This window comes from Ixodes scapularis, unplaced genomic scaffold, assembly GCF_016920785.2.
Source record: "Ixodes scapularis isolate PalLabHiFi unplaced genomic scaffold, ASM1692078v2 PGA_scaffold1__304_contigs__length_218370807, whole genome shotgun sequence".
In the NCBI taxonomy this organism is placed as follows: domain Eukaryota; kingdom Metazoa; phylum Arthropoda; class Arachnida; order Ixodida; family Ixodidae; genus Ixodes; species Ixodes scapularis.
The window spans coordinates 151304603-151448781 of record NW_024609846.1 but is presented as its reverse complement, the minus strand read 5'-3'; the positions used below and the strand labels follow the sequence as shown (position 1 = coordinate 151448781).

The 144179-nt window shown below is 46.3% G+C and overlaps 1 protein-coding gene across 1 annotated transcript; it reads left to right on the top strand.

Moving 5' to 3' along the window:
• Positions 1 to 8211: 8211 nt before the first annotated feature.
• Positions 8212 to 10663, top strand: LOC120843914. The gene has a single exon (XM_040215387.2). The coding sequence runs from the start codon at positions 8212 to 8214 to the stop codon at positions 10600 to 10602; it is 2391 nt and encodes a 796-aa protein (XP_040071321.1). The 3' UTR covers positions 10603 to 10663.
• The last annotated feature ends 133516 nt before the right edge of the window (positions 10664 to 144179 follow it).

The following is a 144179-nucleotide window of genomic DNA, read 5'->3' as shown; positions in this document are numbered from 1 at the left end:
GCGAAAGAGGCTGGACTCGAATGTGCCACCGGTAAATCAGTGCTACTAGTGCGGACATCAAAGAATCGCAAGTTAAGGGAGAACGAAGATTTCTACATCAAACTACAGAGGATGGACATTCCACGAGCGGATCAAGTAAAGATTTGGGGGATGATAGTATCTATCGAGGATCGAAACAGAGAAGCGCTCACTAAATTAAGGAAGCAGGCGGATAATGTCGCGCGACTCATAAGGCGCACATCCAAAAGAAGTTACGGACTCAAAGAAAGTGGAACGTGTAGGCTAGTGCACGCCTTCACATTAAGTAGAATAATGTACGCTGCACCCTACATGAACTTAAAGAAGGCAGAGGAAGGCTCCCTAGATGTCATTATAAGAAGATCTTTCAAGGCAGCGTTGGGGATTAGTCAGAAAACATCCAACGACGGCCTCGATCAAATGGGGATACACAACACTTTCGATGAAATGAGAAAGGCACAAAGACAGGTGCAAATCCAGCGACTATCAGAAACCCGAACTGGAAGGCGGGTCCTACAGGACATAGGTGTTTTGCTAACGGACCAGGAAATGCAGGAGAAACACTCTATACGACAAGAATGGACTGACACTGTACGGAGTATTCCCCTTCCGAAGAATATGAGTTCGGCGCACAACTCAGGACGAAGGCTAGCTACAGCCAAAGCTCTGAACAAGCTGCACGAAGGAAAGGTGCAAATCTTCCACGCCGATGCTCGACCCTATCCAGCAGGCCAGGAAAATTTGTAATAGCAGTACACAATGCGAGAAAAGATTCAATGGCCACAATCAGTGCCAAGTCGATAGAGGAAGCCGATAAAGCAGCCATCGCCCTTGCGAGAGTACTAGCAGCAAGGAGAGGAGAAATGTACGCCATCGTCAGAAGCGACTCCAAGAAAGCCATCACCAATACAAGTTTGGGAAGAGTTGGACTAGCAGCATACAAGCTCTACGCCAGAGCCCAGATCAGCAAAGAAGCAAACCATACGTTAACCTGGGTGCCCGGACACTCCGGGCACACAGGAAACGAAACGGCCCACATGCTGGTGGTACGCGGTCTTCATCTCCATACCACTGGCAGAATGGGCCTCCCCACGACACATGGGGACCATAACTACAGCGCCTCGACAAACACAATGGGGCCTGCAAATTATGGTGAAATCCTCGAGAGACTCCGGCTACGAAGACAGACGTTGGCAGCTCCACACAAGAAGCTCAACCGACTCCAAAAAAGTGCCTGGAGAAGACTCCAACTTCGAAACACTCCCCACATACTAAAGAGGTCCTGGCCAGACCTCTGTAGTGGCAAGTGTGAAGACTGCGGCAACCAGGAAGAAGGAACCTGGCGGCACGTGTACTGGGAATGCCTTGCAAACCCGCTACCTGCCACCCTCCGGATAGAAGATGGCCTCCCGGTATGGGAAACCTTGCTGGCCGCCGAAGACATCGGCACGCAACTGGAAGTCATCTCCAGGGCGCAGAAGATCGAATACAAGTGGAAGAAACGCCTATGCATGAGACAGTCCCATACCCCCAACCCTTCGAACCCGTAAACTAGACTTCGGTCTATTGTTTGGTTCAATAAAGTTTTCAACAACAACAACCGTTCTGCTTCGAGGGGAGGAGGCTCACTCGGGGCGCGCGCTTATCAGTTTGTGCTGAGCCCCGAGTGAGCGTCCTCCCCTCGGGGCTCAGCTAAAGCGCGCGCTTATTAGTTTGTGCTGAGCCCCGAGTGAGCGTGCTCACCTCGAAGCAGAATGGAATTGCCCGGAGCGCTCGCAGCGCCCCCGCCAGCCACCGCCTCGGCCACGCGCTCCCAGTGGGTCTTTCATATCGCCGGGGACTGTACGTACCCGTATAATATTTTAATAAAGTTCTACTCTTTAAATTTATTTTCATTGTGACCGTTTCTCTTTGCCTGTTCGCGTTGTATGGACAAATTTATGTGGCAGTTTGGAACTTTTAACGTGGTGAAGATATCTAAAACTGAAGCTTTAAATGTCGATGCAAAATACAGTAATGCTGTCACCAGAGGTATGCCATCAAAGAGTTTTAGTCATCGTTGCGATTTCAATCTGGTTCTCGCCTTGACAGAGCGGAAAAGCTGCAAGCGCGAGCTCGTTGCTTTCTACAACGCTTCTTGAGATTACTTCAAAACGCTTTTATCTACTTTTGGGGAGCTTGTGGCACGAGTGCCAAGCATTCATAATCGCAAGCCGTATACCCAGTCCTACTTACAGGCGCCTGCTGCAGTTTTGAAGTGAAAGGTGCGCGTGCATAGCTAGATCCGATCTGAATTGAGAGTATAAGTGAACTATACTCCGTTTCACCTTTGGTGTACAGCGCTGTCAACGCTACTGCCTCGAGGTCGTGCATATGAAATGATAAATGCAAACACACGCTCGCTGCAGCAGCTTTCTCAGAGCCGTACTAAAAAAAAATTATACGTTAGGTGCATGGGCGCCCGCAGCTTTTACCGCTTAACGACAGAAAGTTATCTTCGTGTGCATCAGATTTTTGCACGCGCACTCACTTCTTTACTGTTTCATCATAAAGGTATATTTCCAGCGTTATTTTGTATAAAATAATAAAAAAAATAAATGTATGCTGCCAGTTGGAGAAACGTGTCGTCCTGTTTTCGTCCTCTATGTTAGTCTCCACAAACACCGTAACTTAACCAGCACGCTCCATTTCCACGAGTGTTTACAAAAGTGAGCTTTGTCATGTCCCGTCCATCAGCGAGTCGACCAGTCCCGTCGGTGTTTGTCCCTGAAGGATTTTTCCAAGCCTCCCTATTTATCTCCAAAATGACTCATCTTCAGCTGCGGCTCAGGGTTTTGGGCCTGTGTCTCCGCAAGAAACTGTTCCACGAGGACATCAGAGGCGTCTTCGGATTTCAGTCAAGCAGCTGGCCTGCCCACTACAAGATCACCCAGATCGCGCGAGAGGAGGTGTCATCGGAAGTTCGCCTCATGCAGGCTCTGCTCCCCACCACCATGTCAAAGCACCTGGGGGTCGGCTTCGCTTCCCAGCCCCCTTACCGGTTCCTCAGGGAGTCGGCGGCTCACCTCCTGGAGATGTCCTGGGTTCAGTTCCTCCGGGGCCTGAAGACCAGGATGGCACAACACCCCAAGCTGCAGCTCGAACCACCCATTAACATCTCGAAAGTCAAGCTCTCGCAGGCCACCGAGGCCTTCCTGTCACAAGGACCGAAGTTCGCTCCGGAGCTTCCGGTTTCAAGGGTCGACAACCTGGCAGCGGTGCACGAGGTGGCCTCGAAGATCCCGGAGGCCAACCGCCAGGATTTTGTCAGTGCCGGCTCCAGGACCGTCCGCTTCCACGGAGGCGGATCCACCACTGGGAACATGGCCCGAACGGTCATCGAGGAGTTCCGCCAGGCGGACCTTAGGCTCCTCGAGGCAGACAAGGAGGGAATCTTCGTGGTCCTTGACAGGGACCAGCTGGACCAGAAGACGTCGGCCGCCCTATGTAAGAATTTCAGGCCCCTCAGGGCCCGGCCTTCTGGCGCACTTCGATCCGAGGCCAAAGCCCTCTGCGACTCTCTGAACCTTCCCTCTCTTAAGAGCTTAATCAGCCTGCCTTCTCAGCAATACCTTTCTATCTTTTTCTCGGCCAAAACCCATAAACCAGACATTCCACTCCGCAGCATTATCTCTGAAAAAGGCTGCTGGCAGAGACCCTTGGCCTTGTTTCTACAAAAGCAACTCTCAGTCCTTGATCTCCCTCACCCCTTCCGCATTGACAACTCCTCAGCCTTGATAAAGCCCCTAGAGGAACTCCATTCCGCCCAGAGCACCGTCGCCGTTTTCTCACTTGATATAGTCGACATGTATTATAGCCTAGATATCCCCACCATGCTCTGTTTCATCAGCGAGGCCATACACCTCCACGGCGCGGTCAGGTTCCAGAACTCAGCGGGGATCTCCGTGTCGGGGTTTCTGGACCTCATCGACCTCTACCTACGCTCAACCCTAGTGGAGCACGAGGGAAGAATCTACGCCCAGAAGACAGGGGTTTGCATCGGCTCGTGCCTCGCCCCCATCTTGAGTGAGATCTACTTGTTCTTCGTCGATAGGCGGGTTTCCGAGGCCCTCACAACTCTCGCCCAGGGCACTTCCGTCTTCCGATATGTGGATGACTACCTCATCGTTCACCAAGCCACCTCAGATCCTAAAAATATTGAGCAGATATTCTCAGATAATTCGTTCGGTCTAAAATTTACCAGCGAGGCCCCCACACAGAACGGACTACAGTTCTTGGATCTTCGCCTTCACCCCAAGGATTCCGGCATTTGCTGGTCCTTCCAGCAAAGATCTTGCAAACCAGTGCTTCCCTTCCACAGCAACCATTCAAAAACCGTCAAAAGCGGAATCGTTCATAACCTCCTAACCTCATCCCGATCCAAGTCATGCTCTCACTTAATCTCGACGAGCTGCTCCCTACAGCTCACCCGCCTCGTCAAAGCGGGCTACCCAAAAGACTTACTTGAGACCCGATTAAAACGCATTATGATAGCCCAGGCCTCCGGCACACAACCTAAGAGCAGGCCACGCGCATCCCGCTTCGCGTGCATTCCATACGTGCACAACGTCTCCCACAGAATCAAATCGTTAGCACTCCGACATGACACGCAGGTGTTCTTTTCATGTCGCCTCAGGCTCTCCTCGCTCTGCAGGAAGGTCAACAACCCAACCGCCCCAAAGCCGTGCTCCAAAAAACACGCCACCAAGTTCGTTCCTTGCAGACAGGCCAGCGTCTACTCGATCCCGCTCGGGTGCGGCGCGCAATACATCGGCCAGACAGGCCGATGTCTAAACGACCGCCTAAGGGAGCACGCCAACGAGGTACAGCAGGCGGCTTCCAACCCATCCCTCCATTCCCTGCACCCAATTGCCCAGCACGTCGGTTCGTGCCCCTCCTGCGAACCAGAGTTTCCGGCCACCACGACAGTGGGCACACACAGGTCAAGATACGGCCGCGAGATTATCGAAGCCTTCGCTATGCGCCATTCACCGCAAAACATCGGGTCCCCATCGCTTTGTCTCTCCGACGCCGACGTTTCCTTTCTGCGTCCGGAGTTGCGACAAACGTAGGCGCCTTTGAAGTAGGGTCGCCCTTCCCTCCTCAAGGTCACTTCCCTTATTACCCCCCCCCCCCCTTTTTTGACTTCGGCGTGCGCTGCCGGCTAAAAACATGTTTCTCTTTCCCTCCATCTCCATCCTCTCTCCACCCCCACCCTCCCTTCCTTCTCTGTCCTCCTCAACCCTTCCAACTCCGCGCGGTGACTGTCGCGTTCGGTGACGGGCGTCAAAATAAATGTATGCTGCCAGTTGGAGAAACGTGTCGTCCTGTTTTCGTCCTCTATGTTAGTCTCCACAAACACCGTAACTTAACCAGCACGCTCCATTTCCACGAGTGTTTACAAAAGTGAGCTTTGTCATGTCCCGTCCATCAGCGAGTCGACCAGTCCCGTCGGTGTTTGTCCCTGAAGGATTTTTCCAAGCCTCCCTATTTATCTCCAAAATGACTCATCTTCAGCTGCGGCTCAGGGTTTTGGGCCTGTGTCTCCGCAAGAAACTGTTCCACGAGGACATCAGAGGCGTCTTCGGATTTCAGTCAAGCAGCTGGCCTGCCCACTACAAGATCACCCAGATCGCGCGAGAGGAGGTGTCATCGGAAGTTCGCCTCATGCAGGCTCTGCTCCCCACCACCATGTCAAAGCACCTGGGGGTCGGCTTCGCTTCCCAGCCCCCTTACCGGTTCCTCAGGGAGTCGGCGGCTCACCTCCTGGAGATGTCCTGGGTTCAGTTCCTCCGGGGCCTGAAGACCAGGATGGCACAACACCCCAAGCTGCAGCTCGAACCACCCATTAACATCTCGAAAGTCAAGCTCTCGCAGGCCACCGAGGCCTTCCTGTCACAAGGACCGAAGTTCGCTCCGGAGCTTCCGGTTTCAAGGGTCGACAACCTGGCAGCGGTGCACGAGGTGGCCTCGAAGATCCCGGAGGCCAACCGCCAGGATTTTGTCAGCGCCGGCTCCAGGACCGTCCGCTTCCACGGAGGCGGATCCACCACTGGGAACATGGCCCGAACGGTCATCGAGGAGTTCCGCCAGGCGGACCTTAGGCTCCTCGAGGCAGACAAGGAGGGAATCTTCGTGGTCCTTGACAGGGACCAGCTGGACCAGAAGACGTCGGCCGCCCTATGTAAGAATTTCAGGCCCCTCAGGGCCCGGCCTTCTGGCGCACTTCGATCCGAGGCCAAAGCCCTCTGCGACTCTCTGAACCTTCCCTCTCTTAAGAGCTTAATCAGCCTGCCTTCTCAGCAATACCTTTCTATCTTTTTCTCGGCCAAAACCCATAAACCAGACATTCCACTCCGCAGCATTATCTCTGAAAAAGGCTGCTGGCAGAGACCCTTGGCCTTGTTTCTACAAAAGCAACTCTCAGTCCTTGATCTCCCTCACCCCTTCCGCATTGACAACTCCTCAGCCTTGATAAAGCCCCTAGAGGAACTCCATTCCGCCCAGAGCACCGTCGCCGTTTTCTCACTTGATATAGTCGACATGTATTATAGCCTAGATATCCCCACCATGCTCTGTTTCATCAGCGAGGCCATACACCTCCACGGCGCGGTCAGGTTCCAGAACTCAGCGGGGATCTCCGTGTCGGGGTTTCTGGACCTCATCGACCTCTACCTACGCTCAACCCTAGTGGAGCACGAGGGAAGAATCTACGCCCAGAAGACAGGGGTTTGCATCGGCTCGTGCCTCGCCCCCATCTTGAGTGAGATCTACTTGTTCTTCGTCGATAGGCGGGTTTCCGAGGCCCTCACAACTCTCGCCCAGGGCACTTCCGTCTTCCGATATGTGGATGACTACCTCATCGTTCACCAAGCCACCTCAGATCCTAAAAATATTGAGCAGATATTCTCAGATAATTCGTTCGGTCTAAAATTTACCAGCGAGGCCCCCACACAGAACGGACTACAGTTCTTGGATCTTCGCCTTCACCCCAAGGATTCCGGCATTTGCTGGTCCTTCCAGCAAAGATCTTGCAAACCAGTGCTTCCCTTCCACAGCAACCATTCAAAAAACGTCAAAAGCGGAATCGTTCATAACCTCCTAACCTCATCCCGATCCAAGTCATGCTCTCACTTAATCTCGACGAGCTGCTCCCTACAGCTCACCCGCCTCGTCAAAGCGGGCTACCCAAAAGACTTACTTGAGACCCGATTAAAACGCATTATGATAGCCCAGGCCTCCGGCACACAACCTAAGAGCAGGCCACGCGCATCCCGCTTCGCGTGCATTCCATACGTGCACAACGTCTCCCACAGAATCAAATCGTTAGCACTCCGACATGACACGCAGGTGTTCTTTTCATGTCGCCTCAGGCTCTCCTCGCTCTGCAGGAAGGTCAACAACCCAACCGCCCCAAAGCCGTGCTCCAAAAAACACGCCACCAAGTTCGTTCCTTGCAGACAGGCCAGCGTCTACTCGATCCCGCTCGGGTGCGGCGCGCAATACATCGGCCAGACAGGCCGATGTCTAAACGACCGCCTAAGGGAGCACGCCAACGAGGTACAGCAGGCGGCTTCCAACCCATCCCTCCATTCCCTGCACCCAATTGCCCAGCACGTCGGTTCGTGCCCCTCCTGCGAACCAGAGTTTCCGGCCACCACGACAGTGGGCACACACAGGTCAAGATACGGCCGCGAGATTATCGAAGCCTTCGCTATGCGCCATTCACCGCAAAACATCGGGTCCCCATCGCTTTGTCTCTCCGACGCCGACGTTTCCTTTCTGCGTCCGGAGTTGCGACAAACGTAGGCGCCTTTGAAGTAGGGTCGCCCTTCCCTCCTCAAGGTCACTTCCCTTATTACCCCCCCCCCCCTTTTTTGACTTCGGCGTGCGCTGCCGGCTAAAAACATGTTTCTCTTTCCCTCCATCTCCATCCTCTCTCCACCCCCACCCTCCCTTCCTTCTCTGTCCTCCTCAACCCTTCCAACTCCGCGCGGTGACTGTCGCGTTCGGTGACGGGCGTCAAAATAAATGTATGCTGCCAGTTGGAGAAACGTGTCGTCCTGTTTTCGTCCTCTATGTTAGTCTCCACAAACACCGTAACTTAACCAGCACGCTCCATTTCCACGAGTGTTTACAAAAGTGAGCTTTGTCATGTCCCGTCCATCAGCGAGTCGACCAGTCCCGTCGGTGTTTGTCCCTGAAGGATTTTTCCAAGCCTCCCTATTTATCTCCAAAATGACTCATCTTCAGCTGCGGCTCAGGGTTTTGGGCCTGTGTCTCCGCAAGAAACTGTTCCACGAGGACATCAGAGGCGTCTTCGGATTTCAGTCAAGCAGCTGGCCTGCCCACTACAAGATCACCCAGATCGCGCGAGAGGAGGTGTCATCGGAAGTTCGCCTCATGCAGGCTCTGCTCCCCACCACCATGTCAAAGCACCTGGGGGTCGGCTTCGCTTCCCAGCCCCCTTACCGGTTCCTCAGGGAGTCGGCGGCTCACCTCCTGGAGATGTCCTGGGTTCAGTTCCTCCGGGGCCTGAAGACCAGGATGGCACAACACCCCAAGCTGCAGCTCGAACCACCCATTAACATCTCGAAAGTCAAGCTCTCGCAGGCCACCGAGGCCTTCCTGTCACAAGGACCGAAGTTCGCTCCGGAGCTTCCGGTTTCAAGGGTCGACAACCTGGCAGCGGTGCACGAGGTGGCCTCGAAGATCCCGGAGGCCAACCGCCAGGATTTTGTCAGCGCCGGCTCCAGGACCGTCCGCTTCCACGGAGGCGGATCCACCACTGGGAACATGGCCCGAACGGTCATCGAGGAGTTCCGCCAGGCGGACCTTAGGCTCCTCGAGGCAGACAAGGAGGGAATCTTCGTGGTCCTTGACAGGGACCAGCTGGACCAGAAGACGTCGGCCGCCCTATGTAAGAATTTCAGGCCCCTCAGGGCCCGGCCTTCTGGCGCACTTCGATCCGAGGCCAAAGCCCTCTGCGACTCTCTGAACCTTCCCTCTCTTAAGAGCTTAATCAGCCTGCCTTCTCAGCAATACCTTTCTATCTTTTTCTCGGCCAAAACCCATAAACCAGACATTCCACTCCGCAGCATTATCTCTGAAAAAGGCTGCTGGCAGAGACCCTTGGCCTTGTTTCTACAAAAGCAACTCTCAGTCCTTGATCTCCCTCACCCCTTCCGCATTGACAACTCCTCAGCCTTGATAAAGCCCCTAGAGGAACTCCATTCCGCCCAGAGCACCGTCGCCGTTTTCTCACTTGATATAGTCGACATGTATTATAGCCTAGATATCCCCACCATGCTCTGTTTCATCAGCGAGGCCATACACCTCCACGGCGCGGTCAGGTTCCAGAACTCAGCGGGGATCTCCGTGTCGGGGTTTCTGGACCTCATCGACCTCTACCTACGCTCAACCCTAGTGGAGCACGAGGGAAGAATCTACGCCCAGAAGACAGGGGTTTGCATCGGCTCGTGCCTCGCCCCCATCTTGAGTGAGATCTACTTGTTCTTCGTCGATAGGCGGGTTTCCGAGGCCCTCACAACTCTCGCCCAGGGCACTTCCGTCTTCCGATATGTGGATGACTACCTCATCGTTCACCAAGCCACCTCAGATCCTAAAAATATTGAGCAGATATTCTCAGATAATTCGTTCGGTCTAAAATTTACCAGCGAGGCCCCCACACAGAACGGACTACAGTTCTTGGATCTTCGCCTTCACCCCAAGGATTCCGGCATTTGCTGGTCCTTCCAGCAAAGATCTTGCAAACCAGTGCTTCCCTTCCACAGCAACCATTCAAAAAACGTCAAAAGCGGAATCGTTCATAACCTCCTAACCTCATCCCGATCCAAGTCATGCTCTCACTTAATCTCGACGAGCTGCTCCCTACAGCTCACCCGCCTCGTCAAAGCGGGCTACCCAAAAGACTTACTTGAGACCCGATTAAAACGCATTATGATAGCCCAGGCCTCCGGCACACAACCTAAGAGCAGGCCACGCGCATCCCGCTTCGCGTGCATTCCATACGTGCACAACGTCTCCCACAGAATCAAATCGTTAGCACTCCGACATGACACGCAGGTGTTCTTTTCATGTCGCCTCAGGCTCTCCTCGCTCTGCAGGAAGGTCAACAACCCAACCGCCCCAAAGCCGTGCTCCAAAAAACACGCCACCAAGTTCGTTCCTTGCAGACAGGCCAGCGTCTACTCGATCCCGCTCGGGTGCGGCGCGCAATACATCGGCCAGACAGGCCGATGTCTAAACGACCGCCTAAGGGAGCACGCCAACGAGGTACAGCAGGCGGCTTCCAACCCATCCCTCCATTCCCTGCACCCAATTGCCCAGCACGTCGGTTCGTGCCCCTCCTGCGAACCAGAGTTTCCGGCCACCACGACAGTGGGCACACACAGGTCAAGATACGGCCGCGAGATTATCGAAGCCTTCGCTATGCGCCATTCACCGCAAAACATCGGGTCCCCATCGCTTTGTCTCTCCGACGCCGACGTTTCCTTTCTGCGTCCGGAGTTGCGACAAACGTAGGCGCCTTTGAAGTAGGGTCGCCCTTCCCTCCTCAAGGTCACTTCCCTTATTACCCCCCCCCCCCCCCTTTTTTGACTTCGGCGTGCGCTGCCGGCTAAAAACATGTTTCTCTTTCCCTCCATCTCCATCCTCTCTCCACCCCCACCCTCCCTTCCTTCTCTGTCCTCCTCAACCCTTCCAACTCCGCGCGGTGACTGTCGCGTTCGGTGACGGGCGTCAAAATAAATGTATGCTGCCAGTTGGAAAAACGTGTCGTCCTGTTTTCGTCCTCTATGTTAGTCTCCACAAACACCGTAACTTAACCAGCACGCTCCATTTCCACGAGTATTTTGTATTGTGTACGGTTTTCTCACTTTCCGGTATACGAATATGTATACGGGGTGGGCTGTACAGAAGGCACACCGGGTTGTTTATTTCTGAACGTTAACATCGCATGGACAGTCAAGATGCGACCCGACTCAGGGATGAGGTGATTGGCCCGTCCAAACGGGAGACATTGAGGGTAGGAAGAGTGCACCTGGGACCCTTGTCTACACGGCGGGACCAAGCGGAACGTGGGGACAAGGAAATCACTGCCTGTTGCGATTGGTCCGCTCGGCACCGTTGAACAATCGCAGCAGGGGGCGATGCCGCAGTCCCTTGGCCCCGCTTGGCCCAGCCGAGCAGATTACGGCGCCTAAAGTACGATTTCAGTGTACCTTGAGTACACCTAAAATAGACAACTTAGCAGACTTTAAGTTTTTTTATAAATATGTTATTGGTACAACCAAATCTACTAAATGCGTGTTTTTCGTTTACTATAAAAGTGTATATGTTTCTGTGTTGGTTTGTATCCAAAGAAGCGTACTAAAAATGTTCAGCTCCTCCTGGAGCGTTTCTAATTTGTTCTTTTATATAAATAATTAAGGTGTACCTTGGTGCATTTTAGAATATATATATGTTATCTTATCAAGACCTACATGTGTATAACGCCAAAAGCATCCATTCTTACTCCGACAACAAAATATTTTATTAGATACTTCGCGCGGCGTATGAACAATGCGCAAAACTTCGTTGCTACTTGGGGTGAAAATGAGCATAGTATACTATAAGTATACTTATAGTCCAAAAGTACGAACAAATATGTTGTCACTCCTGCACCATGCACACAATAAGTATAATTTTGTGGATTGCTTTTTTACGGATGGTACCCGCTCCTCAAGATACACATCATGAACCTCCCCTTCTCTCTTCGTTTACAGCCGCAGAAACGTCTTTGTTGCGGCATCAAGTGCCGTTGAGGGCTGACTTTACAGTTTCCTACTGAAGCCACCCTAATACCATGGGTTCGAGAAGGGCATTAATTTGCTAAAGCAACGTTTATTCGCAACACACTGCGGAATATTGAACACAACGTTATTTTTGTGCACGTCTATATACCCCATTTTTGTTATCAGTATAAAGCTCGTAATAATATGTTCTTAGAAAATATACATTTATAACGAAGAAAAACAGTTAGACTGAAGTTCATCCCAAGCCTCTACTTGTATATGATGGTTCTGGTCAATCGTGCTTGCACAAATAAACGCTCATTTCAGACGACGAATATCCGGCTGCTCAGTCGCAGCGGACCGAGTCGGTTCAGGGAGGGAAGGGAAAGGGAAACATCCGCTGGTTAGCCGAGCATCCAGCTTCCCTCCGTAGCTGGGTCGCGTCTGTTTACACAGGAGCTATACGGTGTTTGCATTTATGCACTGTTGCAGCTGCGGCCCAGCGATGCGCTTTCCATAAAGGTCGTTATTGTAACCTACACTGTGTAAACAGGGTGAAGCCAAAGCTGTAAAGTTTGGCGCGCGCTCTCCGGGAAATCCTCCTGCACGGTTCAGCGCAATACGAGGTGATAAGGGTGTCAGCCGAAGGGTCCTGGGACTGAGTTAGTAACCCAAACAACGACGAATATTAATTTGTAAAGTATACGCTGCAACGCCGGTGCGGTACCTAGTCGGCAGCGAGGCTGAGATACCCCTTGTTCGGCGGGCGACATGTCCCGTTTTTTATATAGCAACTTTTTGATTGTTCTCCTTAACGAGGTAGAGAGTTTGAGAGCAATAAACCGGGTTTCCGGTCCGCACACGAAAGTGCCCCCCCCCCCCCCTTCCCTTCGCAGGCCGCCGCCATAGTACGTAACTGTGACTACTCCTCATGTGATTCAAACAATTAAGTGACGTCAAAGGCAAGATTGCAGCGCCCAGGCACTACTTGTTAATGCTGGGCTGAAGCTTGTCGGATACGTTGGTCGTTGTTAGTTCAATCGAGTTGATTTCATATCTAAGAGCCGCGACCTGAAGCCGATCGAAAGCGACTTCAAAGTTCAGCGGGGTCTCTCGATAGATATAACTTGAAATACGGAGTAACGGTGCGCATTTTGCTGGCGATCGGCGGAGATATTGCCGGGAAATAGACAGAATTGGCCGTGCGTTGCTGGAACCTCGGGTTGATTCGGATATAGCTAGAATAAATTTTAACGCGACATTTTTTTGCTCTTCTTAACCATCAAAATCCTCGAAGTCTGCAGCAAGGCGTGTGCGCTGCATTTGGATACACCGATTAGCTACAGAAATTCCGTGAGTCCTGCTTGGCAGTGTGCAGTCGTGGTGCCGCTTCGTTCAAATATTCGGAGGTCCACATTGGTTGTGCGGCGCACCGAACAGCTGATTTGAAGCTGGTAGTTGCCATGCCTTGCTAGATAATTTTGTGCTACATTATATATTGTCCTGGCGTAAACCTGGGACTCTCACGAAGCATAGGCGTGGCAGCTCAATGCCTGAAAAGTGGTCCGACGTCCGTTTTCTTGTGGTTCGTACACGGGAGTCATCGAAACACCGAAGGACAGCACTTTTTTCTCACAGCTCACCACTCAACCAATGCAGCTTCTTTGTCAGGATAAACGTACTTGGTAAGTTTAGTTATATTATCACAGATGTTTAGGCTAGCACTTCCTTTTATCAATATTTGCTATTCTGGAAAGTTCTTGGTCGTGCTCGGCTGTCATCGTGTGTCCTGGTGGAGGCAATTGGTACTTTACATTATTCCCTTCCTTATTACACTCCGAAAAGCCGCGAAACTAGTTCAATCCCGAGCCGGCAGTGACTTTAAGATAAATTATTGCATTCCACGAGCTATATTTCTAAGGATCGCTAAGCGTGATTTTGTCAACAACATTTTCAATCATTTGGAGACGATGAAGCTTGATATTATTTGGAAGAGAATACGGTCGGTACTGAAGAATAAGCCTCTCTAAATGTACCTCAAGAAATACTATGTAAATAATGACAGGTTAACCAAAGTAAACATGGCTATAGTCGGTTACAAGTCAAGAAGGTAAGCGAAGCTCCTGGCACAAGCGCGATGCACCCGTTTCGAATCCCTCCGCTGTCGAAAGAATAGTTCACTGAAAACGTCCCTTGTTCCACTTCAATGGATACATATTGGCTACAGAGGGATGCGAACTTGTCTCCGACCCCCACTTTTTAAGAAAGCGACCTTTGTATTCATTGGAGATGGAACCGAGCTCTTGAAAGGAGCCTTTGTATCCATCGGAGGGGGAACCTACCCCCGAAAGCCGTATTTGTTTCCATCGGAGGGGGAAAACTCTAATCTACATTCGAGGCTTCCGCAACGTTAAGTCAAAGTTGAAAGATAATGGCAAATATTTACGGAAAGGCAAGACCCTCCTCCCGCGTTGGCCACGACGTCACGGAATTGATGGGACGCTATTGGATGCGGAGGTGGCGGTAGGCTATATGAATCTCTTTGCGGGGCATTTGTCGCTACCTTCTTGACCTATAACTTACTATAGTGCGTTTAATAGTTTCTTCGTAAATGTTTGTGCATCGTTCTGCGTATCATCGTCCTCCATATGTAACGCGCTAGGGTTGATGCCACTGCCACAAGTAAATATATTTTTTTTACTTCCGACTGACGATCTAGAACTTAAACAACCGTCATGCGACTTAAAATTAGCAAAAACATGGCTGTCAATAACATGCGAATGGCGCCTACGATATACGTCATTGATTTTCTTGCACGATATATACTAATAAAACCAAAGCTATGTTGTTTAGATATCGCAATAAACTAATGAATATCGCTCCTTGTCTCGTTCTAAACAACGGGGAAAATTGAGTTTCTAGATCAGATTCAACTATTGGGTGTGTTTTTCTTACGCGATATGAGCTAAAATTATTATATCGACTACTGTAAACGAGTTGATTTTCACGGGCTCAAATTTTCGCGAATCGGGCCAAAGCAAAAAATTTGAAATTCTTCGCGGGTTATAATTTTCGAGAATCGAGTGTAGCTTACGTAGCGCTTACTTGTTGCCCCAATTGTTCGCGGGACGTATTTTTCGCGAATCGTAAGTGGTTCGCGAAATTCGCGAAAATTTAGTCGTGTACTGTATTTGCAAAAAAAAAAAAGCTAGCAAACAATATCGGCCTAATATAAATACTTAAAGCTACATTTACTATTCAAATCAAATGAACAATATATAATTCTTTAATATGTTCACATCTTCATTACTGTAACCTTGAATAGGGTGCTACAACAAAAACAAATTAACCAAATTAAATGTTTTACAAAATGGGTCGGTTCGTGCCATTGGGTGTGTTACTTTTCTTCATCCCACTGAGTTCATATTTAGGTTACTTAATATAAGAACCGTCCATCAAATGTATATTCTCAAGATTTCGTCGACGTGCCCACGAGCCCTCCTGCACCATATTGATCGTTTCATTCCGTTAACTAACCTAAAACATTGCACCATATTGCATTGCCGAAGGCATAATCAGCCAGGTATGATGCACCAATCGAGAGATAACTACCATAATGAATCTCTTCATTCCGATCCGTGTACATCGCTGAATAGCTCAGGTAAAAAAGGATCAAAGTAGATACACTATCCCATAAAGATTTATTGATTTTTATATTTTCAATGTGACTCTTATATTATTTTGCTATGCAGCACGATCTGGTTCTGTATTACGTTGATGTTTGTGCTGTGCAGCAAATTGCGTTATCTGATACCATAGTTCTATGCTTTATTTATTATGTGTTTTTATCTGTATAGTCTGTTTGCGTCATACAAAATATTGCTTATATGAAAATGTGCACTCACGCGTTGTTTCTATCTATCTATCTATCTATCAATCTATCTATCCCCCCGTCCGTCTCTCTCACTCTTTCTCTGTCTCTCTCTCTCTCTCTCTGTATATATATATATATCAGACTTGTACCGTACGCATTACAAGTAATTAAATTACTTGTAATCAATTACTTTTTGGAGTAATTTTGTAATCAGTTGATTACTTTTATTAGGCAGTAATCAGAAGAGTAATCTGATTACTTTTTGAAGTAATAAAATTACTTGTAACCGTTACAATTTGTCCACGGGCACCCCCCCCCCCCCCCCCCCCCGGGCAGACGCCTTTGTTTTTATGAAATGACAAAAATAAAAACTGCTTTTTTCTTTTTTCGAGCGGAAAAAAGAAAGATTTTTGCGGAGCTGTAGGAAACGAGGTCAATCTCTTTCTATGTACAGTTTCTGTGGAATGTCCGTTTTTTTCTTTCGAGCTGGGACTGGGAGTGGGAAGCCCCAGGAAAGCCACAGTGCGTGACAAAGGCCATTCAGTTCGAAGTTTGAGGAAGCAGAATGCAACTTTATGAGTCCTTCGTTCAAACTAGCCCCCTCACGCACACACACACAGAAATAAAAAAAATTAAAAAAATCCTGTTTAGGGTACTTACTCGCAGCCCGTAGGAGAACCAGAACCGAAGAATGCCTAAAGCGGATGCAAAATATAACAAAGGCAGTTGAAATATTTCCCCATTTCCCCTACGTGGTCTTTGTGACAAGCAATGTTTCGAGTTGAGAAGTGGTCGGGGCGATCTCTTCCGCTAATGAATACTACACATGATCCGTTTCAAATCCTGGAGCTGCTGCTCTTTTGTATAGCATGTTAGCTGATCCACATGTGAATAATATAATGAGCGACGCAAATTTTGAGCGACAACCCTTGCTCAAGCTCAACAAGATATAAAACCCCCTCCGCTCCCCCCCCCCCCCCCCACACACACACACACACTGGCGAACGCCCAAATCATTAAACGTCTTCAAACGAAAAGTCTATGCTTGTGTCCGCATTGTGAAGGTGCAACGACCACGAAGAGGGAGCCAATTTTTCTGCGTCAATACTTGTGCAAATGTGAAATATAGGTTGGAAGTAGTTCATTGTTATGAGCGCTAAAGATGTGTCTTCACACAATAAAGTAATCGAAAAAGTAACGATTACTTCTTTAAGTAATGTCCAATTACTTTTGCCGTCGAGTAATCATGTAATATAATCGAATACTTTTTAGCCAAGAGTGGTAGTAATTGTAATCGATTACTTTTTTTTAGTAACGTGTACAAGACTGATATATATATATTCAGGGTGTTTCAGAGAACGCAGGCCAAATCGCTCCTGCGAAAACTACTCATCGCAAAAAAAAAAAAAAAAGGCGTGTGGCGTTCAGTCCTGGGCCAGGTGCCCATTTAGGAAACTTACTAAAGTGCGGGATAATCAAGTTGTTAATTATTTTTGCGTATTTAACTTTTTAATATTGTGTTTTAGGGCAACTTTTTAAATTAGAAAATTGCTGAGCATCAGCGAAAAACACTGGATCAACAAATTGCAGAACGATAGAAGGCACGCCATCGCATTTTACAACTTTCTGAAAAACCGCATAAAATCGACGGGTTTTTAAGTTTCGGTTTGTTCTCGGAGCGCATCTCAGCCCCGGCGGCAACGCGCCCCGTGGAGAGATAGTGCAACCCACCTCTGCTGCGGTGTCATCGCGAGACGCAGCAGAGGCTGGTTGCACTAAATCAACAAATTCACTCCGTTCATTCCCATAAGACTGAGCACGCAGAACGTTATAGGGTGTATAGTGTCTCAGATCAAGTGTATATTTTACCAAGTAGAGGCCTTTGTTTCAAAAGAAATTTCTAGTCACAAAACAATAACTACCACAAACTGATTCCACAGACCGTTGAAGGCCGGAAAAAAACACCACAAATATATCGCGTTGTGTAGATTCACCACATCGTTTTGCTACACGATCTGTTCGGATCATAACTAGGGTTCTACGTCAAGCTGTTGTAAAATGCCTAATGCGTGATGTAACTATGAAGATCATTCATCTTATATATACAATATAGGTTCACGATTTGTGCTTCCTCTTCTTTTGTTCTGGATCGATATAGCTGTCCTACGAGATTTCGTGCCAGCATGTGCTTTCCGCGGTTTTCGGTTACCATTTCTCGTTTTTTCCCTAGTAGCGAATCTCCACGAAACTACAATTTATATATATAATTTTAATGAGACCCAGTATTTTTATAAAACCAAAATAATGAAGAAACTTTAATGTGTCACTTGTAAAAATCATAAAGGACCAAGCGGAAACACGACTGCTGCGTGTAGCGATTCCAGGCAGAAAACACAGTCTTGTTTAACAGTCCTATTTCAAGGGTATTCATCCATGCATATTTTGTATTTTGCTAAAGGAAAGCAGGAAGCCGCCATAATTCACAAAGAAGAAAACACATAAATACGAAAATGAAGATGCTCCCTGTGATGCAATTTATGGTTTGATTGCCGGCAGCAGCTTCATATAAGGCGTGTAGAGTGTGGCATATATCATCAAGACTAACGAGTGCCCTGGAAAGAGGAAGCTCTTGTCCCCGTTTTTCGGAAGGGGCTAGCACATTAGTTTGCTTAGTAGAGGGGGCAGCCTACTAGCGGTACGAAGTATGACATAAAAACAAATTGGGTGCTGTGTTTTCTTTTCACTCGTGAAATTCGAAGATGAAAGAATGTTATATGATTATGGTGTTCTTACATGGTGGAGGCTGCATGGACTATTTCCTGTTTTCTTTTTTTGTTCCTAGATGTATTTATTGTTCAAAGTTTGATTTGTCATTATTTGAGCGGAGTGCTTCAAGGCCAGCATTCTGCGAGGAACTGAAGGGGTGTCTTACCACAAACATTGGAGCTATTCCTGTGTGTGCTACCTGAAACCACATATTGCCTAGTTTATTTAAGTTGTAAGACTGCGCAACTTGTTGGCGGTCCCAACCTCACTTCCAATGGCATCGCTCAACGCGCGTAATTTTTACTTCGCGTAATTTTTACTTTTCGTTGGATCAGCATATTTTTCCCTACCCTGTGCATTTGAAGAGTAACTCTGTTTCAGTACTGCTTGAGTGTAAACTTAATTTAAAGAACATCAACACCCCTATAGTTTGTCTAAGAAAGTAATAACAATGGGATATTCATTTAGATGGCAAGGTACTGAAAACGTACTTGCTATTTATTATATGAAAATAACCCGTCATCTGTTCATATGTGCCACATAACAGTTTAAAATGCTTTAAAAATAAGATCGCGACACACAAGAGGATGCGATGCGGAGGCCTCAAGACAAGAAATCAACGACGAAAAAGCTTGCTCAGAGTATTTGAGTAAGAGCGCCTATAGTAATTTTAAATAACTTGGAATATTTATATTTTGCTAATAAATGTTTCTAGCTCTACAAAAGACACCTAATAATATTCTGGAACACTGCGAAATGCGAGATATGTGTATCATATTTGTATTGGCAGCGCGGTCATTAAAATGCAATAAGAGGTTTTTGTGATAAATTGTGAAAATAATTACGATATTTTCATACCAATATAATAAACAAAATCATCTGGGAAGAATAAAATTGGGTTTCATATTCAAATGGGTAACATTAAGTAGTATAGTATAACATTAATTAGCGAACTCAACGCGCAGTTTTTGCCGGCCACCCACCTTCTACAGTGCCTTTTGGGGCACCACGTGCCAAGCCTCCAGGGTGCAATGCATGAGGGCATATGTAAGAGGCTGCTAGAATAGCGGTCACAGGGGGGTCGTGCATATATTTTTTTTCTTTTCAATGAAATTTTCATAGAAGGTATCAAAGCATGTCCAACCAACAAAACATACTTTACATGTGTTAGATATACTTTGACTTTAGTAAAATAAATTGAGCCTGAGAAGAGGTGGTACAACAATTAACGTTTTTTTCACGTTACGTGTTTAACGGTTCACGATTAACGTGTAACGTGGCGGAGTGAAAATGAAAGATTAGTGAGTTTTAAATATTGCGTATTTGAGAAAATGAAATTTGCTTGCGTTTGCGTTAACTTTGCGTGCGTGCGCGTGCACGCACGCTAGGTTAACGACTACGCGTGCGCAAATCCCAGGCTGCGGTCTTTGACTGGAGCATAGCGTTGGCGCACATGAAACGCACAGCCCTCGTGTTTGCTACTGTACGCACTAAGAAACTTTAGTATTCCGTAAGAGAATGCAACAATAAATTATGCACTTATGGCTTCACAAAAAAAACAAGAATATCAATTTGTACTGCGCGCCCGCGTCTGTCGACAAAGCGTTTTTTTCTTTAATATTATATTAACAAAAGAACTAGAGGTGCACTGAAATGTATTAGTTCTTTCATACTAATATTGTAGTCTTTCTTCTAAGCAAACGAAACTAGACGCCGGGAAACATTTATAAACTAAGTTGAGCCATTTGCATTCAGGTGCCTGTTCTTTGATTCATTTCCGAAGCTGCTGCGTCCTTAAGGATAAAAGGCGCCAGATGTTTTCGCTTTGTAGAGCGGGATTTTCTCAAAAAAGACTGAAATCAAAAGATGCCATTCTAACTAAAGATTGCACCTTGTCTTTTGTCGATACCCGTTCCCAAGTTTGAATTGCTTTGAGTCGGCGGTGCTAGATGGGGTGTGATCCAATTGGCGGAGTTTTAAAGTTTTACTTTTTCATGCAACGTGATATAGTACACCGCAATGTACAAAACAAAACCGTTGATAATTATTTCAAGAAAGAGAAAGGGCTGAAAGCTTGCAACTATAAATATTTATTTACATTTGTCACAAAAATGCCATTGAATGTAGTTAAATCTAAGCAAACATTCGCACACACGGTTTAGTCACACAACCAAGAGAACCGTAATCCGTAAATTTATAATGATGCTCCCCCCCCCCAAAAAAAAAAAAAAAACTAAAACGATTCTTACTTAAAAAAAAAGACATCTTGAATAATTTTTATTTGAGCTCCATGATTCCGAATATAATATATTTTCTTTTTTCAAATTGATGTACCAAGTAGCCATTACCGCGCATTCAATGTAACACTGAAATCCCTTCTTCCTGCGCGTGCGACGCGAGGAAGAAGGGATTGTGTGCGAAGACGAACGCGAGTGACGTCATGCGCAGGACTTGTGTCATAAATAAAACCCATTTGAAACACGGTTGTGAAGTAAATATTTGCAGGCTTGCCACTTACACGTGTTCCCTCACGAGCCGCACGCGCAAGGCAGTTTAAGGCACTGGGTATGCATTACGTTAATCCCAGCGGTTGGTTTTATGCATCTTTTTCGCATCTCGCGATATGTTCGGATCAGGTAGTTGTGATATTTAAATTCACAAAATAAAATGACGCTAGAATCCATATCTACCTTGTTTTCTTTTACAAAAAAAAAAAAAAATGTAAGACGTTTACAACACCCTGTACCACCGAATTAGAGCGCAATTCTTGAGGAGGAGCAGGGAAGGGTACTGAGGAAAGGGTATACCCCACCTCCCTTCTCCTCATCCTCTCTGCTACTCCTCCTCCCCTCCCCCTCTTCCTCCTCCCCTCGTTTTCCTCCCCTTCCTCCTCATTCCTCTTCCCCGCACGTTGCATCATGGGAAATGTCCCATAATGCACCGCGCGGGACCCTCGTGACGTCACGTGTGACGACACGAGTGACGTCACGAGTATCTCGCGCGGTGCATTATGGGACATTTCCCATAATGCACCGCGCGGTTACGCCGACGCTGCCGTCGCCGTCACACACACAGACAGAATGTCACGTGTGTAATAGCTCGTTGAAAGAATTGTGAGTGTGCCTCCCTCGTTCATTTCAGTGTTTTTATTTTTTCAGTGCGAACTGTACTGTAAGTAACGAGCTCTGGTACGTGCATCTGCGAACTGTTTTTAGAAAACATTCATCATTTAGAAATTTTGCATTATACTTCCATAAATACCAAGCACTTCTTCGGCGTTCCTTTAAAGAAATGCAGTATGTTTGTGAGGGTAAAAGCGCTAAAAACAACGGACGAGTAAAGGAAACGAACAACACAGAGCGCTACTTGCAACTGTTGCAAGTAGCCCTCTGTGTTGTTCGTTTCTTTTACTAGTCCGTTCTTTTTATCGCTTTTACCCTCACAAACATGGATCACCAACTAGCCCAAGTGCATACCCTTCTAAAATACAGCATGAAGCACGCAAGGGTATGATTACTAAAGGACATGTGATCAACCTAGTCGTACTGCTTGCACCGTCTGACAACGTCGGGAGGGATGTACTCTCTATCCAAGCGTGCGCTACCTTGCAACTTGAAAGTGCGTGTACTGTACACCTCGTCCGCTTGACTCGGAAAGTGGACCATCTTCCAACTCACTGCGCTCGACCATAATATTAAACAACTCGGTACTAGCTTCTTTTTTTTCGCGCCCCAATCGCTCTGTCATGCCCTGTACAAACACGGTTAAAATCGCACCAAAAAATAATAAGTCAATTAGTTCAAACATACATTTCAAGGTGCTCAAGAATAGTAAACGTTTCTCCACCTTAGCCGTGGCGTATGTACACAGCACCCCGCGACGAACGCGGCGTTATCGCCTATCCTTCGTTTTACTTTGAAGTCCAGATGCAGCCGACGCCACAAGCTGATGGGACGAACCAGACAACGTAAAAGGGAACCATCATTATGTTCGTCATGTTTCTGTACGCGCTTTAACATAGCTGATACAATTATAAACATAAAAAACACTAGTGAATTGCGTTTTCGACTTTGTTATATTGGTCCATTAGCTCGTAGCGTCCGCTGCCCTGGACTTAAGCAAGAAAATAAGTATAGAAGCTATCGCTTAGGGGGCGTTTATGCCACCGTCCGAATGTTCTACATTAAATTTATTACATGCATATAATTTATACAATGCGCATTTTTGGCTTGTCACATTGTTTCTTAAAAATCCCTTAAGGCTACGCTAATCCGGTAAAATCCCGTAACTAATAGTCCCAAGGGGACAATATATATGAGGCTAATCGTTAAGATAAGTTGAATAATTAACTAAAATTAGAAGAATCATTTCAGTGAAAATAAACACATTGTCCAAATTAGAGAATTCTGAGCGTCATAAAAAACACTAAACCAGTAAATTTTAGGAAGAATCGCAGCACGTGGGAAATGCCTTGGGGCACTAGAGTTACAACTCATGCAAGAGGCGCAAGGCTGGCAGTGCGAAAATGCGGATGATAGTTATCATTCGCGTCCTGAATGCCAAATAATTAGACATAACGCATACCGAATATGATTGTCTCAAAACGGGGTATGGTTCGGCCGTTTTTACGCATTCGTTCATATTTTGAAAGTGGGCCACACGTGCCTCGGCAGGGAACATTTTTCAACCACCGGGTTCCTAACTAAAAGCGGAACATAAAATGCAGTTCCCTTGAGCCCATCTTTGTACTATGGCAAATACTCCGAAAAAAGTCCTTTTCGAGAAAATCGGTCTCAAACTGAAGATGGTTCGCTGCTTTTACGCAGTCGTTCATCTTTTAAAATTTGGGCGCTCGTACCCCGCCAAGTAACGTTTTGAAGACAACACGGTTCCCAAATAAAGGCAGAGTATAAGATGCAAAGCACTCGAGCTAATCCCGGTATTGTGGCAAATACTCTAAAATGAATCATTGTTGAGACAACCAGTCTGAAAGCGGGGATGGTTAGGCTACTTTTGCGCATTCTTTCATCTTTTGAAATATGGGCGCCCACGCTTAGGCAGGGAACTTTTTGATGATCACCCAGTTCCGAACTAAAGGCAGAAATAAAATGCAGATCCTTAGAGCCCATCCGAGTACTATGGCAAAGACTCGAAAATTGATCCTCTTTAGGGAAGGAAAAGTCTCAAAATGGGGTTTGTTCGGCAGTTTATACGCATTCCATTCTTCTTAAATTCGGGCACGGGCGCCTCATCAACAAAGTTTTGAGGTCGGCCAAGAACCTACTTTGTGGTGAATACAAAAATGATGGCCCTCGACTACAAACGACTGCTACGGTAAATTCTTTTTGGATGAGTCATCTTAGTATAAACTTCACTCGAATTGCACATGGTTCGACTATCTTAAGGGGTTCGTTTATCACTTCAATATCAGGGGCCCGCGCCTCAGCCAGGAACATTTTGAAGTCTGCTGAATTCTTAACTGATGACAAAATACAAACCTTAAGACGGGTGCTTTAACAAAATCTTGCGCTTCAGCTCTCTTTGAAGGATACGATATGAAGTGGAATATTTCAATAAGCCCTTTTACAGATTTTTCTAAGTTGTTCGTGTGCAAGGCGATTGGAATAATTAATTTCATGTTAGGATTTAGTACCTGCCTTATGTTTTTGTCATGTGAATGCTAAGTTCACGACAACAATCACCCTCTCATAATTCGTGTATTCACCGCATACTTCCATTCCTTACGGTAAAAATCACTGTTTTAATCACATAACGTAAATAATTAGCGAGAATATTTTGAAATATTTTTTTACTAATTGTAGGTTCCCGTAATGCAAACTATTGTTATTGTTTGCTAGTTTACCGATGTTAATAGCATAATAGTTGAAGTGGTCGTAAACGTCTAAACAAAAATGAACCTCCTTATTTGGCAAATTGGTCTGAAGACCAAGTAAAATATTTTTGAGAGAAAACAAAATGAATTCAGCGTATTATCGATCATTCTGGATTAATAGAGTCAAATGGAAAATTTTGTATAGTATGCTGTATTTTTTATATTATGCTCATTTGAACATTGCTGTTTCTCAAAAATGTGTGTAAGGTGTCTCGGAAATATGTCTAAGATCCCAATTCTTAAGCGCCCGCTTCCGGGTCGAGCGGTGTCGCCGTCGCCGTCGGTGTAACCTCGCGTGTTGCGTTATGGAACGTCACAATTTTCATGCTAAATTTAGCAGGGAAACTGAATTCGTGTTGAGGCCTCGTGACGTCAATTTCCTCACTAAATATAGCGGGTAAACTTAACCACCTAAATTTAGCGGGGAAATTGACGTCAAGTGATCTCAGCACCAATTCAGTTTTCTCTCTAAATTTAGCGGGGAAACTGAATTGGTGTTCTGGTCACTTAACGTCAACTTTCCGCTAATTATAGCGTGGAGACTTGTAGTCTTTTTTCCTTGCTGCATACTCTACTGGGAAAAATAACCCGGAGCAAACGGCTCCAACAACAAGAAACTACATATAATTGGACATGGACAATTCACTAACATCGTTACCGGCGGCGCTTAAGTCGGGGCAGCGACTGTTTGTGCGCCGCCTCTGATTCTGCTTATCAAGGCGGAACGCGCGATGCGCGCGTGGCCGACTTCACTCTTCCACGCGGGAATGTTAGCCACCTGTGCCCCGTAGTCGGGCAACTGGGCTGGGGAGCCACCAGGGTGGCCACTAACTTAACCCGCTATTTTTAACGGGGAAATAGTGTGCTAAATGTCCCACTCAATTTAGGGGGGAAATGTTCCCGCTATATTTAGCGCGGATATGTTCGCTAAATTTAGAGGGAAATTTACCGAAAATGTTTCGCTAAATAAGAGCAGAGAACAAGAAGAGGAGGGGGAGGAGGGGTATATATTCCTTAGCGAAAACTAATGTGTTTGAAATATGTCTAAATGTATTTTAATGTACTTTAAAACGATTTTTATAATTTTTAATGCATTGAAGTACACTAAAATACATTCTTCAGTTTATCGCTTCCTATTAAAAATGTATTTCTGAAATACGTGAAAATATGTGTATTAAAATTATTACATTATGCACACCTCAAATACGTTGAAATGCATAAATACTTTGATCGTTTAGTCGAATTTCATTTAAATACATTTTTGTTAATATGAATTAAATTCGCTCAGTATTAAAATATATGTTTGTCAGGCGCCTAAAAAGACAAATAGTACGACAAAACCTCACTTCTCAAATCAGGGTAAATTTTGAGCAAGAAGTTTTTCTTTTATGTACCCATTTTGCATCTCAATTGACTCCGTAAGTCTGACGTCATGGGTCCAAACAAACCGTTGCTAGGGTCCTTGTTATGGACAAATACATGTGGCTAGGATTCGCTACGAAAACCCGACCGTTCAAAAATCGGGAGTAGGATTTAAACTTCTAAAAATCACAGATATAGAAAGCTTGAATGTCCTATATATTTCGACAGAAGTGTGCCGGTAATCGCTTGTTTCTGAAATATTTATGACTGCAACTTCCGGTCCTCAAGATGCCTGCTGCAGACGACGAATGCAAGAAGATATGCCGTCTCCCACACGCCCGCCGGCCAAGCCGGCGCCGGCGCTGGCGTCTGAATCAGGTGAATAAAGACGATATTCCGATATTCCATTTGTTTGAAATATAATGAGTTTCAGACATTTATGAGAATTCGTAGTGGGGTGCGATGCAAATATGGTTTATCGGAAGTCCGGGCGTCGATCAAGATGATCATCTGCTAAAAGATCGCAATGCACCCGTGAGAAAAGCACTTCAGGCGATCGGTAGAGATCCCAAATTTTGTTTGCGGACTCGTGCTATGGGAGGGTGCTTCGCACCTGGTTGTAACCATCGCATGCAGAAAAATTCTTGCAGTTTCTTCAGATTTCCCCAAAACCCCAAAACGCGAAAGAACTGGATAAGAAACATAAGGTGAGTTTATTACAGATTGCGCTCTCATCGCGAGTTTGATGGAGATCTTCACCGAAAGAGCACAACCACTAAATTTAATGTATACAAAAAAAAATTTGCGAAATTGCTATAGACATGCAATATTTTAATAACCTGACAACCTCAATAATAATAATAACAAACGACTTACCTCGACGGCGTACGATTTGTTTCTCATGCTGGCCACACTACGCCGGTAATGCACTTCAGGTCGTCGTCGTAACTGACCTGCATGACGTGGTTTGATTTTACGGAATTTTCGCCCCTCTAAACTAAACTGGGTTCTTCACAAAAAAAAAAAAAACGCACATTGCGGAGGTCTTTGCGGCCATGGCGATGCACTTGCTTGTGTTGCTCATTTACCGGCGCAATTAAATGAAGACGCCCACTGCAACAGAGGCCAGCAAATCTATCGTGTCGTCTGCTACCAAAGCAAAGCGGAGTGGAATACTTCAGAAATGGCTTTCATCGTTGCAATACGACGCTGAGATGGCAAGAACATCTTCGTAATTAGATATCAAGAAGTTAGGTTGCTTACAAAAAATTATTTACTTATAAGCGAAAATCTAGCCGCGTGTGGAGTCTCCATGCATTAGTCCATAGCAACGTCCCTAGCAACGGTTTGTGTGGACCCAGACGCCATGCTATGACGTCATCACTTACGGGGTCAATTCCTAAATTTTGAAAAAATAAAAACGAACTCACGTTTTACTTTTTTTTTTAATGACGGTTGGCAACACTATAGTAGAAGTCCAACTGGTTTCTACTGTCTACGGTCGACTGCGTGAGTTTCCACGTTTTTAGCCGGAAAACGTCCGAGTCCTTGCTGAAAAGCTCCTGGAGGTCTCCATGAGCGTTCAAGAAAAGCATATAATACGTTTTTCGATCGTTCGTGTAACTTTTCAACATCCGAGAGGCACATTTCTATCGTAAAGTGACGGCCAATTTAACATGGATGCCATCCCGCCACTCGCGGCCAGCTGTAGCCGAGCCTTTCAGCAGGAAAAGAGCCTACCCTTAGCCGGAAAGTTCCCAAACGTCTTCATGGATGTACGAGTAAGGTGCGCGGTACGTTTCCCGGCCGTTTGCGCGCCTTTTCAAGAGCCGAAGAGGCGATTTCCATCATGATGCGGCTGTTAAATCAACATGGCGCCCATCTCCCCGCCCGCCTGGCTAACATTGGCGGCACCTCTCGTGGAACTTTGCGGTGCTCTCTGAAGGTCAGCGGGTGTGCCGGACGCCATCGCGAATCTACCGGCCTTCGCGTGATGACAGGAGGACGACCAGTCGATTACAAGGCGAAACTCCTAGTGCGGACACCGACCACCTTTGTTCGCGGCCATTGCCAGTGCCGAACACTAATCCGTCTCCATCGGTTTAAATTCCCAGGCATCGGCCGCCGACAGAAATGGACGGATGAGATGACAGCACACGGCAAGCGTTATTTTTTCTCGAAAATCGTATGTAGTAATCGAGCTTGTTTTTAATGTTTGCTTACATGTGCGTCCGGCTGACGTTCGGGTCTCAGAGATTGTGCAAGAGGAAACTATTTATTCTCTATAATTTTAAGGATATCAGTCACATTCTCTGTTTCCTCTGTTGTTTCTCTTTTCGTTTTCTTTCTTCGTCGCACGTGTGAGTGTTTGTAGCAAGTGCTTGTCTTTTGTTGAGCGTAAAAGTGCATTCTGTAGTAAAATGAAAAAAAGACAAGGTTGTATAAATATAAGGCTTAGTATAAAGAAAAAACACGAGAAGACTGCGGGGATAGGGTTTATCATTGTACCGGTAATACAAAATAAACAAGTTTCTAATTGCAATGTGTGTGAAGTCCTCAATGCGTTTTAGAGTTTTCTTTTGTGTGACTAGCATCCTGGGAGGGGTCTCTGGTTTACTTTCAATGAGTGAGCACTATTTTGTGTATTTGCTGTACTGGATGTCTTGCAGTTTTGAGGTGGGGTGGGATATTCAACAGGATCATTTCAGGAATATATAAAGAACGTATTAATAAAGTACGCTAAAATGCATTTTAATGCAAGTGAGAAATAATTTTTTCTTTGAACGCGTCACAATTGCACTTAGTGTATTTAGGAATACATTTTAATTCGTTTAGAATATATTTTCAGCCAATATATTTATTGCACCCGGAAATTTATTAAAATGTATTTCAGAAAATGCACTTCGAATGCGGACAAAACAATACGAGAAATACTTGTATTAAATGCATTTAAAATATAATTAGATATAGGCTTTTTTGCTAAGGGGCAACCCTCCGCTCCGTGTACTCCCCTCCTCCTCCTCAAGTACTGCGCTCTAATCTCGCATTACAGATTATTGTAGACGTTTTCATTTTTGTTCTACAGATGTAATACACATTTTACACTGTACAGAATTTCCCAAAATATTGGGGAGAAATCCTATTTAATTTATACAATCCTAACGAGTTGTTGATATGTAAGAATAAACTGTAGATATCGACTAACTCTGATACTATCCGTGGCGGCAATGCATTAAAAAGTTTATTCGACTAAGGAACCTGCAGTTTAGATCTCATCATCTTGAAATTTTAGCAGGAGAAAAACGGTATTTGATAGAATGGAGTAGTAGCACGGCGAATTGGCTACAGCGTAACGTTTTTAGGTTATGGCCGTATTTGCTTATTATATATTTGGCTTCTATGGGAGCGTTGCCATAACCCGCTAAGATATGGCGCAAGCATGTGATGGCACATATTTCTGGCGATGTGTTTACGGACACCTGAGAGAGCGTGACCCTATTTCTGTTAAAGAATGGTAGCCTATATACATGTGGCGCACATATAGACACCATTTCTTTAAAAAAACACACAAAAAAAACGAAAACTTTGAAGAGCTTTATTGGTACAGGCATTTTTTTCTTACTTTTTTCCACTGGGAAAAAATATTTAGCCCGATATTTAAACCGTTTATGGTAATAAAACCCGAGACTCAGGAACACAGAAGGAGACGAACACAACACAACGTCCCCTTCTGTGTTCATGAGTCTCGGGTTTTATTACTATGAATCATCACCAGCTCGCTTGTTTTTTTTTTTAAGTATTATTCCATTTAAGCCGTCAGATGCAATTTCGGTGAAGTTAGCCAGCCCTGGAACGTAGCGAACTACGCTCCAACTCTCGGCTCTCATTGATTGGAGAGATTATTGAGGTGCGGATTGCTTGTTGTCAAATTGTTTCTTCGTGCCGTAATAGTATTTTTATCGGCATTGTTTTTACATTTAGAAAGATATAATCTAGATAGTGCCCTTATCGTTTTCAAAAGTATTGCATGATCGCCGTTTCTGCGTTGATGTGAAGCGATAACTAACATATGGTTGCCGGAATATACTCAGTGCTCAACGACCGCAGCTCGCCGAGCTCGTCTATTGTTATGAGTGCGAGTCGCTTTGCTTCCTCCGAGGTGTTTAGAGTAAGGTATCCTGGACCGACGTAGTTCGCAACAAACAATTTTCACAATAACGCGCTTTCTGAAGGCTGTGCGGGTGCTTCTTTTCGTAGCGGGAATGGCCTAAGACTAGCGTTCCACGTTGACTATGTTGCTCGGTCTGGCTTGACTTGCTCGTTTGCGTGTGAGTGCGTGGTGCCGCTCCACTGTGTATTGTGTTACCGCCATGATTGCAACCGTGAATTGAATATCGAGAAGACACCTACACACGTAAGATTGTGCCAGTATTTTGGCTGTAGTAAATCGGACGTTCGGCTCGCATCCAGTTTGCTTAGGTACGTTCCCGTCATTTTTCTTTGAAACGCAAGCATCTCTTTTTTACAGTGTGCTTGGTCTGCCAAAGCGAATATCTTCAGGCAGAGCTAATTTTGCGTCATGACGCTCACTCACCTTGCTCGCGGATACCATGAAAATAAAAAAATCCAAGAGCAGGGAAGTTGAAATCACTGCATATTTATTTTGTTGCTTTGTTTACCGCATAGCAAAGAGATGCTGACAGACGCTTGTATTAAACCGTGGCTCCTCCATGTAAGATCGCTAGAACGCCGCTCTCATGATCTAGTCTTGTTAAGTTGCAGAAATGTATATCAGTAAGCGGAATAGCAGGGGGACGAAGGCGAAAACGGACGCGCAGACGTACTGCTTTCATATCCACGTCTTATAAGCGGTGTTCAAGTAGCAGACGATGCTAGGGGTTGCTGCGCGTCTGCTCGCGCGATTAGCAGGCAAGGCAGACGTTGCACTAGGTGTATGGTGCCTGGATCGCGTCTCCGACTGGTGTGTTTAGCGTCCTATCCCGCCCATACATCAAAAGTGGTCCCGAAATGGCAACAAATGACGTCACAGAAGCCGGAGTGTCACGCTTTCGGATGTCGCGATCCCGGCGGTTGGCCGTAGAAATGCTGGCGAAAAGCACGAGAGAACGCGAGTGTCGCTGTCGTCACGGCGTCCCAGCTTCCGGCTGCTGTAGCTTCCGTGGACTGTCACAGTGGAGAGCGACCTCCAGCAGAACAGGCGTCTGCGATATACACCACAGCTGTTGGGACACCGCCAGGATCGCGACCGGCGACAGCATGACACTTCTATGACGTCATCGGGAGAAAATCGAGGGACCACTTTTTTGGATGCGGTAAACACACCAGACGGAGATGCGTCTCAGGCACCACACTAGATGCACCGGATGTTGCGAAAAGGAGACACTAGGCTTGCGAGCGTGTTCCGTCGAGCATCCAAGCCAATCCCGTAGTAATGGGCGGGGCACTGATTTGTGGGCAAGGGCAAGAGCATGACATGACCTCCGCCTAACTTCCGTCTAACGGCGTAAATATTGCGCGCTTTTTTCTGTGGAAAAATTAAACACTTGAATATTTGTGTCTCATCTCTGTCCACTAAGAAAAACTGTTTTTTTTTTCTTTCAATGTCCCTTACAGAGTACTAGACGCGGATATAATATTAAAATAAATTTATGTTTTTTTTTCACCTTTGTAGGGCCTAATACATTTTTTATAATACATCAAGCTGCTGCGAAATGAAGAAGCAAAACACAATCGGTATGAACGTTTTAATACGTCCCTTGAGGGTTTGAAAGCTTCCGCGCGCCAAAAAATCACTCAAAAACGACGTCACAATGCAGAGCGCAGAAATTTGAAAGGAAAATACCCTGTGGTGTAAAACTTGCAGTTACGTTTAGGGTTTAGGGTAGTTTTGAACAAGCAACAAAATAATTACCAGGAAAAAAAACAAAAGTGGAAGGGCGGTCGGCCGTGTAGCTCGATTAGAAATGCACATTGCGCATATATTAATACGTTTCTAAAGCGTATGTATTAAAGCCCGTATATTTTAAAAGGGAAATACGAAAAATCAGCCCTCGATTGAATGCAGAAATACGAGCGTCGTGAATTCTTCAACGGATTAGTCGACACGTCATAGTTAATTCGCGTTATGGATCGCGCGCTGCTTGATGCTTTCCAACAACGAAGTGCGTCTATTTCAAGAAAAATCTTTAAAAAAAAACACCAGTCAACAATTATCTGGTAATATTTGTATTCAGTTTTGCGACTGTGGATGCAAAAAGTTGCAACTACAAGATTAAGGTTCCAAACTTAAAAAAACCCCTTGGTCTTGGCCCAGGTTTAGCATTCAAGCTGACCTACGTCCTCCAGAGCTGCTAACCTTTCCAAGTAAAGTGCCGTGCAAGACCGATGAAGAGGTGAGACCATGTTGTGTGTCCGAATGTGTTGAATGTCTCACTGCCTCGAGACGAGTCCAGTCCCCGGTTCCTAGAGCGCTGGTTAACACTGGTGGACAATCAACTACGTGTTTTGAAATCCGATAAAAAAGGCTTTTTTTTTTATAAAGCAGAAGGCATTTATAATGAAAAAAAAGTTGTACAGCCATGCAGAAGAACTTCCGGCCGCCTGTGGTAGACACGAGAAAGGTTAGGAAGCAGTCTAGGGTTTTGAGGGAGTTTGTCGTTGTGTCAGTTGGGCTGTCAACATTCCAAAAGCCGAAGGACAGCACCTAGACCTCTTTTTAGTGCCAAAACGCACAAGATAGCCTACTTTTTGTAGACCTTGTTTTTGTTGTGTTCGTTCGTTTTTTTATTGTTCCCCATCTCAGGGTCTACAAGATGTCGATTAATTACCAGCTCGCCTGCATTATATCACTGCTTAGAAGATAGCTTGTCCTTTCCGAGCTATAGTCACTGAGAGAGGTACGTGGCAACGGCAGGTGTCCTTACTCCAAAAACACATCTCGGGTTTCCGGATCGAGAAACCCTTTATGGTTAAGAGTTACGAAACTGCTGTTAAAACCTTAGTGACAAATGTATTTTCCAATCACAGTGTATTCAGCATAGATGTACAAGTCCCCTTCTATTTCCTTTTTCATGACTCTGAGTCAAGGACTTGCATTGAATCCCAAAACCAAAATTTTTTCCAGGGCTCAAGTGGGCTGACTACGGACAGTTATTTTTAGCTGCTGCAATTTGATTTATATTCCATATTTGTCGGATGAAAAAAACGGGGCACTTTTACAAAGATCAGGGAGTGTAATTGGTCTTTTGTGGCGCCAGTTTTTACTGATATTTTTCTTCTGAGAATCGATTGTCCACGCCACCTACAAACGTGTTCAGATACGTAGATGACTTTCGTTTACTGTCCAAGAGACTGCCTATCAAGATGTAGTTAGAACGATTATGGACATTTTTCATACATGCGGTTTTGGGCTTACTTTTATATTTCAGAAGCCTAAGTCAGGGGTGTTACAATTCTTAGTCTTCTCCCTCTAATTGCACACCGATCACTTGTGCTGGTCATTCTCACCACGTTCCACAAAAGGTATCCTTCACTACACATCCTGACACTCCAATGTAGTGAAGACAGGCATAGCTATCTCTTTTCTCACTTCAGCCCTAAAAAAAGTTACATTTCGATGCCATAAACTGGAGATTCTTGGGTAAAATTAATAGAATAAAATCGTCAGGGTTCCCCGTTTAGGTTTTAATATAAGTGATAGCAACGCTGGTAAAAAATGTAAAATCGGGCGAAAAGACTAGGCGCCTTGATGACAAAAACCTGCTGGTAGTTATGCCATATCGACACAAAATATCGCATAATCAAAACGAACAGGCAAGTATAGTAGAACAAATGCGACACATTTGTTTAAAGGTTCGCGCCAAAGCGGAAAAATAATTAAAAAAACAGATGCTACAAAAACATGTACGGCTCTTTGATCCCTGTTCTTCGGGAGCTCTATATTGGGGACGAGATCGAACATTCACGCCTTTAGCGGTGCGCTTCAGCTGTGGGGACAACAAACCAAACCTTATTGTTTGTTTTTGTTCAGAAAAATCCAAGATGACGTTTCGAATGCAGTTTCTCATGCGACCAAAGCGCTGGTCAAAGCGAAGCGCTCGTGCCCTGGCCGTGCAAGGAAAGGTTCAATTTCATTGTTATGTTGTGTAAGTAAACACCGGGCTGTGGGACAACAAGCTCGATAAAGCGCCCCCTATAATTCAGTCTCCTGCCCATTAGCATTCCTGTTTCTCGTGGAAGATGCTATGTCGGACAGTCTGGACGGTGTCTGAATTACCTGGCTAGGAGAGCACAATCTTTCTTTAACATCAACTGTAGGAGGTCACCTTTCGGCGCATTGTTAGGCCTGTACGTGCAGACCATTTTCAGAAAACAAACTGAATCATTGGGCGCTTTAAATAAAAACAAACGCGGGAGGTGCTCCAGGCATTTACCGTCTTGAGTCTGGCCGATCGCTGCGTTGGTCAGCCGTCGGTTGCTTTGAGCGAAAAAGAAGTTACCTTTTTCCAAACATTTGGCTGTGACTGAACTGAATTCCCCCTGATGCCGGTATCTCCTGTCATGAATGAACCTTGCTTCATCTTTCCTTTCTTCACCTAATATACCAGAGTTGCGTGTACGCGCCTGTCTGTGTTCTGTGTTCCTTCCTCGTTCATCATTGTATTTTTGCTCGCTATTTTTCATTATGATCATGTTTTGACGCAGGCATCGCTGTTTAGAGGCATGGGGGAGTAATGAAGGAACGGCAGAAGAAGAAGAAACAAAAAGGGTGTAAGCAGAGCGGGGGAGTCTACGCAAGCCAAGTACAGTGTCGACCACAGATTGAGACAGCGATACGAAAGTGAGAGGTTACCGGCACTGAGTGAATACTGAGTTAACCACGCGGAAAGCCTAGCCAAACGGCACCTAGTTTCCCCGATCCCAAAGAGCGGAGTAAAGCTTATGGATTTCTGCTTCGGTGCCATTGGCTGGCGTGCGTCGACGAGGCTCCCATAGGTCGCTGCGTGTCAGTTTCGACGACCGCCACCGCATGACGCTGCTTGTCCGCGAGGCAACGGCTCCACCGGTCCACGCCCAAAGGCAGAGCGCCGAGGGCAGCGCGCGAGCTCGGTCGTCCACATAAGTACGCCACAGACGAAAGAAGGGAGCATAAGAGCGGCGTGTGTGATTTCGCATTCACAGCTCATAAGTGCTTAGGTATACCTCGAGCCTTTGTTGTTACGGCTTTCAGTCGACGACAGTCCACACAGAACCGAAGAGTCCCGTCTTCCCGTCTTTCTTTTACACGAGGACTACCGGTGTAGCCCGCGGACTGTTTGAGGGCTGGATGATGTCGTCGTCGAGCATTTATTGAACCTGGATCTGAATGACTTACCTCTATTTCGCCGAGACACGGTACGGCGACCGGTAAACAGGAAGCGCGCCGTCATTAGTAAAAATTCGATGTTTCGCAACCGTCTTTTGGCGTACCTTTGACGACGTAAAGAAGCACTTATTGAACTCGGCGAGAAGGTCGCTGAGCTGTTGCCGTTGTGTGGTAGGCAGTGTTGGATTGATGTGAAACTGCAAAGGCGGCGTTGTCTCGTGTGGCCACGAAGAGAGGTCTTCTGATATTCCGGCGATTGCGTCTGAGTGCGGAACTCACGGCGGCGCGTTTCGTAAGGAGCTGAGCCTCCTGTCGGAATTAGAACGGCGAGTTGGGCTAGTTGGTTGTACATGCTTGAAGTGAGGCGCCAAAACAACGAGGACACAAGGACGAGGCGCTCTTTCAACTGAACTTTATTTTAGAAAAACACAGAAACGCAAGCTATGCCCAATGTACACGTGCGCATGGGTAAGAAAAAAGATATAACGAAACCTAGCGCGTTTTCCTACGTGACACGTTCATTTTGGAGGAACGTATACTCCCTATCAGATAGAGATAAAGGCGCCTCACTTCAAGCATGTACAACCAACTAGCCCAACTCGCCGTTCTAATTCAGTTTATTCCTTCTACAACGGGCCCTTTTCTTCGTTCTAACTTTGCTCTCCCTTCGGATCATCTTACTTACATCAACCTGATTGCCGCCGCGACTTGCCAAGCCAGATACTACTCGTATGCTGCACGCCGAGGCCTTACCCCGCCTGAGGTGCTGAGCTTCTTCGGGGGTGTTGCACCTTCGGCTTGACATGGAAAACGGCTATGCAAGATTCTTCGGTTGGAGTGGTGGAAACAAGTCAGCAGACACCGGAACTACCTGTGGATGCTCTGTTCAGGGTCGGCAACCACTGAACGGGAGGCGAGCAAGAAATTTGGTGAGCACCTCAGACTGGCCTCGCAAGTCACGGATCTTCTTTGGAATTAACTTCGAGTGTCGCTGCCGAAGAGGCCAAGAAGAGAAGTTGCACCGATTAATGTCACGTTTCTCGGAGACGCGTCCGCACCAGCGAACGTCACCAACATCTTGCAAAAAGGACCCATGTTTAGCTTAGCGCCTAGGTCAAAGCACGTAGAAAAGCTTTGCTTAGTGAGAACTTTAGCGGAGAAGGCGGGGCAACAGGAAAAAGAAAGATGTATCTCAGAAGGTGTAGATGTTTTGATGCGCACTGTGGGAGATGGACAGCGAGGTGTGAATACAAAGCACGTTGTAAACTATTTCAAGGACAATAACCTGCGCCTGCTGACTGCAGAGAAGGAAGGCGGTTTTGTCGTAGCGGGGGAAGGAACGTTTGGGGACAAGTCTAGAGAGGCCATGGAAAAGCATTTTAGGCGAGTACAGCATGTTTCGCTGGTCAAGGTAAAATCACAGACAACGGCTCTATGCAACAAACTTGAACTGACCAGCCTAGGTAAAAAAGTGCAGGCGTCAAAGAAACTCTGTTTACAGGTCTTTTTTACGGCAAAAACCCACAAGTTAGGATGCCCTTTTAGGGCATCGTAACTTGTGGGACTCGTGGGACTCGTGGCAGCTCGAGGTGGGTGCTTTCCTTTGCAAACACCTTTCGGAGCTAGAGCTGGGTGACCCTTTCCTGGTTAGGAACTCAGAAGAAATAATAAAGTTTTTGGATGGGCGAGTCCTGGCGGGGAAATAAGGGGTTCTCTATTGATGTCGCAGATTTGTTTTACTCGGTCTCGCATGACCACCTGCTGACAGCTGTTAAGCTTTGCATTGAAGAAAACGGGGAGATTTCTTTCCGCAATTCGACTGGCCTCACAGTAGAAGGCTTCCTGGAGTTATTAGAGAGTTTTAGTAGAGCGTTTTCGCTTTCCCGCTCCGCTCTATGGAAAGCGGAGTCGCCATCGCGCATGCGCGACCCGCTCTGGGATTTGAGCGTGTAGCGTCAGCTCCGCTATCGTCGCCATTTTAAGAAGTACGTTCCACTCTCAGTAAAGGCTCACTAGATGGCGTTTTTCTGGAAAGGTGGGTGCTCGCTATTTGAAATCATGCTTGGCAGCGCGCTTGACCGTTATGAACCTCGCTGCAATAAGATGGCTGCGCAGACTTTGATTAAAAAGGCGTCCTTCAGAAAACGTTTCACGGTGATCAAGAACCTCTGGCTGCTTCGAGAAATCGCTAGCCGCAATCCTTTCACGGCCCCTGAACGGTGGGAACAGGTGCTGCCTTGCCTAAGCCAGCGGGCTTGATTTTTCTATGCGAGATGACGACGACGACGTTGAAAGGATGACACACCGAGCGACGGTGGTGTCTCAATCTGAGCCCTGGGCCTCGGTTCCTCGGAGGCGGCATCTTCTACTTCGGCTGGACTACCTCCGTGGAGCATGATTCTTTGACCCCAGTGGACCCCACTGAGCAATAGCGCCAGAATATTCCTGGTGGTCCTTCATGCACTGATCGAACAGCGTGCAAGATCCTCATAGCTCGCCGCTCACCCACCCAACCCGCCTCCACGAAGTCTGGACTTCTGCGAATCGGACTGCCACCATCCCCAATACCAACAACCCATGTCGTCGTCATCTTGCACGTATATACTCATCACATTACCATGTTCCCTAGACGCGGCACCGCGGGCCTCGGTGGTACGGGCTGCTGCTTTCCGCGGTGCGGCGGCTCTCCAGAGCCAAAAATTAAAGGTTAAAGACCAAAGACTAAAGCAGTCGGCAAACGGACAGATATTTTGTTTGGTTACTTCAGGCAGCAAGTTAGTGAAAATTAGCGAAAGCGAGTGCTCCATTTATATCTCTGCTTTTTTTTTTCCCCAATGAAATGAGTCTTTTCTTCTTCGTATGCTTCGGTTTGTGATAGGGTGACTCGGTGTTTATGTACACTGCGCGACACTGTTAGCGGGAGGATTCAATATCCTGTTTTCATTTTTCACCTTAAAGTCGAGGGGTTGACATTTGCCTACTTGTGTGGAATAAAGCGCTCGTTTGGGGCACTAATCTGAGCGACAAATTTTCAGCTTTTTCAATAGCTGTCAAAAAAAAAATAACCTTCAAATAAAAGCGATTTTTTTCGTGTTCGTATTAACAGTGGAGCGCAGTGTATGTATCTGCCTTGGGGGGTGACATGAAACCATTTTGCTTGACTATACACTTCTTTTTATTTCTTTTGTGTGTTTATGAAAGTGCGTTTTTCAGCTTAAGCTCCCTGCCTATTTTCTGCCTCACTTGTGCTACGGTCTTTTCTTGCAATAGAAGGCCACGCAACATAGGCTACTCTTACAATGCTGAATTCAACAGTAACACTGTAATTTAGTTAGATGCAATATTCACACACACATCTGAGAAGTAAAATGGGAGTCGTTAGTAAAGGTTTTATTAAAATATTTCTAGATGCCTTTCAGCCCAGTGGGACAGGTATTTCGCTCAGTACAAAACCTTGATTATGATTTACTGTGATAATTTTATGCATTCTAATATTAAACAAACAAAAAAATGCCAATGGTCTTTGTAGGTTTCGTCCAGCCGTCAAATTATGCCGTCTGCGCACATCACTGCCTGGTGCTTCACGACGAGCACCCTCTTGTGGTCCTCTTCTGATTTTTTGATGGACGGCAAATGGGCATGCCGTGCGGTCAACAAAACCCCAACAGTTGTTCAGGGGTGTTCCCTTGTCCTTGACGGCCTAATAAAAAAGACAAAGAAAAACACTCTTACAACACGGCAGTATTTAAACACTACCAAAACATGTGATATGGGACTTCCTACTCCTTTAAGATAAAGCGTATTTCCATTGTAGGGTGGTAAAAAACAGAGTATTGTAAGTTATATATATATATATATATATATATATATATTGTGAGGAAGCTCAAGGACAACACCCACTTTATCTTCATTATGATAATCATCACTGCCGTTCCCAATTATTCTATATTCACTTTCTCTTTCTCTGATCGCCTCGAGCACGGGCGTCCGTGCTTGGATTTTACCGAGAGCAGTCGCTCAATAAATCTGTCCCCGGAACTCCTCATCTTGTCCTCACAATATATAGTTGTTCTAATTCTGCTAAGCTTTGAGGCCGTCAAACTGTGCATGCGAGGCCCGCTACGCCGGAATTCAAAATGAAACTTCTGAAAATTGTTCTAATCTACCACTATTGCTTAGAAGTCCAGGGTTGTGTTTGCTAAATTTTACTTTGTTTATGCCTGTCTCGACGTGGAATATTGTTTCGACCCGTTATTGGTAACTCTTTTCAAAACACCACCGGGTAACATATTCGGCCGCCATATTTTGGGCATCGCTTTTAGTGCGAGACTTGTGACTAGAACCAATTTCATATTCAGTATTGACGCAGCATTCGTGTCTAATACATTTAGACTCGCATCCGCGACAAACAATGACGTAGCTCTCTTGCTCCCTAGACACTTGGCCAAAATAAGGCGGCTTCGAAGACTAGCGGCACCATGGGTTGCACATTTAAGAAGGCTGCATTCAAGTTTCTATTATTTTCTAAATCTACCCAGGAAATCCAATGCAAACATTTCCCAAGGAAAGTTAAACAAGTCAAAAGTTGCGAGCGAGTGTGAATAAATAATGCTGAGAGGGAATAGTTTCTTTGGTGCAGCTTGCGAGCCCTATGCTCGTGGTCAACTTTCAGTGGCATTTTCGACAGGAGGGTGCATGCACAAATATAATCGGCGTTCATGCACGAGCACCCGTACATCTAACTGCATAGCCATAGGACGTCCACAAAACGCGACGACTTTACCGACGCCGTGCTGGTTGCAAAGTGATACTCGTTCCCTTCGTTTGATTATGCTGTTTTGTGTTACATAGAACTCAAATCGAATGGTTTACTTTTTACGCGCGGGGCGTACGCTTTACTTCTTGATTCGACCTCTTTCAAGCTGAGGTCACGGTCAAAAACATCGACGCGTATTGAGTAAGTGCAGCCATCTTGAAATCTAAGCGATCACGCTAAGGACGCTGAGGGCAGTCCGCTCTACAACTTGTGAAGCGGAGCGCACGCTCACTCCGCTAACTATACGCTCCAACTCAGAGCGGGCCACGCATGCGCGGTGGGAACAATGCTTCTCGCAGAGCGTAAAGTAGAGCAAAGAGGGCTCATAAAATTCGCCTACTAATACTCACAGATTACGAACGCGCTCGTCGTGACTTGTCCTGACACTGCCCATGTACACCTCTGGCGTATAGAAAAAAAGTAACTTCTCACCAGACAGAGCAGCTGTGCTAGAAACAATGGAAATGCGAAATTTACCCAAACCATGCAGGGTCTCACCTGCGAGCGCAGCGCCAGTTTCGCCAGGGTCAACCACCTATATTTGTTCATGGCAGCGAGCAGGTGGCCGAACCTCTCGTTGATGTTACCCACATGAGGTTCACAAAACTGAAGAACACCGACAAGTTCCGTCCAAACGCTCATCCAAGTACGAACAGACGGTTGGGATAGGCCAGTCGAGGAAGAACCATGCAAAGTGTCTCGCCAGATTGGCAACACCATGCGCCGATCTGTCGGGTGCTGGTATTTGGAGGCCCGCATGCAGAGCAGCCAGGTCCTTCTTTAAGCAGGATAGCTTCCTAAAATGTTTCGGCAGTTTGATACTTTAGACCCATGTTCCGGATAAAAAAAAACAGGGCAGTTTGATACTTTAGACCCATGTTCCGGATAAAAAAAACAGGACGCGGGATGGCCAAAAAAACATGCTTTTCGTGCAAGGCTCGTCAAATTATGAGGCGCTGGAGAAATGCAGCCTTTTGCGTTAAGTCCTTATTTCGAACTCTTTTTGTTCGCCTTCCGCCCATTGAAAAGCATGCGGCAAGGGCCTTAGAACGCACCTGGTATCGCTGCGCCGCAGCGTTCTTCCGCATCAAAAAGTTCGTCTGCTTTCCTCGCCGTCACCATGGCAACGAACGCCGAATGAATAGAAGCACGCACGGTACCGCCGTGTGAAGCCAGCAACAGCTGACGCCATTTTACGAACGCCGTCTGCTAGCCAAAGCCGAACGCGGTGTGTCAGATCAACCGCCTCCGCCGGTGCGCCGCTAGCAAAGACGACGAAGCTGAGACACGCCGACGGCGATCGAGCAAGCAACAACACCGCGGGACGACTGCAACGGCGGCATTTATTCGGATCAAAGACCGCCTTCGCCGGTGCGCCGCTAGCAAAGACGACGAAGCTGAGGCACGCCGACGGCGAATGGGCGAGCAACAGCACCGCGGGACGACTGCAACTGCGGCATTTATTTTGATCACAGGCGCGAAATAAGCAAGAACAATTTTTATTTGAATCATAACACCCGATATCCAAGTTGGGGACCACATACCTTTGCTGGGTCTTTCCTGTGAACTTTTTACAGAGACACGGGGTGCCGCATTCAAAACACAGCTCCGTTTGCAAAATAAGGGGTCCCTGAAAAGGACCGTTTAGACCGCTACCAGAACCTATAACTGACGTAACGAGCACTTGACGAGCGGTTGGCGCATAAGTCGTCTTTATGCATTTTTTTTTTATACGTGGTGCAAAGTAATCCCGCCCCATATTTTTATGGCGTCAGGAACGAAGCAGCATAGAAAGAGTACCCTTCAAACGACAATAATAATAATAATTAAAAACTGCCGGATCTCCGCTGGAGACTCCGAGGCACAGTGGAGTAGTCCTCACGATAAAAAATCTAAAGAAACAAAATAAATAGCCTAACGGTCGTCGGCTGCGTCATAAGGCCTCGCCAAGTGCGGAGTATAACGGTCTTGGCACACGGTATGTATTGTGCATTCGTTATTTTCTTTTCTTTTCTACCACGTCAAATTCTGACGCCAAGACTCTCTACCTCCTCCGTTCCAACGCGTTGTTTGTTATTATTTTAACAAATCAGCTTCAAATAAGGGTCGTGGCACCCAGTAGGGTAAGAAAAAAAATAAAAAAGGAATACTCCGAGCAGCCAGAGCAGCACGGCTGCTCTGGCCGCTCTGGCCAGAGCAGCTCCTCTCATCAAAGAAGACGCCGTCCGAAACTCCAACGGCTCCCTTCTTATTTTTTTATTTTTATTTTTATTCACTTCGTTACTTCATTTTGTTGTTGGGTTCGACTGCTCCCTTCTCTGTGACGATGCCGTCCGTGGACATACGTTTGGCGTTTTTTTTTTGTTTTTTTTTTTGTCACGCGATGGTGTGGTCCGACCGATCAACCAATGAGTTTGTTAGAATTGTGTCACGAGGTATAAAATGGCGGATGAAATAAATATAATAAATGCAAAGAAGCGCGCAGTTCCCCTTCGGCGCTTTATTCTTCCAGAGGCGAGCATCGCAGTGCCATGGCGTACAACTTGTGCCGTGTTCTTGGCGCCATGAAAGACCCTCTTGAAGCAATTAATTTGCTTCAGCGCGTTGGCCTGCTCCTGGCTCCTGGGTTTTCGTGCGTGTCCAGAGTGCGAAGCTGCGATGACAAGCTGCAAGTCCGCGCTAGATCTGCGGATGGCTACACGGGGGGGGGGGGGGGGGGGGGGGGGGATGCGGTGTGTGGATGACTCGTGAGGTGCCCAAGAGGAAGCCGGTCAAAGTTCAGTGCCGGGGCGAGGTCTCGGTAGGGAGCGGTTCCTTTTTCGAAGGATCGCACGCACCTGACGCTTCTCCAACTCATGAAAATCATCCTCCGGATGCCAGAACCTGCCGTGCGCCGTCATTCAGCGGGAGGCTGATATCGCAAGTAAGACGATAACTGATTGGGCGAGCCTTTGTCGGGAGGTTGTGGTAAATGCCGTCTTTAAGCATTCAGGCATGATTGGTGGCGAAGGCGTGACTGTAAAACTAGACGAGAGTATGATCGGTCGGCACAAGTACCATCGCGGGTATTTAAGGCCTGGCCAGTGGGTTTTCGGCGATGTGGCGCGTTGCAGCGGGTGCTGCTTTTTTGTTCCCGTGGAGACCCGTGACGCTAAAACCCTGCAAGGGCTAATAGCCAAGTGGTTCCGCCCTGGAACAAGAATAATCACAGATTGTTGGGCTGGCTATCGCAAGCTTGCAGATGACGCTCGCTTCACGCACCTCACCGTTAACCACAAGCTGCACTTTGTCGACCCGAACACTGGTGCGCACACCAATACGGTGGAGGGCACCTGGGCCCACGTCAAAAACTCTCTTCCACCTGGACGGCGCGAGAGCCACCATTTCACTGGTCACCTTGCAAAGTTCATGTTTTGGAGGAGAGAGAAGGCGCGCGGAAACACTGAGAGATTCCAGTCGTTCGTCGCCGCGGCCGTCAAAATCTAGAGCCCCGACGCAGACAGGGCGAGGATTCTGACGGCCCCGGTGACTTCGAGGGATCCGCTGCGCTGAGCCCGTCACCTGCCTGCATGCATAAAGACGACTTATGCGCCAACCGCTCGTCAAGTGCTCGTTACGTCAGTTATAGGTTCTGGTAGCGGTCTAAACGGTCCTTTTCAGGGACCCCTTATTTTGCAAACGGAGCTGTGTTTTGAATGCGGCACCCCGTGTCTCTGTAAAAAGTTCACAGGAAAGACCCAGCAAAGGTATGTGGTCCCCAACTTGGATATCGGGTGTTATGATTCAAATAAAAATTGTTCTTGCTTATTTCGCGCCTGTGATCAAAATAAATGCCGCAGTTGCAGTCGTCCCGCGGTGCTGTTGCTCGCCCATTGGCCGTCGGCGTGCCGCAGCTTCGTCGTCTTTGCTAGCGGCGCACCGGCGAAGGCGGTCTTTGATCCGAATAAATGCCGCCGTTGCAGTCGTCCCGCAGTGTTGTTGCTTGCTCGATCGCCGTCGGCGTGTCTCAGCTTCGTCGTCTTTGCTAGCGGCGCACCGGCGGAGGCGGTTGATCTGACACACCGCGTTCGGCTTTGGCTTGCAGACGGCGTTCGTAAAATGGCGTCAGCTGTTGCTAGCTTCACACGGCGGTACCGTGCGTGCTTCTATTCATTCGGCGTTCGTTGCCATGGTGACGGCGAGGAAAGCAGACAAACTTTTTGATGCGGAAGAACGCTGCGGCGCAGCGATACCAGGTGCGTTCTAAGGCCCTTCCCCAATGCTTTTCAATGGGCGGAAGGCGAACAAAATGAGTTCGAAATAAGGACTTAACGCAGAAGGCTGCATTTCTCCAGCGCCTCATAATTTGACGAGCCTTGCACGAAAAGCATGTTTTTAGACCGGAGTTTGGAGATAGTTTTTTTTTTACAACAACATGGGTCTAAAGTATCAATGTGCCAATGTTTCTTTTCTACGTTGGAAATATCCAGCAAACCGCGTTCGGAAAGGAAGCTTCGGCGCTTGATGGCACGAGGGATACGAATCATAGATTCGATGTCTTGCCAGCTTAATCTCGTTAGTAGAAGTCTCCTTCCTTGACAACAGCGGGGATTCATCGTGCACATGCCTTGCTAGCCTTGAGCAACACTGTACTCGTACTACGCAAAAGGATGTACTCGCAATGCGCAAACTTGGTCCTTTTCTTTTATTTTTCTACTTTGAATAAGTAAATCTGTTTCATTTTTAATTCGAATGGAGCCGAAGCTACAAAAGCGAGTGCCGACCCCTTCAGCGTCCTTGATAAGCACGCGCGCTCGTGCAGTGCAAGTACCGTTTAGAGCAACATGCTCATGCTTATTAGCGGCGAGATGTTTTGGTGGCGCCCTCCTATGGTTACCCCTTGTGACGTCATTACCTTGCAAACAACAAGTTCGATGGTGTTTGTTATTAGCATGGTGGAAGATTGAAATCATTGCATTCTCAAAGGAACACTGCCAACACCGTCAAAATTAAAGTTCTTTCATTCCTCTTATTTCGTCGACGATAAATACCCTATCCGACGTCATAGTCAGCGTTCGGCCAATCGTGGAAGGCCGACCACAGCGACGCTTTCGGTCGCGCACGTCGCCAATGCCTTCGGCTTCACTCGCACACAAGGTGGAACGATTATATTTATATATTATAGCTTAATATTTCTTCAGGTGTGTGCCTACTCTTTTGTGTTCATTATTGTCGCCTTCGTTTTTACTACCTCTACAAACAAGCTCCCTTTCACTCTCTTGGTGTTAACGTTTAGGTTTTTTTGTCTTACTAGTACTATAAACGTCCACTTGAGGGGCTAGGCGAGCAAAGTTTTCGAATCCGCTCAAAACGCTCTTACGCTGAAGAAAAACGCTCTACTAAAACGCGTTTTTTGACCTCCGCTTTCCATTCCGGCAAAGCAGGCCGCGCATGCGCAGTTTGGCACCCCCAGAGCGGAGCGGAAAATGAAAACGGTCTACTAAAACTCTCTATTAACACATTACCTGGGCTCCACTATGCGTTCTTTCGAAGGGGAAATATTCGTTCAAAAACACGGAATCTGCACTGGCTCGAGAGTGGCTCCGGTCTTGTGCGACATGTTTCTTGCCTTCTGCGACAGGGCGATCGCAGATGTATTGGAGCATAAAGAACAAGTGAAGATTTTTAGATATGTAGATGATTTTTTGGTGCTGACATCTGAACCGGTGGGGTTGAGTGATGAGGTGATTTCTGGGATGCTGAAGCTGTTCACGAGCTGTGCCTTCGGCTTGAGCTTCACACATGAAACTGCATGCTCAGGTCGATTACAATTTTTGGACTTAAGGTTGTCATTTGGCGAAGATCATGTGTGCTGGGCGTACGAGCCTCGTTCAAAGAAAGGGATGCTGCCGTACGATTCTGCTCACTCCAAGCTTGTGAAGAGAGGGATAGCTTCCACCCGCTTGGCGGCCTCGCTGAAAAAATCGTGCAAGCATAGAATGAGCGCCAGCTTTCACGCGCAGCTCAGCAGATCGGAGGCGACGGGTTTCCGTCCCAATGTGCTTCGCGATGTGTCGGAGACCTTGTTAAAAAAGATAAAAAGGCACAGCAGGGAGGATTCTGAGGGTAGCATAAGGAGGGCGGCCAAACCTGCGGTCTTACCCTACATACACAGACTATCCCACAACCTGAGGAAGGTAGCCAATAGGTTTGGCATTCCAGTTGTCTTTTCTGCGCCAAATAAACTTTCTGCATTGTGCAATAGGATCAATAGGAGCTCAGGTGAAGCCACTGCGAGGGAAAGGGATTGCAAAGAGAGACACGTGACGCAGTACCGCGATTGCGTCACTGAAGTCGTCTATGAGATACCCCTATCATGCGGGAGAGAGTATGTTGGCCAGACGGGGAGGTGCATTAATGATAGAATCAGGGAGCACTCTGCGTCAACTAGGCAATCCCCGTCTGGCCACTTGGCAGTACACTGTGATCGATGCGAGTGTGACCCAAAGTTTGACGAAACAAGAATTGTTGGAAGCGGCGCAACAAAAAGCGCTCGCGAAATCTTGGAGGCCTTCACCATAAGATCTCGTGGCACCGCTGTCTGTGTCAGCGCCCCATCTTTATCTCCATCTGATAGGGAGTATACGTTCCTTCAAAGTGAACATGTCACGTAGGAAAACGCGCTAGGCTTCGTTCTATTTTTTTTTCTTTCTTACCCATGCGCACGTGTACATTGGGTATAGCTTGCGTTTCTGTGTTTTTCTAAAATAAAGTTCAGTTGAAAGAGCGCCTCCTCCTGTCTGCTTCTCTCCTTGTGTCCTCGTTGTTTTGGCGCCTCACTTCAATCACTCCTGTCGGAAGTTCGTTACGAGTGCAACGATGTGTCCGGATTGGAGCTCCGCGATGCCTTTTGCGAGGCCGATCCCTCTTCCTAGGAGCGGTTTGGCGCTACCTTCCAGCAGACTTTCTCCGTAGATGCCTTTCTCTGTCTCGACAGACACAAGTGCACTCGAACGTGGTGGCAAGTTCACGCAGTAGGAGAATACACGCGCTGTAGTTGACGTGGTTGGCGTAGTTTTATGATCCTGGGGCATTACGTCAAGTTTCCGCTGCCTCAACCCGTTGGCTTACAGGTCGATGACGGCAGCGTATCTGCACAACTCCATTCCGAGTATAACGTCTCTCGCTCAGTCTCGTAGAACGACGAACTTTACCGTACACGTCTCGCCGTGAATCTCGACGCGAGCAGTGCATCTTCCGACTGGCGGGAGAAGGTGTCCCCCGGCGGTGCGTATGTGTGGGCCATCCCACGGCGTCATCCCTTTCCGAAGGCGTTGGGAGAGCCTCTCACTCAGGACGGAGTTGTCTGCTCCGGTGTCGACGAGAGCCGACGCGTCGTGGCCGTTGATAACGGCGTTTACGTTATTTTTATCGTTGTAGGGGCATCGCTTCCGTCTCTGGGGGCGTTCGAGTGAGGGCCCTCCGACGTTCGTGGCGGATCATGGCGTCGGTCACCTTTGGTAACTCAACGTCAAAGGGTTGCCGCCCCTAGTTTCCCCGGTGAGGGGCGAGGAGCAACAGGCTTTCACGTCGGGGTCGGTGCATCGCCGAAGCTGGGCGTCGTGACGACGGCGACCGGGACTCTCGCCGGGACGCAGGCTCGGGGGACTCAGGTCTTCGCAGGTACTCGTTGATCTCCCTAGGACGTTCATCGTAACGGGGGCGCGGGTCATTCGGGTGGAACCCGCGCAGCCCGAGTCGTCGGTATGGGCATCGGCGGTAAGTGTGGTTTGCTTCCCCACAGTGTAAGCACAGAGGGCGTCGGTCGGGCGTCCTCCAAACGGCGGTCTTCCTCGCAGCGCGCTGTTTCGGGCGTGGAGCATACTTCGGCGCTGGTGCCTCACGTCGGGGAGCTGGCTGGAAGCTTCCTGTGACGGGAGGTGCTCTCTTAGCGGCGACGGCGTAGGTCAGCGCCGGCTGTGGAGGAGCCACTGCGACGGGGACCTCTGGCAAAAGCATCTGGTGTACCTCCTCCCGAACAGCCTCCGGGATCGAAACAGCGGCTGGTCGTTCTGGAGAAGATAGCAACCGTTACAGTTCTTCTCGAACCACATTCCGAATGAAGTTCCGAAGGTTGTCGATGCCAACGCCGCAAGGGCCAGGGTGGGATGATGGAAGGAATGAGGTGGCAGCCACGCCAGCGCGTCTCTGATAAAGACGTGCCCTGGCCGACAGCGCTCGTTCAGGCCATGCAAGAATGGTCTATGGTCGTGTATGGGAAATTATATGGAAGGCTATCACCCCCTATGGCCCTCTTTGGTCGGCCATAGAAATCCATAGAAACGGTTACAGCCAGCTATAGAATAATCTATGGCCCTTTGTCTGAAGACTGGGAACCAACAAATTGTTTTTACCCGCCTATAGAATATGTTATGGCGCGGAGTCTAAAGACAGGGAACCGAATATTGTTCTTTACCCGCCTATAAAAAATTTTATGGCCCCGAGTCTAAAGACTCTGAACCAATAAATTGTATTTACCCGTCTATAGAAAAATGTATAGCCCAACGTCTAAAGGCTAGGAACAAATACATTTTCTTTACACGCCAATAAAAAATCCCCGGCGCTTATCTTTTTAGGAAAAACGCTCCAGGTTAGAAAATTAAAGCAACACTAAATTTCTGTAATACCGGTGATAAAGCAGGACCCAAGAAATGTTCTCTGCTGTCGCAACGAGTTGTGAAAATCAGTAATATTGTTTGTTTGAAAGATACATTGAAATACTTATGCAACTATTAAAATTAATTATTACTCTCAAACGTGAAAATAGATTACACTGGTATCCGAGCACTGTAATGAAGCAATAGCTTGAATGCAATCTTCTGCACCAATGTACTGCATTTCATCACTGATTTGCCAACATGATTCATCAAACTTATTTAAAAAAATATTAAATTTTAGTTAATTAGCCTAATAATCTACGTTAGCTTTTTTCAGGGTGTAGAATTAAGAGGTGGTGCCTATTCCAAGACACAATTCAAATAATGTATTAAGTACGAGTAATATTTGCTCCGCCTCTCCGTGTTTATGGGACAAATGACGGCAGTCACCGGCGAAGTCGGACTCAAAGATTAGACTGCCATATATAGAGGTAGTACGAACTTATCGTACGTAGAGAGGGGTGGGGTTCCAGTGTGGCATTCTGTGTCTGGCACTCAGCGAGTACGGACGCAAGGATGGCTCGCTCCGATAGAGCGGAGATAACGGCCCTCTCGGGCCGCGGTTTTGTTTCTGACGACGTGTCCCAGGATTATCAGATTGTGATGCCTACCCTACCACAGGGCGCTGCTTTTTCAAACACCCTGTTCCTTCACTGTGATATCGGCGGACGGCAGTATAGGATTGCAGACTTCAAGACAGGACTCGAGACCACAGGTGTGCTGCAGGACCTGAAGGCATGTTGACCGTACCAGGTGAGCCACTTCTGGGCGGTCACATTCCGCTCCTTGGCCTCGAAGCACATGCTACTGGAGGCAGAGGAGCTCCAAGTTAAGGGCAGGCGTTGCCTTGTTCTGGATTCAAACAGAGCCAAAGTGCGACTGAAGTTTCATTGGCTGCCCACTGATGTCCCAGATGACCTCGTTCGGAAGGCACTCAAGCCTTTCGGAAAGGTGGAAGGTGTGGAAGGGAAGACCTGGCGCGAAGAAGGCTTCAGTGGCGTTGAAACGACCACAAGGAGAGTGCGCCTCAAACTCAAGGACGGCGTGACGACGGAACAACTGCCCCACCAGCTGCGGATTCTCTACGCCAACACGCTTGTCATCGTCCTAGGTAGGGCCCATATGTGCTTCATCGAGACTGTCGGGCGCCGCGCTGTGATTCGTGTCGGCGATTTGGCCACCTCAAAGAGGACTGTGTGCAAACCTACGCAACAGTCACCAACGTGGAGCCCGAGGATCCCAACTCTGAACTTCTAAAGGACGAGGTTGAGGTCAAGGCGACTGTGGGAGAAATAAAGTCTACGGACGCTGCACCCACTCAGCGGCCAGCCTCAAGCAACGCGGAATCAAGCGACATGTATCCGCCACTCACCGTGCCTTCAACGGAAGCAGCCTCGGCAGGGGTGACGAAGGAAAGCAAAACCATCGATTTCCACCTGATGCAGGCAGCGGAGGATCCCAGGTCGTCGCTGACGAAGCGCGGCGGGGACAACGGAAAGACCGACGAAACAACTATGGACGTTATAGAGGGAACCACTGGAAAGCGACCCCTGGACCTGGCAGAGAGTGAATGCACCGAGGACGAGGAACACTCAGACGCGCCACTCCAGCGTCCGCCATGGCAACCGGTAAAAGCCTGAAAAAGTCGTATAATCAAAGTCCGAGGACCAGCAGATGACCGATGTTAGCCCATCTTACTGTAGGTTGTATTCTTGATCACATCAGTCCTTTTTAACGCTCACAATATTTCTCAACGATGTATAAGCTTAAAGTTGTAACGCTAAATTGCGTCAGCCTGATTGTCCAGAAGCGCAAACAATGGCTCCTGAATACCCTCCTCAAAGAACGAGAGGTTGTTGCGCTCCTGCAGGAAACGAAGCTCACGCCCGGACCATGTAGAGCACGCAACTAAATTCTTTGAGCGCCTTTTTGAATTCCGGCACTCTAACGCTAACCTTCATGTTCGCTTTGCCTAGAGTGGTGCCATCCTTTGTAATACCACTTGCCGACAAACCAATGTTGTAAGACTGGTTAGCCCGCTGATTTTCGTCAGCCATTTTGTAACCGGGCTAATCCCCGTTAGGGCTATCTCAGCAAACTGCGATCCTCGCTTATGCGAGCTTTATAGGCGCGATGCCAGCGTGCTGCATTCCGTTTTGTCGCGGAAGTTCCAGACATGGGTGCGAAGTTGTACCGATTCCCAAGGAAGCCGGAACGGAGGACGGCGTGGATGTCTCAGATCAGGAGTAGGAGGCCTCTCTGGGAAATGACGAGCAACTCGCTAGTCTGCAATGTAGGTACAAAAATTGTCGGTCTCGAGTGCGCGCACTGTCGCGAAGTGATGAAAATATACTTCGCCTCAGCTTAGCCCAGACTACTGTTGGCCGGACGTGCTAAAATCGCGAGCGAATTTCCCTGGACGGCGTCTCGGCGGCTGCGCGAGCGCTCGTGCGGCGCGAGCGCCAGTTTGGGCAGTCAAGGGTAGCGTCTCGCGCTGACACAGCCTTGGCGGTTAGTTCATGCTAAGGTGAGACAAAGTATAGGGTCCCTTAATGCCCCCAGATCGTGCCCTAGATCAAACAACGCGGCTTCAGATCTTGGCCGTCGAGGCGGGGACTAGAGTCGGGGACCGCTTTCCGCGGGCGAGACGCCCGTGCGCTCGCATTCATAAACGCTATTTTGGGAAAGCGATAGATGCGCAATCTTCGCCGTCCTTTATCTACCCCAAAAAAACCGTCCGCGTTTTCTGTACCTCGCTCATGAACAGCAGCTCAGGAGCGATGTACAGAAAATGTGCCACCTGGGATAGAGAAAGGCCTCCCTCTGATACATGTACCATTAATAACAGTGGACCGGCCTCATGAGAACAAGTATTCACTGTTTTGTGTCGCAGAGAAATATATAATAAAAATACGCGGCTCCCGTGAGGCCATATTATAAAAGTACTGTGTCAAAAACCACTTGTCTGTTTTACTCAGTTTTATACAAATACAGAACTCGTCTGAAACGTCGAATTGCTATTTGATACAGCATGTTGCAGATGAAACCCATCCATCCCTATTGGAAAAACGTACAAGAAACAAACCTGCTGCTTGTACAGTCCTGGTATGACACCACCTTAATTTATTGTTATTATACATGCAGCTAGTTTGGTTTTGCGTTCTCCATAACTGGAGATACCGGCACCGCTATGGCTCCGGGTCTGTCTATACTGGCAGCCGGTTTGCTCGCCGATATGACTCGGTATGGCTGGTATGATTTTGCGTCCGATGACGTAGGCGACCGCCATCTTTCCAACGAAACGCCTATACCACAAGACCACCGGTATAACTAAACCATACATGCAGAAAGACGACCGCCATCTTCCAACAAAAACGTCCATCGTTTACCACCGGTATCGTTACATACATAATACATGTCGAAAAATAACATAAGCCGCGTTTACATGAATGCGACTTAGTCGCATTGAATCCAGTTGCCGCATTCAATATGCGGTCATGTAAACGGCATAATGCGCAAAGCGCATCGCATTAAAGTCGCTAGACAGAGGTGGATCGAGATGGCGAGTGCGCATTCATTCAGCCCATGTAAACGAAGATCGCATCGCATTTGGGAACGGGGAGGATTATCGGAAGGCGCTCGCTGCGGGAGCGAGTGAACAGCTGAGAACATGGTGGCGGCCAACCTCGTCGGCGGCGCGGAGAGCGGTCCCGCAATTTTTTTCCCGAGAACAAACGCAAGCTTTTATTGCGATCATAAGTAAGCGGAATTTAGCGGAGCTGCTCGGTGACGGCGGCCCCGTCCAAACCTTTGCGAAGTACGACTTGCGCGTCCGAAGGGGTCACAACGGCTTCGGTGCAAGCACGCATGACACCGAGAGCTCCGATCACTGTAGAGCACTGCATGGTTGCGCAGAACGAGCAGCTCCTACCTCGCTGCCGTTCCTGGCTGCGCAAGAGCCTCTCGGACTCGGGGTCTGGTCGCGATCGGCGAGGTCTGGCGCGGCGAAACGTGGAGGCTTCCTCAAAGCGTGCACACACACGTCGCCTCTCGTTCAGAGTGGACCGGCGGCCCGGACTGGAGTCCTAAACGCCTTGGTTTTGATGCTTCTTCCGTCTCCCAACTTCTTCCACAGCACCGAAGACAGCGGGCGCGATCTTTACGTTCACTGAATGCGTCGAAAGGCCTCCACGTGCGATGCACCGGAAAACGTGGTGCGGCTGGTGCCGGAACGGAACTGACGGAACTGCATAACTTCGAGCTTTGAGTCAACGTGCACGGCAACAAACCGATCGTGACACTAAGCCGCGGATACCGCATCGCCGGTCGACAGGGGCAAATGGCCCGTTGCTCGTATCGTGGGCCGTGACTCGTACTCGGCCAACTCGGCGTCTTTTCGTGGCCCCTCGCGTCGTCGCAACCAGCCGCAAACATACCAGCCCGCGACCGTGGCCGATGTCGGAGGAAAGCGAAACCGAAACGTAAAGCTTCCGCCGAGTGGCTTCCGCTGCCGCGCCTTTTCTAACTTCCCGGCCAGTCCCGGTTTAAACACTTCCGGTCGTCGCGGAGATGGCGACGCAGCCAGACGTAGCGGTTTTGGCGCTGGCTCCTTCTGCGTTTTACGGGACAGATGTTTTACGGTCCGTTTCTACTGCGTCTCTGGCTCTCAACTCGACGACGCCTCTCATGGTTCAACCAGGCGTGGTCAGCCGGGGTCAGCACAGCGCGGCCGGCTCAACTCGTCCGATCGCCGGACCGCAGGCGACTTCCGATTTCGGCCGTTAGGCCTAGGATCGGAAGGACTCTGTTTCCGTGAAGCGGTAAGCGAATCTCGTCCCGTTTTCGTTCTACTTTTAAATTACATTAGGTGCGCTACAGTGTAAGCATGCGTGCCAAGTGTTCGTGACAATTTTGAACTAGAATAATTGTGCTTCATTGCGGTTTGTCATTTACGAAAAAGTAAATCGAGCAATGAACGAGGAGCCATGCTTGAAAACGATGTATGTACGATGTTAACTTCTACCTGGGCGGCTTAAAAAAAAGTCAAGACTGGTTACGGTTGAATGCGAGGCTGGTCCCAATGCAATGGTAACCACTTAGAGCACCTTTCTGAACAGCATGTAAGCAATATAGCGATCAACGAGACGAGCGACGACGAGAAGCTACGAGTGCCGGCGCCGAGCGACGAAGATTTCTCACTCTCGCTGCTTGCGCCGCTCGGTTCCTGGGCTTCTAGAAAACGTCGCTCATCACCTTGATCGCTCGCACCAATCGCTTTCATAATGTGTGTCTCGTCGCGCAGCTGACTACCGTGTTTATTCAAATATATGTCGACCTTTTTTTTTTCTTTTCTTTTATTATTTTTTTTTTTTTCGGAAATCGTGACTAAAGAATTTCGACCTACATTCGCGACCAAATTTTGCGACCGTACCGGAGGCATGAAGCTATCGAGTCACCGAGCCGGCGTTGCCGTAGAGCTGCGCCGCTTCTTGTTTCCAAAGGCTTTTGTTAAACAACCGAAAACAACAGCGATGGCCGATGCCGCTATCGCGCGCACCTCTTGGGGCATTGGATTTCGCCATCGCACCTCTAGCGTTCCCCTTGCTGGGCAATGGGGAAGGAGAGGAACGCGATGCGCCATGCACTTTGTCCTCCATCCTCGCAAACGCGCACAAAAAAAAAAAAAAAAAAAAAAAGATGTTACTTTTGTTAGTTGCTTGAGGCGGCTCGGCTCGCGTGTTGCTCATGGCGACACGGCGGTTTTGTTTGCGTCTTTGTAGTTTGTCTTTCGTCGCTTCGCACCTTCTTTCGTTTCTTGTCGTCATTTTACAACGGTGTCAGTGAAGTATTGTGGCGGATTTGCGAGGATGTCTACCAAGCTGTGAAGTGATGTAAATAAAGGTTTCTTTCTTTTGCCCAAAATTTCCCCTGTTCTTAAAAATAAAAAAAAAAGTCGACCTATATTTGAATTTTTTTTTTTTTATTCTCGGTGGGTCCAACAAATAGAGTTCGACCTATTTTCGAGTAAATACGGTAACTTTAATTTTTATTTTGGGTTACGTCGGACGTAACTCGAATGCTTGACAGTTACGTTGGGCGTAACTTTAATTTTTATTTCGGGTTCCGTCGGACGTAACGTTAGACACTGCGTTACACTTAAGAAAAATAGGGGCTGATGGTTCATCATATAAACCAACCATTTGTGTTTAATTAAAGCGAATCACTGGCCTAAAAAAAATACTGCTGTCCTATAGGAATGTAGCGCTTCAGATAAATTTGTTAATTTTTGCTTTTAGTCTCTGCCCACCAGATACAACATCTGGCCTAAAGCAGTGTTCCGGATCTCCTTCCAAGACCTCAGGCGGGTCGTCATTCAATCCAGGAGGCGGCGGCGTCTCATGGGCGTGTTGCTGGTGCTTCTTACTGGATGGTGCTACCGAGGGAAAAGTGGTCGTGCTTGGGAAAGGCAAGTATGGCCGCCGTAAGTATAGATATTGTTTTTACCTTTGCTCGAACCCACCTTTAAGAAATGCACAGTTCGCATGTGTGCATCTCTCAATGCTTCTACAGTCGGCTGTTAATATTTGGAGTGCTCCAACTCTGTCAGTGCTAGTTTCTCTAGATTATGCAAATGGGATGCAACACTAAACCACATATGCTCTCGCAACAAACAGTGCTCTGCTGAAGCACGCACTGTGGAATCTACTCTGGCTTTATAATGCAGCACAAAATAGTTGACGCCAAATATAGCTACTTTTGTGACTCCGTTTTACCAAAAGCTCTGCCGAAATAAACTTGCCACCTTATAGGTAGTGCAAAAGAACCTCGCGTGCCTAACCTGGAGAAGGGCATTTTTTTCATAGGTCAATTTTTTCTTAAACCAATACCTTCAGCCTCCTTGAAATGTTAACATCATGTGACACTCAGAAGAACAGTAAACCCCTTAATGTTGGCGAACCTTTAATTTTCGCGGCCTTTAATTTTGCGGAATTCAGTGACTGCGATTATGTCCTCTGTGACCGATTCGAGAAGAAATAGGGGCCACCAAGATAAGGGGGTTTTACTGTCCATCGGAGGAGAGAGGAAGTCACCTTTGTTTGTATGCAAGAGTAAAACCAACAACAACAATCATGGTGCCGACACTTTGTGAGCCTATCTGTGTCTATTGAATGATATCAATTTTGTTTTTGTTCGTTAAAAATTGTTGCCTGTCCACTGTGGGATGTCGTCTTCAACACGAGCAGTGGTTTTCCTCTGAAGCAGGCAGCATGGACGCGTGCCGCAGCACAACATAGTTTATTTGCAGGTGGTACCGCAGTTTGAAGGATGGTTCGCACAATATGGGGGAATCGCAATTCAATGTTCTACCTCGGGCGTAGACAAGATTTGCTCATTCTAAATCATTTTGTCTACAAATCGGGAACTTGCAACGAATGTACCCGCATGGTTGGAAGGGCCAGACAAGCCTTGCGAGCGCTTCGTTTTCTAGCCTCTCAGTCCTGAACCTACTCACGCACCACATGTGTAGATGTTCCGGTACGTGGGAGCACTTATTTGGAAAATGGTGAATGGCAACTGTTGTTATCTTTAAGGTGGACTGCATATTTGCAGTACTTTTCCTCACTTAAAAATATGTCTTACTAAAAATATGTAGTATAGCCGATGACAAAAAGAGAATGGCTGGGCGTCCTCCAGCACATGCTTGTGCTTTTCACCCCGCTTTAGACAGATGTGCTCGCTCCAGGCTCATCAGGCGCTGAAACGTCATCGAAGGTAGCAGACGGGCTGGAGGTCGAACAACGGAGACTTCTCCCTGCCTTTCAGATGGTGTCAGTGAGCATGTACTTCTATACTCTAACTTAGCTTAACCTGCACAGAGCTGAGTAGAATAGGCTTGGCAAGTGCCCTTATTGCATATGCATTTGTACAGCTGAGGCACTTTCTAAATCAAGAACATTGTGTACCTTACCTTCAAAAACACATCATTTTGGGGGTGCAAAAGGAATTCTAAGGCATATTTTTGTTTGTATTGTCCTATTACGCATCGACTCCTTCAACTTAATGCGGAGTCGACCCAGCCTCTTGAAAAATTTAATGCTTGCCAGGTAATTGTTTTGCATTTAGCTGATATATCAGTATTCAGTTAGGTATCCCAAGTCATTAGTCGTTGAGGTGGAGTCTCTCTGTAAGTCAGTCATGTTTAACAGTCATAGAAATGCTTGTCAAATAATGGCACTGTCGAGGACATGTATTCAGCTCGAACAATCGCTGGGCACAAGCTGGTCGTGTGGTTACAGGCAGCAAACATCCCGGTTGGAATGTCCTATTTCGCAATGTAGCTGCAGACTAAATGAGGGCCCCACTCATAAACGTCTATACTTTTAGTCTCTTTAAGCTGGACCACTTTTGAAACTACAAGCCTTTGCAGCAAAAACAGCATGACGCATGATTATAAGCTCGACGTACCATGGCGTCCGACTAGAAGGTCACATGGCTTGCTTTGTGCACTGAATTTGCAAGGATGGCTTGAAGCTTCTGTCGTGGTTAACTTTAAGCTGAGATAGTTTAAAATAATGCTCTCAGTTTTTAGTGTTGCCCGGCATGGTTAACAAGTTGGTGATATAGCGCTGCATTGAAAAGTCTGTGCATTCATGACTGTATCACCTTATGAATGCAAGCTACCTATTAAACTTTTCGTTTTTCAGAGAAATGAAATGCACTTTGCTTCCAATTGCACCCGCTTCTGTAACTTTATGGTATGAAGCACCTTATGGCTGCAAGCTCTGACCGATCTTGTTCTGTGGTCTGCGCAGGCCCATATGAGGGAGTCACTCCGAGAGCCTCACCAGAGTTTCCTGCCCGTGGTCGTTCTAAATGTTTTTGTTGTAGGTATGCATCCTTTCTGTCTTTCCCTTAATTGTACTCAAACGTCTTCTTTTCATTGTAGCCGATTTGCCTCAAAATTGGTTAAGCACACAAATGCACGCTGTACAACTGTATTGTACATATTTTTTCCAAGGTAACTTTTCTTTGCCAAAGTTTGATTTTTTTATGAAGGTCAGTCTTTTTTGTTTTTATTTTCAAATTTATGTGAGTTTCCATGGGCAACACTAAAACGTTATGCCAGAAGCAAGGACAAGTTCACTGCTCTAATTTGTTCTCAACTGATTGCAAGAAATTTCGTTAATGTTGGAAACCTCCTTCCAGCGCTTGCTTTGCAACATAAAAAAAAAATTATACATAGGACATCTCTGTTTCTTAAACTGCTTGCTCATTCTGCAGGTCTGCCTGCCATAGATGTCGTGCTACTGGAGAGCAGGCGAATTCGATTGCTGGTTTTGCCATTGCTTTTTTTTAGACGTTGTCTTAGTAGTTCTTGTAAATTTTGAGATTTTCCTAAAAAGCAAGCCGGGAAGAATATTTAGTTTAGTTAGGAAGCTGAAAATAATGATTTAGTACCCCTTTGTCACTAAAATAGATACTGTGTGCCGCTGTTAGTGTCAAGCCGAGATCCACGCTTTTTTGGCATTTTGATCAGAGTGGTACCCATTCTTATTCGTTAGCCTCTTGGTGTGCCAACTAAACTCTTTGTATACAGACACCTGCCCTCTGCTGGTACACTCTACCCTCATGTTCAGCGAGTGTATGAACCGGAGTTGTATCCACAGTCGACACTCGCTGAGCACGAGGGTAGGAAAATCTTTCCATTGCAGCAGAGCCATATATGGGGAGAGTCTGGCAGTCTATGATTTCGCTGCCGTAACGTCTCCCTTCCGAGTGAGCTGATCAGCCCGCGGCACAGAGCAAGAGGCGTGAGCGCATGCGCGTGAACTCTAGGCTGCTCCCAGCTGAGCGGGGAGGGCCGCCATTTTCATTCATTCGCCCGGCATGGGATCGATATTCAAATTTCGGTTCTTTCCTTTTATTTGGCAGGCTCTGGCAATAAAATGATATACCTAGTGTTATTCCTCGGTGGCTTAAAAACCCAAAGAAAGAAGTTCCTCCATGTTTGAACGCACTTTTATTTAGGCAAAAAAAATAAATAAGCCCGTAGCAGACGACACGTAGCCTCAACAGTGCTCCGTGCAGACAGCTTTGCGTCAAAATGGTGGTCGTCTCCTCTTTGTTTCCCTGCTGCCTTCTCTCTCCCTCCTTCGGCGTTCTCCTCCCTTTCCTCCTCTTCGGCGCCTTCGTTGCCACACCCGCTGGCTAAACTCTCCCACTATACGGCTTTGCATTGCAGTAGTAGTTTTATTTGTAGTCTTTACAGTTGAATGTGAATATTTGACAGAAGTCTCAGGTTGGGGTGAAAGGGGGTTAAATGAATGCATTTGATCATTCACCTAAATTCGGTACCCATCATTTTAACGCCTACGTAGCTTTGTCCTGGGGGGTGACTATGACTAAAATAAGAGGATCTATGTGCTGATCACGAAAGAATATGCTAGCCATTCTAATGTAGCTCTGGCAAGTACTTGATTGTGTTTTGTTTTTATTTTCAGCTACTTGGGTGCCTCAAGATCTGGAGATCCTAGTGGCCACAAGCTTGGACTCAATCTTTTTCTGTGGTCTGGGCAGGACCATGGGGGAGGTAATCCCAGCAACAAGAGCATCGCAGTATCTCCCTGGCTGTGACTTTCGGTCTGCGTCACGACAGGGGAGTCCTCGTGCCACCAGGTGTTAGGTATGCCACTTGAAATAAGCATTTTTCTTACCTATTAATAGAACAGCAAAAGCACTACTAAGCCTAAAATGAAAAAAAAAACATATTCAAATCTTGGGTTGGATGAAATTCCAATTACAAAAAGGAGTCTGCAGACATGATTAACATGTGAACTTAAAGCCCGCGGATGTAGGTTCGACGGTGTCACAGAAATAACTTCCCGCAGATCGCCTTGCTCGTGCTATACCCAAACAAATTCTTAAAATAATCATTGTGTTTCGTTGGTGTCATCAATCTTATGTCCCTACCACACTCGCCAGTCGGGACATGTGAAATATAAAAAAACAGGAACTTGCACATTGTCAGCTCTGCAAAGATTTATATAGTAAACAGAGCATAGCACGTTCAGCTTAAGAAAAAAATTCAGTGCAGGCCTATGTTCATGGTTCACATATGTGTAATTGCTCTTTATAATGAAGTGAAAACTGCTTAAGTTGTGGCCCACTACAGGCTTTCTATTAGTGTTAAAAAGTGCGGTAGAAAATATGATTGCGCTTGGAAGACGGGGACATAGGAAGGACAGACACAACAGAGCGCTAACTTTCAACTGATTTAATTCAAGAACCTCAGCGTAGAAACGGACTGTGTCACCGCACCACATCTCAACCAATCCGTGGCCCTGCCACGGACCGCAAGTACGCCAAATCCTTATCCGCCAAGTCAATTGACGCCACACTGACACAACTTGTGCCGGAACTATTTATAGTGTCAGCCTCCATAATCTCGCTAACAGTCATATCTTTGTGCCTCTCAAGAACAATAGACGAAACAAATAATGGTTTGCACCCGCAGTCATGACAGTGACACGACAGATCATGACTGCGAGTGCAAACCATTATTTGCTCAGTCTACTGTTCTTGCTAGGCACAAAGATATGACTGTTAGAGAGATTATGGAGGCTGATGCTATAAATAGTTCCGGCACGTGTTGTGTCAGTGTGGCGTTAATTGACTTGGCGGATAAGGAGTTGGCGTACTTGCGGTCCGTGGCAGGGCCACGGATTGGTTGAGATGTGGTGCGGTGACGCAGTGTGTTTCTACGCCGAGGTTCTTGAATTAAATCAGTTGAAAGTTAGCACTCTGTGGTGTCTGTCCTTCCTATGTCCCCGTCTTCAAAGCACAGTCATGTTTTCTAACGTACCGTGCCAACTTGCCCAACAATCAGCACTTGCTAAAAAGTGCTATTGTGTTTTAAGCAGCTCGCACCAAATATTTTCTTGAAATACATAGGTTCATGGAAATTATTATGTAGATGTTGGCAGACAGTCATGGTGAGGCCAATCTTTAATGCCAAGTGGTCCACTTATTCAGAGTTAATTGAGTTTGTAAATATTGTAGGTCGCAAATTAAATTTTTATGGTACGCAATGGGCAAAATCATCCGTAATGACTAGCTCTACCTAGGGGAACTTCATACGTTTACTACGGCAAGATGGTTTCGAAAAACAAAGTATTTAGTTTATTCAACTCCTGCACTAACCTTGTCTTTAGAAACTTTTTATATTCTTTGCGATGCTGAGATAAGATTCTGGAAATAGTTTTTCAAGAACTACTCTAGATATTTCCAGTTCATCATTTTTCTCGCAAAGCATTCGAGAGAGCCAAACCCTGTAATGTACGGAGGGAACTCACAGAATGATGCGACTGACAGTTTGGAACATTCGGCACTGTAACAGTAATAATGACATGTCACTTATGTAATGTTCATTATCGCAGATCAAACTGCTTTTTCCGTCTACACTCATTTTCAGTAGACTCATTCAGCGAACTCCCACCTGAGACTGCAGCGCTGGGTTCTGCAAAGTAATTTGAATGAATATAGATGCAACAGGTTTCTTTGAGCGTGCGTCTAACACATATTCTTCATATTGAATATTCTAACTGTATTCATGTCCATGTTCATAATTCCACATTCCAGCTTATTTTTATTTTGACATCTGAGTTTTCTTCAGTACTTTTCTCAACATCTGTGCTTGCTGAGCCGTACTCAAGTCCATACATCTTGTCTTTCGCTATTACATTAATATATAAAACTGTTGATGCCGAGTGAGAATTCAAGGTACCGAATCTGTCGTGCGAGCTAAATAAGAACCAATAAAAAGCTCTACAAAGGAAATTTTGTTAAAGGATGCTGTATGGGCATTAGAATAGCACATGCCATGCTAAAAAAAAAAATACAAATTCTTGTTAGGTATGCGAGGATGACAGTGCTGTGCTGTTTCTGAGGTGTCAAAAAAAAAAAAATCAGTGCCATACAGTGTTCCTTATGGAAGTACAAACTGTTGAATTCGAAGCCCAGAAGTTTTATTCAAGAATGTTCCTCAATACAAATGTATTTATAGATCTGAGCCACTGACTCATACATGACTATGTGGCAAACATTAATTTTCATGTGGATTATAGTTTACAAGGTCTAGTCTGCATTGATTTATTGCATTCATGCTGAAACTGGGAGTGGTTCTCTGGGTATGAATAAAGAGATAAATATTTCTTGAAATCAAAACATTTGAGAACGGACAAAAGGAAGGATCTGAGAACGGTATCTTAGATTCTCTTCTTTTTCTTACAGTATCTCTAATGTTCACTTTATTTCACCTGATGCATTTAGTTTTTAGCGCAGCTCTTAGCACCCGTTTCCGCGTTTCGCGGCGTCGCTGTCGGCGTAACCACCCTGCTAAACTTGGCAGGAAATTGAATTAATGTTGTGGTCATGTGACGTTAATATTTCCGCTAAGTCTAGCTGAGAAACTGAATTTTTTTTATGGCTGACGTGACACGGTCATGCGACGTCATTTTCCCTGCTACTTTTAGCGGAAAAACTGCATTTGTGTTGAGGTCATGTGACATCAATTTCTGCGCTAAATTTAGTGGGAAACTTAACCAGCTAAAATTAGTGGGGAAATTTTCCCGCTAAATTCAGGGAAGTTTCCTGCTAAATGGGAGGGAGCAGAAGAGGAGGAGGGGAGGGGGAGGAGGGGCATACCTTCCCATCCTCCTCTTCAAGATCTGTGCTCTAATTCCACGTTACAGAGAATTGTAAACGTCTCATATTTCATCTCATGTTTATTCAACTTTTATATTGCAGGTGCGCTCGCAGCACAAATCTGGGTTGTGCTGATCCTCTACGCACAAGTTAGGAACTCCTGAGTGGCAAGAGTGGGAGTTTGGTCTGACAGCTCAAGGGACACCATTGTTCAGTATTGAATTTTTAATAATCTTCTTTTAAGCAAAGTTAAGCTTTGCTGCATGCAGTTCTTGTAAAAATAAATACCTGCAACCAAATTTACCAGGTCACGACATTTCGCCTCTGCTCTTAGTGGTCCTGGTGAGCCTCGGATAAGAGCTTACTGGTGTGCAAACACCATGCTTGTTTGAAACCACTCACTGATGTAGAGACTCGCTGACATCCAGCATTCCAATGAAACGCTGGATGTCCACAAGTCTTTCTTGAACAATGCAAGCGGGGAAGGAACCATACAATCGTATCGTATTGGGGGACATTCTACAGAGTTTTTTTTCTATGTTTTACAGATTTTTTTTAAAAAAGCCGTAAAAGCTACATTTACGCGGTCTGTGCACGTGAGTTATATGGCCAGGGCGGCATAGTATAAAAGGCTAATTTGTAATGATCCGTCGGCTTATTACAGAGATGTGCCAGACTTCTTTCAGAAAACTAGATGGAGGTTCATTCTAGCGTAGTTTTATCCCGCGAATCTGAATATCCCGTTCGTTTTCCTCAAAGATATAACTAAACGTGAGAAAACACAAAAAACATCCCACCAACAGTGACATCGTAAGAAGACTTTTCGGCCGCCAAGCGTGTGTCGCTTAAGGGCCGCGCGTCCAATCGCAAGTTTTCTAGGTATATTCTCCGGCACTGGCACCAGTCGTGACACATTTTTCTGCCCTTTTAAAAAATAGCATGTGCGTGCATAGCTTTGATAGGCGCTGAAGATGCGTGAACAAAGATTTTGAAAGCTGCTGTTGTGACGTCGCTCTCTAGGGAGGTGCTTTCACAGTGCTTTAAAAATGACTATGCAGCCTTGATTAATTAAATTAGCAAATAATTTTGATATTTGAGATTCTGGAGGTCGAATGAAGAAGATTTAAAAGTGTTTTCTCAAATACAAAACTGCTTCAGCCTCTCTCTAAGTATAGTATGTTCGTGAAATTTTTGATCAGTGAAAATAGACCCATGGTTCCAATTAGAAACCTGCTAAGCATCATCAAAACACACTAAATCAATTTTCTTTGTAAAGATATAAGACGAGTAGCATTTTATGGCGTTATAAAAAAATGGTCAATTTGGACGCATTTCCAGACTTCGGTTTCTTACCAGAGCGCATCTTTGCACCTGCGGTCCAGCTGCCCGGTGACCGCAGTGCGAAGCCGCCCCCTCGCCTCCCTCGTAGGATGAAGGGAAGCAAGTCGCATGTGTGTTGCGTGTCTATGCCCCTGGGGAACAGGACCGTGGGCGCAGAGATGAGCTCTGATAAGAAACTGAAACCTAGAAACTCGTCCAAATAAAGCTTTTTACAGAATGCATAAAACGCTACCCCTGAATTATATCCTTCTAAAAAAAACTTGATTTTGTGGTTTTCAATGACTCAGCAAGTTTCTAATTGAAACCATATTTTCATTTTCACTAATTAAAAAGTTGATTAACAAATTGTATTTAATTATCTGACTGATCGTTACGACTAGGTCCCTATACTACGTACGCCTGGCCGTATAACTCGCCTGCACAAACCGCATTAATATAGCTTTCACGACCTTTCTAAACATATATGTAAAGCTTAAAACTAAATCGCCCTGTACAACAGTGAAAAGGCGAAACCAACACGCTGGAGCCATATGGCTCCACCATGCTGGTATCGCCTTTTTGCTGGTATAGGATGTCCCATATTACGTTATGCATGTATGGTTCCGTCCGCCTACATGGTTCCGCCTATATCCACTACGCTGGTATAGGATGTCCCATAATACGACACGCTTGTATGGTTCCGCCCACCTGTATCGTTCCGCCTTATTCCACTATACTGGAGCCGCCTTTTTCGCTTGTATAGGATGTCCCATATTACGGTTACGCTTGTATGAGCCTTTTCCGTCATCTTTCCATCATCGAGATTTTCCAACAGGGATATAAGGTCTAAACAGACGTAGGAACTCTTTCATGCTGTGCAGTGTTTTAAAAACCTGGCATACCTTTACAGCAGCACTTCGCGGACAGGCGAGCAGATGGGTGGCAGCGTCTGAAACTGACTGCCGTGCCAACATTGTTCTCCTCCCAAGGTGAGTGAAGTCACAATTTTAACCCACTGAAACAAGGAAGAACGGTTTGCGGTAAGACAAGACGTATGTCCTTTCACTATGTGCTGCGGTTTTGCAAGTTTTCAGATTACCCAAACACTCCTGTTCTGGTGTGAAATTAAGTTAACCGAATTGGTGTTATTTAGTGTCCCTTGGTATATATACAAATAAAACAATGACAAACGAAAAGGTTTCATCTCTTTATACAATTTTATTCTTATCTGAGCTGTCAACAATATTTAGGGCCCACCAATATTTCCCCTCTTCCTCACCAGATATTTCATGTGGTTTTTATTGTGAAGGTTTTACTTTTCACGACAGTTATTGTAATTACTATGTTCCCATTCAATTTCTTCCTGCTTCTCCAAAAATGTACAGGCTCGGAAGCCCCAAGAAAGCTGCAGAACAACAACCCCACGAGCCAGCCGGGGACTCATCGAATTTTCCTGGAGGGCCGGGAGCCACGGAGCCACACAGGGAGAGCCCAACTGCGAGCAACACAATTTTCTTGAGGAACTTAAATCCAAGCACTGCCTCCAAGAAAGGTTGCACCGATGGACTACTTGGAGCCTCTCCTGAATCACCCATCCAGGCCTTGACTGACGGGACATTTCCTAAAAAGATCTTGAATAACACTTCAAATGAATGCAGCACCACAGGACATCATATGTCAGCAGCTCCTTCAGCAGCGTTTGTGCAAGATGACCTCACCCCTGAAGATGATTCTGTAGATCTGGTGCCAAGGGGTTTGACTACTTTATCAATTCACAAGCCACTCAAAGATCCAGCGACAAATTCCTCAAGCTTGCTTGCAAGACGTCAACTTCATCCGTCAGCAACCACTTCGGCAACGTTCCTGCAAGATGATTGCACCTCTGAAGGTGACCGCATCTCTGAGGATGACTGCATTTCTGAAGATGACGGGGCCTCTGAAGGTGACCGCATGGATCTGGCACCAAAAGGTTTAGTCAAAACTACGTCACCACCTGACCATGACTTACCACCCGACATAGAATCCACGCAAGAGAGCTTCTCAGAGCAAGCAGGAAACCTCTGTTGCCTTCCGCTAAAGAAAAGCATGAGTGATATTGCCAAGAAGTACAAAAACCTCCAACTACATCATGAAGCTGCAAAGAAAGAAATCCGCGCCCTGAAGAAGGAACTAAAGAGCGTACAGCAGCAACTTCGCATGCTTGGACAGGATCCGCAGTTCCTGGCTGATGACCAGAGAAAGGTACTCGCCAGAAAAACCAGCAGGGGAATGCCATGGTCTATGTCGACCGTGAAGCAAGCTCTTTAAGTCAAGTTTGCCTGTGGCACGACGGGCTACGAGCTGCTCCGAACCATCGGCTATCCACTTCCCAGCACCAGAACTCTCATGAGAAGAATGCAGAGTTTTGTCTTTCTGCCTTGGATTCTCCAAGAGGTTTTCAACGTTTTGAAGAAGAAGGCCGACACAATGCACAAAAGTGAACGAGACTGCGTCTTGTTCCTAGATGAAATGGAGATTGACGAATGCATTCGACACGACCAAGCTCAGGACTGTTTCTTTGGGTCCATCACACTTCCACCAAAAAATGATGCTGCAAATCGAGCTTCGGTGTTCATGTTGGGAGGATTAACAAGTCGGTGGAAGCAGGTAGTGGCCTACCATTTCACTGGGCGGTCGCTTGATGGCGAGCTTCTCAAAGTCCTCGTTCTGGAGCTCGTGCAGTTGGCTTCTGAAGCGGGGTTGAACGTACTTGTGGTGACTTGTGACATGGGTGCGGCGAATCGGGCTATGTGGATAGAGCTAAAACTTTTGAGCACAAGAGACGCGGATACAGTGGTCAGCATTCCCCACCCATCCATTGAAGGACGCCGCCTTTATTTTGTGGCGGATGTGGCTCACTTGCTGAAGAACATTCGATGCCAGTTTTTGCGCTCTAGTCTTTTTTTTCTTAGCGAGGACATCGTCAAAGAAAACGGCCTTCCCAGCGACACCATCAAGCTCAAGTACATAGAAACGTCGCTGGATATGGACAAAAAGAACAACCTGAAGGTTGCCCCTGGTTTATCGGATGTTCACCTAAGTCAGGGGCACTTCACCAAAATGAAGGTGAATAGCGCTGTCCAGTTTTTCCGAGACGCACCAGCTGCCATTCGGTACAGGGTGGACCAAGGCCAGCCCCCACCCGAGGCAGAAAGCACCGCCTGGTTCTGCGAGTTGGTTTCCAGGTGGTTTTCTTTGATGTCGTCAAGACATCTTGTTGTGGCTTTCAGTCACCATGACCTCCAGCAGCACCAGACTGCCATTCGCACGCTTGATCTGACTGCACGGACATTCAGGCAAATGAAGATGGGTGTTACGGCCCACTGGAAGCCTTTGCAAGCAGGGGTCATATCATCAACAACAGTTGTCTATCAACTCCAAGAAGATCTGCTCAACGACCATGGCCATGCGTACCTGCTCACGGGTCGGCTGACTCAGGACTGCCTTGAGCACGTGTTCTCTGTCGTTCGCCTGAAGAAACCTGTGCCCACTGCATTAGAGTTTGAGTGCGCTCTTCGCATGATTTCTGTTAGTCAGTTCGTCCACACGCCCAAAACGTCTGGCTACACAGTAGATGACGGGGAATATCTCGCAGACCTGTTTTCAACAAGTGGAAGATCCTTACTGCAAGAACCTGCAGCTGTGGAGGAGGACATCATGGACGACTTCCTCGTCATGACGACAAAGGAGGAAGGTCACATCTTGGCTTGTGTAGGCGGATTTCTCGTCCGTGCCGTGATGAGAACAATAAACTGCGACACTTGCAAGGGAGCCCTCACAGCAGACTTCAATGGTGAATACAGCACCCTCATCATACTAAAGGAGTATGTGCGAGGAAGGGAGAACTTGACCTATCCCAGCCATGCAGTTTCTTAATGCATGTGAAGAGCAGTTCAAAAGCCTCACGTACACGACAGAAATCTTGAGCCTTGCTTCACCATTCAAGACCATTGCGGCTGTTCTTAGGAAAAACAGCTCACTTGTGTCCAGAGCGTGCTCTGTACACAAAGGCAACGTGGAGAGGCTGCTTCTTAACAAGTACCTGCACTTCCGTCTGAAAATTCACCTAAAACAGGCTCGCCTTGAGAAACATGCAAGTGGGCACTCTAGCAAGACCTGCGCTGGAGTAAACCTGTCGTAAAGCCCACAGCCGAGCAGAGTACTTGCTGTAAGGCATTTCGGTTAACCCAATGTCTGCTTATGTTGCCAGATACACTGTAAATAATTAAAGATACATTACTGTTTTTGCTTTGGAAATTGCTATGATGTCAAAAAAGCCTCTGTAACCGATGCAAACTACTTAAGAGTCAGTAAGCAACTGGATTGTCACTGCTTCTAACTGTATTTAAGGGTTTGTCACATAGAAAATTAAGAAAAAGCTTAGAAAGAAACATGGCTGTGCCTATTTACTGAGAGAACTGAAGGCACAAATTTGTTTGATGAGCCTGTTCTCTGTTGGCTCCATCAAGAAACCATTGCCGAACATGTGATTTCAAGTAGGCTCTCCGCAGTGATCTGCGTAGACCAGCTGCTCCACACGGCTAAAACGTTTGGCAAAGTTGATGACACGCAGCACTTTCACCAGATATTAAACATTTGTAGACACCTTTTTTTTAAAAGGAATGAAGGGTGAGGAGCAGCAGGAACCTCGGAAACTATAAAAGAAATTGAAGTAACTAAATGTAACAAAAAATCTTGACACGTAGGAATAAATGCACAGGAAGTGCTTCTGTAGTCATTAGTTTCGAGCTTTTCCAGAAGTCGAAAGTGTGCTTTTTTTCCTGCAACACAGTAACAACACAGCAACTTACATTGTTAATATGCACCGTGAATAGGCATCCGCAAATCTGCTGCACTCGGCAGTCATGGTCCCAAAAGCAATATATGTTTCCATGTGCAGCTTCTCCCACTTTCCTGGTTTGTCATTCGCAAGTGAGTGCACCTTTGCACGGACGAGAGTTCAGGCCACTGACCTTTCGAAACTGTGTGCTAATCATTCAATATAGAGACAGCACTCCACCAGAACACATCTTGAGACACGCACCGAATACGCACCCAGGCAGATCTTGGAAGACATGCCGAATACAAACTAAGCACTGAGCACGGTTAGAAACAAGCAAGAAAAAGAGGCGACACAGTGGCACAGATGAACACTGACACGCAGGTCTGTGCACGAACGGAACTACACGAAGAACTTGCGCTCAAAGAGCCATGCAGGGAACGTAGTTATACGCGCTGCGCGTGCTTGAGTTACCTGTATTAATGATTCGAAATACATAACAATAAAAAGGCATTCTCGGACGCAGGTGCGAGGTGCCACTTTAGATTTTTGCGTTAAAAACTTGCTGCTGCCAACGCCGGAACGTGCAGCGCGTGTAACTACGTTCCTGTATGCTCTTTGATGCTTGGGTAATTATGTAAGAGGTCTATTGACGCACGATGAAGCACACGTTGGGGCATGCGCAAGAAGAAGCACCCACATTGAGGAACACACATCGAACGACATCGGACGAGCCGATCCCCGTCGAACTATTACGAGTCGCCGATCAGATGAGTCTAAAGCCGACGAACGTTGTTGGTCGCTAACTGTGCACGTAATTGATACACGCGGAGGCACACGTTGTGGCACGCACGAGAAAAGACGAAGCACCGACACTGAGGAACGCGCATCGAACGACACCAGGCGAGCCGATCCCCGTCGAACTATTACAAGTCGCCGATCAGATGAGTCTAAAGCCGAAGAACGTTGTTGGTCGCTAACTGTGCACGTAATTGAAACATGCGGAGGCACACGTTTTGGCACGCACGAGCAAAAGACGAAGCACCGACACTGAGGCACGCACGTCGAACGGCACCGAGCGAGCCGACCCCCTCGAACTATTACGAGTCGCCGATCAGATGATTCTAAAGCCGACGAACGTTATTGGTCGCTAACTGTGCACGTAATTGATGCACGCGGAGGCACACGTTGTGGCACGCACGAGAAAAGACGAAGCACCGACACTGAGGAACGCACGTCGAACGACACCGGGCGAGCGAAGCCAAAGGCGTTGGCGAAGCGAGCTCCTAGCTGACTACTATGCAAGAGGCAGAACTTCAGACCAGTCACCAATACGTGATTGTGTTTCGTTGGAAGCAACGCACCCTTGCCTTGCCAGCCTTGCAGCATTGAAGCGCGAAGCGATCGAGTAAACGATGTAAACAAAGCGACGCACATCAACCACGGTAGCCACAGCCACGACATCTCTTTTCACATCCGCTGGTCCAGGATGGGTGGACAAATAGTAGAGGGTCTATTCTTGGTATTGTGTAGTAGGTTGCGCCATCTAGCGAGCGAAGTTTACAGCCCGTTCGCGAAAGAGGCTACCCAGTGTTGTCTGCCTTAAATCGTACATTGTCAATGTTGCTCGCACGTTTCTGGGGAATGTAGCGGTTACAAAATGGCGTCGGGAGAGGATATGGGAGAGGGGAACAGGCAGTTGGCACCACACACTAAAAATTTCAACACCCATGTTCGTGTTAAAAGGGTGTTTTTCCGAGCTCACACCCTTCCTACACCATTTTTACATGATTTTTGAATATTCAAGGGTGTACGGAAAGGCCTACACCCTTCGTACATCCTTTTTACACCCTACGGCTACCGAAATCGTGTTAAGAGGGTGTTGCGGTGGTACACCCATGATTTCCGAATCGTCGAACTCGGAAACCGCCGAATTGCAGACATACGCGCCGACAGCAGAAGTCAAGAAGCAGCCTGCTCAATTTAGAGGATTTCGTGAAGTTCAAGTAAGCACAATGGGCAGCTGACATCCAAGCCAAGCCAACGCTCAAGTTGTTTTCAAGCCAGATGAATGCCGGCGTTGTGTACAAGCTCCTTGGTTGTTTACGTGCAAGCGACCACGAAAATAGCATCGGTTACTCACGCACTTCTGCTCAGAATGGTGAGACCACATCGGTTCTATTATGATACATTCCTTCTTATCCTGAGATGTACTAAAGCGAAGGCTAGACGTGCGAGACGATTCGGGCTCACAGCTTTACTGTGAGCCTGTACCGTAAAGGTCGGTTCCGACACTTGCGTTTGAATGTGTTTGTCTGCGTTGCGTTTAGAACCGAAAACGAGTCACCGGCACATCTGTACTTCGTATGAAGCGTGGATTCCAATTCAAAGAATCATCTTGGCACGCGATATAAGCAGCAGGGATGTCCTGGTTTCTCGCAGCCGCAACGCGGTCAAACGCAACTGTTTGAACCAGGCTTTGCGTGGTTGTCCTGTGCTTGTCCCTCGCGCTTTATTCTTTCGATTTTAAGTATTCATTTTCAACTCGCTCGCTTTTAACAGTACTAGTAGATACTCAGGCTGCACGAGGGTGCGTGCAGTGCGACCATCTAGCGATGCTATGAGCTTGTGCTCGAACCTTGGCTTTAATGGGCAATCATCGGGGATATATGACACACGATGATGCCAAGTCTGTTCACGGCGGACTCTCGTGCTGTTCTGATTGGAGGAGAAGGGGCGTGTAAAAAATTGGCAAATGGAACATGGTTAGCGACAGCGCAAATATATGTTGGAAAAAGTTCAGAACATTGAAGTGCAGCAGCCTGAAACTTTAGAGTTAAGCAATTAGAGAATCATTTGAAGACATCTTTAGAGGTTCAGCCTTCTCTCCCCCCACACCAATATCGAAGGCTGCTAGGATATTGGTTCAGGCTAAGCCCTCTGTCTTTCAGTCAGCGAACTCGAGCCGTTCCACCTGACCTTGTTATTTCATAACAGATATGTTAGAAAATGGAATGCAGATTTTCTTTACACGGCCAAAACATAAAGTGTTATCAAATAATACCTGCCATATTCATATTCTACATTTACACACCGGGGCTGCCCCGCCTGTGGAGGGTGAAGATGCGAGCAGCCTCGAAGCCCACCAACAGTGGCTGTGTGCTGAGAGCGAAAGCTGGTGCCTGACGAAGGCCAGATTGATCTTCGAAAGGATGCGACTGCCTGCAAATGGCTACATGTGTTGACATTGATGGGCATATAGACTGCACAGAATGCTTATCCCTACCTGATGGATGCTACGAGGGTATGCATTGCATATTTTTTTACTGATCTCTACGACAATTGCTAAATTGCGCTTCCCCGTTCCGTGATTGCGGCTGCCGGACGACCATCTTGGGACACGGAAAATTAACCTTTTGGAGCGTTGCAGAGGCTGGCCGGCAGCGTGCTGAAGACATGTTTTTTGCTCGTTTGTCGTCATTGGGAGCGTTAAAGTGGCCCTGCAATAACCTTTTGACTGGTTTTTAATTTGGACCGAACCTGAGCGCATTGAACGTAGTAATTTAAAGAAACTTTTCTTTTCTCAAATTTCGCTTTATTTTAAAAGTTATAGGCAAATTAGACTTACAGAAACAAGCAAAAAATAACATCCTTCATGACGTCGTAGGTCCTGGTTTGAGTGGCCGTGAAGTAGTGAGCTCATCGAGCGCTCACGGCTGCCGCACTCAGTGTCAATGGGTCGAGAGGGTGCCACTAAAGCACGTGTTGACTAGGCTGTAGGAAGCGGGCGGCCAGGGCAGCTCGCATTGCATTTGCCGCGCGATTAAAGACTAATTCGGCATAACACTTCATTGGCCACAAACGACGGCAAACACGGGGTAAAGATCAGTTCAGAACGGGAGCCACTTCGCGCTGCCATACCGCCAAAGGGTCAAATCGCCAGCCAAGCCCGCGCCGAAAGCCTTGGGAACGCTCGGAACTGGTCGGATTTTCGAGCCGGTATACGACCGCAGCGCCACCGCGTACATCCGGGACCTTTCTAAGCCCATTGTTCGTCAGAGCCTCATCCCACTACGCCTTTCTAGTATGCGCCGTTTTTTTCACCGCTTGGTGGCGGGTTTGTCGACGGGTCTTTTCTTGTCTCCGTACTTTATAAACTGCATTTGTTTCTTTTCTGATCTAAAATACTGAACAAAAACTACTTTCATACATAATTGAAACGGTTCGCGACACTTATATTTTGTATCGACTAAAAAAAATGCTTTTAGCGGCTCTGACCAGTAGTAAGCCCAGGACCAAAGACGTCACATATTCCTCGCTTTCGGCAACGCGGGTCGCCCTCGTAGGTGGAGGAGGTTTCCGCGTCGTCCGGTTAAAATATGACTCACTGATATTTAGTTATTCTCTCCGTGCCCGCTGGCTTACCCGAACCCAAAGAGACGTGGAAACCGCAAAAGAGGTAGACGCTTAAGTATGATTGCAGCTCCCCTTTAAGTCCACACTCCTTTACTCCTACTCTGATGCTCCGAGTTTCATACTCCAGGCACAGCAACTAAACGGCGCATGGCGTACACACCAAATCTATTGACGAGCCGCACAAGCTCCTTCCCACCGCACGGTTATGACGAACCTGGCATCCCGTGGATACGGGTGGGAGAAGCCAAAATTATTTCGGTGGTAAATTAATTAAAGCCAGTGTAGAGCGGCAGGGTACAAAGTAAAAGAGACGGCGACGTTATGAAGTTTCTACGAACGTTTAAGTATTTCTGAGAGGTTTGGAGACTCGCTTCGAGCACGTGCGGGGAAAGGCACCTTGGCTGATCTATTTATTGACCGTGCAAGCTGTTTATATTTGACCGTGCAAGCTGTTTTCAGGCGAGATGCACGAACAAACCTTTCCCGCAATACTAACTGATGCTTCGGCTTTCCAATCTAAGTATCTTTATTCGCTGCAGCTGGACTAAGCAGTTTAAAAAGGGCAGCCGTCCCACTGTCTTCTCGGCAACTTTTCTGTCGCCGAGCTATCAGCACGCTCGTTCGATAGATCACTTTGTTCTCAGGCAAGGCACATGAACAAACCTTTTCCGAAATGCTAATTGCTGTCTTGGCTTTCAAATCAAATTGTTTTTACCTGCTGGATTAACCACTAATGGACTGAAAAGGAGCAGCTGTCTGGCTACGCCTTTTGTTTCAACAATCTCAACAATGGCACAGCCATCTTGTTTGTGGACGTGACATCACGGAGCGCAAAGAAGTCACTTGTGCTCCAAGAAATGCTCGGAGCACGAAGAGCACGCTCGAGTGTCAGTCTCCGGCGGCGCTCCCCTCGGTTTAGTGAAAGGAGTGCCAAACGCTCGCAATGTGTAAACAATAAGAATTTCCTTTGAAAACGCATAAAATATTTTGCAACAGCGCGGCACCGCAGGAAAAAGGCACAACTTGTCGAACGTCGAGTCTTGCCGGTCTTGCGGCGTGATCAAAGCTTCCTTGGCCTGCCAAACTGCTGCGTCTCTGTGCCTTTTCACGCTTGGATACTTATCAAGAATCAATGCCATGACAGAGCTTTGAAGGTATGTCGTTCATAGGCGTCTTCTCTATCACCCAGCTGTTCCAGCGAGTTGCTATCAATAGGAAACGAAATCGGTGGTTGCTATTATGGATTAACCATGGCTATGTTCCAAATCTACTCAAATGGATCACATGACAGCACAAATAGAGCAATGCTGTGGAAGAAGGTAGGTTTTCGAAGGCAAAAGTATGAAGCCCGTCCATATAGTTGTGTGCAATCTGTCGCCGTCGCCATAGCCTCCTACCCCTCCTTTTTCGCCACTGGATCATGCCCGCTTCTGGACTGCAAGTGCCGCAAGTTACAAATACAGTCATAAGAGTAAAGTAAAATGCTGCTCCAGAGGCACATGCATCTTCATGCTCTTTGCACTCACGAAACAAATCCACACGGCGTTAATTCTTGATCGGTATTCAAGCGTGCGAAGACAAAGATGCAGCACTTTGGCATGCCAAGGAAGCTGTGATCATGCCGCCAGAACGGTAAGATTTGCGTTAGACGAGTTGCCCCTTTTTCTTGCGCAGCTGAGCTTTCGTAAAAATTTCCACGTGTTCTCAAACGCAATTCTCACCGTTCGGGGTTTTAACAAACTTCTTCGGTAAATGACAACGAACGAGCAGAAAACATGTCTTCAGCTTACTGCCGCGCAGCCTCCACGACGCTCCAAAAGTTTGACTGATAATCTTTGTCCCAAGGTGGCCATCCGGTGGCCGCACCTGAGCTGCAACGACCAAGCGGAGACACGCGATCCAGCAAATTGTCGTGGAGATCAATGGTATTGCTTTCACGGCGTACTATTAGTCTTCAGAGCAAACACAAGTGTCGCTGCGGTCGCCACGTCTTGATTGGGTGAGGTGTACCGTAACGTCTGGTGACGGACTCCGCTTCGCGTTCTGGCATCTAGCTGGCATCTAGCTGGCTTCCCTGCGCCCGTTTCCTCACGATCGGAGGTTTGTGATCATGCTGACCTACTGTTCAGCGCTGCAATGCAATTTCCAAAAAGAAGCTGGTATCATATTCTACCACCCGAAAACTTCGAGATTAAAAAGAGCATGGACAGTCAGACTAAGGATGGGAAAGGCACCGTCAACATCGGCCGTTGTGAGCTGTAAGCACGTTGAGAAGCGGGGCTTCGTTTACCCAATGTACAAGGCGCTGGGTGAGACTTATGCCGACAGAATTTTCATAGCTTTTCCAGCCGTGTTTGTCACGTTTACCCTTATAATTGGGTTATAAGTATGGAAAGCTATCGGTGGAGGCAACTCCGTCGATGAACCCCCCCCGCCCCCTCCACACGATATAAGGCGGTTGTGCAAGGGGTTGTGGAAGCGGCGGTGTAAGTGTTTCAGACACTGAAATTCTGTTCTTTGCAGATTCATGAGTTAAGCACGAGACACATGCGCGAAAAATCCATCCGATCCGACGTCCGATCCGACAGTACGACTGCCTGATCCGAAAAATTTGGTCGCTTCAGGCGTCAGATCGGCGATCCGACATGCGTCAAACGCGCCAGATAGTTTCGCACGGCGGACGGATTGTCGGATGCGTCCAGCCAATGACAGCACAGCTAGCGCGAACGTCATGATGACATACTTGGTCTGTCGGGACGAATAAGAAAACGGGACGGGCGACGGGAAGCCGGACGCGTAGATCCCGCTGATCCATTCGAGAAAGATGGCCCCGGCAAAGAATGCACGCGCTAACAAGAACGAGCTCCTAGCTTCGCTCGTGCGAGCTAAACCATCAATCTGGGACCAGAGATCTATGAACGCGAACCTCCGCTGGAGTGCTTGGAAGTTGGATCTCCTGGGCGGAGCCGAACGGATTGTTGTGTCGCTTGCAAGGTCGGAAGCGTGTGCGTGTGTCTCAATTCGGAGCGGCGTTCGGACTGTCGGATCGGACGATTCTGCCGTCCATTTGTCTCGCGCTTTAGGAGAACATCAGACCCCGCTTTGCGGGCATACAAATGGCATCTAAGTCAAAGGCCTTTGGGCGGTCTCACTTGTAATTTTCTCCCCATGGCCCAGAATATATTTAACATGTTGCTCGAGCAGAGTGCAGCTTTTTCGCTGAGACGTTTTTGTTTAGAAACAAAGTTGAAAAAAACCTCTTAATATATTCAAATCATCAGCAGCGTTGATTGTGCGAGATGTAAATATACTGCAATGCTCCTGCAAGTGTGGTGGCATTTCTTCCTTTTCATATACCATCTGTGATTCATGCACTGTCTGCCCTGGAAACCATGCTCGGAATATTGGTTGAAGTTTCACCTGCAGCTACAGACCATACCTCAATAAGGCCGCATATAATAATTCGCATTTCCTACGTAAAATGCGCACAAAAAAACAAAAAAAAAACGGAAGTAATATGCCGACAGCTAACGCCGTCTCGGCCTTTGTAGGGCGAGTGAGGGGGTAAATTTTGTCCTCAGCAGGACGTCACCCCGGCTCCCTGTAAAAGGTCGCCTCCCAAACTTTTCGGTGCTAATACTCTCACCATACAATGCACCTGTTATTTGTTTGGCCCCTGGTCACGAAATCATTCTCAGTTTGCCATTCCATCTCACCGAGAGCCCGATTTTGGTCATTGAGGTCTCAACCGGCTTGCACTGAAGAAGTATTAGCGAGTTTGTTTCACGGCACCCGCAGCGTGGAGCGGGTTCGTTTCAGCCGGCACTCCACAAGTGGTTGCACTCTCCGAGTTCGTTTCATTGCTGACACCCCACGTGTGCATGCACTCGCTGCACCGAGAAAATCGAGATTGCGCCAAAATGCAATCCCGTCGTGCCTCGCTCCGGCTTGGCCGGCAAGGTGCTGGAGCAGATGACGAAAGTTTGTCTGCTACGATGTGTCGCAGAACTGAAAGGAAAAAAATTAGATTTCCTGATAGAAATTGCGTCCCGCGGGCAACGGAATCAAACGCGAGCTTGAACTGTGAGCGTCTCCTATTTCATGAAGGAAGCAGTTGACAAACCGTGCTTTATTTGGAGGTTTTAAGTCGCTCTGTTGCCGTAAAAACGCTGAAATATACCAGTGTGTAAAGAAATGCTCAGAACAAATGCATCAGCGGCCCCTGAGATATTTATCACCAACTTGTGCGGGTGAAAAATTGAACATTTGTCGACAAAACTGCCCCAGCAGAAACTTTGACTGCCCAATAAGCATCAGAGAAAGCTAAATTTAGTGATCTTACCCGAGGCTTGGGCAACATCATCATGTTTAACATTTACCTACTTCAGCTAACTTGCCCCGTCATATTTTGTTCGAGAAAGCTCTCGTTCTCGACGCCCTCACCAAAGCTAATATCTGATCCACCTGTAATGACGATCTAAATCGAAAAGTTTTGCTGGGTATTCCAGCAGACTAGTTTTGAGGCGTACCCTTTCAGTGGTCCACGCATAATGCCATGCTGAAATGGATCAAGCTTCTGCTCGGACAGCATCATCCATTTTCTTCAGTGTAAACGGTTATGAGAATTGAAAGATCGCAACCAGCTGCTTTGTAGACAGCTGGTTGCGGAAATTTACGCCGTCTGTAACTATCCCTATGACAGCCGAGTTGCTTGAAGTCATCGCAACTATAAACTACAGGCTGCAGCGACCAACGTTTGTAGATAAACGTTGGTAGCGACTGTACTCTCGCATTCCCACCCATCACTCCGAACAGCAAGGCGCCAGTTTCGGTTTGAGGTCGGTATTCTTTCTACAACATAGATGGCGGCAGCATCAGTCTTCCGCACTTGGTGCATTTGGCGAATTCGCTTGAGTCCAGTTCTCAGTGCAACACTCTGCGAGTGCGATGCATTCTGGGAGAGAACTCGAACGGTGCCAGTGCGTGTGAAGCGAACTCGCTATAAAATACCGCTACCAGACGCATCGTCTGCTAACATGAGGGAATAATAATGAGTTTGTTTGCTACTAGGTAGGTATCATTCTCTGACAGAAACAAAACGACGAACAGACTGGCAAGTCTGTTCGTCGTTTGACGAACAGACTTGTTCGTCGATTGTCCCTTTTTGGCTCTGCGAACAGAGCCAAAAAGGGACAATCGTCTGCTATGAATTGTGTGCTGCGCAGAGTGAGATCAAAAACTACTTGAAATATGGAACATCGGCTATTTTACGGATGCAATTGTCCTGTGCTTTGTTTTGCTATGCTGATTTGTTTTCTGGCTGTGTGTAACTTGACACCCACTGGTGCTAAAACAAGAGCTTGGGACAAGCACCCACCTTACCACGATACCAATCTCACTATCCGAAAGAGTATTGGATTTAATTACTGAGTGCCTTTTCCATTGACAAGAAGGCCCCAACATTTTCTAAGAACTCCAGTAGGGTTTTGTTGTTGAATCTTTATACTCGCAACTCATTCACTTTGCCAATTTGGTTTTTCTAGCCTGGCTCAGCTGGCAAGCTGAGTGGCGAGTCTGAAACTGTACCAATATTGTTTCCGGTCAGACTGTCCATTATTATTTATTGTTCTTCCCTGCTATTGTGATATGTCTGCACTGTAGTCATGACAGGGGCTTGAATGGTGGCTCCTACTTTCTACACATGGGTGCTAGGAAACATTTTGTAAGTGATGAGGTGCCCACAATCATGGGCGTCAGCAAAGTGGCGGAAAAGGGGGGGGGGATTATTCTGAAGGGGTGTAGCTTTCAAACCTATAACTTTGAAAGAAAACAAGGTTTGCCCCCCCTCCCCCTCCTTTTCCTGCAAAACGTACTGCAGATGCCCATGCCCGCAATCTAGGCCAACGGTTCTGGAAAGAGGGTTTGTGGAACCTCTCCGTAAAGGCATTTTAGGAGTCCGCAAAACTCTGCCGGCAATAATTTTTTTTTTTTTAAATATGATTTGGGGCATTCAGTTGAGCCCAGTCCAGCCATGGCACATTCACAGCTCCGGGAGAAAGAGGAATCTACAGAAGAATACCTCCTTTCACTCTTCCCCCTTTTTATTACTGGTAAACACGTTTGCAGTCCACCCCCTTCCCCTTTTTTTACACTGCCTGGCGTCTCCCATCACTTCTGCCAGTCCAAAAAGGGTTTGCCTGCCACGATTGGCAGTTTCCTTCTTTTCTCTATAGCATCCTTTCTGCTAAAGTGGAAAGAGTGTAGACGGAGCTTCTTCCCCTCACCGTACCGTCTTAACCTGCAACATACTATACTCTCGGGAACAAGATAATAGCCTTGTATCTTTTCTGCCGCCACAAATGCTGTGCTTAGCATGTTTTTGGCAGAGCCTTTTGCTGCCACCACATGCCACGCTATGAAGTGGAGTGCCACAGTGTGTGCGTGCCACCTGTCGCATAAAGCAGTGCACTTTCAAACTGCGTGGATGCAATGACGGCAGAAAAAACACCAGCAGAGCGGACAATACAGAGCATGTTATTAACAGCACTGGTTAATTCCCAATAAATCACAATCTGGATCATTCTGTAAAACCATTTATTTTTGCAAATCGGTCACAGAGGACATAATCGCGGCCACTAAATTTTGCGAATTCCAGACGCCTGCATTCAAACTCTTAAAGAGATTATAAAAGCAATTTCGAAATTTTATTTGATGTCTGAAATGGGCGTCGGGCCCATCTCAGACACTGTTGACCAAGTTCCAGCCCGAACAGAAGTTTGTGTGCCGCACCAATCAATTAAACCGTTGTGGTAATATTTGCGCGGGGACAATGCCTGAGACCCCCCCCAAGACGGCGGCAGAAAGGTGAACTAAAGTGCGCCGTCAAAGCGTGATGACAACGGGCTCCTTGTCAGGCGATTGCTTCAAACGGTTTAAACGAATGATGCGCTCTTGGTTTAGAATTCGGTAGTGAGATGTCATACAAAAAAGTAATTTGAATGTTGGATAATTTTTTTAAAGCTGTAGTTCGGAATTAATAGGTTTCATAGTGTGTATAGGAATAGGTTCCATAGCATGTGTAGCGTGTGGGATGACAAGGAAGATGACTTGTGGAAATAAATGACAGCTGTATGCTGTGCTGGTTTTGAGACGGTGGTGTGTATGTTCCTTTTTGTTTTCCTTGTCTCAAGGAAACAAAATTTTGACAGCAAATTTTGAACCCTGCTAGTGTACACGTTTCTGATCCAAAACTGACTTCGAGACCCAGTAGGTTTCAAAGCCGGTTTCAAATAAGAAAACCAACGCAAAAGTCAACTTCGAAACCTGGGATGTTTTGAAGTGATTTTTGGCATTAGTTCCCGAAAAGATAAGTCATCAGTTTGGTGGCCGGGAGCTAAAAGCATTTCATGCTTAAAATCATACTCATCAGTGCGGCCTTTATTATTCTCTGACTGAATCAATTCTGCTTTAATATGCAGGAGGGAACCATTTGGCTTTTCGAAGGCTTTACTGTGGTCATGGCGGCCTACTGGCTTTTCGGCTTCGCCCATGGCCAGAAGACGTACAATACGAGCTGCCTTCTTGAGAGGCTTTGTCTTATTCTAATCTACTCACAGCTACGGCCAGTTGCAATCAAGGTGATTAATACAATCAAGAAAACACCTGTAGCCTGATTGCTGATCACATAGTGCAATCGCCAAAGTCTGTGAAACTCCTGCCAGGATTGTTCCGATTTTCGAAATCATTAAAATTAAAGGCTTTGTTTGTTTTTCTTGAGATGGCAGCTGCAAGTTGTGTGGCTCACATACCTAAGTATGCTTCAATTCATGACCAGCTTTATTCATTTATATTCATCACATTTCTCTAGTCCTCCGTGTTGTTTCCTAGTCATCAAACTATTAGGCACCTGTATGGAGTAGTTACATTTTGTTTTTACGTTTTTATCAAAACGGTTTGTGTCACCCTGTCTGGAATTCATCACCCTTGCTACGAAATGTCAAATTAATCTCACGTTGAGATACTTTTTAAAAGTGGAGATGACCGCATTAAATGTTGTGTTTCTTTATCACTCCTGTTCATACTTTGTATATTACTTCAGTCAAAAGACACCACCAGTGTTCAATACGCCCCGTCCGAGCACAAGCTTTTCAGCCTGGATAAGGTGAGCGTGAGTGAGCACGTACTAAGCAGTACCGAAGGTAATGAGCGTGCGCTGCTGCATTTTCAAAGTTTCATAAATGCTCTTTTTTAGAAAAAAATAAAAGCCAGGCATTGTTGTGGTATATTCATAACATTGTGGCTTTCTTGAAGAATGCGGGCACTCTGAAGGTGTTGCCGAAGGCTTGCCAGGGTGACAGCGCGGTCGAAGGCGACAAGTGCGAGCTAGTACACGCTCTATCGCAAGCTCTTGTTCTGCGAAAGCGCTTCTCAAAGTCGCTCTTGCATGCCTGTAGCCTTTGCTACCCTACAGTGGTAATGGTAGGCAACTCCGGCTGACACAAGAAATCGTCCAATCACTGTCACACTCCGTTTCCCTTTAAAGGGCTAGTGAACCGAAATTTGGATTTCAGAAAACGATGCAGAAGCCGTAGGCGGGACGCTACAATCCCTAAAACACTACTTGTAGTCACAAGGCGATATCTCGAATGGACGGCCGTATTTTTGGAGAAAGAGGTTGAGATTGAACGAGGCCGATGAGGCGCGTGACGTCAAGATATCTCGTTTTCTCCTCTCTGCTTCGCCCCCTCAAGGCGGCGAGGCGGAGAAGACGCGAGGTCGTTCCCTTTCCTTCTCGGAGAAACAAGACAAACAAATCTGTCAAATGCGCCTCCTATTTTTAAAAGTAAGGTCATCCATTCGAAATATCGCTGTATGAGTGATGTTTTGGTGTTTGTAGCATCTTGTTACACGCTTTTGCCGCCGTGTTTTATGGAATCCAGATTTCGGTTCAACATCCCTTTAAGTGCAAGTGAAACTGAAATGCCAAGAATGAGCACGTTGTCCTGAACGACAGTTGCACTGCACAAGCGCGCATGCTTAGCAACATTCAAAGCATGGAGCTTGCTCTTAAAGCCTCTGCATCAGGCTTCCTGTTGCAGCTCGTGGTACCGAAGCAAGCTTTTGGGCAGACACTTTTTTATAAGCAGAAACTTCACCTGGCACCGCAGAGCTCCGACCGGTACTCGGAGTACTTAGCTGCGGTACTTTAGATAAAACAGAAGGGCAACAGGTGAAGTAGAAACTTCACCTGCACCGCAGTGCTCCGACCAGTACTCGGAGTACTTAGTTGCGGTATTTTAGATAAAACAGAAGGGCATTGAGCAGTGCAAACTACGATTATTGTCAGGTAAGAAGTATTGAGTTGCAGTAATTGTTTTGCTTTACATACAAAAAGGCTGGAGTATGCTTAAATGCTGGGCTAGCAACCGATTGCTACCAGGGGCCCTATGCTACACGACGGGACCAAGCGGAATCAAGGGACCGGGAGCCATCCAGCGACCTGGATGCAAAGATGGGTTCAGCTTTCACGGGATTGGTGCCACCTGGATCTTGTCCCAAAGGGCCAGCAGCAGCTGGATAGCCTCGCATTGCGATGCGGGGATGGGGATGCCGAGCGAGCTCGGGGCATGCCGCCCACTCAGTGTGAGGGCCAGGTGCTCCCACTGACTGGCTAGGTGCATGTTGATGAGTTCCTGGAAGGTGTTGTTTACACTTAGCAGCCGGAGCTTGGCGTTCGACGCGTACGGCGGCACCCCCAGTGCCAGCTAGTACCCCTTGCGAATAATCACGTCCATCTTGCCCTTACCTCTCGACAGCAGGTCAGGTTGAGATACGGATTTGCGCAGGCGATGTGGCTCACGACGAATGGTTGGGTCAGCCGGATCAGGTCCGACTCCTAGAGCCCGTGTCTGTGACTCGTTATCCTTCTCACCATGTGCATGACTTGCGTGGTTGTCTTGACGAGTCGGTCGACCGTGTACTTGGCTCCGCCGTCCCGCTGGAGGTGAAGGCCCCAGTATCCGAACCCGCTTCACCACCGGCACGGGGGTGCCATCCTTTAACGTGAGGCGGATGTCCGCCTTCTTCGGGAATTGGCTTGCCCGCGCGGAGGAGCAACAGCTGAGACTTATCGGGGGCGCGCTGGAGGTTGCCGGCCTCGAGGTAGTTCTGCACCGTCTCAATGACTTCTTCGAGGAAGTCTTGCCTCCCGCTGTCCGATCCCGACGTAGCCCAAATCGTTAGGTCGTCCACATAGAGTGGCATAGAGTGTATGCTTCATCCGGGGAATCCGTTCCAGAAGAGGAGGCGGCTTGCACATCGCCAGGTAACAAGGTGGGTGACAGGACCGAGCCTTGCCGGTTGCCCTTGCTCGGTATCGGGATGGTGCTTGTGCGGATGGACTCGATTCCGATGGTGGCCATCCAGTTGCTCAGGAAGTCCCGCACATAATCATACATCCGGGGCCCGCACCCAGTTGAGGCCAAGTTCTCGAACACCAGCGTGTGGCTGACGTTGTCAAAGGCGCCCTTTATATCCAGGGCCAGGACCGCCCGCGTTGTCGTACAGGAGATTCTGTCAAAGATATCCTTGATCTGAAGCAGGACATCCTGTGTGGAGGTGTGACCAGAACCCGAAAATAATGTTCATGGTGGCATTGAGTTCAATACAGGATTGTCCCCTCAAATATCGCTGTAAACAGCTCATCAGGGCATGGGCATTTAAAAAACTGAAATGGAGTGTCCAGGTCTGTGACGCTCGGCGGTATACCTGATAACCTCTATTTCTTTTGGATCCTTTTCAAGGGAGTATATTTTCCACTTCGGGGCACTTTTCTTGTTTCTGGCACTTACTACTGCAGGAACTGTTTCACCCTCACTTTCTTCTTTGCTTTCACAGCACTCATTTGATGTTAATGTGGAAGGGAATTGGCCGGATTCCACTCTTCGTTCCTACGTAAAATGTGCTGGCGTCCAATACCTGCCACAAAAAGGGTACTTAAGATTCCAAAAATGACTAAGAGTGTGTAAACATATGATGCCAGCATTTCTTTTTTTTATTTCCAATGAGCAAAACTCTCCCTAAATGCACACTGCATTTCACAGCGCGCTAAACTCTGCCGGAAAAATCGGCGCCTGCACGCAAAGGGGCGTCGTTTCCTCAGCAGTGTATTTTACCTTGTGAAATTTTAAGGCGCTCCTTTCTTTTGCAGCTAGAACATCCTTAAAAATACTAAAAATGCGTTCGCCACGGACGACCGAGTCTTCCGCTGGCAAACGCTGTCGTTTGCGTACGATACGCCTTGAAATTTTCACCCCATGGTCGATCAGGCGCCGATTTTTCCGGTTGCTTTCCCATACCTTGAGCCACCCAGAAACACCGCGCGCCCCCGTAAATAAAAAAAAGAAAAAAAAAGAATGGAACGGCATTGAGTGTGTTGTTTACTTAAGGTGTATCCACACGACGGACCGGGCCGCGGACCGATTGATCACGTGATGCACGGCCCGCGGGCCGCCCGGCTGCAATGAGCATCCACACGGCGGACCAAAAGAGCAGACGAGAGAGCGAACGGGCCGGTCTAACCCTCGACCTCACAGCTCCGCCAAACGCATGCAGCGAGCTGCTTTGAGGCTATTTGTAAGGAGCCAAGATGGAGGTTGAACGAAAGAGACGTTTGGCCCCGGTGGACCTGGCGTTGACTATTGAGGACGAGGAGGACTTAAGTGAAGCGAAAAAGGCATGGGGACATCTTTAGATGATTATTTGGGTAGTCGTCGCGACCATTGTCCCACAGAGCGGCGAATTGTTCCACGAGCGCGATGAAGTAAAAAGTTGCATCGTCGCACAACAAAAGGTTCGTCTTCTTCGTCTTCAACAGTTGGCGCCAAAAGAAAACGACTTTGGACTTGGAATCCAATCCAAACAACAAAAGTCAGCTTGTTGCCAGACTTAGCGCTTCAATTATACTAAAAACGCCGCGGTCCGCCGCCAAGGTCCGGGCGAGAAAAGTCGCTTCGCATTTCTCAGAAGCGCGGGCCGCGGACCACCGGCGGACCTCGAAAACAGGTGACGTAAGACCACGTGATGCGCGGCCCGCGGACCAAAAGAGCAATTTGGTCCGTCGTGTGGATACACCTTTACCGACTTTGTGCGTGGACCGCGCCACGTTGCGCTGCCTGATGCACCCGCGTTTTGGAACTAATTCAGTTGACAGTTCCCTCCGAAGATGAAGCCACTGAAGCCACGGCGGTAATCGTACTGGTAGGCTGTTCCCTTTCGAACGGGCGGAAGAAGACTACGAAGAATTCGGCAGCGAACGGGCGGAAACTCGATTACGTACAGCTTCAGTAGTCGACGCTTTGTTTTCTCGATTGCGTTCGCGGCGTTCACCGTGGACTCGCGCACTCGGCCGTAGCCGAACCAGCCGAACGGCCGAACCAGCTGGACGGCTGCCGGCGCGCGTACCGACAGCGTCGCCATAGCGACCACGCCGCGAGTGTGGTTGCCAGACAGAATTCACACGATTTTTTTTTTCTCGTCACTCACGTTGAGTTACTAGAAGTTAGGCGCGTATCATTATAATACATTATGCTGTAAGACGTTATTAAGGGATATGTGTACCTACCTAAGACAAATGCAGAAAAAATATTATTGAAAAATAAAATTGGCGTAATCTTTTCATATCTTGATTAAGACTAGCGTGGTCACTGGGCTAACCGATGCGCGAAATAGGAGGGCATATATACCGCTCGGGGCAATTGTCGGTTTGTATAAGTAGGTTGTATGTAGTGTTCGTTGTGTGTTGTGCTATTGATCAGTGCTTGTATGCGCGTGTGTATGTACAGTGTTGTGTGTATGTCGATGTCGTGAGTGAATGTAACCGCGCGGTGGGCAGCAAATAAACTGCTGTTTTCTTTTTTCAAATGTTTATCACTTTTTGTTTTCGTCGCTAGATGGGGGTTGTCGCCGCCCAATTTGAAAAGTGTGGCGGTTGGTGATCTATAACTATTAGAGGGCTGGATGCCATTAGTCCATCCGTCGTGTTGATCGCTCCGAGTTGTTCGGTTCCGCAGGCAGCTGTGTCGCCGTGTTATGCTGCCTGATTGCAACAAAAGGAGGTTAGGAGGCTTCCCCAGCGCGTGTTCTAGGTGCTGAATGCCGCTGTTCACGCACAAACGTTCATGAGTGGATAACGCACGTAACAGAGGTGAGCACAGGCAATAGTTAATCGAGAGCCGCACGGAGCGCGACTGCGATACCTCCTAGCCGCTGTCGACAGAGGGTGTCGGAGCGATTCGTTGTCAACTTGTCCACGGCAAGTGGGCGTTTTGTTCAATAAAGCCAGCCTGTCAGTGTTTTGTAAAGCTATCCCTTCTTTATAAGCGCTTCTGATGCGATGAAAATGCGACCGGCATTGAGCAGGCCGAGCGAGACTTCGGCGACAGTCTCGGCTGTTCAGTCTCCAGCGGTTTCGGCCTTACTCGTATTATTTGCGGTGTTGGCGCTTGGACATAGAGATGTTTGGAAAGTTTTTTGCGCCTACAGATGACACCAAACGAGCGTGCGAGCCGTATGCTCTTGCTCCGGCGAGAAGCCGCGTACGGCTCGCCAGGCTCGTATCGCCTGTCGCATACTGGCCGCCATATTGTTTTTAGGGTGTTAGCAGTTAACACGATTTTCACCACCTCCGGCGGCTAACACCCTTACACGAATAAAGGCGTTAGCCAGAGGACGAGCCATTTACACGAATAAGGGTGTAAAAATTTTAAGTGTGCACCCTCAGCGAAGCGGGACATGAAGGCACCCTATCTGACGCTATCTCACATAGCGCTGGCACAGCAGTTCTAGTTCGCAAAAATAAGAAAATTTCGGTGTTTCCAGAAGGGGAAGCTGATCGCAGCGGCAGAGTATGCGCAGTAGATTTGCTGTGCCACGACGATGTGCCGCGGGTCGTATCAGTGCACGCTCCGAATTATTCGGCAGAAAAAAGGGTCTATTTCGACAACTTAGCGCAGTACATCGACACACCGGCCAAGGTGATTGTAAGCGGCGACTTTAATTGCATTTCAAATGCAAAAGATTGCTCGCAGGGTCTGAGGCAGGACTTCAGTTTGGCGGTGCCTCGGAAACTCCTTAGAGTGCATGACTTGCAAGACGTTAATGGAGCGGTAAACGCCCTCGATCCCGGCTATACACACTGGCAAGGAAACTGTCATTCGCGTTTCGATCGGGTTTATACGTCGAGTGACATAGCAAAGGTGGCTACTGCTTATCACGTTGAACCGCTGGCCTTTTCCGACCACGCACTGGTCGGCGTGCGGTTCGGAAAGAGAGTACTAACGAGACAGGAGCCTCGCTGGCAATCGTGGAAACTCAACGAAAGTCTGCTTGACGATGACGAGGTGGTCAAGGAAGTAAAATGGCTTATCAAAAATGGAACCGAGAAACAAGCAATGAATGCCGTGAATTGGGAACTGTTAAATTGGAGATTAAAATGAAGCTCATATCAGTCGGGCAGGAAAAGGCGAGAAAAAAAAAATAGCGGAAACGAAACTTCTAACGGAAACTTTAAGAACGCTTATTCACGCTGAAAATCAGACTTCGGGATGTCTTGGCGACGAGATAAAAGAGTGCTGGTGTAGGCTACTATTTAAGCTAGATGAAGAATACAGAGGTGCAATGATTCGGTGTAGAATGCAAACACTTGAGCGAGGCGAAGAGTTTACGGAAGTGTTTAAAACGAAAGAACGTGAACGAGCAACAAAAACTAAAATCACGGTCCTAAGAGTTGGGGAAGTTCTTCTTACTCGCCAAAAAGATATCGAACGGCAACTCGTCAAATTTTACGATGAGCTATTTAAAGTGAAGCGAAATTCCAACGACCATCTATCAAAAAAGTTCCTTAAAATGATGCCGCAAGTAGAAAAATCAGTGTCAGAACTGGTTAATCAGGATATCGCAGTTGAACAAGTAATCGAAGCAATTAAAGAATTAGCACCTCGTAAGTCACCAGGCGTGGACGGGCTTGGAGCGGCATTGTACAAAACATGTTCAGAGCAAACAGCGCCGATCCTTTGCAAGATCTACGCAGATCGAAAAGATAACTTCTCCCACCCTCCATGAGACAGTCGGTAACAGTGTTAATACCGAAGAAAATCAGCACAGAGAGTATTCGATCTGCCGGCGACTATCGGCCACTAAGTTTCCTAACGGTTGATTACAGAAATCCTCGCCAAAATACAAAACAAGCGCCTCGAGAATGCCCTGCAAACGGTTGTTGGGGAGCACCAAACGTACGGGTTTAAAGAGCGGAAAGTTGGCTCAAATCTCGATATAATGCGTGTAATCCCGGAAACTGCAGAAACAATGCAAATGCCGATAGCTGTGCTGCAAGTTGATTTTAAAAAAAAAGGTATTTGACAAGGTATCACACTCATTTTTATTCTCATTGCTAGAGCACTGCGGTGTGGGGAACCGACTATTGGGGTATGTAAAGATATGCTACAAGGATATAAGGACGCGCCTCTTAGTAAACGGTCGTAAAACCACGCCAATCCCAGTCTCTTCATCGGTCAGACAGGGGTGTCCGATGTCACCAACACTCTTCGCTTTGTACTTGGAGCCTCTATGTAGGGCAATTCTTAGTGACGTTAATATACGAGGGGCCGGCCTGGCGGAGCCGCATGTCAAGTTTTTAGCCTACGCAGATGATGTGAGCGTAGTATGTCCGTCGCGGCCAGAACTACGACTTGCACTCGGGCACATAAAAGAGTTCTGTAGTGTGTCGGGGGCCGAAATGAACACGAAAAATTCGTCAGGGTCGTGGCTGGTGCCATGGATGTTCACGCCCGACTTATGCATGGGAGTTCCATGGACTGTCTCGTCAAATAACTTAGGGGTCAGCCTTGACCGAACAAAGTTAGGCAGCTGCGAAGGTTGCACGAGGCTACAGGCCCTTAGAGCCAAAGCTACGGAATGGCATGAAAGAAATATCTCTCTTTCTTAAATCGAAGTTATGTTTGTAATGCTGTTTTCTTCTCTTGTGCATGGTACTCGGCACGTGTTGTGCCTTGTCATAACAGTGAAGTGGAAAAAGATTCAAAGAGTATATGCGACTTTCGTGTGGAATTCTTGTTTTGAAAGAACGCGCCGCACTAATATTTTCATCAGCCCCCACAAAGGCGGGCTAGGGCTAGTTAATTTTGACGTTAAGTTGAAAGGGCATCGGTTTTTGCTTTTCCGAGACAAGGAAGCCCCGATATCCGCCACAGTAGTGCATTCGCTAGGAGGGCGTTAACTCTCTTCCTGGATGGACGCCAACGTTGATGACGATGCAGTAAAGAGGCACCCGTTCTGCGATACTATAAAGAATTAGCAGAAACGGTGAAGTATTTTGAAAATAGATATTCAATGGAATAAGTGAAGTGAAAAGGAAACGTTTGTATACTGGGACACGATTAACCTAGTTATGGTGCCGCACCTCTACCGATCTGGCTTTACTGCAGAAGCTAACGGATCCGATGTCTTCAAGCGGCTGAGGAAGTACCCTGTCCGGCAGGGAATTAAAGACTTTTTTTTTATCAGGTTTCACATGGAAGGGTTACCAGTGAAAACCTGGGAAGAAAAGAATGGGTTTTTCGTCCCATGGGGAACAAACTGTGTCATTTGCCCCTTTGCCGAGACGCTGCAGCCCACCTTCTTCAATTGCATAAATGACGAATTATTCTGGGCCCAGCTGCGGGCGGAAGCCGGAATTTCTTTATATTCTACATGGCACAGCATGAAGTTTCTTGATGTCGGGAAGCAACACCATAGCCTCAGCCCTGAAATATTGCCTTTAATTGAATTACACGAAATTTGGAGTTCTCACATAGATCACACGCTGGTAAGATAAGGTGGTCAACCCGCGTAGAGGTATTTGATTCGAGGAATTAACTATGTCACCTCTTTAGTTAAGGAGATAGAGTTCCCTGAGAACGACTTTTTGGAAACTCTTAGATCCCGATTAAAAATAACGAGATGATCAGATAACAAGTCACTGAATGCAAGTGCTGTGTTACTATTGTCTGTTGTTCTTATTCTTTGGCCCATTGTTGAGTTGTACTGACCATGCAAGTGTATGTTACTGTGAATGTATTCGGAACTGTTACGCCTCATGGGGCAGTCTCAAGACGCCCACTCACCCATTTCCTTTGACTATGTAAATAAATAAATCTCATCCAATAAAAAATAGGGGGTCCAGTGTGGCTGCGTTGTTGATGTTGCGTGGGGGGTTGTTCTTCTTGTGTTCTGTGTATTTTGTGTGTTGAGTGATGTATGTGTATCTACCATGTAGCGTTCAAAAGTCAAGGGAACTTGAAGTGAAAATATTTTTTTAGAGTGTGCTGGCTAAAGAAAACCACACAGCTTTTTTCAGCAGACCATATAAACGGCTAAAGACACCAAAAGGAAATCCATAGGCAACTACGGCGTGGTAGCTATAGAGAGCCAGCAATAAGAAAAGCTAAAAAACCCTATGGCCGGACAGTGATAGGGCCATAGACAAAGCTAAAAAGGCCTATAAAGACGACCATAAGAAATGCTAAAGACGGCCTTAGAAAAAGCTTTAGCTAATTAGGCCAAATAGCTAAAGCCGACCATACAAAGGATTTTCTATAGCCGACCATAAAACATTTTTGTATGGGAGTGTTCGTTTCCTCAGAAACAAACTCATCCACGGTAATTGGGGGTTTGCGAACGAGGTTGCCAAAAATATCGCTATTCACGCCTCGCATCAGTACGCGCAACTTCTTGTCTACGGTGGCCCCAGGGTCGGCACGAGCGCACAGGCGCAGGATATCTTCAGTGAACCTTGTCACGCTCTCGTTCAGACCTTGGCAGCTTGTTTGAACGATGCCCTAGGCTCGTTGTCGTCAGTGTTGGTTCGTGAAGGTGCGCTTCAGCTCCTCGACGCATGTCTCCCACGTCGTAAGAGAAGCCGCGTAGTTCCCAAACCATTACGTTGCCGTTCCCTCCTGTTTGAAGTAAACGTTTTGGAGGCGCTGTTCTGCCGTCCGAGCGTTGTAGCGGGCCAGTGTGGCTCTCAAACAGGGCACTTGGTCCCGAATAAGCTGCTGCACCTTCACTCACTCCACGAGACGCATCCCTCAACAGGTCTAGCAGTATGTAAAGCGTGGATGCAGGATTCGGTTTATGACAGTCACCTTGTCAATTGCTACAGTGGAGCACACTGCTTACAGAAAGGATCGTGCTAACAACTGTAGGGATGTGCTGGTCGTTGTACTTTTCCATTACCCTTTTGGCGACGTCACGACCTGGAGCTGGAACCTCCCACAAGCATGGCAAGGGGCTGCTATGCTGTGCCGCTCAGAGTGCAGTGTATACCATGGAACCATTTCCAGTGGCCCAAACACTCGACATTTCGACGGTACAGTGTGCTTAGTCCAATTATTCTCAACATGTTTATTAATCGTTATAATGCCTCCCTGCAATCAACTCCACTGCTGTTACGGACGACCTGATAGTGGTGCCGGTTATCAGGTGACGCCAGGAACCACCAGGGTTTGCAGAACAACATCGACAAGGTCTACTATAAACAGCCAACTTCGCTTCTTCACATAGCCTGACAACACTTTTGTTCAAAACGTGCGGAACACTGGGTTTTGTACTTAGCGTGTCCAGTGGAACAGGCCATAACACATTTAGGTGCCTTTCACAGCCCTGGTCCTGCCGCACCTAGAGTATCGCAGCTTCATATGAGACTCCTATGAGGTTGATCTTGTAAGACCAGTTGAAAGTGGTTATCGAATGGCAACTTACACTATTCTTCGGCAGCCAAGCTAACTCCGGATCACTCACTGCTTTGACATTGGCTAGAATTCTGGAGCTTCACTGGACGACCAGAGTTGATCTGAAGTGTGGCCTTCCAGCGGGTTGTCTTAATATGCCTCCTAAAGAGCGTTGTGGAACTGCAAGTTCACGAGACAGCACTGAAGGGAGTTGTTTGCAAGATCTGTTCCGGTGCCTTTCAACCGTTTCCTACTGTAGAGCAAAAGCATTCCTTCTTGGTGTGGTCTTCACTGTTCTGGCAATCTCTTTATGAGCACTCACGCAGAACCCCCCTAACAATCATTACAAGCTCGAAAACTTCTGTAGACAGCAAACTCGCCACATTCACTCCCAGTGAGGTAGAGCAGTGCATATGTGCTTTAACTTGAATTAGAGACGTTTACTTAATTTCTATTTTGTGTTTCCCCCCACCTTTTTTATTTGTTCGTTTTGCACTGTACTGCAGGTTTTTTGGTATATTGTTTGGCCTCTTTACTATAAGGAATTGCTCTTAGCAAGATTAAACGATAAAAGCACTTCTAACGCTTTTAACCTCTACTACGCTACTCTTTGGCACACAACTGTACTATTTTATTCAACCTAACAAAAAACGTGTTATATCCGTTAACTAAGAAACGGACACACAGTTCGTCTGAATTACGACAAAGTGTTTGTAAAACTACGCAAATTTCTTACAGTGTAGGCTTGCTGTCGTCGGTGTTGATTTGTGAAGATGCGCTTCAGCTTTTCCATGCATGCCTCCCACGTCGTAAGAGAAGCCTCGTGGTTCTCAAACCATTGCCTCACCGTTACCTCCAGTGTGATGTAAATAATTTAGAGGCGCTGTTCTTCCGTTCACACGTTGTAGCGGGCCACACGTTCGTAGTGCTGCAGCCAGTCTTCTACGTCCGCGTAGATTTCACCGCGGAATGGCGTCGTCACACGGGGAACCACAGGAAAGAAGACGTAGCAGGATGCAGCTTGGGGGTTTTCCGTCTGCTGGGCCTTGGAGTTTATCACCGGCTCCGGTAGCTTCTCAGTCTAGTCCGCCAGCGGTCCAAGCTCAGGGGATTGCCCTTGGAGACGCTGGCTTGCCCCGGGCCCTGCCTCGTCTACAAATGGTCGCCTTAGAGTGGGGCTTGCCAAACGGGTCCTCAAAAAGTACGGTAAAGAGACATAAGGTGCTACCCCGCACCTGCACCAGAATGTCACGGGAGGTGACCAAAAGAGAAAAAAAAAAACAGCAGGAAGGAGAAATGTTTAATGGGGCTAACTTGTGCCACAAACAATGGAACAGAAATGTTATCGTCAGGCGTCGATGTCGGTAAAAACAGGAGGATAGGGCGCTAGGGAAAAACTGACCACGGCTCGCCATGCGGAGCTTTTTATTTATACGTATTTATACGTATAGGATTCTGGAACAATCGACGCAGCAGGTTCGACGCTCAGAAGATTCTAATCTTGAATAAGCAACACGGTTCCCGAATTTACAAGAACACAACATTACAGAGTCAACAAAAATGTGTACCTGAGGCCAGGCATCAAACCTTGGCTTTTTGCTAGGAAGGCAAGCGCGATAACCTTCAGGCCACGAGCGCGCTGCCTATATGGTCAGCTGTGTGCCCGGCAATAAGCAAGTGCACATTGTCTACCGTAGCAAGAGAGTTCGATTAGTTCCATTTCAGAGCGCATCTCTTAGGCGCCCGTTCCCGTATTTAGCGGCGTCGGTGCCGGACCGGCCGTTGCATTATTCGATGTCACAGATCTATACACCAATTCAGTTCCCCCGTTAGATTCAGGGGAGAAACTAGTTCAAAACAGGGTATCTCGCCCGGTTGATTTAGCGGTAAAGTTTATGTCACGTGACCTCAGCACCAATTTTGTTTCCCCACTAAATTTAGCGGCAAAAAGAACGTCACATAACTTCGTGTCACGTGACTTGTACACATATTCAATTTGCCTGCTAGATTTCGCGGGAAAATTGACGTCATGTGATCTCAACACCAATTCAGTTTCCCCGCTAAAATTAGGGAAAAATGACGTCCCATGACTTCGTGCCACATGACCAATGCAGAAATTCATTTTCCCCTCAAGATTCAGCGGGAAAGCTGACGTCACGTGACCTCGCCAACAATTCAATTTCCCTGCTAAATGTAGCGGGGAAAAGGATATCAGAGAACTTGATGTCACGTAAGTGTTATACAAATTGAGTTTACCCGCTAAATTTGGGGAAAAAATTGACGTGAAAATTGCCGCAAGATACATCAGGGGCTGCGTTCTCATATCGGATTACACAGAAGTGTAAACGTCCTTCAGTTTTTTTACTGAAATTATGTGCTATCTCTAGCCACTGCTGATTTGGCGGTACATGAAAAGGAACGTATTTGTAAGGTGCAATTTTGAAAATGTATGCTTTATACCATGGTGTTGTATGGTATTGAAGTTGTGCCTTAAATATTGATTTTTGTTCTCTTTCTATTATGTCCACGCCTGCCTGAGCCTTACGAAGGTCCTGGAGTATTGTTAAGTAATTATAATAATGTGAAAGTGTTGTAGTTCGAAATTCAGCTCTTGTGTATTAATGCATTAAACGAGCAGAAGTGGACCGAGGAAGTATCGTCGGTCCACTTATTTCAATGCCTTTATTAATGACATAGTTCAAATCAGTGAAGTCGCCGAATTCATAATTTACGCCGACGACACAAGCATTTTTTTTTACGGGTGAAAGATATGATGATATTATACATGTTGCTAACGATACTTTGGCTATGCTTGAACAGTGGGTAATGATAGATTCCATGGTAATTAATAGTTCTAAACCAAAGGCGATACTTTTCCGGCCAAAAAGCAAAAACGCATCAATCACAGCGCCATTATTATACAGCTCTACTTATATTGAATTCTTAACATCTTTTAAAACTCTGGGAGTAACATTCTCTGGACACATGACGTGGAAGCACCATATAAATTCAGTTTCTACAAAGCTAGAACGTGCTGTTCGGTAGTTCAGCGTCACAGATTTATACTTCCCACCAAGGTAAAACTATTGCTGTACAACTCTTTGTTTTATTCACACACCAGCAACGGGTACCTTAATTGTTTGGGGGACGACAGGTCTGACCAACTTGGAAAAAATACACCGACTACAAAAGAAAATGATGCGCGCTATTTGCAACTCCCCTTATCAGTCTCATTCTTCATCTATCTTTCAAAAGCTTTCCGTGATAAAAAGTTTCAATATATACGATTACAGGCTAAGTCTAAGCTATATATGTGACATAAAAAAGGCACTTCAAACTTGACCTCACTCGCGTTCATGACTGAAAACAGGAAAGCCTATGAAACGCGCTCCAGAGACTACTGGAAGGTTTAAAATTGCAGAACCAACTATGGAACCCAGATGATGAAATATCTACTCCCAAAGTTACTTAACAGTCATATTCAACGAGAGACTGACCTACGCAACATTTCCGCGAGAAAACTGCGCTCAACTTATGTATAATTTTTCTTCGTCCTTGTCCTTGTTTTAATATTGCTTCCATTCGCCTTTTTCCGTGACTGACGATTTGTGTCTGAAGAGTGATTGTTTTCTTGTTAAATCCGTGTGTGCTTATTTTACATTGTATTTACTACGCATTGCATTTAGACATTTGTTCGCGTTCATTGTGCTAGCTTTTTATATCTCACATTCAGTGTTTCGCTTTTTTTCTATTTCTTTTGCTTGCCCGACATTGGCTTTGCGGTATTTTTTTTATACTTTTGTTTTTGTTTGGACATGCTACACATTTATAGCACATATTTTTTTATTTCTTTCGTGTCTCTTTATATTTATGCTCTTTACAGCTCTTTTTAGATGTTATACGACTCTTTAGAAGGTAGACGTTGCAATTTTTTTTTTTCGTTTTTGACACTTTGTGTTTTTTAGTGTTTTTTGTTATCATGGCTTTTTTATGTCTGTGATTGCCCTGCGAATTTGTAGGTCACCAATGACCAAGTGTGATTACCTTGTAGGAATTCTTCCATGTTTCTGCATTTCCGCATCAGTGACTCAATTTTTCTCCTTATATACACTAACAAAAACATTTTGCTCAACCACTGTACGTCTGTAGGGGGTCGAGGACATGTCAAGCTGCTTTGTAGCAGCTTTTTTCCTCGGTCTCCCCATCTTTGATGGAAATAAGGGCAGTTAATATTATTATTATTACTAAGACAAATATTACGCAAATAGTGAATGGAATTAAGCTCATAGAATGGAAAAAAAAGGATAGGGAAGTTAACACAGCACATTACAGTTCTGGCCCAAAATTGGGTGAAAAACAAATCGGCATGTTCCTATGCGGCAAAATAAACGGTGAAAAAAATTAAATCTTGTTGCCTCTTTTTTTTTTTCATTCTGCCATAGCGTTTCAGCGCTGGCGCAATTCACTACTATTCGCAGCGACAAGTATCCACACTCTGGGCTCCGCGTAGGGCGCAGAATGAGGATATTTCAACTTCCTCTGCCGGTGCAAGCACGTGGATTTCCAAGCTTTATATATACTACAGAAATTAAGAAATAACCGCATGGGTAGCACGTGTACTACCTATGGTGAGGAAAACAGAAGGACCCCAGTGAGCCTTCCACCGCGAATAGTCGGTGACCAGCTAAGAATTCAAGAAAGTTCCTCCTAACTCTTTCCTCTTTAGCAGAGCGAATGCCAGAGAGGGGGCTACCCCCTCAACGGCGTTCGCCCTCTAAAAGAGAAAAATTTGGGATAATTTTCGAACTATTATTTTGTCACCTACTATAATAAATAAAACCAACAGGAGCATACTCCTGCAGCTTATGCATATCCTTATATTGCTGATGCAGCACTTTCAATGTAACTTCGTTGTTTGCTATTTATTTATTCTATGGTCTTCTTTCTCTCTACATTTCTCTCAAGGAACAAAAGAACACATTATATAGTTTTATGCTCCTGACAGTGTACCAGGTGAGAATAGCACATTTATTTTACTCTAGCCAACCTTAAAAAGCTAATAAAAAAGCACAATGTACATGGAGAACAAAGAAGCTGCTTAAGCCATGCGTTGCAATAATGATTGATCGGAACATATACTCCATTCAGCACTTGAATTTACAGGTTATGGAAAAAAATATGGTACTCATACTAACGGGAAGGTAGATTGGCTTTAACTGTCTCCATAAATCTTCAAGGTCTCATGAATAACTTGTCGGCAGATTTGCTGCACAATCTTAAATGAGCCACGTCTTTGATGGCACGCCCAAAGAAATTATATCTGCAGACGAAAAAAAATCTTCAATTAACTTTTTCTCTTTCGCTGTCATAGGCACAGAATGCAAGAAATTTCTTCAGCCGTGGCTATATGTTAGAGCGATGGACATGCTCTATCTTAATTACAATCGCTCTCAAGAGTGGAAGTCTTTTCGAGGTTTGTTGTGAACGATTTTATAAAGTCCTTTAAACAACTCCGGCGTCATCCGATAGTCTTCGAAAGAAAGGGATGGATCCTGCTTTTTGTTTAGCATCCAGCAAAACAAAACCATGAAAAAAAAATTAGAAAATAAACAGTGATTGAGCAAACAAATTAAAAAAACTAAGGTTATTAATTTGATGTCCCAAAATATTAACACTGAGCATCAATGAGCAAAGAATGATTATATCTATTTTTCTAACACAGGGTAAGATACATTAATAAAACAATTCGTAGTTTTGCGGAAAATTTATATAGACTACAAATCAATCGGCCGTATATGATAGATATGTGTCCACTGCGTAGGCACAGGCTTGATGCTAGCGGCCGGGAAGTCTTTTGACACAGCTTAGAATTTTTGTATTATTGGAGTGGGCAGGCGCAGACAAAGCAAGAGCAATGAGAGCGTGCTGGATGCACCCTAGAAAGACGCCCTGTCGCTCACACCTTGTAAGTGACCAGTTTGTTTTATTTATGTGCTGGTGAAGCCGCAAGCACGAAGGTATTGACCCAATGACACTTGAACTTCAGGAGTGTGTGCGTGTGGACAAGACGCTAAAAGCCGAGAGCTTGCTCTTGCATCCCTTTAAAGGCGAGCTACGCTTGCCTTCCAACTTTAGAGTAGGTGTCACTTAATATCTTGCGTTCGGGTATTTAAAACCTTGCCACATAAACAAGAAATGCAAAGACGATTACGTTGTCATCAATCTGTAAATAGCAGTTGCATAACGGTTGGCTTACCTCTGAGTGAAATTCTCCTTCAGAATGTCTCTTCAGCGACATAGCATGATAGCAGAATCTTTATTGGTAGCATTTTTCTTTCAACAGAATCCGCCGTCGCTGGCAGGCATATGAAAGGGTTCATATCTTTTAAGCTTTCTTCTCTTGGTCACCCGTGATGACGAAAGGCAGGGTGGTACCGGAAACTTCGATGAGGACAGTGATGAGATGCTCGACGTTCTCTAGTACCTCGATCTAAGGACTTTTGCTTGATTTCACTTAATCACATGCAAGCAACCTCTCTCTGAGCAACGCATCGTTCCGCGAAACACGTTGTACGGTGTCACACGCCCGAAATATAATCAAAGAATCTATAAAACACAAAACTACATTCTTAACCATTACTTTAACTTTGTGTAAAGTGTTTTACGTTTACTTTTAAATCTTGCGTTTCTAGAATAAGTTGTACTAGTCAATATTTCTAGATTATACCCGTTTTATAATCTGGCAACACTGACATTGGTGCACCTTGCTTAGGCAAGGTGGCGCAAGCTACTGTAGATTACAAATAATGTAGTAAAAGTAATTTATCCAACCCTCCCCTCAAGTGTCGGCAGCCTTAGTCGTTTTCTTGTCGCGTGGAATTTCATGGAGTCCCTCATCACGTTTTTTTCCCCATTTTGGCGCATGTTTTCTTATCCCAGGCACTGAGCCGCCAAGTGACTTGCCTTCAGCGTGTCGTCTCAACAAACTTGGAGAGTCTGTTACTGCATGTGCAATAGTTCACCCGTCAAGCAATCAATCATTAAACAAACAAAGTAAAACGTGCCCCCACTTTTATTTTTTTTTCATCCATTCTGGCCTATCGGCGTAGCAGCGGTACCACCGCAAGTAGCGACGGACAAACGTAAAACCCAACAATTATGGGTCAGCGGCGGGGTCGCCTCTATCTAGTTACCGTATTTCGACGCGCATTCCCTCGAGAGTTTCCGGGTAAGACTTGCCTCCTCCTCCTAAAAAATCAAGAACAAAAATCCAGGAAAAATTGAAATATTCCCGCCCACCACGCCTAAGAAATTGATGAATGAGCAAAATATTTACAGCTTACCGTAAAATTATCTATGAATTCTTCAAACTGTAAACAGAGAATATCATTTTAAAATATACAGTCATGGCACATTGGTCATATTTCGGTCATGTGTATCACATAAAAAATGTCTTACTACCTAGAGACAGTCTATGGCGGTGTGTGCCTAGGAGGTGCATAGGATTGTAGCTAGAACTGCTAAACCTCAAACACCTTCCTAACATTGTCCTAGCAAGGTCTTAAAAAATCTTCCGCAGGCATCTATAGATATCCTAGGTCTAGTGACCATGCCATATTCTACTAAGCTCATCCTACCTAAAGGATGCTCAGACGTGTGGACAGCTTCGCTCCCCCGAGAAGGCGTAGGCCGCGTACGTGACGACCAGAATCATCTGGGTTCTGCCTGCCCGTTGCGAATCGTGTTGGATAAGGTTTTCCATCTCGCAGAGTGGTCCCGCGTGTCAAAATATAAAATAAATTAAATTTTTTAGAAAGCTTCAAACTTTATGCGAATTATATTTTAAAAATGGAGTGAGCTAAATTACTAAAAGTTCGAAACACATGTATAGGACTTCAGGTGTGTAATATATTGTAAGGAACGTTTGTGATAAATCTCAATGTACAAAGCTCCAAACAAGTCACCGAACTGTCAAAGGTACAGAGGTTAGAGTTTTGCATTTTTAGCATTAAATACATCAAGAAAGATAATTTTAGAGAAGAAAGTAGGTCGGGAATCTTACATTTATATGAAAACGTCTTGTGAACACGACAAAAAAAAAAGGAATACTCAATACGCGTGTTTAATTTCAAATGAAACCACACATTATATCACGTCGAACCTTAGAGCGCTTTGTCTAGCTCTCATAAAGGCTGGATATCTGCATTTGGATAGTGCTACATTAATGCCTGATTAAAACGAATGTACTGCACACCTGGGGCCAATCTCTGGTGTTTATTTTGTTCCACGCCACCCCAAGGCCCTTTATTGGGCATCTTAATTGCCACCAGCGCCTCCTCTAAAAGGCAGGGTTCTGGAACTCATTTAAGTGCGGGGGCATGATAGACCACCCCAGAAAACGTCAACATAAGGGCCAAAACAAGGGCCAACACAAGAAAAAAACCGCGATGGTTCTCCAGGTTGCAAAGTAGCCGAGTCTTTCAGCGACTTCCATAGATTTAATAAAGAAGAGATCTCGTGTTATTTGCGTTTTAATATCATCGTTTTTCAAGTTATGCTTTATTTTTTATTTGTTCTTACAACTACACTCTGGCTTTGTACCTAGTGTGATTATGAGATTTAAAATACCACTATTCGCCAACACGCTGGCGTTTTTCAGCAAAACTAGAAACCAATTAAGCACACGATCGTTGCTATGTCGCTGCATTGACTGGAAAATTATCCGAGTTCAATGTCGAAAAGAAACATTTTTCATATGGTAGTTTTTGCTTTGATGGCAGTTTTCCTGTCAAACTTATAAGAAAAGACTCGTGTCTTAGTGATATGTTAGATGAAACAATCCTCGATCTAAAAGAAAAGAGATTAATGAATGACATGTTGAAACGCACAAGAGTAGAGTAACGTTTCCAAAGGAATAAAATTGACGACAAAGGGTCATTATTTCCGGCGCATGCAGCGCTCGAGATGTAGGAACGGGACGTCACTGCTGTGAGATACTTGCAGGCCGCATCCCAAAGAGTTGCGGGCCGAATAAGGCCCGCGTGCAGCGTGTTTGAGACCTTTCGTGCACAGTAGGCGCTGTTGCCATCTATCACAGAACAGGCTGAAGTACAAAGGTAATGCAGAACGAACGATTGGCCTTGGATAATGCATGATAGCAAATATACATAAGGCAGTGGCTCCGAGTTGTTTGAGTAGTCAATCATTTCCCACACAACGAGCAACACTTTAATATTTACACGAAAAATGCATCTTTATTTTAGAATTCAGCATAGCCAAACGGTTCCCCAGCTCACGTTCATTGTCGTCCTCTTTTATTTTTTTGTTTGCAAGTTTTGTGCGCGCCGGCCAAATCGGACAGACTTCTTCCTTTTCACTTTTAACCCCTGTTCACCGAAGGGTAACAGGGGTTATGTTGCGTTAATTGCAATACACTACCCACCGAATGGGTATTTACCCCATTCTAAAGTTGATTTGCTTCTATACGATAGAGCAACTGTGCTGGCCGTTTCAGCAGCAGTCTTCTACCAAAATGCTCCACATGTAAACAAATTTTGCCGTCCCGACCACCAAAAACTTGTTCAGTCCTTCCCATCTTCGACAGCAAAGGTGGAGGCGGCTCTTTTTGTAGGACAACTTGACCAACCTGATGAGGTGGTGACGTCAGTTGCTTAGTTTCCTAGGCGAATCGGATCCCTCTCAAATACTCCGACTGCCACGTGCCCCCAGATCTGTTTTGAAACGCTTTCCTACGTCTTCAGAGCTGAAGAAGCGCCTTCGTGATGAGCAAAGCCTTTTTTTTTCTCGCCACCGGGAACGTCTCCAGCCTTCGCCAATGAGGAAGCTTGGCGAAGTGAGCGACTCACTTTCCTCAATCTTATTAAATATATGCGAAAGAGATCGTGAAATGACAATCGCTTCGATCTCGTACAATACCGTGTGACACTCTTCCGAGTCCATACAATGCGGAGGGCAAGTTCGTCTGCTTCTTGCGCAGGGGGTAGCGGTGACGTCAGAACGCCGAGCCCTGATTGGCTGATCGCGACCCCCTATCTGAGCGCCGTCTGCTCCTTTGCAACGTCGTCTGCTCGCAACGTCGTCTGCGTCTCTCTTACCTTTCCTGCGACTTTCGGAAGTGCAGAGGCCAGATTCACGAAACGATCTTACGCCAAAAATGTGCGTAAGACAAAACTTAAAAACAAATTCGTATTCACGAAACGAAATTTTCGTCAGTTTTGCACAAGTTACGACGAAATCCTACGACAGCTCCGAAGCCGTCTTACGCAACTCTTACGATCAAATCAGCGTGGCCGACAGCGTCGCGGTCGCGACGACCCACGGACGTTTATTTTTCTACGTGCGCTTCTCACGCGTCCCGACTTCAAGCAGCAAGAAAAAAGTAAAAAGTACTTGAAACAGACCACGATGAACAAGAACGCTGGATCCGCAAACACCCGGGAAAAGCTCCAACGGCCACGATCCCACCGAACGCGACCAAGCGAGCTTCGGCAGTTAGGCCTAGCAGGCACTCCGCGACCCGGCGACTGTCTGCCCACGACCGGCTGGCGTGCTGAATGGAATATGCCCGCGCGACCCTTGTGAACCCTTCCCGTATTATACTTTGATCGCTGACCTCAATTTTAGATTAAGAGGTCAATTTCTTCCTCTTGTTATCTCCTTGTTTCCCGAGGCAACGGTGACTCTCGCCGGTGAAAAAGCGGTGAATCTCCGACAGACGCAGGAAAGGTAAAGCAGCCATCGCTTTGACTAGCAGACGTAAAGCAGACGACGCTAACTGCGCCAACCCGCCGACGCCACACGAAAGGAGGGAAAAAGTATTTGGGAGGGAACTTGCGGACATTAACACGCTCACTCTCGGTTCTTAGCAAACAAACCTCGGCGCCTCGGGACACCTCGCCAGTGAGTCCTTTGATTTCTCTCTTTGATGCGCGTCTGCTAGTTGTTTGACAAAAACAACGTAACGCTCGAGTTATTCCGTCTGCCCTCTCTGAAAGGCGAAGTCGACCTCGCTCGTAAAGACCTGCACTTCCGAAAGTCGCAGGAAAGGTAAGACAGACGCAGACGACGTTGCAAAGGAGCAGACGACGCTCAGATAGGGGGTCGCGATCAGCCAATTAGGGCCCGGCGTTCTGACGTCACCGCTACTTCCTTTCTCATGCGCAGAAGACGAAAATGAGCCCACTTGCGAGGCGTATTGTTTACAATCACTTCACCGCGTCCCACTTTCAGATATCGGAAGAGTCGGCCGTAGAAGAATATCCGCCATGACGCCCTTTCAACAATTAACGGCCATTCAATATTCGCGTTCGCGACGCGGTGTACCACCCCTGGGTGTTGGAGCGTTTTTCAAAGTTTGGCCAATTTATTTAACGTCCCGTTGAAGGACCGAGAACTGTCCGCACATACGCCACGACACACACCCCGTCGTTACAGAAGCCTCCGAAATGCAAGCAGGAAGCTTTTGTAGTGTTAGCTACACTGGCCGAGGTTGAGCAGTTTCGCGTGGCTCGCATAATGAGCTGTGCTCCGTGCTGCGCATGCGCAAAAAGCATTGACGTCACACGGCGCACAGCTGGCTCACCGGAGCCGCCGCCGCGCCCGCCTTGCCGGTCTGCGCATTCTAGAGCAGTGACGTCATAGCCGCGGCAGACGCACTGGCGCCGCCGCGTGCCAACCTGAGCGCCTCCGTTGCGCAGTAGCCAAGTCTGACGCTGCACCGGAGCCGCTTGACAGCGCCTCTTGTGCGCATAAGCTTACGCTGCGTATATCCTGGCATAGCCCAGCTAAGCCACCGCAATTTTTTTTGTACACTCTTAGAAAAAAGGGTCAGTATAGTCCTCCCTAAAGGGAGGAACGCTCTTGACACATATGTTCCTTCAGAAAGGGAGAAACTTTCGTCCCTTAAGCAGGGGAGGAAAAGTTCCTCCGTGGACTGCATCTCATTATGGCGGCCACGAATCGGGCAAATCGAGCTCGGTAAGGCTTAACGAGAACACTAGGTCTATTGCACGAAGCGAGAGGAGCAGGAAATAAAAACGTAACACGAGCTTTCCGCGCACTGTATTTATTTCCGAAGTTTCTTTACCCCTGCAGGTAAAGAAACTTACGTTTCGAAAGCATGCAGTCACTCAGTCTTCTCATCGTCAGCACTGCGATGTTCAACGGAGACAACCGGCACTCAGTTCGCGCACTTTATGTCCTACCTTTGCTATTCCTCGAGCCACAATTCCTTCGTCAACCGTTGCGTCAACCGCACATCACGGAGGAGTGAAAAACATTCGCCCGCAAAACCAAAAGCCGCTCTCAAAGAAAAGCAAATCCGAAGCAACCTCTTGGCTTATCTCAGCACGGTAACACGAAATTATGGCGTAGCCGCGTAGCGTAAAAGGATGTTAAATCGCTTGCCACCAGATGGCAGGGTCAAGCAGAGTAATCGCACGTAGCTAGGCTAGGTGGCGCTAGGTACCGCCCAATTCATGTTTTACAAAAAATATTTGTATTTCCTTACGCCACAATTGCGTTTCCCTTCCTACGGAATGTCTAACACATGTAGACACGTTGCGCACACTACAAACATCAGGTCAACATATATTGAACGCATACACAGGCATCCCACATACAAACATCAATACAACAGCACACTATCCCGATCACTACTACCGAGCCCTGCGTTTCCGTCTTTTATAGTGGTCGTTTTGAACGTACGGAATTTTTCGGTGACTCCCTAAGCAAAAAAAAATATTCCGAACATGTTCATTTTTTTCCAGCAATGTCATACATCTGGGGCTATTTTTAATGGCTCAAGGGATGAATCTCTTATTAAAAAGAAGACGCTCGATCATGCCATAATTATTTGAAAGCCAATAAATCGAGCCGCTCCAATGTGGTTCCAAGCCATGAGTTTGTTTTCCCGCACGGCCCTTCGTAGCCAGCATTTATATTGTGGTGTTCGTTTTTCTATTTGTGCTGTTCGCGCAAAGCTGCAACTGCCGTCTTGAATTAATCTCTCTAGAGCGGATATCCACTCAGCTGGAAGTGATGCTTCACGGGCACAGAAATCGCTTTTCGATCAACTTGAATGCAGTCAAAGCCGCGACTTGCGACAACTGTTAAGTGTACGGAGCTGCGCCGTTGCGAGCTCGAAAACTTCTAGCGCTCATCCCAGCGCGCCACTTAGAGGGCAGTTTCTACAGGAACCGTAATATATTTAAACAGTAAATTAAAGGATAGCGTTTTTTGTTTTTTTTTTTCGATTTTGCCTGTCTTTTTTTTTTTATGCTAAACTTCCATTATAAATATACGTACTTTCCGTCATACTTTCGTACTGTTGTCTTTTCCCCAGAGCGCAATCGCTCTCGGGGACCGAGTCACATTGGCCACTGTACGATAGGAGCTTACCGTTCAGACCAGCGTTCCAACATCACTATCCACACGTCGATCGACTGCACCTAATCCCTCAAGTGGTTTTAAACTCTTTAATGTAAAGCGGAATGTCATCCTGCGACACCCCGGCCCCTCCGATAACGGCCCGGCCAGCGGCATCAATGCCCGACAGTTTACGTCATCTCATCTTGTTGTTACAGCACTGATACGCGAACACACGGTCACATCGGCGATAATTCCAGTCTTCTGTTCACAACCCACAACACTGCCATCACAATGTCGCTGACACGAAGAAATACAGAACCACGTTGACGATGTTGCTGACACGCAGAAGAATCACGTTGAACGCCGGTTGGCACTCGGCACGGGACGACGGAACCGAACTCAGCGCGGAAGGCACCCAGGCAGCCGGCAGGAAAACCTGCCTTCCTTGGACGCAGTTCCCGCGATTTCCATAACGTCGAAAACGTCGACACAGTTCCTCGTGGTTTCGCTGCTGTAGCAGGCTGTAGTTCCGCATGTGTCCCGTAAATTGGCATAGAGATCATATACTAAATCTAGAGTAAAAGGTCCGCCATTTTCCCATACATTCTGGCAGCCGCTAGCGGCGGACCATGCAGGCAGACGCTCTGGGTCCCAACACGGTTACATCATCAGAGGATTCGTGAACTTAAACAATCCACGAACTTACCGGTGGAAAAATACTCGCGTTCCTTTCGAAGGTTTCTTTTTGCATAGCGCGCAGATGTACGGCCTCGCGTTAACGCTAAACTAAACCATATACCCGGCTTCGCTGGTGGGGCGCGGCTGGGCGCGGTTGAGGAATACGAAACTGCGCAACCACCAGATTTCCGAGATTTCGACAGAAGGGAAGTTAATGCAGCTTAATGACTTTATTGCTTTTTATAAGCGTTAGAATAGCTCAGAATTTAGTTTACAACGTTAAATTATCACCGTTTATATTGCTGAGAGTTTACACTCTTCGCGTTTACCGCGTTTACCATGGCAACGTTGCTTTCCTCCTCTCGTGTTCTGTCGCTCTCTTTCGCGATCGTTCACTCGGGACCCAGGATGTCGGCGCACGGGATTTGCCACTCCTCCTCACCCACCTTTACCCCCCTGTAAATTGGAGACGGCCGTCTTACCCAGTGTATGTAGCGCTGCTGGCACTGCTCCGGAACTTCGCTGTTTCTAGCGGCTTCGTTAGCTCGTTCGATAAAATTAGTGGTAAAAACGTCAATGCAACCGAAATGTTCTGCACGTTTGGACTAGAAGACGGAATTACAGGCGGCCTTCGCTGCCGCTGAAGCTCAATCAACTCAACATTAATTTATTAAACAACGTGCACGATGTGCTCGAGAAACGAAACCGAAAGAAGATGGGTCGGGAGGGCGAAAGCTTTCTCCGGTCTGCCTGGAGGAGGAAAACGTCTCGGAGAATAATAAGGACTTTAATTTTCCTTTCATCGGTCTGGGTTTGTTTATATGTGTTTTGGTAAACAAAAATAAAAAAAAACTTTACAAAAAAAAAACAAAAAAAAAACAAAAAAAAACCCACTTTTCTGGGGATCGAACCGTTGACCACTTGGTCAGTAGCGCGATGTTCTACCCCTGCGCCAACTGAACAAGGAGGAACTCGCCCTCCTCCTTTCATCTGAACTGCCGTTCCTCCCTTCTCTGGGCAACTTGTCCGCAACAAGGAGGAACAGTCGCTTTTGCTACCTTTCTCCTCCCTTTTTTCTTAGAGTGTAGAGACGAAAGGCATAAGTTCCAAATGCACCGCCCTCGTGACGGCACAGGTAAACAAGGTGATGTAGTTTCATTTTCCGCACGTATATCGGCCCCATGAAATATATGCCGACCACATCGGAAGCGTCCGCGTGTCTGGTTCTCGCACAAGGCAGAGGTTCCGTTGAAACTACTGACTGGAGCTGTGTTGAACCGCTGGCGGACAACGCAAGCACGTATTACCTTCTTCACAAGTTGTCTACAGCGTAGGATAGAGTACCTCTCGCGTAGCTGCATGAGAGTGTTCGGGACACCCACAGTGCTTCACTGGTCGGTGGGCATCAATTATCAACAAGATGGACAACCGATGGTCATTGGGCAGCACGATTGGACCACGCGTGCCCCGCGTGAGGTTTGTTGATTTAATGTGACCTCTGATCCGGAGCCCTCCCTCTTGATCGACGAATGAATGGAAATTGTGCGTGTGTGAGCCCGTTTGTAGTGTCATTTCCTCAACTGCACAACAAATTTCTAGAGGCGAACGCAGAGCATTCCACTTTTTTTTAAACCAGAGAGCTTGTGCTGCTTGGATGCTCTTGGCGCTAGTAATCCAGCCGTTTTGGTAGGCGATCAGACATTAATAACAAACCGAATTATCCAAGCTGTTCGATTTATTTTCAAAACTTAACTGAACGTCGAGATGTCGATGAATTCGATATAAGCGAATGCAGTTACTAAAGCAGCAGCAGCTATTGAAACCAGCTGTTAAAGGACGTCGAGGGAAAGCACTTCTAAAGGTATTTGGGTCCACTCGGTTACCGGAAGAATGAGCCAACTTGGTCCCGACCACGAGAGGGAAGCAGAAAGGAGTCGATCAGGGGTCAGCCCTCGGGTCATCAGGTCGGTTGGATATTTCTTTCCTGGGCAAAGGTGCCACCTTGAGTACTCGGCGTTTAGTGAATCCCGAGCACACGGTTCTTTAGAAACATCTTAAAAGCTGGATGCCTTTCGCCTTACTCAGTACAAAGCGATCATCAAGTCTGTCCACAAGTAGAGTTCGTCCACTTGGATTTCGATGCTGGTGTTGACGTACTTCGATTATCTCAATCCGATCAAGCTGGCCATGAGTGACAGTGTCGCTAAAGAAATCTCCTTCAGTAAGCGAAGCAACATTTATCTAGCGAGAATGTTTTCTTCGCTCTTGCGTGGTCAGTTGAGCATGAAATAAATAAATGATTGGTATGTGAAGGGCGGAAGTGCTGACGTCAAAAAACACAAGCAACGTTTGGTGGATTTCGAAGCCGTTCAGTCCGCTGTCGTAACACATGGGTACATTTATGTGCACCAGTTTGGTAAGCTCGTCGCACCAGATTTCCCACCGACTCGCCAGCTCTTTTGGCAGTCCATCATCCCAAAGAGGGCTCCGCTTCCACATCTCTTGAAACAATGTCTTATCTCGCACCGCGAAGGGATAGAGGAAACCGAGCGAGTCATACAGGTGCTCCGTGATCGGGAGTACGAATCGCTCGGTGTTTCTGTGTTGGCGAGCAAACTTTGCCACCTGCTTTACTCCGCAAGAGAATTTGTCTTTGTTTGGCACCCACCTTATACACAGCGACTTCAGCACTCCTATACGCTGTCCGAGGTCTCTTTCATAGGAGCCGCTTTTTTCGAGTATGTTCCTCAACTCTATTGGAGCCCCACCTAGAAAGCTTCCCAGCTGCTGTGAAATCTCGATCGACTCGTTGCAGAAGGTATCGGCCTCCTCCTCCCTTTCGGTGCCGGTCAAAAGGTCGTCAACATACACTGATTTTTTTCTCAGCTTTTGCATTGTTTTGGGCAACACGCTTTTTATAACATTGGAATATTGATGTATGGTTCCTGCTAACAATAATGGGCTGGATGTGGCACCAAATGTGACTCTTGTCATTCGCCAGATATCCACCACAGGGGTTAGTTTGTCTGCGAGAGGCGGTTCTTTGTGCAGGAGAAACCGCAATGCGCCTCGATCGTCCATGTTTACTCCAATCTGAAGGAAGACCTGCTCAACTTACTCCATCAGTGCTACCTGATGTTGCCTAAAAGCACAGGAGCTGTTTCACAAGGTCTGGATTCAGGTTCGGTCCGGTATCGAGGTTGTCGTTCAGTGACTTCGCGTTCCGTGCGTGTGAAGACGCGTCGAACACGATCCTTATTTTTGTCGTACTACTACTGTCTCGCAGGACAGCTTGGTGTGGCATGTCATTAACACACCCTTGAGGCCTACCATTGCCTTTAACCTTCTCAGGCATATCGTTATCTGAGTACATCCGGATAGCCTAGTCATATCTCTTCAAGAGGTTCAGATATGTGCTCAGATTTCTTCGCAGGCCTTCTAGGTGTTTCAACGCCACATCTCCGTTTGCAGTTAGGATGTACACATGGTCTTCAAGATAGGCCAACCTCGTACGTTTGGTTCGTCTCACTGATGCTTCCGTCAAAATGTTGTCTTATGTAATTATCCAACTTACAATCTTCCGCCGCTTCGACTATTCAAGCGTTTTCAAGTTCCCAAAATCTCCCCAGGATAAATGGCTCTTCTCGTTTGCACACATGAACTTGGATCACGATCACTGATAACAGCTTACAATATTAGAAGTTGATTGTGTTGGTTCATGTATTGCGAACCAAAGATGGTTTTCAGTGTGGTAAGGCTCGTTGAACTCTTCCCGTGTAACGTTCCCAGTGGTGCTCCGATCCCACAAGTACTGCTATTGTGCAGCAGCTCAGTCCGTTCAGGTCGTCGCCCACCGAGACTCCAAGCTATACCATTCAAGCAATGACGTCATCCTTGGTGCTAGGAAGTTCCAGTTCGCAGTGGGCAGCTGCCTTAAATGCGTCGATCTTGTATTCATTGCATCTGTGTTGATTACTCAGAATCGCTTGAACTATCTGGTGCGTTCGTTTACTACTCTTGGTTCCGTAAACACCAAAGCTCAAAATCTCACTCCCGAGCAGTCTGCAACTAAGACTCCTCGACAGCTCATCAAAATTAAAAAAACGCTAACTATAGGGCCGCCCACACTAGCGAGAAAACGCGCGTGGCACGCCGATCGCGGCAAGTAACAAAATGGCGCCGAAGCACAGTCAGCGCCACGAGCGCGTGCAGAGACACGCCCTTTATCTTCCCGCTTAACCGATTTATCGGCGCGCCGGGCGCGTTTTCTCGCTAGTGTGGGCGGCCCTTATCGCTGTCAAAAAAAAAAAAAAAATCCAACAAGTTTTTTTTTTTTTTTTTTTTAATTTTTGCTCACGGAGTAACGGCTTATAGGAGGACCGCCGGCTTGTTCTTCTCGCTCACATGCAGGCTGACTGGAACATTGCTTTTATTTTGAGCTTCGGTCGATCCTTTGGCAGGTCTCCACAAAGTATAATGGGGTAACACAGAGTAGAAGCGCGCCAGCCTCGGCCCCTGCCCCAGCAGAGTGCACCACGACATATCTTTGTCAAATGGCTGCCTTTCGTCCACCGAAATTAACTCTGCGCGTCTTGCTACCTGCGCGCCTTTTCAGCTAACGTTTTCCTTGAATTGCGGTTTGGCGTGAGACGCTCCTTGGATTGACAAAAGAAACATTCAAGACTGTCTACCGAACCATGCAGAGCCGCCCCAGTAGAGTTTCGTGGCTTGATGTGATATGTAGGCTTCTTCTACGTGTCGTTCTTGGTAAAATTAGGTGTAAGCTTTCCACCGACGTGTTCTGTGTGTTCTTTCGTTGCCTCGTTGCATTTTCTCGGATTTCCACCTCGATGAGCATAAAGCTAATGAGAGTCAGAAGCGTTCTCGGATGCGTGTCATTCACGGCAGGCAGCGAACTCGCCTCTGTGGCTGATGTCCTACCGCTGCCAGCCTTCCCGGCTTTCCCCGACGCCATCTTCCGGTAGTATTCGATGGGCAAATATTTATCTCAGGAGGGCTCGGAGGAGTATCGGATAGAGCATTGTACAGTAAGGTTCTTGGCTCACGCCCAGTGACTTAACGCCCGGATGGAACCCTGAAGACTGCCATGCAAGCGCCGCAGGATTGTGATATTGCGCTGCTGTAGAACCTGCGGTATGTTCATGAGGCTCTTCATGGGGACTTTAATTGCATCTATTGATTCCTGAACTACTTCTGTAGTAGATTGATAGCGTCTGCGTAGCACTCCATGGTGGTCTGCAGTTCACCGAAGGCTGCTTCTCCATCTCCTCTTGGTGCCCCGTTCAAGTAGATCATAATGTAAAAAATGAAAGCCGTTTACAACTCCCTGTAACGCCGAATTAGAGCGCAGCTCTTGAGGAGGAGGAGGGAAGGGTACTGGGGGTGGGTCAAGTGACCTCGGGGGGCGGGGGGTCACGTGACCTTGGGGGTCACGTGACCTTGTGGGTCACGTGACCTTGTGGGAGTCACGTGACCTTGGGGCGTCACGTGACGTCGGGGGGTCACGTGACCTGGGGCCACGTGACGATACCGATGACGTCATCAGTAGCGTCACTGATGACGCCATCAGTGATGATGATGACGATGCGGATGCCGGTGACGTCATCAGTGACGTCACTAATGACGTCATCAGTGATGATGACGATGACGATGCGGATGCCGGTGACGTCATCAGTGACGTCACTGACGACGTCATCAGTGCCTATGACGTCAACGGGGGGTCACGTGACCTCGGGGGGTATCCCCAGGTCACGTGACCCCAGGGGGGGTCACGACCTGGGTAACCATCGTGACCCTCGTGAGGGTAACCCTAGTAACCCTTGTGAGGGCAACTCTCGTGACCCTCGTGAGGGTAACTCTCGTGACCCTCGTAAGGGTAACTCTCATAACCCTCGTGACCCTCGTGAGGGTAACTCTCATAACCCTCGTGACCCTCGTGAGGGTAACCCTCGTGAAGGTTACCCTCACGAGGGTTACTAACCCTCGTAACCCTCAAAAGGGTTACCTTCACGAGGGTTACCCTCACGAGGGTTACTAACCCTCGTAACCCTCGTGAGGGTTACAAGGGTAAGTAACCCTCGTGAGGGTAACCCTCGTGAAGGTAACCCTTTTGAGGGTAACTAACCCTCGTAACCCTCGTGAGGGTTACGAGGGTAAGTAACCCTCGTGATCCTCGTGAGGGTAACCCTCATGAGATTAACCCTCGTAACCCTCGTAACCCTCACTAGGGTTACGAGGGTTGCGGTTACGCCGACGCCGACGCCGACGGCGACGGCGACGCCGACGCCGACGGCGACGGCGACGCCGACGCCGACGGCGACGCCGCTCAAGCCGGGAACGGGCCCCTAAGAGCTGCGCTCTAAAACAGCGCAAACAAACACAGACGAAGGAGAAGAAACACGCAGACAGTACAAGCGTTGTACCGTCTGCGTGTTTCTTCTCCTTCGTCCGTATTTGTTTGCGCTGTTTTTACATTATGATCAACGAATACCAACTAGCCCAACTCTCGACATTAATTCCGTTCAAGTAGTTGAACTTGTCGGACGGTGACAAGTCAGGATTCCTCTGGAATGTGGCGCCAAACCGATTTCAGAAAGGCTGTCAGTTTTTCCGTTGTCGGTTGAACTTAATTCCATCTTTGGAAGTCTGATGTTGCTTGGGGTTGATATTTTTGGTACGACTTCCTTTCTTTTGGAGCGCAGCTCTTAGGCGCCCGTTTCCGGCTTGAGCGGCGCCGCCGTCGCCGTCGGAGTAACCGCGCGGTGCATTATGGGAAATGTCCCATAATGCACCGCGCGAGCCCCCCCCCCCCCCCCCCCCCCCCCGGGGTTATGTGACCCCCCGAGGTCACGATACCCCCCGAGGTAACGTGACCCCCTCCCCCGAGGTCACATCACCCCCTCCACCCGAGGTCACGTGACACCCCCCCCACCCCCGATGTCACGTGACCCCCCCGCCCCGAGGTCACGGGACCCCCCTCCTCCCCCAGGTCACGTGACCCCTCCCCCCCCCACCCGAGGTTCACGGGACCCCCTCCCGGAGGAGATTCAAGAATGAGAGGAGGAGGAGGATAAGGAGGTGAGGAGGAGGGAGGCAAGGTATACCCTCCCCTCGGTACCCTTCCATCCTCCTCCTCAAGAGCTGCGCTCTAATTCGGCGATACAGCAAGTTGTAAACGGCTTTCACTTTTTTCTTGGTGGAATATTTTGGTATTGAGCAATACCTTAATTGGCTCTTCAGCTTAAGCAAGGATATGACGATTTTGTCTTCGAAGTCAACGACGTGCATAAAGTTTGCCTCGCCGTCTTGTTCCGAAACGAGCAGTTCAATGGCGGAATCGACGGCGTTGGGTTGGGCCTGGGCTAGTTGTAGACGTTCGTTGAGTGTTTCCAGCTCAGCTGCTTCTGGTCCTGGGGCCTTTATCACTGGTTCAGCATTGTTCATAAGTCGAGTTACTTGTGACCGTATGGCTTTGCCTTTTCTTGAAGGCCTCCATTTGTCGTTCTCGTTCCGGTAGTATAAAAAGTTCCTAGAGAGTTTCAGGGAACCGTTTTCATACATCCGATGAGCACCCTGGTCCGCCAGGAGGCGCTACCGTTCGCCCAGTGAACAGCGCCGAGCGCGGCCACTTTTGAGTCAGCTTAGGGAGAGCGGTAGAGCTCAGCCGCCACTCACGCTGAGCCCGTGGCTCCGCCAATCTGGTAGCCCAAACAGGCATCTCGGCCTTACAACACCCACCGGTGTAATACTGAACAAAAAGTAAGGGCGCAAACGAGCTGGTGTACATTGCACATGGTTGAAAAAACCCCGAGACTGCGGGTAAATGGCACAACACTAAAAAGTCTCTAACACAGCTGAAATTTTTATTTACGAATTCTGGTTATATAGGCACTTCAATACAAAAAAAAAGGGGGAGAGGGTGAGAACCCCAAAGAATGCCACTTTCCACCAATGTAACCTTTGACTAAATACAAGGACAACGGACTCTGCGTCATGAACCTCTCTTACCTTTGACCCTTTTTATTTCTCACTACCCGACCGCCAAACACACTGGAAAGCCTAAGCCCATTAACACACAAACACACGCACAAAAAACAAACGACTTAACGTTTTTTCTACCCGAAAACCTACATTAACACACACACACACAAAAAAAAAAAAAAAAAAAACACATCGTTTTTTATACCCGAAAACCTACAAGGATAAACCTTGAAGGTCAGAACTTTTCACAGCCTAAGAAAACGCCGATGTTCGTTGTCCAACTCAAACGACGGCTTATTCACTGCGTTCCCGTGACCTAGTATTGTTAATGACTCTTTTATCAATCGCTTATGGTCATCGTTTTCCCGCAACACTACTGAAGTTAAATGCCACAACGGTGCACAGTTCCTACATTCGGTCAAATATAAGAGAGGGTCAAAGGTAAGAGAGGTGCATGACGCAGAGTCCGTTGTCCTTGTATTTAGTCAAAGGTTACATTGGTGGAAAGTGGCATTCGTTGGGGTTCTCACCCTCTCCCCCTTTTTTTCTTTTGTATCGAAGTGCCAATATAACCAGATTTCGGAAAGTAAAAATTTCAGCTGTGTTAGAGCCTTTTTAGTGTTGTGTCGTTTACCCGCAGTCTCGGGTTTTTTTCAACCAGGTGCAGTCGAGCTGCGACTGCCGAGGTCGCTTCCCGATAAGTACTCGCGACGCAACCACGAGAGACGCGCGTACCAGCCACTTAGTTAGATCTGCAGGGCGCCCATATAGTACGATGGAGCCCCCGGTACGAACTGCGGCAGAAGACTCGCACTTGCACACTTCGTATCGGAGGGCCCATCATACCGTATCGGATGTCCAAAAACGGTACCCTAAAACTCTCTAGTCACTTTTCAGCTCGAAGTGTCCGCTGCACATCCCGGGTTTCACCACCGAATTTCTGTTGCAATCACTGCGAGTAGTTAGAGCAGTCGATCCGTTGCCACACAACGCTCAACATTTTTATAGTTATACTACCGATACATTGGGAATAACCTGCTTAATATAAACTATAAAAATAAACATTCATAGACATGAGAGAATATGTAGAAATGTGCCAAAAATCGTTGGACTCCCAACTGTTTTAATGGTAATCCTTCTTCAGGTAGTTTTTTTTTGCGTTTTCTTCTGCTTACTTTGTTTTCGCATGATTAATTATATGCCTCCTTCTCGCGTTTATAATTATTAAAAGGGATGTAGCACTGCAGTAATATTTTTTTTCTATCTTGTTCCTTTCGCGCAAATTGCAACAATACTCACAACAATATCACTGTTGTCGCCGACCGACTTGCATATCATCCGAGTTACTTGAGATTGCGTTTTCCCAGGAAACATTCTGATCACCTCGTCAAACTTCTCATTGACCTGAGAAAGAGGCAAAAGTTGCCGGGTTTTAGAGCGGGCCAGGGTCCCTGCAGCGTGTGTGCTGTCCTTTGAATGAAAGGATTCATTCAGCTCTTTTCTCGGTCCTGCAGACTAAAGGCCTGTTCACACATGTAGCGGAGCGCTACAAGCCTAGCGCTAACCTCGCGCTAAGCGCATGCTGACGGGAGCGTTCGCCAGCTTTGCATCGCACCGTCATAACTGGCGCTCATGGCAGATTATAAGTAGCAGACTTCACGTGAGTAGCGCTACATCAGCGCTTCGCTGCATGTGAGAACCGGCCTTTATTGGGATCATTCAAAACTGCGATGCATGAACAGTCAAGAAAAGAACAGTCACGTCTTTCTATTGTTAAACAGAATATAGAAACCTAAATGAATAATTAGGTATTCTTTTATTTCAAAAACCTTAGTGTGTTCGAGGTTTTTTAACCACAGAACTGGGCCAGCTTGCTAGAATCAGCGTCTTAACTGAGACTACGTGAAAGAAAGCACCACAATAGTTTTTTATATACTGACAATGCCTGGAAGATCACCACGAGGAGCGGCCGCTGAAATGGGAAAAGTGGAGCGACCGACAACGAATGAGAAGAGAGCCACGTGACTGGCGCCCCGCTGCAACGAGACGCAAGAGCGGAACGCCTCGCCCAGCTACGGCGTCTTCCAGCGGACCCGATGCACACAATGAGTGTGTTTCGGGTCGTCGCCGCGGCAAAAGCTGTGCGCAGATGTCCAGGTTCGCCGAGAAATGTCTCTTTAATGCGCTGCGCTACCAGATCCTTGCTTTTCAAATCTGCTGTCGACCAATTTATTGCTCTGTCGTCAAACTGCCAGGCTGAGTGAGCATAGAGGAGGCTATTAGCGGCGAAATGTTTCGGTGGCGCCCTCGTTTGATTACCTTTCGTGACGTCATTACCTTGTGAAGAACAAGTTTAATGGTACTTGTAATGTGCATGGTGAAAGCCTGAAATCATAGCGCTCTCAAAGTAACACTGGCCACACCGTCAAAATTGAAGTTCTTATATTCCTCTTATTTGCGTTGATTGGATATCCTTTGCTGGCATCATAAGGTCTGTTCGATTGGCTTGAACTGGCTGAACTGGTTCAGCAGTGCAGGAACTGGTGCATTCGATTCAACCGGAAGTTGCACGGCCGCTGCACTGACGCGTTCAGACCCAGTTCCTCAAGATCCTGCACCGGCTCCGGAGTCAGCTCAGCGTCCGTGTAGAAGCAGACGACAAGAGCAGACGGCGATAGCAGACGACTCTCCTTGTCCGTCTCTGCTCGCGGTGCCATTTTTCGCAGCTCTTGCTCAAGCGTCTGCGATGTATAACAATGACGCCGATACGGAGGTTGCGTTTCCTCTCATTTATGATAATAACGTACCCGCGGTGAACGCGGAATTGAGATTATAACCGAGGGTAGGAATTTGATTGATTATGATATTCTGAAAGCGTTTTAGGCACCTGCTCGTGTAGGTTTGGCTCCCTGTGGTAAGTGTTGAAATGTTGGCTCACGTAAATTGTTTCTTTTTGATGCTATGTGAGGATCCAAAGTGTCGATATTCTTCCTTACAGAAACGGGAAAGGTATGGCGCTCTTGGTAGTCCCCGACTTCAGTTGCTCTTGGATGCATACTGACGACTCTGATACATTGCAGATGTCTGGGATTTAGTACATTGGCCCTCGCGTGCCCCGTAGCTGGGCATAATACTGCATGCTTTGTCCGCTGGTATCTGTGGACGCCCACTAACGAGCCTGAGAAAAACGTCGAGAATCGGAATTGGCTTGGTAGTTCCACGCAGGTCTTTCTTGAGAATCAGAATAAAAGCTTTAGCTTGACGCCAAAGTTACGGCCAATAACTGTCTTGGCCAAAACGCTATCGTCAGGCCTTCGTCTTCGAGGTGACCGCTACCGACCGCGCGCTGCTGCCAGTGAATCCCGGCGTAAAATCATCCTGATGCCGCGAACCTATTGTCGAAATGCGAAACTCGAGAGACTTGGAGTGAATCTACTAATGCTAAATGAATGTGAAGGACGCGAACGCTAACGGAAACGACAGGAACCAAACGGCCGTTAAAAATGCAGACAGAAACACATTTCGTGCAGAAAACATTTTTAGTACTCTCGAAAAAAAAATATTCACAGAAAATATTCGGTTATTATACTTTAAAAATAAGGAAACACGAATGGTCTCATCAAACCGCGACTAATTAAATGTAGCATACATCGTGGCGTGGAGAAACAAGAGACAACAGATGCAGACGAAACCCTGCGCTTCCGCTCGGAAAGCCGATCACAGCGCCAGTCCTAGCGCGGCGGCTGCACTGGTTCTGCGCCGCCGCTGCACGACTCCTGCACTCCTCTGAACTCGGACAGAACTGGTTGAGAACTTTCTAGCAGAATCGAACAGACCTATAGTCAGCATTCCGCCAATTGTGGAGGGCCGACCACAGCAACGCTTTCGATCGCTCACGTCACCAATAGGCCCGTAGCTCTCAAGTTTTGAGCAGCGCTCCAGGCGAGCAAAATAGAATATTTGGCTCGGGTTTCGAACATGTTTAGCGGCGAGATGTTTTGGTGGCGCCCTCCTATGGTTCCCCCTTGTGACGTCATTACCTTGCGAACAACAAGTTCGATGGTGTTTGTAAATAGCATGGTGGAAGCCTGAAATCATTGCGCTCTCAAAGCAACACTGCCAACACCGTCGAAATTAAAGTTCTTTCATTCCTTTTATTTCCGTCAATGACATACCCTTTCCGACGTCATAGTCAGCTTTTGGGCCAATCGTGGAAGGCCGACCACAGCGACGCTTTCGGTCGCGCACGTCGCCAATACGCTTCCCCACTAGAGCTTTTTCTACTCCGTTCACTTCTAAGTGCCAGCGTAGCAGAGGCTACAAGAGGCAGCTGCGAGCTTTCAGCGTCCCTGTCAAGCACGCGTGATCGTGCAGTGCGAGCATCTTTCAGGAGGACGTGCTTTTGCGAGTAGCTTCGGCTTCGCTATCACGTAAAGTGCAACATACGTGCTCGCGGAAGGTATGAAAGAAGGCAAAGATGAAAGGAATGTTTAATGGGACGCTGCGGCCGCGAGCTACATAATATATTTTTAGAGGTTTTGTTATCGCGCATCTTCAGATGCTTGCATTCGAACGTGGTACACTGTAGTGGTACGTCCAAAATAGAATCTTACAGAGCCACCTGGATGGTTCAGCCATCATAACATGGTCGCGTCTTCCGGATGCACTCGCGCCCCCTGCCCCAGAGCAACGGGTCTATGGCACCACCAAAGCCAGCGCACGAGCTGAGCGGGAAAAAAACGCGTTTCAAGACGGCTCGCGCGCGCAGCCTTTGGAGCATTTTCTTTCACCCAGCTTCAGCTGCAACGCCCTTCTAGCAAGCGGGCCCAAGAATTATTTGCTGTTGAAACGTTTTGTAAAACTTTGGATTAGGCTAGTTGGTTCATTCTGATCTGGAGGACTAAAAAGTGGAAAAAAACGCGGACGAAGAGGAGACACATAGAGCAAGGACTGGCGCTAACTTTCATCTGCTTTAATCAAGGCAAACCACCCAGCACGCCTGCGTGAACACTCCCATCACGCCAACCACATCTGATAAAAGCAACCCATGTGTACAAACAACAGATCACAATGATTTAAAAATTCGTATCAATGCAACGCAACTACACAAAACCATCTATAAAACAAACTTCTTTCTCATTTAGTAAAATCGAATGCGTGCTGACGCAGTTGCCACCTGAGGACTTTATAAAATACGCTTATTTGCTCATTTAATAAATTTTGTTAACTCTTACCGGGGTCAGACACCCACCGCATGCAGTGTAGTACAAGGTGTCCCCAGCTTTGTTACGAACCGCTAGACGATGTTCACCCGCCCACTCGTTAAAACACCGCCCAGACTGTCCAATATACACGCGCCTGCAAGTTAGCGGAATCTCGTAAACAACATTAGAGGCACAAGCTGTGTACTGGGTGACGTGTTTCTTCGAGCATTGGACACGTTTCTGTCTATTCATCATAGGACAAATGTTTGCCAGCTTGCATGGAGCGCAAAAAAGAATATTGCATCATACTTCATTTCTATTTTTTAAGGTTATGCGACACCTTGTGTGAATAAAATATCACTTGACTCTTGATTTTTTAACTCTTTATCACATTACCGTCCCCTGTGTTGTCTTTACTTTTGACCTTTTTTGTTGGAGGTTTTCACACACGTTGGTAATCAGGCAGGCGGGGTAACCCGCCCTGTCTAAGCATTCTACCTGCAGTCCAAAGCTAGTTGTCAAAGCTTGATATCAGCTTTTTGTCAGAGAAGCCTGAAGACGGGTGAGAGCAATTCCTCGCTTTATCAGCTTAGAATGAGTGCTAGCAAAAGACAGTAGGCCCTTTTTGAACGTGGTTTGTGCAACCAGCACACCCGTTCATCTGTAGAAGTAAGCTGTAGGTCTAAAAACTGAATCCACTTGTTGCATTTAGTTTTTACCTTGGCCTCAATCAGGTTGACGACCTAGAGGCCAAGTCGGACGGATGGAAGTTCACCTGGGAGCTTCCCATGAACAAGTGCCTTTAGTTTTTAGACCTACAGCTTACTTTTACAGATGAACACGTGTGCTGGTTGTACAAACCACGTTAAAAAAAATGGACGCATCTCCACGTGGTGAATGATCTCCATTGGGGCGAAGCTCTGCTGGTGCTGATGACACTGATTTTATTGTTCATAGGTAGTGCTGATGGTGCTGATTTTTTTTATTGCTCATAGGTAGTGCTGAGTTTCGGGTTGCGTTCCGACTTCATTATTACTGCTTTATGGTCGGTGAAATGCAGAGCCAGTGGTTCTTCTAGCGGATCAGCTTGGATCCGCTAGAAGCCGTGGGAACGCATCTCCACCGCTTAGGTCAACGGTTCATGTCAGAGAGAGAATGTGTGGTATGGATCGTGGTTATATACGCACTTGATCATTTGACCGCAGCGCCCTCTCGTTTATAAATGTTAAGCCAATGCATGGAAAGTTTAACGCGATTATATACGCATTTGACCGCAGCGCCCTCTCCTGTATAGACGTTGAGCGGCTACATTCAACGTTGGAGTGTAGCGTAGGGATTAAGCCGTCTGCCTCGTAAGCAAGCGGTCCTAAGCTCGAACCCCCGTGCGGGAAATTTTTTTTTTCTTTAAGTGGGTCGAGTTTGGAGCAGTGCAATCGATGTGAGCACGGACGCTAGACAAGGCTAGACCCTAAGAAGCTTCGCTCCTAAAAGAGCGTCGCATCTTCTGGTAGCACTCATTCTAAGCTGATAAAGCGAGGAATTGCTCTCACCTATCTTCAGGCTGCTCTGACAAAAAGCTGCCATCACGCTTCGACAACTACCTTTCAACTGCAGGTAGAATGCTTAGTCAGGGCGGGCTACCCCTCTTGCCTGGTTACCAGCGTGTGTGAACACCTCCTACAAAATGTCAAAAGTAAAGGCAACACAGGGGACGGTAAGCGTAAAGGGGGCGGTAAGTGAAAAAATGAAGAGTTCAAGTGATACCTTATTTGAACAAGGTGTCGCATAACCTTAAAAAAATAGGAATTCAGTACGATGTCGATGTTCTTTTATCCGCTCCATGCAAGCTGGTAAAAATTTGTCCTATGATTACTAGACAGAAACGTGTTCAATGCTCGAAGGAGCACGCCGCTCAGTACACAGCTCGTGCTTCTAATGTTGTTTACGAGATTCCGCTAACTTGCGGGCGCGTGTCTATTGGACAGACTGGGCTGCGTTTTGACGTATGGGCGCGTGAACATCGTCTAGCGGTTTGTATTAAGCGGGGGGACACCTTACAGTACACGGCTTGCGGTCCGGGTGTGATCCCCTGTTAGAAATAACAAAATTTATGAGACTAGCAAATAACAAGACTATGAGGGAATTAGTTAAAGCGTATTTTACAAAGTTCTCAGGAGCTCTAAACTCATCAGACACATAGTAGAAGCCGAAAGTTCGTGGAGTGTTTTGATTGGACGTCAGCGAAAAAAGCGCGACATGATCGTAATGATGGGCCAATTGGTGCGCTCCATCAACTTCCGCCCCAGCTTTGTGTTTGACGAGTTTAGAGGCCCAGGTGGCAATGGCGTCAGCACGCCTTCGATTTTACTAAACGACAGAGAAGTTTCGTTTCTAGATGGTTTTGTGTAGTCACGTTGCACTGATACGAGTGCTTAAACTTTAAATCATTGTCATCTGTTGTTTGAGTATATGGATTACTTTTATCAGATGTGGTCGGCGTGATGTGAAAGAGTGTTCACGCATGTGTCTTTGGTGGTTTGCCTCGATTAAATGAGTTGAAAGTTAGCGCCAGTCCGTGGTGTATGCGTCCCTTCTCATCCGTATTTTTTGGCTTTTTTAGTACCCTAGATCCCTTTGAAAAGCCTTACATTACCCCCCCCCCCCCCCCCCATGTCAAATTTTTCTCTACAACGGGATGGCACCGCTCTTTAAGAGGTATCAAAATAGAATTGTGTCTCCAACTACGAATATTACGAATCCAGATTTCCCCACCAATCTAGACTCATAAATATCTTGGCAAATGTCACTTTGAAAGTCAAGGCAATCTGACATGTCTTTTTGCGCTTTCACTGACGTCTCCTCTGAGTAAAATCGCCCTATTCAACTTCCGCTTTCTGTTCGTTTTTGACGGTGTGTCCGCGCACTATACTTTGAGACAACTTTGAGTGGGAATTCAGAAGAAGTCAATACGGTGTGTGCATGGCATTCACCGGTACTCGACCTGGTCCTGCGCTCGGTCCCTATAGATTGATTCATTCTAAAGCTGTCTCCGAGTGGTTTCCCGTTCAGTAAAAAGCTTCTGCTCTGTGCCATTTTCAGCATTCTCGCATTAGCCACGTTTTTACTTGCTTTGAATAGCAATAAACTTGAGCTTTCTGGGCTGTGGGGTTTCAGACTTGGCTAAGTATTTATAAACATGTATCCTAACGAATTGCGGGCGTGTTAGTTAAGGCTAACAACCATACTCCACTGGCTAAATTGCTCATATAAAACGTGAACTGGTGCAGCCATATCTCAAAGACAAGCCGACTCAACTGTGCCACAAGAAATGATTTTGCATAAAAAATAGTCCCTCTGAACTATGTTTTCTTTTATTCGCCACCTCCTATCCCCCATGAGGTTGAACCTAGACGTTTGGTTTATGTCGGCGTTACAAGATTTTGTACGGAGAAAGATATGTGCCAAGTAAGTTTTTCCTTCGGTTCAAAACATTTCATCAGTATATTTGAAACCTTTGACAATGGGAGAAATCAGAAAACTCTTATCGACCTATGAATTCAGAACAATTAGAAAAAGAAAAAACAACTTTTAAAGGCAGCGTATTTTTGCCCTTTACGCATTTATATTCGCTAGATAATACGGTGATTTTAGCGGCATATAAATATTGTTAATAATATTATCGTCATCGGGATATTGGCGCACTTGACCAAACCCTACATTCTTTTCATTCGTTATTCCCGCTTAAATTCGTAGGTTTTCTTTACTAACCTGCCGTGGAACATGGGATTTGGCCCGGACTACTGCGAAACTAAATATGGCTCACTGATTAGAAAAAAAAAATGTAACTAAAGCAATTTTATTTTGATAAGGGCAATAGAGTTATGCACTATTCACTACGCCCGAAGTATCATAAGTGACTCCCGTTGTTCTTCGGATAAAAGAAAAAAAATGCATCTGGAGGGCGCCACCGTCCTCGCTTCACGAGGCACGCTCTGCACTCTAAAAAAAAGCCCGTGCGTCTGCTTTCCCGCACAACACTCGGAGAGCCAATCACCGCAACTTACGGAGGCAGCTCAGCGAATGAAAATGCCGAAACATATGTTGAGACCAAAAAACGCAGTTTGAGTTGTGACATTAAGCAATGCAAGCGTGACGTTTTGCATTTCTTAATGTCACAACTTAGATTGCGTTTTTTGGTCTAAACAGATGTTTCGGCATCGTCATTCGCTGAGTTGCCTCCGTAAGTTGCGGTGATTGACTCTCCGAGGGTGTTGTGCGTGAGAGTAGACGCACAAACTGTTTTTAGAGTGTGTAAGCCAGTGCAATTTTACCAGGCCTGAGTGCGCTTTTGTCGACACCTCTTCTTCGTGAAATAACCCCAATTAAACTACCGCTTGGTGTTCCCTTTTTGGTAGTGTGTCCACGGTTTACACTCAGAGACAACTTGAGCGGAAATTCAGAAGTGAAGGCAGTGTGTGCATGGCATTGAGCGGCCCTCGAGGTGGTTGTGCGCTTGGCGCCACTACATTTCTTTATTGTTCCAGAAAGCTGTCTAAAAGCAGTACCCGCTTTTATCAGAGGCTTGTGGAAGCCGAGGGTGAAAGACGAGGCAGATGGCACGTCTTTCACCGTACAGACCCTGCAAGCGGGGTCTGTACAATTAGTCGAGCCTAAGGTAGGTTAATAGTTCGTAATTCGCAGGCTTTCGCCGCGAAGCAGTGTGAACGGGTAGACCGGGATGGATTAACACGCACGCAGTGGGCGCGTTAGGTCCGTGCTCCGGAGCGCGAGAATTTGGCGCTCCTTTCACTAAACGGAGAGGAGTGACGCCGGAGAGTGACTCCCGAAAACGCTATTCGTGTACCGAGTATTTCTCGGAGCGCGATTGACCTCTTCGCGCTTCGTGACGTCACGTAAACAAACACGATGGCTGGGCTGTTGTCGAGACGCTCGAGACCATCGAGACGAAAGGCGTATCCGGACCGCTGGCCGTTTTCAGTTGATTAGTGCTTAATCCAGCCGGTAAAAACGATTTGATTTAAAAGCCATGCAAGACAGCAATAAGCGTTCCGGAAAAGGTTTGTTCATCCATGTCGCATGAGAACGAATTCATCTATCAAGCGGTAGCGTGCCGATAGCACAGCGGCAGAAAAGTTCTCAAGATGAAAGGACAGTCAGGCAACTGCCCCTTTTAAGATGTTTATCCCAGCTGCATCGAATAAAGAAACTTAAATTTGAAAGCAGGAGCATCAGCTAGCGTTGCGGGAAAGGTTTTTTTTCATGCTTCTCACCTGAAAACGAATTGACGTGTGAAAAATACGGTGTGCCAATATCGGCGTATCTTCCGTCTCGCGCTGCAACACGAAACACCGAGATATCTGACAATTTTGTGGGTTTCCTGCGTCGACAAGCGGGTTCACAAATGTTGTTGTTGATTTAAATCTGAACATCATGCACGGTAAATAAATAGATCGGCCAATTTATTTTTCCACAAAAAAGTCGGAAGCGAGTCTTCAAACCTTCCAGGAAGATTAAAACGTTCGTCGAAATTTCATAACTTCGCCGTCTATTTTACTTCACACTCTGTTGCTTGAAACAGGCCTAATTAATTTTTTTTTTTAAGTACGGCTTCTGCCACCAGTATTCATGAGGTGACGGGTTTATCATAACCGTGCGGTTGGAAGTTGCTCGTGTGGTTCGTCGATGTTTTCTGTGTGTCGCGCTCCTGTACGGCACGCGCCGTTTAGCTGCTGCGCTCGCAGTAGGAAACTCGGAGCTTCGGAGTGGGAGCAAAGGAGCGCGGACTTAACGCGCTTTGTGATACACCCACCGTCCTCACTGCATGGTGCCGAAATTGACGAATGAGGACGTCTTTGGCGATCTTCGTTTGCTAGATGTTAAGGCCCGTTCACACTCTTGCGACCGACTTCGACCGAGAGAGACCAGACCGGTTTTTAAGCCTTTTCCCACTCCTTAGGACCCGAGGTGATGCAGCGGAGCTGGTCCCAAGAAGTCGCAAGAGGCATAAAAACCGGTCTGGTCTCTCTTGGTCTAACTCGGTCGCAAGAGTGTGAACGGACCTTTACGTCTCGGCGTCTCAATACAGTGCGGCTCTGTTGCCTTGCCTCCTATCGCCCAGCCTCTCTAAATATGCATCCCGGCGCAATCTGTCGAAACTTGCCGGTGTTTCTTAACGAGTTTTGAGAGTCTGTGGGGCTGTGGCGCCATGTCTTGGCGACTTTACGAACGTTGCATAGATGTGCTCCAAACCAGTCCGAGGTCCCCGGATCTACCAGGGCACTAAAGCTAACGCATTAATATTGAAGAAATTCACTGTCTGCATCAAGAGTTACAAATAAAAATTTGAATCATTCAGTGGCTAGGCGCAGAGTTAACTCTCTTTGCAATAAAAGTGACAAAGGGTTCTCCTGGGCCCTTAGGGCGTTATATATTACAAAGAGGCAACTAGAGCCAAGTCAAAATGGCAGTATTATATATGTATATATATATATGTATATATATATAGAGAGAGAGAGAGCGAGAGAGCGCAGCTCTTAGGTGCCCGTTTCCGGGTTGAGCGGCGTCTCCGTCAGCGTAGCCGCGCGCGTTGCATTATAGGACGTCGCAGGTTTCCGGCTAACTTTAGCGACGAAACTGAATTTGTGTTGAGGTCACGTGACGTCGATTTTCCTGCTCAACTTAGCGAGGAAACTTAGCGGCCAAATTTAGTCAGAAAACTTTGCCGCTAAGATTAGCGGGGAAATCGACGTCGCGTAGCCTGAGCAAAAATTCAGTTTCCCCGCTAAATTTTGAGGCGAAAATGACGTCACATATCTTGGGGTCACGTCACTCATCAACGAATTCTGCGGCAGGAGGAGAGAAGAAGGGGAGAAGGAGGAAAGAGGAGGGGAGGAAGATACGTAGGAGGAGGAGGGGCATAACTTCCCTATTCCGTACTCTCCCTTTTTCACCTCAAGAGCTGCTCTCTAATTTCCCGTTACAGAGATATGTAAAAGTCTATGTAATCCCCGACGATAAGAATGACCTTAGATGGCTCTGTAGGGAGGTGTCCTAGCAAGCTGTCAAGGCGTTTGCGCTAGCGCAATTATTTTATGCATCTTCAACATCATCCTTTCACCTTCAATCCAAAGCTCTATATTTGACCTTAGTGACCACTGAACATGGTTAAAATTGCGCACAAATAGAAAGGAACAGAGAAGAGGGAAGAGAGAAGAGACAAGCGCAAACTCACAACTCGATGTATTGAAGGTAGAAAAAAGAACAGCCCTCGGTATCAGCTCGAGCCGAGGCCACACTCGCACGGGGGCACCCGAGCACGCGGAGGACACACACCATCAACCACACTCAAACGACTGTAGAAAGGCTATTTATTTGTCGGTTAAAGCCACAGAAGGATGGCTGACACAACGCTCGCCTAAGCGGAGTATACTAAAAGCTTCAAAAATTTCCCGAGTGTGTTTTTCGGTGAATCTGCCAATTATCGAGGTCTTTTGTAAAGAAGGTGTACACTTACACGCTTAACAATGCAGAGGTAGGTGACCCCCCACTGTTGAATTTAGAGAAAGATTGTGCTCCCTTAACCGGCCATTAATGCACCGTCCTGTCTGTCCTACGTAGGATCTGCCACAGGAAAGGGGAATGCTATAAACCACTCTGGTTAAACAGGGCACGTAAGGGCGAACGTGTTTTGTGCGGCACCTGTGTTTTGTAATATTTTCTATTTTTGCTCGAACTTTAGAACAAATTTGACCCATTTTTTTGGGTGCTGACATCACTAAGGGGCCTCCGTACCTATTGGCTACCTGTTTGAGATTGTGAGATATTCTGTGTATATACGGAACCACCACCACTTTTTTTTGTCGATATCACGTGCAGCTTTTTCGCATCCTTTTACTCTTTTTATCAGAGTTCCTACCACTTCAGTTAGCACCTGAGCTGGAAACCCAGACGCTGTAAGCCTCTCAATTTGAGCATTAAAACTGCTTTTGATGGTGTGGAGGCATGACTTCTTTAGGGCTGAAGTAAGGCAGAAAAGAGCTATGCCTCTCTTTACGACTTTAGAGTGCGAGGACGTATAGTGCAGTAAACCTTTTTTAGAATGGGGTGAAAATGACCAGCACAGGAGGTTTGTTTGCAAAGATAGGGAAAGGTCTAGAAATTGCAACACACCTTTCTTAGGAGTTTCACAGGTAAAAATAAGTCCTGAACCGCACTTGTGGAATATGTCCATGATGCTACTAATTACATTATTGTCCAATGTCTTTCGGTACACTAGCAGAAAATCATCTACATACCTAAACACGTGAAGAACTGGCATAGACGCTATGGCCGTCTTAATGGCGCGGTCGACCCCCGCAAGAAAAATATCACTTAGGACCGGTGCAACGCAAGAGCCTATACAGACTCCCGACTTTTGCAAAAATACCCCGTTTTCCCACCCAATGAATGTCGAATTAAGATAGGAATGTAGCAGCTCAAGAAAACTTTCCATAGGTACACCACTTGAGTTCCGGAACAAGAGCTCACCGTGGGACTCAATTCTCTTGTTCCGGAACTCAAGTGGTGTACCTATGGAAAGTTTTCTTGAGCTGCTACATTTCTATCTTAATTCGACATTCATTGGGCGGCAAAACGGGGTATTTTTGCAAAAGTCGGGAGTCTGTATAGGCTCTTGCGTTGCACCGGTCCTAAGTGATATTTTTCTTGCGGGGGTCGACCGCGCCATTAAGACGGCCATAGCGTCTATGCCAGTTCTTCACGTGTTTAGGTATGTAGATGATTTTCTGCTAGTGTACCGAAAGACATTGGACAATAATGTAATTAGTAGCATCATGGACATATTCCACAAGTGCGGTTCAGGACTTATTTTTACCTGTGAAACTCCTAAGGAAGGTGTGTTGCAATTTCTAGACCTTTCCATATCTTTGCAAATTTAACAAACCACCTGTGCTGGTCATTATCACCCCGTTCTAAAAAAGGTTCACTGCACTATACGTCCTCGCACTCTAAAGTCGTAAATAGAGGCATAGCTCTTTCCTGCCTTACTTCAGCCCTAAAGAAGTCATGCCTCCACACCATCAAAAGCAGTTTTAATGCTCAAATTGAGAGGCTTACAGCGTCTGGGTTTCCAGCTCAGGTGCTAACTGAAGTGGTAGGAACTCTGATAAAAAGAGTAAAAGGATGCGAAAAAGCTGCATGTGATATCGACAAAAAAAAAGTGTTGGTGGTTCCGTATATACACAGAATATCTCACAATCTCAAACAAATAGCCAATAGGTACGGAGTCCCCTTAGTGATGTCAGCACCCAAAAAAATGGGTCAAATTTGTTCTAAAGTTCGAGCAAAAATGGAAAATATTACAAAACACAGGTGCCGCACAAAACACGTCCGCCCTTACGTGCCCTGTTCAACCAGAGTGGTTTATAGCATTCCCCTTTCCTGTGGAAGATCCTACGTAGGACAGGCAGGACGGCGTATTAATGACCGGTTAAGGGAGCACAATCTTTCTCTAAATTCAACAGTGGGGGGTCACCTACCTCTGCATTGTCAAGCGTGTAAGTGTACACCTTCTTTACAAAAGACTTCGATAATTGGCAGATTCACCGAAAAACACACTCGGGAAATTTTTGAAGCTTTTAGTATACTCCGCTTAGGCGAGCGTTGTGTCAGCCGTCCTTCTGTGGCTTTAACCGACAAGGAAATAGCCTTTCTACAGTCGTTTGAGTGTGGTTGATGGTGGTGTCCTCCGCGTGCTCGGGTGCCCCCGTGCGAGTGTGGCCTCGGCTCGAGCTGATACCGAGGGCTGTTCTTTTTTCTACCTTCAATACATCGAGTTGTGAGTTTGCGCTTGTCTCTTCTCTTTTCCCTCTTCTCTGTTCCTTTCTATTTGTGCGCAATTTTAACCATCTTCAATCATTGCCCACTCGCTCAACTAACCACTTTACTTTAGTGACCACTATTCACTCCTATGTCTAGGTTCAACACATCTTCACTCCACTATTACTCTGCGCCGTGGGTTTCCTCGGCACGGGTCACTAAACTGTTTGCCACGTTGCGGCTGTCCTGAGATCTAAGGCACATGAATATTGTCAAATATTCGTAGTGCCTGTGTCCTCGCATAGGCGCTATCCTGGACTACACTGTGGCGTAGACATAGTTAATTAATTAAGATAATACTTTGCTTAGCTTGTAAGCCTAATATTGAGTAAGAGTGTGCATAATGAGTAAAATATCTTTTACTACGCACAAAGCCTGCTGTTTGACAACAAACATCTGACAAGATTAAAGTTTTTATTTTGAAAATATAAACAAAATACTATATATTTTGCTTTTATATTTCCATAAACCACTTTTATAACATACGGCTGTTAATAATAACGCAATAAGCAAAAATAATATGGGTGCTTGAAAAAATCGATTCCGAATTTGCTAGATTTTTCAAAAACTCCGTTTTTTTTTTTTCCAAAATGTATGTAACAGAGTTTTGCACATCTATTAAATTATTATTTTAAAAATAAGCAAAATTCTTGCTTTCTAGCGGTGTCAAAGTTGTTAATTTCTCTTAAATAGGTGACACATAAAACTTAAAATCTTGCGAAAAATTAATAATGAGCAGAGTTTGACCTTTCTTAAAAGTATATTCCAAAATACAGAAAATATTCAATTTATTAGACATAATAAAATGTATTTCGGTAGTCTCGGAAAAGGTGTTAGTGCTGTAGTTTCAAAAGTGACAAATAGAAAGCGCTCAAAGATGGAACGACCGACTAGGGGGTGATTTCTCGCTTCGGCTGCTTTAATGCGCAATAACTTGAAGAAACGAAATCTTTCAAGCTTGCCGTTTACCCCCTATTTCCTTTCAAGAATGTTCAAAAAAACATCCGTTTTTGTTTAAATTAAATAATAGACTCCAAACTCGTGCTTGAATTAGGATCAAAATGACCATACATACATACATTTTAATCGAGTACAAGCAATCGATGAACCCGCAATGAAACTTTAAAGAATTTCGCCCTGGCCGAGTTTAACGCGAGCATCTTGGTTTTGATATTATCAGAGATTTGTTTCTGGTGTAATATTGTTCGGGGTGTCCAAATCCGGGACAGCAAGATACACCTTCGAGGATATGTCAAATAAACTAAATTGTGACGGCGATTAAAAAAATATATATTTAACACTGCAGTGAAAAAAGAATGGAAATCATGACCAGTTGACACCGTGTATATCCATAGGTTGGATGCTGCCCCTAAAATGTACGCTTAAAAACGAGGCTGCGAATATTTAAACTAAAGATAATTTCGGCGCAATTCTGAAATTTCTCCACTCATGTTTTTGTTCTGTGTTTGGCCGGATGCGACATACGTGGCGATGAAACTTACAACTTTAGGAGCCAAGGCTCTCGCGCACATGTAGAAGCGTTGGAGGTTCTCGTCTTGTAACGCTAAAAAATAAAAATAAAAATGTCAACGCCCAGACAGAAGAACACAAAAGAACCAACAGTGGCGGCCGAAGGTGGCTCACCGCATATGTTCACGTCGGCGGAGCAGCGGACGGTCCTGGCCATCAGCAGTGACGCCAGGGCAACGAGCGAGACGAGCCTGGAGTGCGTCCGAACCATCTCTCTTCATGAACCTCGGACGACAGGCGCGCATGTCCAAAGACCACGAAAACGCTGACCTCATTGAATGGCTATTATGCTGCCCGATATAATTTACAATTAGGATAATTGTTTAATCAGTACGCCGAGCAGCTCGCTCCGATAGGGCAAGTACCTGAGCACGATATTTGAGGCACGGCATATTTAGCATTTGAAAAAGATCAATTTATTTGTCGACATACCAATTAATCTTTTTTACTAAAAGCATATAATGTCACGGTTGAATCTTAAATTCGGCTTCGCGGGTCTTTCATACTTTGTCAGAGCATCGACAAGGAAATAAAAGGCCCACGAGAAGGATCTGGGGAACTTTCAACAAAGTGTCCTCGGAAGGGCAGAAAACTTCAACAGCGAGGCTGGCAAGGAAGCCCGTGACAAAACTGCAATGATCGACCAAAAAGGTGACTCAGTACCAGTGTCGTATAGGTTACCGTAAAAAGTAACCAAACACGTTTCCCGTTACTTGCAAAGTAAAGGAAACCGTTACCGTTACGATAAAAAGTAACGCACGTTACTTTTGCGTAACTTTTTATTTATAAATTGCCGCTAACAGCGTTTCTTGCTTTATTTCGGCAAATGCATTTTTCGACACTGGACGACTGTCGTTTTTTTTAATTCTTTTCTAAAGTGGAATTTTCGCATGGGAAAAACACAGGCGAATGTTTTGTGAAGGAATGTGGAGTAAGTACAATAAATAATGACTTGGCGCGTATACTTTGTCCCAGCTTAATTCCAAACGGAGCCGATTCTACGAGCTAATGAAACCAGTCAAGCAGGAATTATAGCGGATTTCCCTTGACTTTTATTTTTGCTCAGAATTGGTTCAGCGTGATAGAACACATATTGAGAAATAACGAACACCATGACGGTGCAATTTTGACGCTGCCTGATTGTTGCCACGAACTAGTAGCCTCGGCTGCGTCTAAACTTAAGGCCCGATGCGCCAAAATAAATTCCTCCTGGCAGAAGATTTTTCTTTTCTTCGTTTCCGTTCCAGCTTTCTTCTCACTTCTTTACGTCCTTCTCGCATGCTAAACGTATCAGTGGCTTATAACCCCTCAAACCTGAACAACATGGATCAGTCACTATGGCAGGAAATGAGAACCGGTAGGGAGCTTTATCGTTTGACTCGAATTAGTGTATCGCTCTTCGGGCTATTCAATGACAGACTCACGAGTTTCCTTACGGGAAGGACTGCAGTCCTTTTATTCCTAAGCTGACGGTACGGTGGAAAGAACGCTCATGTCGGAGCAGACCTATGTCCACCTTTAGCCACGTGGTTACGCTTCCATCTACACTAGACACGGACAGAGAGCAGGGTAAGGTGATAACAGAGAGACTGTTTTATTGTTCCGGCGAGCTCGCAACTCCCCCAGCACTGTCAGCCCAAGGGTCAACGTAAATTTTTCTTTTTTCTTTACATAGGGCCTGTGGCGTTGAGCTGCTGAGAGACTCCACGTCAGTTCATGCAATGATGGTCCGGGTCATAATTTGGATATTTTAGTGAAAAATATAATGGGAGCCATATTTCTGGGATGAAAATTTAGCTATATATGAACGCCGTAACAATTTTTTCCGCTCAGATATAAAAAAAGAGAAGCCCGAGGTGTGGAAATTGAGAAAATTTCGCAATGCTAATTTGCACAGTCATCATTTTCTCATTGAAGCTTTCACGTCGCTATACTATTTTAATACATTGTACAAAAGATATACAACACATACACAAGAAATAAAAAAATACCAATGAAATATTTCCATGCGAAAAAAAATTCAAACGGCGTAAAAACGTTTAAAAGACATTTTCCCACTTTTTGTTTGCAAAGAAACCATGTTTTATAAGACTGCACAAAACATATAAAAATGCGCGTCTTTAAATATTTTTTACGAATATATAAAGATAATATGCCCACCCTTAATTATCTTTTTGTTATTAACGAGGAAATGCGACTGGTTTCTCAAAATGTGGACAAATTGGGCATCGATATTTAAAAAAATTCCGTCCTTTATTTTATTTAAATTACCCTGGCACTTTGCAGTGACTTGAAATAGCATGTGATGGCAAAAGATTGAGTAACATATTACCTCCGAACGCGAAAAGCTACGACAAACCTTCACTCGGTGCGAGCCGACGTCTTTGTCATAGCGGCTTTGCCGCACAGCACCAAACATTTTGAGCGTTAGTTATGGCATGCATTTTATATTATTAAAATTATTTTTTTCATAAGTGGTGAGTATTAGTTGCGCGAAAAGAAACTTTGAGCTGGAACACAATTAATTAGCTTACAATTCACAGAAACAAAACGGCCCCACTCTGCAAATTCGCTAAGTCTGCATACATAATCTCAAAACTCTCAGTTGCGCGAGTGGCCATGTATACATCCGGCCTTTCGGCATATGATGACTTCCACAAATGAGATTCCTGGATTCCTTTCACAAGTTTTACGGCGGTCCACTCTGCTTACTTCACCGCACAAAACGCTCGAACCCGTTCCGCAGACAGGTGGAACATGCAGACATTTGTGACTTTTTCACGTAGCACTCTCACGAAGTCTTTAGTGGTGGCAATCGTTGAGTTGAACGAAGACCTCAAGTTGGTGAGCGTTGCGTGGTGTTTAAGAACACCACCTACTCCATCACAAGCTTTTTTTGTGTGTGTACAGCTGTTGAAACGATCCATCTTGCCGAAAGGTACGGCTTCCGAGACGATTCGTGCAATTGAAAGCGATTCTTGAAATGTGGCGCCGCTTTGTCTGACACAAAAATTATTTCAGAAAAGAGCGGGTAATGTTCATCAACATACTCTTTTATGGCCTCTCCATCGCACCATCTATTTTCTTCTTCTAATTCCTCTTCTTCTTTTATGGCTTATGTGGCTATAGTCGGTTGCAAGCTAAGAACAATCTTTTAGCTCCACCCACAAGCGCATTGCGCCCATCTGAAGTGCCTCCACCGTCGAGAAAGTAGTTCGCTAGCAACGTTGCTTTTTCTTCCTCCAGGAAACGTGTCTTAAACTACTACAATATTTATTTAATTCATTCAGGACATTTAAATAAGTTAGAATACGTTTTTCTCAACGAAATAGCTGTTTAGTAAAGAAAGAAAGTCATGTACAATGTACCGTCTTCCCAATTCATTTTCTGTCCAAGATACTGTCTAACATACCGTCTTCCAGCTCTCAGCAGTGCTAAGCCTTGCGCCCGCTTCGAAATTTTCGTTGGCGATAGCGTCGCTGGATTCTCACGTTGTCGCGCAAACACTGCTGCAAACGCAAGCCGATACCATTAAGATTTCGTGGCGTAACCTCGGGCACGTAAAACACGGTGCAAAAAAGCAGAATAATTGTCACGAGAAACTAGCGTCGCGTTGCTAAGGCCAGCAGCCATGTTGAGCTTTTTTTTTTTTTCAAAAGGATCGCGATTGGTCCACGGAATCGTGACGTCATGAAAACGATTGGCTGGCGTTTCTCGGCGTAGGATTACATTTTCCTCTGAGAGGCATTTCCGGTTTTTTCTTAGCTTGCAACCGACTATAGAAGAGCGTGAGCTGTGTCATGTGCCGTGTTATCGCTGCCTTGCGTAGACGTAACCACACATGCTAAGAGAGACTCTTGATTTCTTTTTCCCATGAAAACTCTGCATTGGGTTGGGAAGAGTACTGTCCACTTTTCAACAAAATCGAAGTGGAACATGACTGCCTAGGGTGGTAGAGCAGTTCTTGTGTCATGTATCACGCTTCGTCGAAGGTCATAGATGTAAGAATGCCTCATACACTTTTCGCTTCATGACTCCAGTTCTCGCAGGGAGGAGAAAGTGTCCATAACCTACTTGACGAGTTTGCCGGCGTCTCATAACGCGAAACAGATATCTTTATCATAGTCCAGATGGAGCGACTGCAGCGGGACGTCCTGCGTTTTTGGGCACTTTTCGCAACGGCGTAGGAAGCAATCGTTCTGTGGAGCGCAGCATAGGTAGATGCGCTTGAGGTGGTCTTCAGTAAATGTCTTTTTTGGGGCATTTGTTATTGCCGTTGAAAGCAACTGAAAATTGGCGCAGTATATGCATGCAAACACCTCGTGCTCGGGACTTTCTTTTTACCCATTCTGGTCGTAGGAAATAAAATTTGGAGATGCCTAGTTCTGGATAAGGATGGTCCTTCCTAAACAGCTGGTAAGCTTCATTATTAAAGCGGGTCATAAACCTTCTTACAACTTTGGACATGTCGTTGATGATGGCTTTGACGACGCCCTTTTTGTTGGGACTTTGAACAGAGCATTCGAGCTCATCGCGTGTGTAGGACTCAAGTGCAACTCTCACGTCTTCGGCATTCGCCTTTTGCCCATGTGGGATCGGGGGTTGTCATACACCACTTTTGCGCTTCAGTTTTCTTGTTTGATCAATCACGTATGCTGTCGCTTCCGGCAGCAGACGCAATATTTGTTTCTTCGAGATGCTTGGTGGCAGAAGCGTGCACAATCGCATGCGTTCCTGGTGGGAACTGCATGCCTTCAGCGCTTCGCGGAACGCGTCGAACCACTCCGCGCAGTGCCCACAACTGTCTTTGAGTTCGAGGGTTTCGTACGGTGATGCAAGCTGAGGGGATCACCGTAAAACCTGTGCGAGGAATCCAGGGGTCTCATCTGTAGAACTCATCATATGCCGAGAGGCCGGATGTATACATGGCCACTAGGCTCTAGCGCAGGGGAGAGTTGTAAGCTTATGTATGCATAGTTATCGAACTTACAGAGTGGGGCCATTTTGTTGCTGTGAATTGTAAGCTAATTAATCGTATTCCAGCTCAAAGTCTTGTTTCGCGTCACTAATACTCACCCCTTCTGAAACAAAGAATTTGAATAATATAAAATACATGCCATAACTAACGCTCGAAATGTTTGGTTCTGTGCGGCAAAGCCGCTATGAGGAAGACGTCGGCTCGCTCCGAGCGAAGGTTTGTCGTAGTTTTTCCCCGTTCGGAGGTCAAATGTTACTCAATATTTTGCTATCACAGGTTAGTTGAAGTCACTGAAAAGTGCCAAGGGGAGCTTAAATAAAATAAAAAGATGATGGTTTTTTTTTTAAATATCGACGCCCAATCTTGCCACAATTTGAGATATCAGCCGCATTTCCGCGTTAATAGCAAAAATATGATCAAGGGTGGGCATATTATCTTTACTCATTCGTAACGAATATTTAAAGACGCGCATTTTGATACATTTTGTGAAGTGTTATAAAAAGTGTTTTATTTGCAAAATAATTGTGAATAAGTCTCTAAAACGCGTTTTTATGCCATGTTTGATTTTTTGTTTATCTAGAAATATTTTATTGATATTTTTAATTTTTTGTTTATGTGTTGTAGATATTTTTTAAAAGTATTAAAACATTATGGTGACGTAAAAGCTTAGATGAGGAAATGACGACTTTGCAAATTAGCATTGTAAAATCTTCTAAATTTCCACGCCTCGAGCTTCTCTACTTTATATCTCAGCGAAAAAAAAATATTTACGGCGCTCATATATAGCTAAATGTTCCTCCCAAGAACATGGCTTTCATATATCTTTTTAACAAAAATACATAAATTCCCGATTTTTTTTTTTTGTGCTTTAAGCTATGCTTGATGCGGCGGATCATTATCATTGTAAGACGTTTTTGCTCAGGGGTTGTGTGAGGATACGAAGTGTCTCGGAGAGGCACAATCAAAGTCATGGCACTTAGTGAATCATTTTTATTTTCAGGGTTTGCTTTTTTAGCAGATGGGTAGACATGGTCGTTCCAACCTCGGCGGGAAAGGCTAACCTGATGCTCCGCCGGAGCTTCTTCCCCTGACATGTATATTATTTTAGGCCGCCGTCCCGCATTCTTCTCATCAAGAAAAACATGAATTAAAGGCTCAGGGACCTCAACGTTTGTTGTTCCGTACACAAATGTATTTCTGCGGTCGCGTAATTTCATTGATTTTCCCAAGTATTAATATCGGGAATGTTTAGTGGGCACGACATCCTACGATTGGAAGTGATTCGCTATTAACTGGTTGCGATAGTGATCTATTTGGGCCATCAATTTTCTCAATATTATTAAATTGTAAAACTTGTCAAAATTATTTATTCGTGTAGTTTGTATGTTTTCGTATTTGATGCGGTTGCTGAAACAGTAAAGGACCATATTTCGTTATCTAATAAATAAAGAAAGGTAAACGAAAAAACTGGGAGATATTGTGAATGGAAAACCCCGGAGAGGAAAAAAACGTTATCGTTCAGAAAACAAAGCTGTCGATGTTCCCTTGTTGCAAATATGATTCCTGCACATTTGTTGAAATAAAGAAACCCTGCGAGGACCCCAGTGGGGCAGGCAGATGCCAGCATCCGAGAAGAATAGCGGCTTGGGTTTGTTCAGTTTTAGTCTATACTCTGTTCAGCAGAAAGCTGACGGTGTGGTGGGAGCTACATGCTCACCGTACCATTCAACCGCTTCCTTTCACCGTCTTACGATACTCTCTGCGCGAAGGTATGGGAGGGAACGTAACCACGCGGGGAAACACAGGGGTATGACTGGTCGGACAAGCACGTAGCATCCACGGCACTGTCGGTACTTCAAGTCCGAGGGTTATAGGGAAGAGTAGCCTCAAGAAGGGGGAAGTGGAAAAGAAAGAAGGTGCTGCATTTCTTTATTTGATTACTAAGTGACCCCTAGACTGATATTTTCTAATCCTAAACGGCGACGTAAAAAGAAGGGGGTTCTTTCCTTCTTTCCTCTTGCGCGAAAAACGGCGAGGGGAAAATCGAGAAGAGTGGAGAGTAAGCTTCCTCCGTTCTGCTTGCTGGTCGGCTTTATGGTAAACAAAGCACAGAAGCACAAAGAAATATGCAAGTGTACTTTTTCAGGTTCTAAAAGGGAGTAAAGACTAACGTAATTATTTTACCCATTCGTTAAAATAAGTAACGAAAGTTACCCGTTCGTGTTTTTATAAAAGTTACGAGTAAAGTAAGTATGTTACCAGTAACTCGGATTAGGTAAGGTATCTATGTTACTTGTTGCTGTTTTGAAAGACAAAAAAGAATGGGCACCATAACTATGTTACACGTTAGTGGAAATAAGTAACGCGAGTATGTTAGACGTGCGTAGGAAGTTTTCGTAGACCGCTTTTTTTCCTCCGCTCAGCCGCCCGCAACGAAGAAGCCACTACTGCACTTGCATGCAGATGCCTTGACCGTAGGGTTCCGGGTATTAGGGAGTTTTCGTAGATCGTTTTCGCCGTCCCGCAAGGCCCTCCGCAACCCGCTACGGTAGCGGGAACTCCACAGTGAAGGCTATCGGCGCGCAGGCGCAGTAGCAACTTCTTCGTTGCGGAACGCTTAGCGGAGGGAGCGACGCCGTCTACGAAAACTCCCTATTGTAGCGGATTGCGGAGAGCGTTGCGGGACGGCGAAAACCATCTACGAAACTTCCCTACTGTTTTGAAAATCCAACGACTATTGTTGTAACTTTAGTCGTTGCAATACATCAGAAAACTGAAGTAACGGTACTGCGCTACATTTAACGCGTTAACAACACTGCTCTGGAGTGACATTTTTATAGAGAATGAACAGCTCTTGGGAACTTGATTGTGGTTCACAGAGCTGCGTGTGTCACCGTCCATTTATATTAGCTTACCCATTATTTGAAGTAACTCTTTTACCCTTTACTTGAAATAAGTAACGTAAGTGTGTTACCGGTTACTGTTCTGGAAAACGTTACGAGGAACCGTAACTACGTTAACCCATCACTCCATTCAAGTGATGTATGTTACACGTTTGTGTGTTTAATATTACTGAGTAATGTAACTATGTTGCCCATTACTTAAAGTAAGTAATGTAAGTGCCTTATCCGCTACTGCTTTGAAAAATTAACGAGTAACGTAACTATGTTATCCTTTTCTTGAAAAAAAGTAACGAATGTACGTTACCAGTTAGTTTCAAAATTAGGTAATGAGTAAATTAACTACGTTATTCCTAACTTGAAATAAGTAACGTAAATATATTACCCGTTAGTGTTTTAAAAATTAATCAGTAACGTAACTATGATACCCGTTACCTGAAGTAGGTAACGTAAGAATATAGCCCGCGACTGTCTTGAAAAATAATGATAAACATAACTGAGTTACCCATTACCTGAGATAAGTACGTAAGTAACCCGTTACTTTTTGAAAAATGAACGCATTATTGGTAACACAGTCACATGTAACGCGTTACCAACACTGCTCAGGACTGACTTTCTGAGAGAGAACCAACAACTTTTGGAACTTGAGTGTACTTTTCAGAGATGTGGGTTTCGCCGTTCATTTATTTTAGCTTAACGTTTGCCCGTGTGTATCCTAATTTTTTAATGGGTGTCCACAAGTGCTTGTTATGAAATTTTGGCACTGTTGAGCATAAAACTTTCTTTGCAAACGGTATTCATTGGCAGGCTCCTTCGACGACAAAACTCGCCAAAGGACTGTGACTTTATTTCCACCTAGGACGAAGTATGTCCCAATGTTTCCAAACTAGCTCGCCTCCGTTCTTCTTGGAGAAGTTTGACCTTTCTCACCAGGTACTTTTATACGTAATGAACTGCAGACCTGAGTAACAAGGATCGCTGAGACACCTATTTAGGCAAACATTCATGTGGGCAGGTTGGTTTTGACACCTATCCAGAAGATATACATCTTTACTGCAAATTTTGAGATTCGTAAAGCTGTACGTTTTGCAGAGAGCTAGAAAACTTCAAGTAGCATCACATACAAGATTGCCTTATATGTGGTTGATACGTACTTATTTGCCAGGTTCATATACGGTAATAATATAAAATAGTCCAGATATAGTAAAATAAGGAATTGGGCAGATATCGCAAGGTATACATACAAAGGCCAGATAGGCCCTTAAATGTGTATCGGGCTATATCTGCCCGATTCCCTATATAAAAGTATCATCGTACAGGAGACTTTCAGCGTTTTAACGCTACTTCACTCCTCGTAGAGAACTAACGGAAAGTGTTATGTTCAAAACGCAGTGACTGGGCATCACGGTGACGCAACAGAACGCCAGTTATCGTGGCTCAAATCTGACGCTTAGGAAATTGGTCTAATAAACCCATCTCCCATGAAGTGCGCTACCAACAGCGTTGCACATGGACGAAACCCTCCCTAGGTCGTCTTCCTCCGGCTTAATTTTTAGTCCATTCAATGAAATAAAAAATAACAAAAAGCCGGACGATAAACTTTCGCCGTGTTGGTTTTATAATGTAACGACTCTAAACTTCTATTGTGCACTTTACGCCCACCATGGCAATTTTCAGTTGAAACTAATATTAAGCAACCAGGGCCGACTTGCAAGAAATATAGCCTCAAGTGCGACTGGGGGAAATAAAGCACAGTCAAAGCCAGCGCATGAGCTGAGCACGACTCAAGCCGCGCCTGAAGGTGCTTGCGTGCTCCAGCGTTTGCAGTGCTTTCTTTAATCCAGTCAATCCAGTCAACGCTGATACGCTTTTCTATGAAGCCGCCCCCATGATCACAACTCGCGAAGTTTCCTCGCGCTTCGCTTTCGTTACTGCAAGTGCCCGCATTTAGTGTTGAAAATCGCTCTGAGGGAGACTTCAAGATTTGTTAAAGGGTGTGAAGGGCACTTTAGGAATTCCTGGGATGTTTTTTGTGCAAAGCATTTTAAAGGGTCTCAAAGTTACCTTGTTTCTTGTGGGATGGCAGCAGAGGTTGCCAAGAAAGTGTTAAATGCTTCTGGAGTAGACGCATTATTTGTGTCAGTGTTTCTTAAGAGTTTTGGTTACGTTCTTTGGAACATGACCACGAACCTCATTGATGACAGACCAATTTTTTCTAGAGACATGGTGGACACCTTGGATATTTGTAGAAAATTATGAACGTTTCACTGAGCGTCAGGAATATCTGGAGTAAGCCCAGCTGTGAAGATTTTCGTTTTGTGACGTATACCACGTTTTATGATGAGTTTTAAAATTTGTTAAGGATGTTAATGAGCATTGCGTATATATTTTTGTTGTCCACTGAACATAAAAAAGCCTTTCGAGTCATAATCCTTAAGCAGGCTGTCAATTGTGGTGAAGTTTTGCATCTCCAGTCGACACATTCTTTCAATCTCGTGAGCTGCTCTCGATGGGAGGACACATTGAAACGCGACGAGGTTGTGGTGAGCTAGCTTTTGAATAATTACTGCTGAATAGACAGAAGCTCCGTTTTCTGAAACGTTAATTTCTTCTTTTTCTGTCTTCTTTCTTTATTGATATTGTCAATCTCTTGCGAGATCGTAACAGGAGTGGTACATTGAAATACTTTTAAGCAGGATGCATTTGCTGCGACAACAGAAAACAAAAATCGGAATATGTGGTAGCATTTACAACGTCAGGTGGTAGGCTGTTCCAATCGATGATTGTACGAGGAAAGAAGGAGGACTTAAATGTATCGTTTTTATATTTATGTGACTTTATTGTTTTGCTATGTGCATATCTGGTAGACTTTGGGCAAAAAAAAATTATATATTTTTCTTTCCCTATTCCAAGCTCGTCATTGGCAATAAGGTAAAAAAATTTCAGGCGGTTTATTCTCCTTCTTTCCTGTAGAGTTTCCAGGCCTGCGTCATTACAGAGTTTTGATGGAGATACATATGAGGAGTACATGTTATACACAAAGCGCACTGCTAATCTTTGAATTCGCTCAAGTTCTGAAATACAGGATGAGGTATGTGGATCCCAAATGACGCTAGCATATTCCAGCACTGGCCGAACAAGAGTTTTATGCAGTAGTAGTTTTGTATCACAGGAGGCCTGCCTCATATACCTACGCAAGAAACCAAGCTTACGCAGTCAAGACACGAGAACACATGATGGTCATTCAGCATTTCCTCTAATGTTGAACTTTGAATTGTTGGTGTTATTCCGTCCTTGCCAATTAGATATAAATATTCAGAAACAACTGATTTTGATTCTTCTAGAGTCAATCTTACTATCCGCTACCAAGCGCAACTGTGTCTGATTAATTAATTCGTATAAGTTTCCCCTCAGCTCTTCCGAAAAGTTTATACAGGTAGATAAGTTCGGTAGGTAGAGCGCTAAAACGCACACTGTGTGACTGGAATTTGAAACCATAAGAGTCAGGTTTTTGAGTGTGGTAACATCACGTAAACCTAAGTTGTAAAGCAGGAATCTTTCACAAATATGCCGATACCACCTCCTCAGGTATTCTGACGGATCTGATAATAGTTGTTGAACCCAAGCAATCTTAATTGCGGCAAATCGTTGGAGCTTACTTTTTTTTTGTTAAAACAAGGGCATCAAATTTTATCATGAATTTCGCCAACAACAGGCTTAAGCTCACCCTGGTATTTTCGGATGCTGCAAATGTTGACATGAACTACGGTGAAGAAATTGGGGAAGAGGAACGCGAGTCATTAAACGCATGGAAATTGGCAAACCGGAAAGAGCTAGCCATTGACATTACTTGATGAGGTCAAGGTTATCTCGTTTCAGTACCCGCCCCCAAAAATCGCAGACTTTTTGTTCCTGAAATATGGGCGTTTTTGATGCAAACGAACCTGTATCCTCGCTGTTTACCACGGGAACGAGCCATCTAGAAAGGTGTGTTTGTTAGTGTGTGTCAAGTGGGTCGTTAAATCTTGCTGTCTAGGATGTAGAGGCGAACCCCAGCCCTACGCGGTCTCAGGTGTCTCAGGAACTATGTTTCATGACAGAGGCACAAATACAATAATTTAATATTACGTTCTCTCTTAAAAGGTGTCAATGCCCGTACGCTAAAAATAAATATCGAACAGTTGAGCCTAATAAATACGTTAATAATATTTAAAGGAATTAGAAGTCAATTCAGGCTAAACTTATTAAAATCGATAACAGACTAATAGGCAGCATTGGCAGCAGCCCGTGGCTCGTCGGGTGAGAGCTCTGATCTGCCTTTCTAAGTGACATGACTCAGTGACGGTGAAAGGAACGGCTGCATCTGGACTTAACAGCAGCTTGGAATCTTCAACCACCCCTTCACGGTGACCCGGCAGGAGCGTACAAGACCAAAGCCACAAGCAGGTTTTATCGCCATCTGCGACGTCACCAGCGCATGTCGCTTGTGTGCCCAACATAAGCGCACGTCAGCGCCTGAGACCGACATAGGCAACAGTGGCAGCAGCCCGTGGAACATCGCGTAACAACTGTGATCTGCCTTTAACACGTTGGTGTACCATTTTTACTCTAACGGAATCATTAATATTTTTATTGCTACTCCTGCTGCTACTACTACTTGGTTTAGTGCTTGCCTGTTTTGCTTGTCACAAGTCACGCGTAGTTATTCTAGGCTGCCAGCATGGCTGAAGTTGACGTACTACGCGCACTTGGAACTATCAACGAAAAACTTGAGATCCTCCTTACGCACAAGTAGTCCGCGGTAGCATTAAACTATCAGTGCAGAAGCTTTCCAATAAGTACGATGAACTGCTCAAACAATTTAGCGAACAAGGGAATGGCATTGAAGCACTGAAGCAGCGGGTGAAAGTGATGGGAAAGAAACAAAACAAAATAAAAATTGACAAAGTAAAACATGACTTGAATGTGCTTGAGGGTCGTTGCAGATGTCAAAACCTAGAAATTCAAGGTAACCCGAAACGGTGAACGAGAACCTTCTGAATAAGCTAAACGAAGTTGCACAAATGCCCGATCGGCTGCAAATGAGTGGGAACGAATTGGTTTCGTTACACAGGTTCCCATCTAGAGCAACCAAATTACCAGGAATCATCCTATGATTTTTGTGTCAGTGCCCCCGTGATCTGTGGCTGGAGAATAGGCTAAAACTAAAGGGCAAGGGCGGAAACACGTATCACCGGAAAAACCTGACAAAGCACGACGACAACGTGCTATGGGCCACAAAACAATGGTCCAAAAATAACTGATTGAAGAACAAATCCAATAACTAGGACAAATTAAGACTACAAATGTTTTGACAAAAATTGGTCAGCTCTGAAAATATTCACGCCTATTCTACCTGTCGTGCGGGATGTTGAAAGGTGGTCACTGCAAGGACGAACTATAGCATACAAATGATTAAGCATACTATCCACAAAAATACTGAACCCACTTGAAGGTAAAAGATTAGAAATCAACACATTGTCCCTTACAGAAATTCCAACACATTTTCTCAACAAATAAATCGGAGTATAAAGTAATCTTGGGGGTTTCATAACTTCTCTCTGCAAATAGGTTACGTTTCTGTTATGGCCGAAGATAAAATATATTATGTCTGAAACACGCTTTGTTAAGTCATGGTAATAAAAATCTGTCAAATTTTCTTTTTGTCAAGCTGCTGTTTTTGTGCCTTGTAGGCAGTCAAGGACTTGTCAAGCTGTTCCATACAGCTTTCTTTCTTGATAGCCATCATCAAAGCACGATGGAAATAAACTCTTTATTATTATTATCTGCCGTCAAGACTAAAAGCACCGCTTGTGAGGTCGTCCAACAAAAGCTAGTTACGCTTCGCCAACAAGTTTCATGCCTTTAAAATAAT

Coding starts and splice junctions, on each gene's coding strand:
- LOC120843914 (XM_040215387.2), top strand. CDS start 8,212: ATGTCCCGTCCATCAGCGAGTCGACCAGTCCCGTCGGTGTTTGTCCCT.